At 50.7% G+C, this 139517-nt stretch overlaps 6 protein-coding genes across 8 annotated transcripts in view; 1 reads left to right on the top strand and 5 right to left on the bottom strand.

The window, feature by feature from the left end:
• Positions 1-7927: 7927 nt before the first annotated feature.
• On the bottom strand, positions 7928-47623 carry SLC43A2 (solute carrier family 43 member 2). Of its 2 annotated transcripts, XM_068976186.1 has the most exons (15): positions 47609-47623; positions 46527-46734; positions 38135-38342; positions 36315-36370; positions 35119-35195; positions 21998-22090; positions 20271-20404; positions 19985-20187; positions 19467-19613; positions 17361-17372; positions 16581-16719; positions 14818-14950; positions 11753-11826; positions 10428-10551; positions 7928-9765 (listed from the first exon to the last, which is right to left on the bottom strand). In XM_068976186.1, the coding sequence occupies exons 2-15, from the start codon at positions 46684-46686 to the stop codon at positions 9604-9606; spliced, it is 1722 nt and encodes a 573-aa protein (XP_068832287.1). In that variant the 5' UTR covers positions 46687-46734; positions 47609-47623; the 3' UTR covers positions 7928-9603. The 2 variants fall into 2 exon arrangements, with proteins under 2 accessions (XP_068832287.1, XP_068832286.1); XM_068976185.1 differs by lacking the exon at positions 17361-17372.
• Positions 47624-53597: 5974 nt separating this feature from the next.
• On the bottom strand, positions 53598-65049 carry SCARF1 (scavenger receptor class F member 1). 2 transcript variants are annotated; one of them, XM_068975859.1, is made up of 11 exons: positions 64701-65049; positions 64401-64462; positions 64030-64131; positions 62655-63180; positions 60677-60895; positions 60149-60277; positions 59155-59258; positions 58421-58541; positions 57042-57166; positions 56809-56955; positions 53598-56156 (listed from the first exon to the last, which is right to left on the bottom strand). In XM_068975859.1, the coding sequence occupies exons 1-11, from the start codon at positions 64916-64918 to the stop codon at positions 55300-55302; spliced, it is 2610 nt and encodes an 869-aa protein (XP_068831960.1). In that variant the 5' UTR covers positions 64919-65049; the 3' UTR covers positions 53598-55299. The 2 variants fall into 2 exon arrangements, with proteins under 2 accessions (XP_068831960.1, XP_068831961.1); XM_068975860.1 differs by having other exon boundaries at positions 55458-56156; positions 56809-56918.
• A 1173-nt stretch (positions 65050-66222) lies between these two features.
• Positions 66223-69933, bottom strand: RILP (Rab interacting lysosomal protein). The gene is made up of 8 exons (XM_068978159.1): positions 69635-69933; positions 69467-69560; positions 69272-69378; positions 68938-69183; positions 68526-68671; positions 68019-68141; positions 67317-67406; positions 66223-67065 (listed from the first exon to the last, which is right to left on the bottom strand). The coding sequence occupies exons 1-8, from the start codon at positions 69860-69862 to the stop codon at positions 66921-66923; spliced, it is 1179 nt and encodes a 392-aa protein (XP_068834260.1). The 5' UTR covers positions 69863-69933; the 3' UTR covers positions 66223-66920.
• Positions 69934-70646: 713 nt separating this feature from the next.
• PRPF8 (pre-mRNA processing factor 8) lies at positions 70647-100990 on the bottom strand. Its single transcript, XM_068978947.1, has 43 exons — positions 100959-100990; positions 100653-100763; positions 99966-100134; positions 96388-96552; positions 96085-96303; positions 95738-95950; positions 95400-95525; positions 95201-95306; positions 93909-94099; positions 93660-93779; positions 93384-93573; positions 93132-93251; positions 92887-93021; positions 92419-92548; positions 91848-92044; positions 91544-91750; positions 91251-91414; positions 90695-90821; positions 90401-90593; positions 89942-90129; positions 89551-89789; positions 89188-89334; positions 88815-89025; positions 88508-88624; positions 79369-79616; positions 79087-79266; positions 78750-78885; positions 78498-78667; positions 78045-78174; positions 77781-77927; positions 77433-77593; positions 76934-77125; positions 76080-76317; positions 75815-75943; positions 74797-74910; positions 74540-74713; positions 74101-74294; positions 73029-73268; positions 72789-72930; positions 71688-71828; positions 71424-71563; positions 71119-71321; positions 70647-70945 (listed from the first exon to the last, which is right to left on the bottom strand). The coding sequence occupies exons 2-43, from the start codon at positions 100750-100752 to the stop codon at positions 70791-70793; spliced, it is 7008 nt and encodes a 2335-aa protein (XP_068835048.1). The 5' UTR covers positions 100753-100763; positions 100959-100990; the 3' UTR covers positions 70647-70790.
• Positions 100991-119983: 18993 nt separating this feature from the next.
• TLCD2 (TLC domain containing 2) lies at positions 119984-121786 on the bottom strand. The gene is made up of 4 exons (XM_068977181.1): positions 121611-121786; positions 121303-121385; positions 121006-121088; positions 119984-120445 (listed from the first exon to the last, which is right to left on the bottom strand). Exons 1-4 carry the CDS (start codon positions 121784-121786, stop codon positions 119993-119995), a joined length of 795 nt encoding a protein of 264 aa, XP_068833282.1. The 3' UTR covers positions 119984-119992.
• An 11995-nt stretch (positions 121787-133781) lies between these two features.
• The window catches only part of WDR81 (WD repeat domain 81), an 11645-nt gene continuing 5909 nt past the window's right edge, over positions 133782-139517 (top strand). The window contains exons 1-5 of the mRNA XM_068976996.1: positions 133782-137463; positions 138383-138490; positions 138730-138920; positions 139030-139220; positions 139477-139517. The exon at positions 139477-139517 is cut by the window's right edge and continues 125 nt beyond it. Coding sequence (XP_068833097.1) covers positions 133782-137463; positions 138383-138490; positions 138730-138920; positions 139030-139220; positions 139477-139517 — 4213 coding nt within the window. The remainder of the gene's footprint in view (positions 137464-138382; positions 138491-138729; positions 138921-139029; positions 139221-139476) is intronic.

A 139517-nucleotide genomic window follows, 5' to 3' on the forward strand; every position in this document is an offset into this window, starting at 1 on the left:
TGGAGGAACTCACAGAGAGGAGGCCTCGCACTTGCCGAAAACTGCATTGAGTGATGGAGGTAGCTGGCCATGAAGGTGAGACACAAAGAACAGTGCTGGAAAGGGTCCGAGGAGAGGCTTCCTAGGCTGGAGAGGTGAAGGAAGTGTCGGGGACAAGGTGGCAATGGATATTTGGCTAGAAGAGGGAGGGAAAGGAACACGTGCAAAGGGGCAAAGGTGCACAGAATCTGGGGAGTGGGAGGCCAGGGTAGAGCCTTCAGTCAGAGCATAAGTGGTTCGTTTGATAGACACACGCACAGCCAGGACAGAACATGGGGACCTGAGAGACAAGTTAGAGAACAGACCTTAAGGAATCCGCATTCCTCATCACTCAGGATCAACTTGGAGAAGGAAATGGCAACCCACTCCAGCATTCTTGCCTAGAGAATCCTGTGGACGGAGGAGCCTGGTGGGCTGGTGTCCACAGGGTTGCACAGGGTTGGACACGACTGAAGTGACTTAGCATGCATGCATGCATGCATTGGAGAAGGAAATGGCAACCCACTTCAGTATTCTTGCCTGGAGAAACTCAGGGACAGAAGAGCCTGGTGGACTGCCGTCTATGGGGTCGTATAGAGTCTGACACTACTGAAGCGACTTAGCAGCAGCAGCAGCAGCAGAATCAACTGCTGGCCAGATTTTTACCACACCTGCTTCATTTCTTTTCTGAAACATCATGTCATCTCTGCCCTCCATATTCCCATGTGCATTCTAGAAATAGGGATATTTTCTTGTGAATCCACAATGCCATGATCATACTGAACAAAACTGGTCATTTCTTGATATCATCTCTTACCCAATTCATATTCAAACGTCCCTAATCATCTAAAAAATATTATTTTAGAGTTTAAATATATTTGGTATCTGAACAATGTCTGCCTTTTTTTCCCTCCACATTTTATTTTCAGGTGTTGTTTCTTATATCTCTTCCTCTAGCAAGCTTTACTTCAGGCGTACATAACAGTTAGGCCTTGGAATTTCCCTGGTGGTCCAGTGGCTAAGACTCTGCGCTCCCAACACCTGGTCAGAGAACTAGATCCCATATGCTACAACTAAAAGAAAAGATCCCACATGCCCACGTGGTGCAACTAAGACCTAGTGTAGCCAAATGAAAAAAAAAAAGAGAGAGAAACCTTACATGCAGGGCCCACAGCACTCTCCAGGGTGCCTCACTGTGAGCCAACGATCCCACTGTGGAAATGATGCCAATGATCCCACTGGTGCCTGATGCCCTGGAGTTCCAATCCTACCACTTCCTACCTGTGTGACCTTGTGCAAGTTGCTTAACCTCTCTGGGCCTCAGCTCCTTCATTTGTAAAATGGAGACAATGGTAGTGGCCGCCTTGTGGACTTGCTGGATATCGGTAGATGAGGCAATGTGCATAAAGCAATTTCATGCAGGGTGTGGCACATTTCTGTATGACCATTCTGGAGGAAGAGGGGCTTGTGAGGAAGGACCCCTCAAGGCTATGTGTATATGCTCCCGGCTGAGCCGGCGAGAAGAACGTGAATCTCCGGTATCACAGCAATCTTTCTGTCTCACGTATCTCTCTGTATCTCTCTTCCTCTATCTGTACCCATCTTTTCTCCATCTCTCTAGCTGCCCCTCTCTCCTTCTGTCTCTCCTCTCCATCTCTGTTGACCTCTCTTTATCTCACATCTAGAAGTTTCTCTGCATCTGTCTCTCCCTTTCTCCTTTCGTTCCCTCTGTGCCCCTTCTGTCTCTCTCTTTCTGTTCCTCTGTAACTCTCCGTCGGTGCTCTGTCTCTTTAATCTCTCTTGCTGTCTCCTCTCTGTTTCTCTTTGCCTCTTCCTGTCTCAAGTCCCTGCTCGGCTCCCTCTGTCTCTTCATCCCCGCCATCTCGGTCTTTGTTCCTGAGCTCTGCATAGTGATCCGCTCTCTCTTGGATGGCCGCCCCCGCCCCCCATCTCCTTTGCATTGTTGGTGTCTGCTCACAGTCCTGGCCCCCCGTGTGGATGCTTCTGGCTGGCTGGCCCTTCTTGCCGCCTCGGTCACAGCCACACCTGTAACCCATCTCTGGGTATCTCGGGGAGACTGTATTTCACTGTTTCCATCCTCAGCTCGGTCCCTTCCTGCCTGCTGAAAGCATACTCTTCTCCCAGCCTTGGTCTCAGCCAGTTTCAGCCTCCTTTTGGTTTATTTCTCTCTCGCTCACTTTTTTTTTTAAACAATTTTATTCATTTGTTTATTTTTGGCTGTGCATGGGCTTTTCTCTAGTCGTGGTGAGCGGAGGCTACTCTCTAGTTTCGGTGTGCAGGCTTCTCGTTGTCGTGTCTTCTCTCGTAGAGCGCAGGGTGTAGGGTGCACGGGCTTCAGTAGTTGCGTATGGGCTCAGTAGTTGTGTTTCCTCAGCTCTAGAGCGCAGACTCAATAGCATGTGGGATCTTCCCAGATCAGGGGTTGAACCCTTGTCTCCTGCACTGGCAGCCAGATTCTTTACCACTGAGCCACCAGGGAAGCCCTCTCTCCCTTTTTTAAACTTCATCCTCCAGTATTTATTGAGCATCTGTTCCATGCCCGGCACCATTCAAGACTCTAGAGGTTATCGTGGCAAAGCAGCATCCATGCTAGCTCTCAGGGGGCATTTGTGATATTGGGGAGACAGACAGATAGGAGAGCAGACAAAGCATGGCCTTGCCCCCCTGAGCAGAGGAGTGCATAGGCCAGGCTAGGCCTATGAGTTTGGCTGGCTGTGCCCTGGGCTGGGCCTGACGATTCCTTGTCCCTAAACAGGGCCTGAGGGTCACTCTAGAAGTTGCACTAGAGGGTTTAACCACTTGCTCACTGAACAGCATTCATGATGCCCCAGGCTAGGGAGACACAGGTAGAAAGAGAAAGTCCCAGCCCACGTGGGGCACAGTCCAGACAAACAGTATCAGTGGGAGGGAGGGAACAGGGGCGCCCTGGACTTGACCTTCTCCCTCCCTCCCCGCCTCCAGCAGAGTTTGGCCTGCACACGGTGAAAAGCCATTTGAGCAGCCGTGATCTTTAAAATAAGTTTCTTTGAGCCAACATCTGAAAATGGGGATGTTTTATATAAAACTCAGAATCCCCAGCTTCTCTTGTAAAAATCAGGAGATCGGGCAACAGTGGGCTCGTTCCCACAGGGCCTTGAAGGGTTAGAGCTGCGTCAAGGCTGGCTGTGGCCTCCAGGTCCCTGTGGTGCCCCCCAAGTCGTCTTGTGTCCCTGGCAGAGAGGTCGCTGTCCAGCAGCCCTTACGTCATCTTGCTGGGGTTCTACTTATACTAGAAAACTAGTTCTCCACTGTGTCTGCATCAAGAGCGGGAAAACGGTCACAGCGCAGGGATGTGGCCGAGCGTGGCTTTTGAGCTTGCAATCCTGACGAGTAGAAGCCCTCATGAACCTCCATTTACCATCTCTGCCCTGTGTGCCATGCAGGGGTCCTACCCCATCCCCAGCTGGCGCCCGAGGCCACCTACCTCCCTGCCTGGGGCCTCAATGCCCTCCACCCTAGAAGGTTGGGAACCAAGCTTCAGACAACCAGGCTGTCCTCTCTCCCTTCCCTGGCAGTGAGGGTCTCCCTGGGGCTTCTCTGAGGAAGCCCAGTGGCTCTTCTTTCCTGCTGCCTCTGCCCAGGGCCCAGCTTCATGGGAAACCCATAGGAGGAGCAGGTGTGCCCATGACTGCTGACTCAGGACAAAAGCCAAGGGTCAAGGATGAGCACCTGCCTTAGAACTGGAATTCCCAGCTGCCTTGGGCTCCCCCCACCACCCAGAGGTCCCCTCCTCGGTCCCTCCCCTAGCTCTGGGGTCAGGGAGCACATTTCAGACAGGTGATGGGCAAGAGACAAGTGGCAAGTGAACGTGTGACTCAGAGAGAAAGAGACACAGGGGCCAAGGAGGAAGCAGTTCTTAGCCACTCTCGGCAGACATTTATTGAGTGCTTACTGTGTGCCAGGAAGTAAGCCAGGTGCTAGAAACAGCAAAGGGCCAGGAAGAGTCAGGGTCAGCTGCTGAGCTGTCAGTGACAACACATTGACCCCGGTTGACACGGGAACAGATTAACCCTTCAGGCACCACTCTGAGGGCCTGGGCTGTGTCCTTGGACAGAGCCTGGGCCTTTCCACCCACCAAGAGAGATTCAGCGAGGCGCGACCCTGTCTCTTTGTCCAAGGAGAGGTAAGCTCCCACACCCTCCTCTGAATACATTCACACCCGATGTGCCTGGAATTATACCCCAGACTTCAACACACACATGCACACACACGCACACAGAGGCACACTGAGCGGTTTTACAAGGAGGTGGTGTGACGGTGTTGTCCACGTGCTGTGCTCTGAGTCACCCACCTCAACATAAAACTGTCAAGAGTGCCTGAACATCTCCCATTTAGAGATTATCTTGAGAAACTTTTTGGCCAAGTCTCTCACCAAAACGTGAAAGACGTCAAAGTGAACAGGGGGACAACTTCTTAAGGCTTTTGCTGAGAGAGGGTAGTCCTGAGAGGGGGAGGGATCAGAAGAAATGGACTTCGCTTCCTTTACTTGGCCACAAGTCCCAGGCAGAGCTGCCTGAGGTCTGTTACATGGGCGGCAGTGGGTGGGTGCGGATGATCCTTATCCCCTGTGCTGTCTGCCCCGCTCCAGGGTCATAAAATTAATGCTGTCACTGGGTAAGTGCCTACTGAGTGCCAGGTACAATAACATACAACTGCTTGACGTCTACGTCCATGAGTCTCCCAGGGCGGGGGTAATACTTCCATTTTACAGATGAGAAACTGAGGCTCAAGACTTGTCTATGGTCACAAGATAAATAGGCATGGTGGGGCCTCTAACCTCTGCCCTTCCCTCATCGCCTCCTCAGCACAGGTAGATAGAGTCTCACTCTGGGAAAGGTTGAGCAGCCGGAGGCCCTAGCTCGGTCTTGGATCTGCTTGGGAGGCTGAGAAGGGCTGACTCCAGGGCTGGAAGCACTGCCTGCAGAGGCCAAGGGCACAGATGGGAGAGGTCTGCCCGGCGGCGGGCCACCCGCGTGGAGGACGCTGCGCCTCCTCCCTGATGTGCATCCTCACCCCAGGGTTTGGGGCGAGGCAGGGCCTGGTTGGGGGGACAGGCTCCCAGAGCCGGCCTGCTCACCCTGACCCCACTCCCATCCCAGGCGGGCCCCACAGCCTGTGGAAAACCCACCTCCTCACTTTCAGGGTCCTGGGCTCCTAATCCTAACCCCACAGTTAAGACGCCTTCCTGCCCCAGAACTCACGAGAATCCATTGTATTACCCCTCAAGGGGAGGGAAGCTGTGGATTAAACAGCCCCAGAAGCCTGACTGTTAAGAAGACTTCTCAGATCTCAGAGACGGGAGCCTCTTGCCATAGCAGGCCCACAGCCTGACCCTTCCGGATCACCTGGCCCTGGTGCATCTCTGTTTTAATTCACACAGATGGACATGCAAATGCCTTTGCCGCCTGCACCCCTGAGGACTTTCCTGGTGGTCCAGTGGTTCCAGTGCACGGGGTGTGGGTTCAGTTCCTGGTAGGGGAACTAGGGTCCCGCGTGCTGCGTGGGGGGCCAAAAGATAAAACAGAAACAGCTCCCTTGCAGAAGGAAATGGCAACCCACTCCGGTATTCTTGCCTGGGAAATCCCAGGGACGGAGGAGCCTGGTGGGCTACCGTCCGTGGGGTCGCATAGAGTCGGACACGACTGAGCGACTAAACAACAACATGGATTTGTCAGTTTCTATTGTGTGAGTACTGTAAGAAGCTGAAAAATTAAAGCATTATCGTGATATAAGAAAAAACAAACTCCACTGGCCTGACTGAACGTTCGCGCAGTTGTCTGGGACGGTGCTGCACATGTATTCCCAACACTGGCCACCTCCCCGCCTTCAGCGTGCTTGGGGCCTAGGGCCGTGGGAGGCCCTCATGCTTCACAGCCCAGGGCCAGAACAAGGAAGGCTGAAGTTCTTTTCACCAGGCTGACCCTGAGTACAAGAGGGAATAGGAGATGGAGCAAAACAGAAAGGAACCCACAACCGCAACCCCACCTGTGGGCTTTACAAAGGTGGGAACCTTCCCAGGCAGCGAGAGCCGCAGGCAGAGGCCAGGAGGCTTTGGAGGAAGCCAGCCACGACTGAAGCGACTTAGCAGCAGCAGCAGCCACGGTCCAGGGAGACAGAGAGGAGGGGGCTCCTGGGAACACTCCTGAGGCTGGCATGACCCTGCTTCTTGCTCCAGTTCAACGCCCTGGACCGGGTACCACTGCCTGCTCCTTCCTTCCCACCAGGAACCTGGAGAACCAGGGGGATGATGGAGGGCCCAGGCCAGTGATGACCACTGCCTTTGACCGGCCCACGGTCCCTTCCCCATCCCAGGGCACTCCTCTCATGGCTGGGGGTGACCAGGGGCTTCCTCCCCCAAGTTACCATCAGCCTCTAGGGCCAAGATGACTCTACTACGACGTACAGCTCACCCCACCCTCTGAGGAAGCTCTTGGCTCCAAGAGAAGGAGACGTTGCCTGTGTCTGTTTCCCTTCCTCAGGCTGTTTCGTCTTGATCTTAAGGCCTGGAGGCCCTCAGGCTGCCGCTCGGAATGAACTATCCTGATCTAGAGGGCCCTGGTTGCTCCTGTGATTAGGATCATATGCGAGTCCTTGGCTTTAACCATGAGCAAGTTACTCCACCTGTGCAGGCCTGTTTTCCCAGCTGTAAAATAGGGAAGGGAGTATATCAACTCCTGGCTTCTTAGCATGCCTCAGTGATGGTAATGGGAAAATATGTGACCTATCAATCCTGCAGTCAGAGTAAAACGACTGGCAAGGGAGTGGGGGGTGGGTGTGTGGCACACGTGGCACCCAAACTGCCTGGTACCCTGCTCTCATTTTCGCATCCCTAAGCCCCATACACTGTTGGCTCTGGACTATTTTCCACCCTGAACTCTGGTTTCTCAATGCCTGCTCCTTTCCACAGTGATAGAGAGAGGCGAAGCTCCCACTTCGGCTGGGCTGGGGGCTGCTGGGCACAACACAGGCTGTGTCCGTATAGCCTCAATACACTTCCCAGTGGGAAGGGCCCTTGCTAATCAGCACTGCCCCAAACTGCACTCCATTGTCAGTGGGTTTCAAATACTGGAGAGTGGGGTGGGGTGCACAGCTGCACCAGAATCACCTGGTGGAGCTTAGCAAAGAATAGACTTTAGTTTCCCTCTAGGTCAGAGGCAAGACCCATGGGCTATGTTATTAACAACCACCCTGAAAGCTCCTGCTGCAGGTCGTAACTGGGCCACACCCGGTGTGGGTGGCTGGGATTGTTAAAACCATTCCCCACCACACCCCTTTGGAGAGCACAGCCCACCAGCACTGAGCTAACTTGACCTTGTCCAGCATTTCCCAAATCTGACTACAAAACTTTTTAAAAATTATGTATTTGGCTGCACTGGGTTCTTAGTTGTGACATGTGGGATCTAGTTCCCGGAGCAGGGATTGAACCCAGGTCCCCTGCATTGGGAGTACAGAGTCTTAGCCAATGGACCACGAGGAAAGTCCCAAAACTTTAAAAATTAAAATAACCTTAACATCTCCCAGAACTAGCATTTTTAGGAATGCTTTGGGAGAAATGTTCATCTCACGCTCTCTCCTTTGAAAAAAAAAATTGTTTAAAACAAATACCTGCTTTTGCGTATTTGAGTGGATGAGGCCTAGGGAGATGAGTTTCAGGGGCTCAGCTGTGACCAGAAGCTCAGGTCTGGGCCTGGGTCTGCCCTTTCCTGTCACCACCCATTCCTCCCGCCACATCCTGCCCCTGCTGCCTTAGAGGCTGCGGCTTGTCTGGGGTTACCCTGCGTCCTGAACCCAGGAGGAACCCTCGGTGTGGCTGACTGGTGACAGGAAGCCTGAGCAGGGATGAAAGGGGGTCAGGATTAGCCTGTCTGGCTGGGATAAGCAGCAGAGGAGGGTATGACCACACTTCTAAGGTGTCTGCACAGGACTGATGTGTTAGGGTTGGGGCAGGGGCGGAAGGTCTTTTCCTGCCCCACTGCCCCTCCCAAGACGGCAATCACACCCAGAGAGAGACGGTACCCAGAGTCAGCAGCTGGGGACAACTGGGGCTTGTCAGTGGCAGAAAACTTTGTCCTGCCTTTTCTTCTCAAGCTCAAAACAGGCACATGGAGTCATGAATTGATATGCTAGAAGGGGGCATCCCTTACCAGTAGGGAAATGGATTTATTGCTTTATAAAAAGAAGTCTGATAAAACTTAAAACAAATAACCTAAAAATCCACCCACCCCTCTCAGAACTCCCAGGAAGCCTCAGACACATTTCTGAGCGCAGTCAAGGTGGGTGGGTTGGTAAGCCAGGCCCGCCTGGCAGAGGAAAGGTGGCCTCGCCCGCGTAAACAGCTCCAGGGCCCCTGGGAGAGTCTGCCAGCAGGGGGCGCTGTGGCCCCGCAGCCTGGAACAAGCTTGGCCCTGAACAGGGCTGGCGCCAAGGCGCTGGGCTTGCTGGGGCCTGGCCAGCTGGGGGCAGCTCTGGGAGGACAAGTGTAGACACCCAGAGCCCACAACCTGCCACCACCCCCACACACATCTCTCATACACAGCACATGCACACACAGCCCACACATCCACACCCCCTAGGCCTCTCACAAATTCACCTCCCCACCCAGGCCTGGACCTCCAGGACTGTCAGCTGCAGCCTCACCTCCACCCCCCACAAAAACAGCTCTGTGTGTGTGTGTGTGTGTGTGATACCCTATTGGTGCCCCCTTAATTCCCTTCTGGTCACAGCCTGGACAGAGGGTGGCAGTGGAGACATGCCCCCACTCAAGTCCTGAGGGGAGAGGGAAAGGACCGCTGCCCAGCCTTGTCCATGGTTCTCACGTGACAATCCAGCCCTCTAGACCCTTCCCAGGCTAACCTGGGGGTGGGGTGGGGCAGGGGGGCGGGGGGCACTTCCCCACAGGCTTCGAACAGGAGGACAGGCCATGGACAGGCCACAGGGGGCTGGAATCACAAAGGAGTTAGCACCAACAACAGGAAGCGGGTCCTTCCTTCCTCAGGCAGCTCAGACTGGCTGGGGGAGGAGTGAGGGGCCAGGCCGGGGGTGGGGGGCTGTGCAGACAGTGCAAGCCTTTGTCCTCAGGCAGGCGTGGTCGGTGGACATGCAGCTGAGGGGCGGGAGGCGGGCAGTGGATGGCAGACCCCTCTGCTTTGGCTAGAGGCAGAATCTGGACACACTTTGGGGGAGAGGGTCTGCCAGCCCAGGGGGTCCTCCTGGCTCCTCCTGCAGGCACCACAGAGCGCTGAGGCTCAAGGGCCTCTCGAGGGTGGTAGAGTGAAGTCCAGAGCCTCCCTGCCTCCAGCAGGAGGAGAAGCGTCTGTCCAGGCCCTCTCCCATCTGTCTGTCCACCACAGAGCTCCGAGGCAGGACCAGGGCCCTGGGAGGGAGCGTGGACTCCAGCACAGTGGAGGACAGGATCCTGGGGTTGGGGGTGAGCGGGAGTGCGTGGAGGTCCTCTGGGGTGGGGACGAGGACACCTCAAGTCACTGAAGCGAGAGGGCGGGAGGCCGTGATCCGAGACGGCAGGCACTACACAAAAGCCTCCCGGTTGGACGAGCCATTGAGCTTGAGGAAAAGCTTGTCGTCCTCTCTCTTCCGCTCTAGCTGCCTCTCCAGCTGGCGCCGGTAGCAGATGAGGTAGAGGGGGAGGCAGAAGCCCAGCATGCTCAGGACCAGCAGGCCCACGTTCACCTGGGGAGGCAGGGACGAGAGCGGCCGTCACGAGGGGCAGGGACCACAGCACGTGTGGGCTGCCGTCCTTGTGCAGCCAGACCCTTCCGATTGAGGCGAAGGTCACAGGAAAAACAAAGGAGGAGTTTCAGGAGGTCCGAGGGCCTGTCATCCCACGTTCTGGCATCAGGATTCCCCAGTGGTCCACAGGCCACACTAACGTGCTGATCTGAAGGTCCAGGGACGTAGTGGGATTGGGACAAGCTCCCAGCACCTGGATATGAATCCCAGCCTCTGGCAGGAGGGGCAGGGACAGCAACTCGGTTCCATTTACCCCAAAATCAGGTCCAGAAAGGACACTCTTGGGAATTCCCTAGCAGGTCCAGTGGTTAAGACTCTGAGCTTCCAATGCAGGAAGTGTGGCTTTGTATCCTTGGTTGGGAAACTAAGATTCCATATGCCACACAGCATAGCCAATATAAATTTTTTTTTAAGAAATGGATAAAAAGGATACTCTTCCCCTCTTGCTCCTCAGCCTATTCACAAGGGATCCCTGAACTGACCCTAACCAAAGTTCCAAACTGCCTGTCCTGGGGTTCTGGAACACGCTGTGATGCCTCCCAGCTCCCACTCAGCAGGGTAGAGTGGATGCCCATAACCCGGCGCCCCCCGACCCTTCTTACCCACAGAGGGTCTCCCTGGAGGGGACCCATCATAGCCAGAAACAGGGGCTGCTGCAGGAGAGCGAAGAGGGCGCTGATCAGGGACTGCAGGCCCGTGAGGCTGCCAAATTGTGTGGAGGGGTACCTGCCAGGACAGGAGAGAGCCTGTCACCGCAGGGGCCACTGTCCAGCTTCCCAGATGCTCCTTGGCCTCAGCCTGGCCCCAGCTGCCGGTGCCCCCAGGCTGCAACTTGCGGTGTCAGAGGAGATGTGGGAACAGCTTCAGAGGACAGTCTAGTGTCCATCTTCGGACTGCTTCGTGCTGAGCAGTTCCACACAGAGAATTTCCCTTTTGGACCACCATGAAGGCCATGGGGCCCACGGGTGTCTGGCTGAGCCGAGTGGACAACATGATTCCGCAGGAGTCTGTGGCTCGGGAACTAGGCCCAGGGAGCAGGTGGGCGGCTGGGCCGGGCTTGGCTGCACCTTCATCCAGAGGAGCGTTGTATAATCACGGAAACAGCATCATAGTCCTCGGCCGGCTCCCTCAGACTCTGCCAGGGTGGCCTCAACTTCCTCTAGGCCTTGGGACGGGGAGGGTGGCGTAGGCAGGGGTGGAGCATGCAGACCTGGGATGACCCCCATGGGATGCTCTTGGGAGCGGGGAGAGAGTTCTGGCATAGTCTCAGGACATTAGGCATCGTGGCTTAGCAAGGAATGGCTGCAAGAATGAGCCTGTCTTTAGTCAGAGAGAGACAGAGGATGGTGTTCGGGTTCTGGTGTTTGAGCTAAGCCCCAGCCTGAGGAAGAGGAACAACTATGGTTCCTTAGGTGTGTGTGGCCTCTTGGAAAAGGAGGCAGGTTTCATTTTAGCCAAGGCCTGAGAAAACTAGGGCAGACCAGCCCTCTGAGGCCCGGTACATTCGGGGCTCAATCACTTATGCCGCTGCTGCCACTGAAGGCCATGTGAAGGTCACCATTCAGGGGCACGCAGCCAGAACTCACCCCTGTGCTTCCCGTGAGCGGCCAGTGGCAGCCCCAGGACTCAGCTGAGCGGCAGCCCCTGAGGCTGTAACGATATGGAGCTGCACCCTGGCCGGGGGAACTGGCTTCGTGTTAAACGCCAAGGCTTGTGGGCACCCAACTGTCTGCCCACTGACCCGCTCCCATAGAGTACGACCTTCTCCTGACACACCCCACAGAAACCCTCATATCTGAGGCAAGAGGAGGAACCTCAGGTGGACAAGATGGTCCCCTTCAAGCCCTCAGCCCCACCTGGAACCTCCCTCAGGTCATCCATCCCTTCACCCTCAGCCACCAGGCCACCCGCAGCCCGCAGGACTTACACGGCGGCGTATAAGCCCCCGACGGCCGAGTGGATGAATCCTCGCACGATTGTGTGCAGGATGAAGGAGAGGATCTGAGGTGGGGAGAGCAGAGTGTGAGCAGGAGGCATGGAGGGTTTCCCTTTGTCCCCCTGCCCCAGAGCTCCCAGGGTCCTGAGTGGTGGGAGCATTGGCACCCTGGAGTTGGCCTGGCCAGCTTGCCACGGGCAGCTCCTGAATGCCAAAAATCCTGAGCCAATTGTTCAACACAGTCATTACTAACAATTCCATTGCATTAAAGGTACAATTTAATGACAACTGACCCTTGGACAATGTGGGGGACTAGGGGTGCTGACCCTCTATGCAGCCACAAATCCACATTCAACTTATAGTCTGCCCTCTGTATCCACGGTTTCATATCCTCGGATTCAACCACCCATGGACCATGCGGTACGTATTTACTATTGAAAACAGTCCAGGTATGAGTGGAACTGCACAGTCCAAACTTGTGTTGTTCAAGGATCAACTGCACACTGAAAACAAAGTTCGTGAATACTCAAAGCCCATCGCATCTTAATTACTTTATTTTGTTGTACTATTACCTCTAGTCTTAAGGTTTTTTAAGTCTACTGTAGATATTGGGTTGGTTAGGGTTTTCCCCAGAACATCTTAAGGAAAAACTCTAACAAACTTTTTGGCCAGGTGGCACAGTGGTAAAGAATCCACCTGCCAATGCAGGAGATCCAAGAGACGTGAGTTCGATCCCTGGATCGGGTAGATCCCCTAGAAGACAAAATGGCAACCCACTCCAGTATTCTTGCCTGGGAGAGTCCATGGACAGAAGAGCCTGGAGGGCTGTAGTCCATGGGGTCGCAAAAGAGTAGGAAACGACCTAGCAACCGAGCACACATAATATATATATGATGGTGTGTTATCATGTGTCTTTCCAACTCCACAGTGACGATGGACAATGTATTGTTTGAGACTAGCCATGATGAACGCACTTACACCATGGAAATTGCCAAACACAACAAACCAAGGCTCCCGCTACCCCACTCCCACCTAAAGTCTGCTATTAAGTGTATGTATGGACACGGCACTAGGTAGGAGCTCACCGATCATCACTCCCGCCTTTTCAGACCCGAGGGCCGTGCCCTGGTCTCCCAGCCTGGTCCTCCAGGCCCTACAGGCAGATGGCTGTCCCCCTCTCCTCTCACTCTGCTTTCCTAAGGAAAGGCCACTGTTGGCAGGCTGAGCAGGCCCTTGTTAACGATTCCTGAGAGCCACGAGCTGTCTGCTTTGCTGCTGGGACCCTTTGTTTGTTCTCTGCACACAGCCCTGTCATCAGGCGCAGCAGCCAAGCCCTATTTCCGGGAATGTGGGTGGCGGAGGCAGGGGGACTGCTCTCTGCGGCGCTGTGAGAGGGCTGTGCCCGAAAGCACACGCATCCCTTACAGGCTCCCGCTTTCCACCCCAAATGCCGTGCTGCCTCTTCACAACTTGTCTTTCAGTGAGAACTGGTTAAAACAAAAAGCAGATTGCGGTCCTCACTGACCACTGCCCCGTGACTGGACAAGGTGGTCAGGGCAAGGGTCTGCCGGTCCTGCAGAGAGGGCCACCACCGTCAGGAGGCTGGGAAGGCACCAGGGATGTGCCAGCACTCCCATCTGGAACCGGCATCAGTCTCCGGGCGTTTACGCCAGCTGCGTGCAAAGTTAGCACAAACACACGACAGTACCCATGGGTGGTGCGCACCTGGCGTTCCCTGTATTTCTGCGTGTGGCCACTTGTAGAAAGGAAGGGACTCTTGCTTTCCTCCTGGACTTGGTCCAAGATACCACCTGGACTCGGGTCACACCCATCTGGGAGCAATGCTGTCACTTGTATCCCTTCCTTCAAAGTTCAACTTGAGGATTGGAACTAGAACCCTTCTGTGGACCTAAGGGTGGAGCCAGGCAGGTAATGCAATCTGCATTTCTTGAGCTCTCTGCCAAGAGTCAGGTTCCAAAAGCACTGGAAATCTTGTGTAAAGGAATTAAACTTTTGAACCGGGATACCAAGAGCTCATCATCAGAGGCTTTCTCCTGTGGCTGTCCTGAATCAGAAGAGCAAATGCTCCCATCAATGCCACAGACTGGCCAGACCTCTTAGGATGTCAGATCACAGCTGTTTAAGCAAAGGCAAAACAATTAGCTACACAAATACACCACGTGACTCCAGAAATGGTAAGATGATGGTATTCATGGTGTGTAAGATGCCCCAAGACCAAGAAGAATGATACACTTTCATAGGGAAGGGTCTACTGTGAAAGGAAATCTCAGTTCCATTTACAGCTTGCTCTTAGAACTGTGGTGCTGAAAAAGATTCTGGAGAGTCGCTTGGACTGCAAGGAGATCAAACCAGTCAATCCTAAAGGAAATCAACCCCGAATATTCATTGGAAGGACTGATGCTGAAGCTGAAGCTCCAATACCTTGGCCACCTGATGCCAAGAGCCAACTCATTTGAAAAGACCCTGATGCTGAGAAAGATTGAGGACAGGAGAAGGGGGCGACAGAGGATGAGATGGTTGGATGGCATCACCAACTCAATGGACATGAGTTTAAGCAAACTCTGGGAGATAGTGAAAGACAGGGAAGCCTGGTGTGCTACAATCCATGGGGTCACAGAGAGTTGGACGTTACTTAGCAACTGAACAACAACTCAGCATTGCGCATAGAGCCTAGCAGATAGAAAGGAAAGGAAAGGAAAGTGAAGTCACTCAGTCGTGTCCAACTCTTTGCGACCCCATGGACTGTAGCCTACCAGGCTCCTCTGTCCATGGGATTTTCCAGGCAATAGTACTGGAGTGGATTGCCATTTCCTTCTCCAGCAGATCTTCCCGACCCAGGGATGGAACCCAGGTCTCCTGCATTGTAGACAGACGCTTTACCGTCTGAGCCACCAGGGAAGTCAGCAGATAGAAGGCCCTTGGTAAACCAGGGTGGGCTGGTTGATCGGTTTTTCTGGTTGGATTAAATGAATGAAAGGTCACTGTTCTCTTTGCTAATGGCTCCCCCATGAGACATCAGACCCTCTCTCACGCACCTGGAGAGGCAGGTTGGGAATGAGGCAGGTCACCCCGAAACCCACGAGCAGCAGGTTGGTGAAGGCGAAGGCCCGCATGGCGTTGGTGATCTTCTGGATCTGCCGGTCCCGCTTCTTCTTCTTCTTCTCACCTCTGTGGGGGCACAGGGCATGGAACACAGGAGCTGGGGTGGGGTTGGGTGGGGGGCCCCTGGGGTGGGGGCCCCCTGGAGAATAGACTATCCCAGGAAGTCAGGCCCGGGGAGTCACAGCTTGTGGACAATGGGAGACTTAGACACCACCGCCAAGCGAGTGCTAGCTGGGGACTGTGGGGGCTAGACCATCACGAGGGACACTCCCCACAGCTACCCTCTGAACTGAGCACGGAGTGTGAACCTTAGTAGAGAGGCTGGACATGAGAAGATGGGCATCAGTACCATGCATTGGAAGGGCTGATGCTGAAGCTGAAACTCCAGTACTTTGGCCACCTGAAGCGAAGAGCTGACTCATTTGAAAAGACCCTGATACCGGGAAAGATTGAAGGCCGGAGGAGAAGGGGATGACAGAGGATGAGATGGCTGGATGGCATCACTGACTTGATGGACCTGAGTTTAGGTAAACTCTGGGAGTTGGTGATGGACAGAGAGGCTTGGCGTGCTGCAATTCATGGGGTCGCCAAGAGTCGGACACGACTGAGTGACTGCACTGAACTGAACCCTGCATTATTTCAGTGAAGACTGAGGTCAGATCCCCAGTGACGGGGAGGGAGGAGGAGAAGGCACCCAGGTCAGGATGTGGCAAAGCCTGCTTCACTGTTGGCTCCAGCTTCACCCAAATCCTGCAGGGAGCTGATGCCAAGCCAGAGAATAAGCCAAATAAGGGAGCAAGTGGGTTTCCCCTTGAGGGGCAGGGAGGAGTGAAGAAGAAACGAGCATGTGGCAGATGGAACTGGAATGGGCATCAACCGCTTTCTGGCTGTAGGACCTGACCTAGATAACAGAGCATCTCTGTAATTATCTCCCTGTGAATTCACTACTACTGATTCGAGTCTCACCACCCACACAGATGCCCCATGGACAATTGCATGACATCCAAGGGCTCAGAGATATGCAGGGAGGCCCAGGCCCACCACTTTCTCCCTGTGTGACCTCAGGTGAGCCACTCCAATACCTAGTTTCAGTTCCCTCATCTGTAAAACAGGTATAACTCATCAAGGTGTTGTGAGGCTTCCCTGAGAGATTGTGCATTAAGTGCTTGGCACGGGGCCCGATACAATCAAGAGTAGCTTATTATATTAAGGTGGAGTCAGAGAAGACAGCATTTAACTCATCCTCTGATCTTACAGCCCAACCCTTCTATAAAGAAAGGGCTCCGGTTCCTCGTTTAATTCTCACAGTCATGAACAAATCTATTAACACGTCGTAAGGTTATACCTGTTTACGACTCACACCCAGTGAAGCAGGCCTTGCAGGCAAACGAGGCCCTCTAAGGCTCTCTGCCCTTGTGCTAATTGTGCTGAGGATCTGAGTGTGGTCCTAAAGCCCGGTGTTTGGTAGTTACTGATCTGGTTTCTCTCCTGTCTTCTAGCTTGGCGCTTCCCAAACTCTTATATACAAAAGGCTGTTTCAGATAGAAGCGACAGACCAGTATGAAGAGTAGCTTTGAGCACGACCCCTTCTCACCTCTCCTGCGGACTTTACAACCCAATGTCCCACCCACCCTAGAGCTGCCTAACACCCGCCTGCTCCCTCTGGGGACACGAGGCACGGGTTCGGCCTACACACTGGTTGGCGTCTTTCTCCTCGGGCTCCTCGGAGGCGTCCTCACACTCCTTCAGCCTCCAATCCATGATGTAGCCAATGACGGGGGCGGTGAGCAGGCAGAGCAGCTGGAGAACCCCGAAGATGGAGGTGTAGAGGCTCACTGAGGGGACAGAAGGGTCGGGTCACGGAGTGGGGTCGGGGGGCTGCCTGCTGAGGCCTGGGGAGGGGGCTGGGCAGTCTATGACTCCACAAGCCCTGCTGGTTTCTTTTCCCCAGAACGCCCCACACCCCACCCGTGGTGCCGTGAGTCATGATGGGAGACAACCTCTGAAATCAAAGTCTGAGCAAGGGGCAGGACACCCTATTCTTTCCTCCGAATCCCTCGCCTATTTCCAAGAAACAGCTACCAAAGTCCAGTATGTCACAGTGACCTTCCCCAAAAGCTCCAGGAGGTCTCTGTGACTCTAGGAACCACAAGATTACCGAGGCCTAGGACAGAGCAAGGTTTCGTGTCCCAACAGCCTCTTGTGTCAGTTTCCTGCCCCTCGAAACACACTCCGAAGGCACCAAAGGGCTCCGGCCTTCAGAGAGCCTGAAAATCACGATGAGACTTCTCATCAGAAGCTGAAGGCTGGCTGCGCCAACCTCACCCGCAGCTCTGGCTGGGGGGGATGTGCGGAGTGCAGGGGGGCCGTCTGGAGTTCAAGGACAGGTGCTTCTCAGTCGGGCAGGCTCTGGCCAGGAGCGGACGTCCTGTGTTCCCTGACGACCCCCTCCCCCCCCCGGACCCCACGGGCTTACCGGTAGCCATCACTGCATCGAGAAAGCAAAAGTGACAAAGCAGAGAGGAGTGGGGTTAGCAGCAGCAATGTCAAAGGCTGTTACAGAGAGAGGGCTGTGGGGGCGGCACGCTCTGGGCCCAGCACCCACACCACTTCCCACGGAGCCCTGAGTCTCAGAGTGCCCCACACGGGTGTCTGCTGGCGGTTTCCTGCCTGCTGGGGCCTCGTCACAGATGGGCTGTGAATCAGGCCTGTGGCACTTGTGGGGGGACCATGATGGGGAAGTGGTGGGGGTGTACAAGACCCAGCAGAACGAGGGCCGAGAATCCACCCCACACCCAGCCTGAGTGTCTGACCAGCCAGTGCCGCAGCCCCCTGATCCTGACGTCCAGATGTCCGTGTGTGTGTATGTGTGTGTGTGAGCTCCCAGGCGCAAGTGCTCAGAGGAGCAGGATGGGGAAAACCAATGCCCTGTCAGCTGTGGACCGAATTTCCTGGCCCAACTTCCTCTACTTCTTGAAACTGACTTTTGAAAGAGGGAAACAGAAGGGGGAAAAAAAAAATGCCTCTTGGGCAGCAAAAGATTTCTCAGAGAAAGCAAAAGAGAAGGCCATGACTCAGCAGGAGCAGGATTTGCCGTCCAAGGGCCAGTAAGGGGCTTTTCTCTGTACTCATCAGGGTCTCTGCCTGTCTGGGCCTCAGGGTTTGTAATAAAGGGCCTTTAGACAGGCTAGATCAGCTCTCCCCAAAGTACGGTGGACAGATTTTAATGAATGTTACATAATAAAAGGGTTCCTGCGGTTGAAATTTAGGGGATTATCATTGAATGAAATGAAGCTAAACAGGTTATTTTTTCCCCCCCATCTTCGTGTTTGCTATGAATTTCTGCAAGGGCACATAATGGGGTTTTTCCATGTTGCTTCACGTCCGAACACCCATTTTCAGAATAGACCCTGCATTGTCTGTGTCCCTTAGTCTCCTTCCCTTTTTGCTATAGCTGAGTTTCTTATCCTCTTTAAAAACATACAGGACTTCCTTGGTGGTTCAGTGGTAATGAACCCATCTGCCAACACAGGGCAAAAGGGTTTGAACCCTGGCCAGGGAAGATTCCACATGCCACAGGGCAATGAAGTCCATGTGCCACAACCATTGAGTCTGCGCTCTAGAGGCCATGCTCCACAGCAAGAGAGACCACCACAGTGAGAGGCTCCTGCACCGCAGGGAAGAGTAGCCACCGCTTGCCACAACTAGAGAAAATCCTCGTACAGCAGCGAAGACCTAGTGCAGCCAAAAATAAATTTAAAAAGAAAAACAACAACAACAACTAAAACCCTTACATGGCCTGGCATATCTTCCCGTGGAGAAAAACAATTAAACCAACTCCAAAAGTTGCACACCAATGAGACTGCCAATAAAAAGGATTTACCCAATGTGTTTGTCCTGATTTCGCATGACTAAAGCTGACTCAGCTCAGGCCCTGAGGAAGTACGGACTTTCTTTGCAGAATCAAAACCTCTAATCAGCTTGTGTGTTCTTTTGGAAAAGTGGGCAGGTGGGTTATCAGTTCTATTTACCAGAAGTAACAAGCCTGGACTGGATTACATAAAAGGAAGGCTCCACCTGGCCTCGCTTCCCAATTCAGGGCACAGTTCCCAGGAGACCCCGTGTCCAGCCACAGCGGCCCGGCCCCCACCCCAGCCTCTCCACGCGCTACCCCTGTGGTTTCCCAGAGGATTCTTGGCATTGGGTTTGACAGATTGTCTTTCAACAAGCTCTCAGGTGGAGTACCGTGTTCTGCGCAGTGTCTCCTCTTATAAACACACACGTCAACCGTCCCCCTCAGGCAACGAAAAACACACCCCACACCCCAAACACACATAGTTATTTCAGTCCTCTCCTCCCTCCTAAACCGGGAAACTCTGGCGGGGACGTGAAAGAACAGTCGGGCCTGGCTGTGGTGAAACGGCTCTGACGCACCATCAGGCCCTTGGATTCTGCCATCTCACCGCCCCGCTGGCCTAGCCTAGCCCCACAGCCTCTGGCTGGCCAGGTGGTGGATTGACCTTGGGCGGGCGGAAGTGAGCACCGCGCATAGGCTGTGCCCCAGGGCTCGGGAGCTACCTACCTACGGCCTGGTCTCCGCTGACCAGGAACTGGAGGATGCTGTTCATGGCACCCATGTAGAAGATGAGGCGCAGCTGTGTGACGCACATGGTGACCAGGCTGAGCAGCAGGATGGGGCTGAACACGCTGTGCATGAACGAGGGGGCTGCTGCGGGGAGAACCGGGGGCTCAGGGAGAACCAGTGGCACCCCCGGGGCCCACGGCCCACCTACCATCCAGGGCACACCGCACACCAGATGAGGCCGGCGGCTGGGTGCAGGAGTCGGGTCACCCAGCTGTACAAAACAAGCTGGGTGAATCCCTCACCCTCTCTGAGCTTAGTCTATAAGGTAGGGTAGGTGGTGCCGCCTGCCCTTGCGGGATGACATGGGGATGAAGGGAGGCGGTACCTACAGAGCCCTCAGGGGGTGCTGGACCCCATCGGGGTCCCCATCTGGACTGGACGCCCCCTCCTTGTCACTGGGCTGTTGATGGCTCAGGGCAGGCTTGGGAGGTGAGGGGCCACGTGCGGGTGGGTACCTGTGGCATCAGGCTGGCACTTAACCTCCAGGTCGACGGTGGACAGGCACAGCTTGTGGCCCTCCTGCAGGGCTGCCTGCTCCTTGGTGCTCCGCATGGAGCTGCCCACGCTAAGGCGGCGCCCCACTGTGGTCACCTGCTTGTAGAACTGCTTCCCTGTGATCTTGTGGTCAAAGCCCAGCCAGCTGAACTTGATCTTCACCCTGGAGCCCACGGGAGAGTGTCTGTCACGCGGCCCACGCCCCTGGCCGGCGTGGGAGTCGGGGCAGACCGCAGGTCCACTTACGTGTAGTCCATGTCCTCTGGCCCCGGGAAGGGTTCCAGGGGCCAATTAAAGAAGCAGTTGAGGAAAACCAGCCCGGAGCAGCCAGCCCAGACCACGAGGATGACAATGAAGGAGGCACCGAAGTCATAGATGACCTGAGAGGCACAAGGGGGCAGGGGTCGGAGTCAGGGTGGGGCAGAGTTAGCCAAGAAAAGCCGGAGTGGGCAGGGGGCAGCCAGCAGTCCTGGCTTCCCTGTGCTGAGCCTTGAGGCAGGGGCGTGGCCCCTCAGGCTGGATGTTCAGTCACCAGGCACCTGCACTTCAATCGTCTCTACTCGCCCTGGACCAAACGCCTGCAGCTTGGACCAAACGCCACCTCCTTGTAGAGGCCTTCCCCAACTGCCATCACTGTCACAGCACCGGCTCACAGTGAACAGCCCTGGCTGAGATTTTTTGACTTATGATTCATTTCTTCATCCATTATTAGTCCAGCTCCCTGAAGATAGGAATCTCTAGACTTGTCTGCTGATATTTCTCTGGCACCTTGAAGCATATACATCAGTTCAGTCCAGTTCAGTTCAGTCGCTCAGTCGTGTCCGACTCTTTGCAACCCCATGAATCGCAGCATGCCAGGCCTCCCTGTCCATCACCATCTCCCGGAGTTCACTCAGACTCACGTCCATCGAGTCAGTGATGCCATCTGCCATCCAGCCACACGGTAGGTGCCAAAAATATACTCAAGGAATGAACAGTTGAATGGCTCACTTTGCTCTTCTGTGAAATGGGTGTGACACTGGCACGTACCTTCTTGGTGCTGAGGTGCAATTCAGCAGGTGTGACCCCAGTAGAGGGCCCAGTACAGGGCCTGTTAGGTGGGAAGCCTGCCAGACTGTTATTGCAATTTTTGCCATTTATTTCCAGCCCAAGGGTCCCCAGGGCAGCGGCAGACAGCTGCCCAGCTCCCCAGGGAGGGGACCAGCAGTCAGACACTGAGATGAGGAGGAGGAGGAACCTGAGGGCTCCTCCACACTCCAGGAACTTGAGGATCCCTAACATCCAGAGACGGTGGCCCCTGCCTCTCCGGACACCTCGATGCCCGGGGGGCCGGCCCGTGTCTATGACTCCTCCTCCTGCTCTGTGGCCTCTTCCCCTTGGACCTCAGGAAAGGGGATTTATTGGAGCTGGGGCCACCACAGAGAAAAGCTGGTTCTGAAGCCCTTTCAGGAACAACAGGATTTAGAGCAGGAACCAAGACTGATGAGCAGTGAGATGCTTGCTTCATCCTGACCCCGTGTGACTTCCACGGGCTCAGAATCCTGCCTGGGAGGGAAACAGCTGAACCAACTTGGCTGTGAGCAGCGCTCTGGCAGTGGGGAGCAACAGCCCAATGACAACAGACGTGGGGGCAGGGTGGAGAGGGGACTGGAGCTGGATTCAGGATGGGGGGCACTCTCTCACCCCCTGTCTTTCCCCCTAGCCCTGAAATGCAAAGGCAGCCTGCAGTCACACCTTGCAGAGATATGCTTGACTTTACCATCCGTACTCTCACGCCTCCACCCCCACCCCACCCCACCCCACCCCTGGCCCAGCAGGTCTCTTTTCTTACTCCCAGAGGTGCCCAGGTGCATCCTCCCAGGTGCAGGTGGGGGGAAGGGCAGGCACCAGCGCCCACAGTGACTTCCCCCTTCAGGGAGGGCAGAAGGAGTCTCGGGAGGGGCCTCTGCTCAGACACCAGCACACACCCTCACCTTGACTCCTGGGAAGGTGACCGCCGAGGAGGCATAGGATCCAATCATCAGGGCAATAAATGTGGACCGAAGGTCACCAAACATGTTGGGCAGCTGAAAGACAAGAGGCAAGGGAAGCTTCTGCTGAAAGAGGGAGACAGGGAGGACGAAGGAGAAAGGGAAGAGAGCATGACGGCATCCTTGGGCGCCTCGTCTTCTCTGCTCTCCTCCCTGTGTAATTCACGAGGCATCACTCCAGGGATAATCACTGCTGATTGCAAGTTTTTCTTCCCGGACTGAGGGTGATAAAGGAAGAAGGGTAGAGTAATGCAGAATTCAGACTCTGCATGTGCAGACAGGACTTCCTGGCTGGCAAGCGACCCCCCTCTCTGCTCTGGCACAGGCCAGGGCCTTTGGGCTCTGCAGGGTTACAAGGAGATGCCAGTGAGTAAGGCAACCCTCAAAGGGAGCAAGTCTGTTAAAAATAAGAATCTATTTGAGGATGCAAGCATAATTTTATAAATAAAAATATCAGTATTCCAGAACAACCAGATGTCAGCAAAAGCTGCTTTTGATTTTGAGAAGAGTAGGTCTCTGGAAGGTGCCAATCAGAATTCTACAGTCTCTGGGGTGGATGAGGCGACTGGCCTGGGAGTCCTGCTTCTCAATTTCTAGGTTCAAGGAGGGTTTTCTCTTCCCACCTAGAAAGATCAATGACAAGAAAAGCTCAGGCTTTCTTTGCCATGAGGCCACTCTTCCCATCTCACAGGAGCTTGTTCTGGGCCCATTCGACATGACTGCGAAGCTAAAACCCTCAGTGGATTCCATACAAATTTAGGCATGGTAAACTATGACAACGAGGTCATGGATTCAGACAGGCATGGGGAGAAGCGCATGCTCCCCTAACTGCAGCCTCCTGTGCTCTCGCTAACCTCAGGGGGAGCTCACACCACTTGCTCTGAAGGTTCTCCATCCACACCCACACAGTCCCTGGCATTGAGACTCGCTCTCTGGATCTGCCAACCTGTTTTACTGAACTCAGGCTGCTTATACGGACCTAAACTACGTCCCCCTCCGCCAAGATGTCTGGAATCATTTTGGGGTTTTATCAAACATGGACCACATGATGGCTGCCTGCAAGTTAATCCATTTGCTGAACACAAGCAGTGTGAATGTATTTACCTACCTGCCCCTCATCATTTCTGCCTGTTTTGACCACAATTAAAAATGAAAGAGGGACATCATCCAAGTGAAAAATGTTTGCGCTTCAAAGGACACCATCAAGAAAATGAAAAGATGATAAGACAAAGGGAGAAAATTTTTATGAATCATGTATTGGCTAGGGCACTCGTATCTGCAATATATAAATAACTCTGACAACTCAGTAATAAAAAAAAATCATTTTTAAAATGGGCAAACAGACATTTCTGAATAGATGTTTCTCCAAAGAAGATATACAAATAGCCAATAACCATTATGAAAAGATACTTAGTATCATTAATCATAGGGAAATGCAAGTCAAATCACAATGAGATGCTGCTTCATACCCCCTGTGCATGCTAAGTGGCTATAATAATAATTTTTTAAAAAAGAAAACAGAACACAACAAATGTTGGTGCTGATATAGAGTAATTGGAATCCTCCTACACTACCGGTGAGAATGTAAAATGGTGCAGTCACTTTGCAAAACAGTCTGGAAGCTCCTCATTTAAACACAGAGCTACCATATGACCCAGACATTTCACTCCTAGGTATATACACAAGAGGAATAAAAACATACGTTCACACAAAAACATGTATGTACACGAATGTTTACAGCAGCATTCTTTATAATATACAAAAAGTGGGAACAACCTTCATGCCCATCAATGGATGACTAGATAAGCAAACTGTGGAATATGCACACAAGGGAATATCACACAGGCACAGAAAGGAATGAAGAACTGATACATGCTACAACAGGAGTCAACTCTGCAAAATTATGCTGAGTGAAAGACACCAGTCACAAAAGACCATGTAACTGTATGATCCCATTCATGTCAAATGTCTGGAACAGGCAAATCCCTGGAGACAGAGACTAGATGAGAGGTTGCCTAGGGCTGGGGTAGAAGAAGCTGGGAGGGACAGGGAGGAAATGCTAATGGTCCAGAATTGTGATTGGGGTGATATGATTAATTCTGGTGATGACTGTGTAACTCTATAAATACATTAAAATCCATTGAATTATATAGTTTAGGTGAATTGTATGGTGTGTGGATTATGTCTCAGTGTCATCGTTAAAGAAAAAAAAAACATGAATAAGGGACTTGAGATGTTTTGGGATCCCAGGATTAAAAAGGAGCATGAATAAATCCATAGTGTGTGGCCAACAAAGCCATCTTGTGGCATGAGGCTAGGTTGCCTCTCCAGCTTCGCCACACACCGAGTTCTTCTTCCAGCCCCCTCTGCCCACTCAGGCTTCTCAGAGAGGGTCGGAGGGAGACAAGGAGCATGTGGAAACTTCCCCAGCAGGAGAGAGAGGAAAGGTGACATGCTCATAGCCACCCAAGCACACTTAGGTGAGCATGAAAGGTGCCCAATTTCACTCTTTGCAGACCTGCCTCCCAGGTATGCTGTGGTTCAGAGGACACCCCTCGGATCCTGGGCTCACGTATTTGGGCTGCGCCTCACTGGCTATTCCACCAAGGCAGCTTCAGGCATCTCCAGGCCCATATCTGCCCCAGGGAGAATCCAAAGATTAGCTTTGCTTGTATGGAAGAAGGAAACTGTTCCAGCCTGGAATGCATGTGAAGAAAGAAGGGATCAAAGATGGCTTAGAGGGATTTCCCTATCAGTACAGTGGTTAAAACTCTGGTTTCAATGCAGGGGAAAGTGAAAGTAAAGTTGCTCAGTCGTGTCCGACTCTTTGCGACCCCATGGACTGTATCCTACCAGGCTCCTCTGTCCATGGGATTTTCCAGGCAATAGTCCTGGAGTGGATTGCCATTTCCTTCTCCAGGGGATCTTCCCAACCCAGGGATCGAACCCGGGTCTCCCGCATTGTAGACAGACGCTTTACCATCTGAGCCACCAGGGAAGTACTCAATGCAGGGGGCATGGGTTCAATCCCTGATTGGGAAATTAAGATCCCACATGCAGGGCAGTACGGCCAAAGAAACAAAGCACAAAACAACAGCAACAACAAAAGAGAGCGCTTAGAACCCAACCAGAAAAGCAGATGGAGGACAAAAGCCACTCAGCACAGCCAAGCCAGGAAACGCTTCTGTTGCAGTAGTCACCCTTGGGTGCAAAGAGTGTTCCCAACTTTTTGACAGGGCAAGGCAATACTTCTGAAAAGCAGACAGTTTGCTTACCAGCCCTTTTTCTTGTACCCTAACCCAAGCTAGAGGCCAACAAAACCACAGAGCCTGGGGCTAGTGGGCAACTCTGACCTCATTTCCTGGAGTCTGCTCCCCAGACTGTATCTGAGACAGGCAAGAATAGGAAGCTGGGAGAGGGTTCTGACTTTCCATCTGACCCTGGATGAGATCCTTGCCCTCATGTCTGGACAAGGGCAGTAGCCTCCCAGCTGCCCTCCTGGCTTCTCTGCCTCTCCTTGACTGGAACATTCTTTACAACACCCTGAAAATCCTCCCGCTCCTTAACATGTTCTTTTGGTAAGCACTGGTATACATTCCCAGGGCCTCCCAGCTGCCCTCCTGGCTTCTCTGCCTCTCCCTGACTGGAACATTCTTTACAACACCCTGAAAATCCTCCCTCTCCTTAATATGCTCTTCTGGTAAGCATCTGGCATACATTTCCAGGGTGTACAGAGCCTCAGGGCAAACCACACTATACAGCCTCCTCAGGAATGTGTACATCTCATACTTTACCTTACAGTTATTTTTTGCTGATTAGGAAAGCAATATATGTTCATTGTAAAATATCTAGAACAAAGTACACATGAAAAAATGAAATAATTCCCCTTGAGGGAAAAAGAATTCCCCTGATATAGCCATATTATCATTTTGATGTAATTGCCTTCAATCATTTTCCTATAAATACCTATAATTTTTAACCAAACTGGAATCAGATACTACATATTATTTTTAAAACTTTTAATTTTTTTATTTTGTATATTATAAATACCTAATTTATTCTTGTATTCATCTTTAACATAATTTGTAACAACTGTCTGGTATTTCCTTTTCTGAATGGTCTATAATTTATGCAACCATTTCTCTGATGTTCTCAGATCCTTTTCAATTTTTATCATAAACAACATTTTTTAATGAACATGTTTGAAGATAAACATATATGCAAATAGCTATCATTTCCCTAAGGTAAATTCCCAAAAGTAGAATCATTTGGCAAAAGGGAATCCATGTTTTTAAGTTTTTTTGTGATACTGTGTGACAAACTACCTTCCAGAAAACTTACACCAATTGGAATTGAAAACACTTACATTCACTGATTGCTAATGACTTTGAACATTTTTTTCTACAGTTTTTAAAATCAGTCAGTACATTCCTCATTTGTCCTTTCTTCCTAAGGGGATGTTAATTCGTTCATATTAATTTGGTACAGGCTCTTTATACATTCAAGACCTTCACAGTTTGTTCCTATACTCTTAGGTACGTTTTCCCAGTTTGTCCTTTAATGTCATAGTTGATGGTAGGGTTTTTCTGGCCAATCTAAGAGTTTAAATGGGTAGTCAAGTATTTCAGCTTTTAGTGACTACCTAACATTCGTGTCAGGGTTTCCCTGGTGGCTCAGTGGTAAAGAATCCGCCTGCCAATGCAGGAGACAGGTTTGATACCTGAGTTGGGAAGATCCCCTGGAGAAGGCAATGGCAAACCCCACTTCAGTACTCTTGCTTGGGAAGTCCCATGAGCAGAGCAGCCTGGCAGGCTGCAGTCCACGGGGTTGCAAAAGAATTGGACATGACTTAGAGACTAAACAACAACATGTGTGTCAGATGAAATTTCTCTGAAAACAGTATCAAGGATGACCTTGACCAGTGAAAGCTAAAGCATAAACATCCTGGCAGTGGTCAGTGTGTGGTCACAAAACAGCAAACACAGGCGAAGAGAAGTTTACCCTGGGGGCACTAATTATTTTTCAAATGTTAACACTAATTGTGTTTTATCCTTTAAGCCACTTCCTTCCCTTCCTCCCAAAGCTGTCATGCCTGCTAGAGGAAATTTCCCCCATTTACTTTGCCCAGGAGCAGCTTGATCAGAGGATTTTTCCTTATTATTAAGTTATAATATATGACAGCATACATGGTTATGTTAATATATTAAATAATATAGTAGCATTGTTATTATAACAGAAACTATTATTATCCTAAAAACCCTCATAACATCCTTACCAAGAAAGTGTCACTCATTACCCTCACTTAATGGTTCTAAGACTTTAGGATTAGAAAAGTCAAGGGGACTTCCCTGGTGGTCCAGCAGTTTAAGAGTCTGCCTGCCAACACAGGGTACACGGGTTCGATCTCTGATTCAGGAAGATCCCACATGCCATGGGGCGACTAAGCCTGTGTGCGCTCCAACGACTGAGCCTGTCCTAGAGACCATGCTCCGCAACAAAAGAAGCCACTGCAAGTGTGGGCCCCGCCCGCCTCAACTAGACAAAGCCTGCACACAGCAATGAAGGCCCAGCGCCGCCAAAAATATGAAAGTTCTTTAAAAAAACAGTCAAGGGATCCTTAAGCTGGTAAGGGTCAAAACTAGAACTCAAAGCAGGTCAAGTTGATGTGCATAGCCACTGGGCTACTCTGTCTCCTGGAAAACACACATGCGGCCCCTGAAGGGTCCACACTTGATTTGGAGGATCAAGACAATTATCCTTACCGCTCATGCCTCTCTCTGCCCCTTATTAAGCACTCTGTTTGCTCTCCCCACTAGAGATTTCTTACATCCTTTCCAAAGCTCCTTTTAGACCTACCTGCCTCCTCCCTCCCCGAACTCCCCAGGCGACCTCCCCACAGTCCAGGGCAGCACTGTCAGGGGGGCCTGCCCTTAGCTGCGGGCTCTCCTTTCATCTTGTCTGGGTCTCCTCCCTCCCTGGTCTTTCTCCCGCCCTCCTTCTGCCTCTGCCCGACCTCAGCTGCACATAATGGCCACTCAGAAGCCCTGGTGATGGAGTGAGTGATGGCTGAGGACTGAGCAGAGTGCCTAGTGCCGGCTGGAAGGCCGGGCGGAGGGGGAAGAACCACGACTCCTGCCAAGTAGGAAGCTGCAGCCGAGCTGCAAAGACAGATGCTAGGAAAACACTCAGCAGGGCGGTTTCCTGACCCTGGCTTCCCAACTGCTCTCGCAGGTTGGGTGTGGGGGAAGTGCGCCGGCCCCCTCCCTGGCTCTGGGGGGGCTTCCCACCACCACCGCCATTAATGCTGTTGCTGCCCCAGGGTAGGAGGGGGCCTGGAGTGGGCTCAGCCAGGCAGAACCCGTCCTCCGAGCCGGCCTCGGAATGCCATCCCCGTGCGAGCCAGTGGTGACTCATTCGCTCAGCCCCTGGGCTGCACTGTAAACAGGCCCCGGCTCTGTGACCTTCCCAGAGGGGAAAACAGCAGCTGCAGACGGCCCCTCCCCTGGAGTGCTGGCCTCCCAGCCGGCTACTGGCCGAGAATCACCAGAAGCCCAGGCTCCAGCACAGTGAGGATGGGCGGCCCTCCTCGGGGGACCGTCTTTAAGATGTCTCTCTTCCCAGGAGCCCCCAAGACAGGCCTGGGGCTTGCTGGCAGGCAGGGACAGTAGAAGCACCTGGCACCCTCTTTCCAAATCAGTGATCTCCGGAGCCCACCTGAGATGGGAGTGGATGCCGCCAACATCCACAGGGGGGCTCACCCTGGCTTTTGGGGAGATGCCATGGGCCATCCAGGGTCGGGGTGGGGGGCTGGTATTTGGGCCCTCAGGCCCCTTTCACAGGTGACCCTTGTCCTCAAGTGGCTGCTGCACACACCCAAGAGCCCTGTGCAACCTGAACAGGCCAGGATCCAGGTACCAGTCTGGACAAGTGGACTCAGCATAGCTGGGCTCTTTTCTAACCCTTCACGACCGGCAGCTCCAAGCACACGCTGCCAGGTAAAGGTCCTTGTGGTCACCTTTCCGCTTCACTGCTGAAGGGGTGGGGAGGAGGGGCTCCACTTCCCCAGCCACTTCGTTCACTTTCCCAGCCAGGTCCAGCCCTTCCGAGGCCCCCACTACACGTTCAGTCCACCCCTGAATGAGTCACGTGCTAGGGCAACTTCATGGGGTGGAAACCCTCTGATGAGTGGATTTTTCCCAGGCCAGTGGTGATGGGCTGATGGCTTTGGGCTCTCAGAGCACACAACCAGAAACCCAGAGGCAGAGCTGGCTGGGGGCAGCAGGTGAATCCTGCTTACCTGGCACATGGGGCACGTGGGATGCCATGGGGACCCTCTCCTGGGCATAGAAACAGGTCACCCGAGCAGGAATGCTAAACTCCACACACACCCCTGGAGGGGGCCATCTGTTTCACTGCTATATCCCGAATCCTCTCCCTCCCCTCCTCCCAGGTGTTCGAAGACGGACATTTACTCTGTTCTCTTCAAACTCAGATCCCAACTCCCATGGGATCATTTCTTCCTCAGGCTCCACGTAAGACTCCCATGAGTCAGACAGGGAAAGCCCACAGAGAAATTTTTTCATTAAGGAGCCTGGCAGCACTTTGCAATCACTTTTCTGGGAGGGTTTCAGCTCAGAACTCCCCGTCCCACCCACGCTGACAGGGGTCAGAGTAATGAAGTGGAAAAGACATGTTCACAATGTTGGCGGCATCCACTCCCATCTCTAAGCAACCCCGGCCCCAGATCGCTGGGTGGTGACCCCCAGACGCCACCTCAGCCGCCGGCCGCTGTTTTCCTCCAGCCGCTGGAGCGAGTTAAAGACTTGATCAAACGCGAGGCAGTGAGCAAACAGACCTGAGTGTGCTGTCCAGATGCCCAAGAGGAGGCCGAGGCTTGGCACCCTGGGGTAGGTCCTGACCCCTGGTGACCTGCACCCTCCTCCTCTGAGGGTGTCACATTGCCCAGGACCCTCTGAGGCAGGGACCTGGGAAAGCCAGCCCACCTGGCAGGAGGTCCAGCCTCTGCTCATGCGGGCAGGATCACCCATGGGTACACACACCTCTCTGGCTCTGGAAAGGGGTCTACAGGCCGGTGGGGAAAAGGTATTCTGCGAAGTTAGGGCCCCTTCACTAGCAACTATGGGGATAGCAGTTCACAGTCCCTGGTCATCCTTATTTATACCACAACCCCTTGAGACTCAGAAAGTCCCCCAGTTAAGGTTTCCCTGGCAACACAACCCCCCTCCCCCCAAATTCCTAGGGTGTCACTGAGTCCCAAAGCTGTTGATTTAGGAAGCTCCTAAAGGTGACCCTGAAGACTTCTTTGTCCCCCAAATGAGAGCACGGCTGGGAGATCCAAACAGAGTGCCATTGTGCTGCTGGTCTGGCACCTCCGGGAGCCGATCCTAACGGTTCTGCTTTTTAAAAGGTTTGGGCTGTGTCAGGACTAGATTCAGCTCTGCTCAGCAGAAGCCCCCACGGCCCAAGAGCATGGCCCAAGAGCCGCAGCCTGCCCTCACTGACCTGCTTCTCAGTCCCCTTTCGAGGCCTGATCTAGAAACGCTCCTTATCTGAAGCCTTGCGGGACAGAGGACTGCTCAAGGAGGTCCCTCGGGCCAGGGCACAGAGGAGGAAGCCGACGGCATGGAAACTGCTTGAGGAGGAGGGTCACATAACTAGAAGGGAGAGGGTCAGCTGGGGGTGGGGGTGGGCGTGGGGGTGAGCCCCTGCCTCTGACAGGGAATCATGATTGAGCAGCTTCTTGTGCTTCTAGACCTAAGGTTATCAGACTTTTTCTGCCAAGGGCCAGAGAAATTCTAGGTTTTGCAGGCCATGTGGTCTCCATGCAGTGAGACTCTCACTGTCATTCACTCCGCTGTCATTAGCACAAAAGAATCAAGTAGGAGCGGTTCTGTGCCGATAAAACTGTGTTCACGGCAACCTGCAGTGGTCTGGATCTGGCCTGGAGGCAGCCGTCTGCTGACCTCTGCTCTAGACCCAAGAATGGGAGCCTTAGAGGGACAAGCCACCAGACTATCTTAAAACAGATGCCTGCTAACGAAATGCTCCAGGTGATGATCAGACGGTTTTCTTGTCTGGTCACCGTCTGGCCTGAGCAGCCTTTACCTCCCTGTGGGAGAGCAAGGAGTTAAGAGAAACACTCCTGCTACAGTGCGTTCAGCTTCGCACAGACCTACTAGGAGCGGAGGAAAGCAACAGACCCCAAAAAACGCACCTGCCCAGGCACACAACACGCAGTTTGCTTTCAGAGAATTTCAAAGGAATGCCCAGCCTTCCGGAAGCTTATTCGTGGACCAGATAGGGACCTAAACAACTTAGGGTAAGACCACTGTTCACTCAGATAGAGAACTATTTTTTGTGTGTGTATGAAAGAGGGCTTACAAAACACAATAAAAAAAAAGAGAGAGAGAAACAACCCGTAGAAAAATAGACAAAAGACACAAAGAAGCAATCCCAAAAGAAATACAAATTATCATCAAAAAGAGGTGGAAAGATACTCTATCTCACTAACAATTAAAGAAATTTAAAATTGTAACATATTATTTTTCACCAGATTGGATTGGCTAATGTTTACAAGAATCTGGACAGGGTGTTGGAAGGGGTGTGGAAGAAAACTTCTCAGATATGGTGGAAGGCCAGCATCTGTGTATATACCCTTTCGGGAAGACCATTTGACAGTCTACATTAAAATTTAAAACATGCTGATCCTGGGGCCTGGCAATCCTACTTCCAGGAATTTATTTTATAGAAACACATGTACAGAGATGTTCACTTCGGCAGAATCATAAATCAGAAAAATTGGAAACTAACCCAAAAGTCCATTAGCAGGAAACTGGTTAAATAAATCATGGCACTCTATATTAGAGAATCACATGCAACTGTCTAATAATGAGGTCAATCTCTAGAGTTTAAAATAATAAGGTAGATTTCTAAGGACTGGCAGGAAAACACATAAGAGATACATTGTCAAGTGAAAAAGGCAACTTGTAACAGAGTTTCTTTTGAAAAGAAAGTATACTTAGATTCCTTTTTTAATATAAAGAGCTACATTCTAAACTGATAAAGTTAGACTTACAAGATTTTACAGTTCACATTGTACATTTCTCAAATAGTTGACTTTTTAAAATCAAACCATTTTGTTTTACAATCATTAAGAAGAAAAGAAAACGAAAAGAATCCTTATGACCCTCCTAGCCACCCCGAAAGGATTTGTGGACCACAACTATGATCTCATTTTGAAGACTTCCCTAAAGGGGATTCATGGTGAGGGGGTCTTTAATCTGTTTAAGGCTTATAACAATAGACCGTCTTTCTGTATTTCAGAGCATATACTCAAGTTCAAGGACCATCTCTTTCTTTTATCCTGAAATTCAGAACGGCCATGACATAGACACAGTGTGGCTCAAATAATGAGGGTGATGGCAGATTTTCATTTTTCATTTTGATGGAAGAGTTGGTCATGTTTACGCTGTCAAAGAACAAACAGAACTGGGCTCCCAATTCACAGCAGACACAGCTGAACGGAATCGGTGCGTTTGACAGTTCTAACATACTTTGTACAGCTTCAACATGTGTCTTACCCCAGGAATTTGAGAGGGAGGGAGATACACCCATTCAAAAAAAATCTATCTGGTTGGGACTTCCCTAGTGGTCCAATGGCTAACACTCCTTGCTCCCAAAGCAAGGGGGCCTGGGTTTGATTTCTGGTCAGGGAACTACATCCCATATTCTGCAACAAACACCTGGTGCAGCCAAAGAAATAAATCACCTACCTGATTAAAAAAATAAATAAAAATGCACAAAAGAGTACAAAGTCAGTCTCCTTCACACTACCAGGGCAAGGCAACCAGAGACCCTGGGTATTTGAGTCCCCCACTGTGAAGCACACCATATGTGTGGTCCTGGGCAGTAGTGCCTCTCTCAGCCTAACACAGACTCCACAGACTGCTCCATTTCCGCGGATGCAGGCCCTGGTAGCTCACCCTTCCCGCCAGGATAAAGTTAATAAATTGAGAAAGCACAGGAAGGCTGAGAAGAGGAATCGGCCCCAACCGGGCCTCTGGCTCACAGCCTGCAGGCTAGGGGTCACAGGAATGTCAGCACCTCTTCAAGTTCCTTAGGAGAAGACCAGCAAGGCTCCAGGGCTCCCTCAGAGCTAAACGAGGGCCCTTCAGCAGCCTGATGCCTGACTCATTAGTGGAAAGAGAAAGCAGAAGCCAGTGCACTGCAAATAAACAGGGCTGGGAGGCACTGTGTCACTCAAAACCTTCTTGAGGGGAAACTAAGGCAGGCGAGACTTTCCTGTTGGACAGAGAAATCCCCAAGCCTCACTTCTCTCTTCTTTCCCAATGGCCAGCTCTGAAAGGCACACCTGCCTGGCCAGGTGAACCGGCAGATAACTGCCTTCTTCCTTCTGGGGAAAGATTCTTTTGGCTTTTTTTTTTTTTTTTTTGGACTTTGTTTCAACCTAGATCTTCATGCAGTCTCATTCACTTCCAAAAGAAGCCCATTCTATGGTGTTCTGGGGCTCCCGTAAGAGAGCGCTCAGCATCCCAAGAAAGGATCTCCCTCCCTTGGGAGAAGGGCTCCCTGCGCCCTGGCCTTTAGAAGACCAAGCAGGGCTTCGCTGGAGGCTCAGGAGTAAAGAATCTGCCTGCCAATGCAGGAGACACAGGTTCAACCCCTGACCCAGGAAGATTCCCACATGTGACTGGGCCTGTGTGCCACAACTATTGAGCCTGTGCTTAGAGCCCCGGGGGCCGCAACTAGAGTCCACGCTCCACAGTTACTGAAGCCTCTGCAACAGGAGAAATCGCTGCAATGAGAACCCCAAGCACCGCAGCTAGAGAGTAGCCCTGGCTCGCCTCAACTACAGAAAAGTCCGAGTGGCAGTGAAGACCCAGCACAGCCAAAAATAAAAAAATAAATAAAAATTATTTTTAAAAAAGAAAGAAAGAAAACCAAGCAGAGGGGCAGGCTCTGTGATTCTCCAGAGTTTTTCATTCAGTTCTGAACAAAGCAACAGTTAGGGGCAGGGTGATTCCAAGAGAGGTCTGTTTTTAGGTTTCACTGTTAGCCAGAGCTGCCACAGAAAATAAGAGACAAGAGAGTAGGTGGCAGGTTATTTCTCTTCCACACAGCTACTAAGCTGGCTTCCTTGGCGCCTGAGTCAAGGCCAGGAGGCAGGAGACAGGCTGCTCTGAGACTGACTCTGCTGCAGGACTTCCCCAGCTTGGGAGCCGCAAATAGGCTTTGCTGCCACAACTTCACCAACAACAACCCTTACTGCTTCAGATACTCCAGCAGATGCAGGTGAATGGAAGGCAAGCAAATTAGAGTCAATAAAAGCTGCCTCAGATTTGCAAAAAGATGACTGAACTAGAAAGTGAAAGTGTTAGTTGCTCAAGTCATGTCCATCTCTTTGTGACCCTGTGGACTGCAGCCCACCAGGCTCCTCTGTCCTTGGGGATTCTCCAGGCAAGAACACTGGAGTGGGTTGCCATGCCCTTCTCCAGAGAATCTTCCCAACCCTGGGATTGAAACCAGGTCTCCTGCATTGCAGGCAGATTCTTTACCATCTGAGCCATAAAGGGATGTCTATAGCTGCTAAGTCACTTCAGTCGTGGCCAACTCTGTGCGACCCCATAAACCACAGCCCACCAGGCTCCTCTGTCCCTGGGATTCTCCAGGCAAGAATACTTGAGTGGGTTGCCATTTCCTTCTCCAATGCATGAAAGTGAAGTCACTCAGTCGTGCCTGACTTAGCAACCCCATGGACTGCAGCCTACCAAGCTCCTCCATCCATGGGATTTTCCAGGCAAGAGTACTGGAGTGGGGTGCCATTGCCTTCTCTGATGTCTATAGAGATCTTCTCAAAAAAAAAAACTAGTACTGGGCCTTTTCTGACAGTGCAGTGGCTGAGACTCCATGCTGCCAGTGCAGGGGGCCTGGTTTCCATCCCTGGTCAGGAAACTAGATCCCACATGCCACAACTAAGACCCAGCAGAGCCAAATAAATATTTTTTTTTTTTAATGGTACTTACTGTTAATGAGGTAAAAGTCATGCACATCCCACCAAAGCCATTCAGAGCCAAGGCGATGAAGATGAGCACAGAGAGGGCTGGAAGGAAGCAGAAGGCTGGTAAGAGGGGAACCGCGACTGAGCTTCAGGGAGGCTGGGGCCTGATCCACTGCTGACGAGGAGCTTGCTTTGAGCAAATGCTGCTAGTAATGACAGGTCATCAGGCATTAGTGCCGGACACCTGGGGAGCTGGCCCAGCCTCTGCCTCATCCTCCTCTTCCCTATTTTATGGAGTTTGGGCTTTTGCAAAAGGTGTATCCTCATCCCCCTTTCTTCACTAACCTTACCCACAAGTGGTGGTTTAGTTGCTAAGCCATGTCTGACTCTTGCGACCCCATAGACTGTAGCCTGCCAGGCTCCTCTGTCCATGGGATTTCCCAGGCGAGAATACTGGAGTTGGTTGCCATTTCCTTCTCCAGGAGATCTTCCTGACCCAGAAATCAAACCCAGGTCTCCTGCATTGCAGGAAGATTCTTTACCAACTGAGCTACAAGGGAAGCCCTTTACCCACATGGGAGAGGTCTAAAAGAGCTGTTCGCTGAAATAAAAAATACAGGTACCCCTCAATTAGGAGAGGTGCCTGGATAGAGTCTAGTGAAACACGGGAGTCCCTCGGTGGTTAAGACTCTGCACTCCCAATGCAAGAGGTGCGAGTTCTATCCCTGGTCAGGGAACTAAGATCCTACATGTCGTGCAGTGGAGCCAAAAAAACCCCAAGATTTTGGTGAAAGTCAAGCCCTATTTTGGTGTTTGTTCCAAAAGTCCTTGAAGCATCAGCTCCACCTGAGCAGAGTTAGGGACCAGGTGGCTTCTGAGCCATCCTAAAGTGCAGGCCTGGGCTGCTCCGAGCAGTTCAGCTCATGACCTCTGCACATACTCCTGCAGCTGGCCTGGTTCTCAAGCTGGCATCAGTGAGTCCATCGGGGACTGGCCTGGCTCAGCAATGAGATGAGCTTCTCTCAGACATTTGTCTGGGGCCAGTTGCTTATCCAGCCACCATCTGAATTAAGTCAGTGGGTAAAGGTCTAACAAGTGTCCTTCTAACTTGAGTAGTGAGCACAGGCCTGGCCCAGCTTCCTAGAGCAGGTGGGCCTTTGAGCATCTCTGGGTGCTGTCTTCCCAAGCCCTGACAAAAGGGTAGAGGAAAAGCATACTCACAGTTTGGGTTACTTGCTCCATACGCAATCAGCAAGCAGGAGACAGCAAAGCAGGCACTAAAAAGAAAGAGAAATAGTACAGTATTGGTTATCATCATTATTGTTAATATTGTTTATATGGAGGTATTTGCTACATGTCAAGATGCTTTCAGAAAATTTACATACATTCTTTTGTTCAACAGTTCTAAGGAGCATAATTGGCTCTATTTTACGTATGAGAAAAATAAGACTCAAAATAACAAAAATAAAACAACAAGGTCCTACTGTATAGGACATGGAATTATATTCAATATACTGGGACAAACCATAATGGAAAATAATACAGAAAAGAATGTACACATATAAACAGATAACTGAATCACTTTGCTGTATAGTAGAAATTAATAAACACTGTAAATCAGCTACATTTCAATAAAATAGATTAAAAAAAACACACAAACAAAGGTATTAAAATACCTAAAAATACATAAAGAACAAACCCAACATAGAAACAAAAATGAAATTCTCCAGTGTCCTAGCTAGCAGGTGGCTAAGCTGGAATTCAAGCCCCAAAGCCAGACCCGGTAAACACCCCACTGCACTGCCCGGTCCATTCCTGACTGGACAGAGCCAAGGCTGTGAAGCGAGAAAGGACACAACCCATCCCCGAGGCTCCTGTGTCCGCTCAGCCAGGGGACAGAAAGAACCCCACGGGGCAAGGGGTGATGAGTGGCAGCTTTCAAACCCCCTCTACTTGGCTCTGAGCTGGGGACCAAGCCTTCGTAAGCTCCAAAGAATGAATGACACTGATCTCCCCGGCTGATTCCCTTCAGGGCCATGGGCCTTGCTCATGGCCAACCACTGCCCTGCACAATGCTCATTCCCAGTGGGACTGGCTTGGGGAGGACCCTGGCCAGACAGGGCCAGCTGCTTGGCAGACTCACCCTGAGACTGGCGGACTGGAGTTGTATAGCCTAGGAACACACCCTAGGAGGCGCATAAGATGACCCACTAAGGTGCCTGGGGTAGGGAAATACTGTTTTACAATTTTAGAAATTTTATAATTTTCCATTTTGTAATTTAAAATCTCAGCCATTTTATCTCTTTTGTATATGTATCATAAGGCACATAAAATACTACATGAGATGGTGGATGTTCCCTAAGCTCTGTGTGGGATTCATTTCATGACGTTTGTAAATATGACCTTTATGCTATACCTCAGTCTTACACAGGGCTGTACCTCAATTAATATCTCAATAAAAATGGAAGAAAAGAATAAAGCACATTAAACATTAAGAAGGACATATGTAGAGGCCTGTGTGCTTAGTCGTCCAGTCGTGTCCAACTCTTTGCGACCCCATGGACTGTAGCCCACCAGGCCCCTCCACCCGTGGGGCTCTCCAGGCAAGAATACTGGAGTGGGTTGCATTCCCTTCTCCAAGGGATCTTCCCGACCCCTAGATCAAAGCCTGGTCTCTCGTACTGCAGGTGGATTCTTTACCATCTGAGCCACCAGAGAAGCCCGAAAAATGTGTAGATTATTGACAATTCCATGTGCTTATATTAGAGGTATGTGTTCAAAATCTTTTTTTCTCACAGAGATGGAAGATGAAAAAGACTAGAAATCATAATGACAAGCAGGTCCTCCCAGGCAGGCCTGAGCCCTGTGACTTTTCTACGCAGATCGGAATAACACAAGATCACAGCAGACCCATCCCAGGTGGGCATTCAGGGAGCGCCACAGTGCCCCTGACAGCAGATACCAGGATCCCCTACAGTGGGGAATCGTGGCCCAGGGTCCCCTCTGCCCACCCTGCCCACCTGCCTCCCCCCAGAACTGACCTGCCCAGCAGCCTGAGCTTCCTCGGGCCATACTTGTCCATGACGATGCCCAGGGGCAGGGTGATGGCACTGAGCAGGAAGGAGCCCACGGTGAAGGCCAAGTTTAGCATCTCATCCTGGGCCTTGCAGCTGAGCCAGCCATTCATCCGGCTCACCTCCTCATGCTCCAGCTCTGCCGTGGCCCCCACTGTGACGTTGGTGACATTCTCTGTGTGTAGAGGGAGGGGAACCTGATCACAGGGTCAAGGCAGGGATCTCCGAAGACCAGAGGGGCAGTTGCCCATCCAGAGTCAGCCCACTGAGAAGGCCAGGGCTAGCTCTGGGCCCCTTCAGAGCTCTGAATATTCCCAGCAGGCTGGGATGTCCATGTGGCCAAAGCTCCCTGGAGTGATAATACAGAGATTCGTAACTTTTCTGTTTTTGGAGAGGGGAGTCACCTTCCCTTTGATGAATCCAATAAAGAAAGTGCCACGTTTGCTCCTTAGAAAAGTCTTGCCCACAGTCTCAGGGGCTTCTTGCGTCTTTGCAGCACCCACAAGCCCCAGGTTGGGATTCCCATTTATTTATTCAGCTGCACCAGGTCTTAGTAGCAGCATGTGGCTCTATTTCCCTGATCAAGGATCAAACCTGGGCCCCCTGCATCAAGAGCTCAGACTCTTAGCCACTGGACCACCAGGGAAGTCCCAGGATTCCAACTCTAGAGTAAGCGACACCTAGAATAGCAGGCTTTGGGACCCAGCCTGGGCTGTGGGCCCCTCATCTGGCTAGAACTTAGCTGCAGCTCTGTCCATGGAAGCAGTCTATGGCCAGCATACAGGAGGGCGACCCTAGACCACTTGGGAGGGACAAGCTGCTGGGCTCAGCTGCTGTGAGTCAATCGAGGGGAAGGGTGAGTGGGCTTCTTTTAATGCCTAATACATCAGATTTCTCAAACACATATTCCCTGTACTAAATTCTCTCTTATGTTCTCACAGCATCAACTACTACATATACTGAGTCACGGAACCCCCTTGGGAAGGGTTTTTTGTTTAAAAAAAAGAGTGCCAAATAACTTGCTTTCACTTGTTGAAGGGCACCTGTCTTCTTTTTCTCACTGGGGTCACAATGTCACCGTCTCTGGTGGCCACACCTATGCCATAATCCTAGTCCTTAATGATCCTCTCCAAAGTCCACCCAGCCCCAAGACAGCAAAAAGAGGGAAGGAAAAAGTGCTGTGGCAGCGAGGGGCGGGAGGGTGGAGGACGGGCTGGCACGCAGTGGGGAACGCGCTCTGTTCCTCTCGGGACTGCTAGTTAAGAGATGCTGACTAATCCTGCAGGGAGAGGAGCAGCCTCTGATTAGATGCGAGGAGGTCACGCTGGGAGACTCAAGGAAATACCTCTCAGCAGATAAGTGCTGTCTCCTGCACGCGGCCCTCTGGCGCCAGGGCCGTAAAGCTGAGGTCGGCAAGGCCTGCCTGGGCCTCTCTTGGGGGGGTGAGCCAAGGTCACAGAAGAAGATGCACGTTGGGTGAATCACGTTCTGTGCCAACCTCTGACCAACAGGTCCTGGTGGGAGGCACATTGAGGGTGGGGGTGTTGGGATCTGGGTTCCAATTCTGGTTTCTCTACTTGCTGTTTTATCACCTGGGAGAAGTGACTGCCTCTATATCTCAGTTTCTTTATCTGTAAAATGGGCATAAGGTAATAAATATATCTATCTCTCTAGAATTTGGGGTAAAAGGGAAAATCCAGATATTTTAGAGCTCACAAAGGCATAGGAAGTGCTCATAACCAATAGCTAAAAGTTATTACTATTATTAGAACCTTACTAGGTGGTGCCAGTGGTAAAGAACCCACCTGCCAACGCATGAGACATAAGAGACACGAGTTCAATCCTGGATTGGGAAGACAGATCCCTAGGAGGAAGGCATGGCAACCCGCTCCGGTGTTCTTGCCTGGAGAATTCCATGGACAGACGAGCCTGGCGGGCTACAGTCCATGGGGTCGCAGAGAGTCAGACACGACTGAAGCAACTTAGTATGCATGTGTTATTATTATTGTTACTACTACTACTCTGATGGGAGACTTGGAACGGGGATAATGATGCAACTGGCAGGTAGCAGAGCCGGATGCTGTAACTGGAAGCAGAGTTCCGTAACTGATCATTAATCCATAGCATGAATTCATACCTGGCCTCCCACTGGGCTAGGACAGGGACTGTGTTCCAGTCACCCGTGTCCCCAGCACCTTGGTCCTGGTGCAGTCACTGTTTACTGAACGAATGCAACAGTGGCGTCAGATCACCTTGACCAAAAGGATCCAGAAAGAAGAAATGAAACAGGACGCATGGCACCCACTTGAAGCCAGAGGGGATTGAAGGAGATCACAGCCACAGTGTCACCCCCTGAAGTCACAGAGGCAAAACCTAACAAGCCAGATTTCCATTCCCCTCATCTCTGCCACCTTATCCCGGCTTCCCAGAAGATGTCCGCACCACACTGGCAGCCAAATGCATGACAAACAGGGTCAGCTGAGCCCAGGAGGTTCCAGCTCAGGGCCAGCGGGCCAGAGCTGCCTGTTCACGGCGGGGCCCACTCCTGGAAGAGCAGAGCTGCTTCACAGGTCGGCACTGGTTTCGGGTGTCAGCTCTGCTAGCAGCAACAGGACCTGAATGTGAAGCAGGAGGGACCAGGAAAAGCAACGGTCACCTCCGGGCTGGTGTGCAGGTGTGAGCAAACCAGCGCAGGTGCAACAGAGTGGATGGAGTAGGGAGGGACAGCTGCGGGTCCCGGGTCGCTGGCTTGTGAGAGCTAACTGTGGCCGTGCAGGGTCTGAGGCGCCAACAGAGAACACAAAATCACTTAGGGCTGACAGTGCTGCGGGGTCAGCTGCTCCAAGCAGGGAGCCGCGACTGAATGGGGAGGGAGGGAGGCACTGTCTCTGATCAGATGCACCAGGGGGCCCTGCTTCTGTCATCCCCAGGGCTGGACCTAAAACCACGGCTGTACTTCTCAAGAGAGAGAAGATGAAATCCCAAGGCAACATGTATACTCGAGGCAGACACCCTGGTTCGCTCTTAGTTGAAGGTGGGGACAAAAAAACATCTTGAATTGTTTAGCTATCTGGTCACCTGTAACTAGACAGGAGGGGCTCCAGGAGAGAGAAGGCAGAGTGGAGGGAAGGGAATCTGTCCCTCCCATCTTTCATCCTAGGGCCGCTGCAACAGAGCAGGACCCTTACACGTTGGGCCACCAGCCTTCTCTTAAATCTCTGCCAACGGGGCCACCTGGCTGTCTGCCCTCCTAGCTTCGGGCAGTGATGTCCAGAGACAGATGAGCCGGGGGTGGGGAGGCCTGAGTGGCCTCTCACCGGCCCAGGGAGCAATGTGAGAGTGCCCCTTACCTCAGACGGAACTCAACCTTCTGTGAGCCCAAAGCTTTGTTGGCAGTAAACAGCCCACACGAATAATCACAGTTCCAGCAGATGCCCAAACACAGTCACACCCAGGCTGCTTCTCTCGCTCTGCTCCCACCTGGGCCACGTGGGCCCGAGAGACACAAAACAGATAAGCGCCCAGGAAGTGCCGAGCCTCTGGGGTGCCCCTCTGCTCCCAGCCTAGAGCTCAGCCCTCACCCAGCCCAGCCTGCTCTGGGCCTCACCTGCACCTGTTTATCAGAGATGCAGCCAGAGCAGCCCAGCCTAACCGGGGAGGGTGAACCAAGAAGAAACAGGCAAGGGACTGGTGTGTCCAGAGTGTGCAGGGAACGGGCGTGAGGCTCCTTAGGAGGAGACCCGGCGCAGGGAGGAGGGAACAATGCCTGCTTTGTTTGGCCCCACTCACAGAACCCGGCACTCAAAACCCTTAGCGAGAGAGCAGGGGAGAAAAGAAGGTGCCATGACCCCACTCAGGCTCCCCTAACCACTCTGGATCAAGGAGGGGGGGTCCCCCTACCCTAGGGCAACAAGCCAGAACAGCTGACCAGACAAGGCTTCTTGAGGAGCAAGGGGCACCGGGCTGGAGGCCCCTCTAAACTTGAGTAGCCCCCTGCCCCACCCACCCAATACTGGCCCCTGGACTTCCCCGCTGATGGTCACTGCCCCAGGACCTCCTGTCTCTCTCAAATCCTTAGTCTATCCGGCAACAGGAAGCAGCATCTCCGTCTGGCAGGGGGTATGTAGGCAAGAGGTCAGCCTCACACACAGCAAGCCCAAGGCAGGACACAATCAGAGGACCGCGCTGGCCAGGCCAGGGTCTGGTCCCCTGGTTGTGGTCACAGAGGGCCGGTGTGCGCCGGCCGCTGTGTTCCACGCTAGCGATTCCTGTGTCACTGAGCACCTCCCTCTCCACCCACTAGTTCACATCTGGCCATCTGGAGTATCCAAACAGGTACCTGGGGTCTCACAGACGGTACCTGGGGAAGCCAGACTTAAGTCTAGGCGGCTGGACCTCAAAGCTCCTCCTAACCTTCAGGCTGTACTGATGCTGTACCACCTGGGTCAGAGGCAGTTCAGAGAGAAAATGCTGAGGATAAAAGACGCATAAGGCTGACAGTGTCAGGGATCATGCCAGGTGGCCCTTCATGTCACCTAGCGAGAACGGGAACCTCCCCCGAGATGCTCCCACAAGGTCCCCGAAAGCCAAGCAAGCTGGACAGGACCTTCATGGGATGCCAAGAAGGCAGGTGGGGGCGGGCGGCTGTGGAGGAGGAAAATTAGGTCACGGGAAGGAGGAAGGTGGTTGGTGGGGAGGGCCGAGGGCATCGGCTCCTCTGTGACACATCCTGAGGCTGGAGGCCCTGCAGGCCTCTCACCCCGGGTACAGAATTTAAAAAAACAACATCCAAAATAAACCGAGGTTGCAGGGAGTGGGGAGTGAAAAAAGGCCTATTCACAGCAATAAAAGTGAAAGGACGGGTTTTCCAAAGGTACCACCAGTGACGTCTGAGACACACCACTGGTGGAAGAGACATAGAAAGGGAGGGCCGTGAAGTGGTGGGGACTGTCTCATGTCCACTTCTTCAGCCTCAGCCCAGTCTGGTGGGGACCAGGCCTGGCCCTGCCCTCTCACGGTCCCGGGGACCAGCTTCCTGCTTTGTTTCAGTGAAGGGTACAGCCCCTGGTCACCGAAACGGAGTCACTGAGGAGGTCAAGAGCACAGAGCTGGGGGCTGCCTTGGGGTCCATGGCTGGGCTGGACCGTCGCTTCCTCATGCAGAAGCCACGTCTCCCATCTCCAGAGCCGCCCCCCACCCCGCCATGATCCCACCCAGCGCCCGGCATGTGGCAAACCCTCAATAATTCCTAAGAGGCTAATAGGTGAATCTGACCGTCTCTTCTGCCTCAGGAGTTTCTTCCTGGCTTGAAAAGGAGATGCAGTCTCCCCAGGGCCCTGCAGGCTCCTTCCCATCTCTCCAGTCATCATCTGCCCTTCTGTCCTTTCCCTCCTTTCTTTCAGCATACAGCCTGCTGCAGGGGCTCACTGCCTGTCTTCTTCTGACTCACTCCTTCTGGCCCTCCACGCTTCTGCCTAAGCATCAGAGAGCCCCCCACCCAAGCTGAACCAGATCCCCATGGCTGCTCTCCCCACCCCACCTTGGCACACTGCTCTCTGTTGGGGTCTGACCACCATGTGGGATCGGGTAGGTCTGTGTGGTGACTCTTTGATGCTGGCTGACTGCAGACCCCCTGAGGGCCTGGATTACTCTGCGCCCAGCACAGCATCTCAGAAAATGTTTCCTGAGGGTGTGGGTCAGATAAAAGAGATTAAACATCCACAGGGAGCACCAGCCCCCTTAGCTGAGAGAAAAATGAAGAAACAGGTTGGGTGGGGGGTGGGGCTGGTGACAGTGGCCATCCAGAGGCCCAAAGGACACAGGTCTGGGAAAGCCGGGGCTGGGAACCCAGCTGGTCTCCTGCCCACACCAGGGGGCTGGGGAGGCAAAGCCAAGTGCCAGCCCAGGTCCCCAGCCCTGTCATCCACCCTGACCATCGGGTGGACAGGGATTAAAGAGCTGAGGGGAAACGGAAAACCCAGCTCTTTGTTTCTTTGTCCCACCTCGCCACGCTGGAACCCGACACTGTGTCTGTGACCGGATCCTGGCTGGAGTCCCGAGCAAGAGTTCTGAGGACCTTTCAACAGGTTCAGGCAAATTTTCCAAACCAAAGCATGGGTCCTAAAAGCCACAAAACGCTGACAAATTTGCATCTCAATCAGCTGTAGACTGGTCAGCTTTTCACAAGCCTCATTCAATAAATATAAAAAACAGCCAAACTGTTTCTCTGCAATTCAGCTGTCCCCCAAGTATGACAATATTAGGCCTAAGCAGAAATCTTGATCCTCAAATCCTCCAGGTACTCCCAGCCAGGCAAGACCCGGGGATGCCAGGCCCTGCAAGGCAACAGGCTGCTCAGACTTCCAAGAAACAAGGAGGCCAAAAAGAGATAAGCCCTGTGGAATCAGCAGGCCTGCCCACCACGGATGCTGGGTCAGCGGGTTTGCCAGATAGTCAGAAAAACCAAAATCAGAGGCAGGAACAAAAGGCACAGGATAAGAAGTTGATGTTCAACCCACAATCCTGACCCTTCACCTTCACTTGATTTACAGGAGGGACCAGGCAAGCGTCGAAAGGGCTTAAATACCAACTCAGCACTGCACAATCGCTGGGACTCCTCCCACTTCAATGAAGGAAGCAGCCAAGGCTGAGGCAGGAATGAAGTGACCAGCCCCGGCGCTGCCAAGACCATAAAATAAATTAAATCAGTGGGCAACGTGGGGGGAAAATAAACGACCCTAGAATCTGACCTTCTGACACCTCAGTAGGACAAAAAAAAAAAAAAAAAATTGACCACCTCAGTCTTCCAGTCTGGATGAGATGCTAAAAGCTTCATCTGGAGATGATGGGTTTTTTTTCTGTTCTTTAACCCCTCTATGCAGCCAGAAGGAAGTTGTCAGAGGCAAGTAGGAAGTCATGATCCACAAGAGAGGAGAGGAGGTGCCAAATGCTCCAACCTGTTCCCTTCCAGTCATTAATTTCCTAACATCTCTCGGGCAAAGCAGAAAGCTTGTTCAAGGAACAAGGTCTGAGTGACTCTCCCGTCTACCAAGGTTTCTTGCTGATGTGGGGAAAGGTCTGCCAAGAACCCTTAGGCTATTAGGAAATATTCCTGAGTGGCTAAAGGCTAAAGGTCATAGACGATATACTCTCTGCCCTCTCTCAGGCAGTCTCAGCATCTCCTCCCTTTAACCTCTTCCCGCTGAAGCTTTCCTAGTAACTGGAATGCTCAGCAACCTCCCGGGAAGACCAGAGTAGGAAAACAAGGATTCTACACCGGCTTACATGCAGCATGAGCCGGTCCAAAGCGTTCTCTTCCCTCAAAGTTAGCAGTCTTGGGAGGAAAAAAAATGGCAAGCTGGTGGTGTGATGCAGGAGGTCAGACTTGGGTTATTTCCATCCAAGGGAACTGAGGCGGGGGCTGGCTGTCAAAGGTACTGGGGAGAGACGCTACTCACTTCAACCATTAGGAAGTGACAGAGGACAGAAGAAAACATTTATTATCAAGGTTGCTGAAGAAAGGGGATAGAAGTGTAGAGTGAGAGCCACTTGGGTCCCACCCTTAGGCTGAGTCCCACTGACCTTCAGCAATCAGAATCCTCAAACAAGGTCATCGGGTGTGACCACGGGGGTGGGGGGCGAGATTTCTTGTAGACAGGTATCCTCAGCTTTCATTCAGTTACACCAACGTGTGGCAAAGAGAGAGGACAGCCCTAGTGTCATTTCCAGAAATACCCCCTTCCCCTCCCCCTCATAGGGGAAGAAGGCCACTGAGATGTTCTCACAGCCTGTGGGAGGAAATGTCCTTTGGAAAATTAGAAAGCAGCAAAAATAGAAAAGAAACTGTATCCGACAAGCCCTTTAGAGACTCAAGGCCTGACTGAAAACCATCTAGATTCTAGATGAACCTTTCACAGGGTGGAGGCCAAGCCACTTCCTCTCTCTTGCTGCACCCCAGCCACTGAGTCAGGAGTTCCTCTTTCTTACAGTCAGACAGCAACATGTTTACTGCAAGGCAAGTGATGTGCCAGGCACTGGGAGGAGAGGAGTCCAGTCATGTTCCCGGGTGGTGGAAAGAACACCCTGGACTTGGGGGTTCTGGATCTATGACAGTCTCCAGCTGTGAGGCCTCATGCAAGTCAGAAGATCTGTCTGAGCCTCAATGTCTTCAGCCAAAAAAACAGGGACGATGATCTGTACCCGGCAGAGCTGGAGGGGGGAGGAGGTTTAAACAGGCCGTCTGCTAACTAGGAGGAGTTGCGCAGTGAGGTGGTCTTGCTGGTTGGGTATACACCGCCCTCCGTCCCCTCCCAAAGCCCCCATTCCCGGAACGACCCCCCAGCCCGGGTATCCGTCTCACCTGGCTCAGTACACAGGTAGGAGTAAAAGCCCTCCGACTTGAGCATGATGAGCAGAGAGCCCCAGCCCAGGAGGACTGCCGAGAAGAGGAGGTTTTCCACCACGGCGGTGCAGGCCATCCACCAGCGGCGCCGATGGGCAGTGGCCAGGGTGGGCGCCATGGCGAGGCGAGGCGCGGCGAGGCGGCTCCGGCTCCTCTCTGCAGCCACCTGCGCGCGGACCTCGGCGTCAGCGCCCGGCCCTATTCAGCCTGGGCGGCCAACCCGGGCCGCTGCCGCAGCGCGCGCAGCTTGTCACCCCCTCCGCAGCGCGGGAGTCAAGTGCGCGCAGCAAGGAAGCCCCAGCCCTGCCTCGGCCCTGGGCCACCCTCTCCGCCGCTGGCTCATTCGCCAGCCCGCAGCTCCGGGAGAAGCCGCCCCGGCCAGACAGGGAGACTTCTATCTCAGCTCACTCGGAGGGAAACTGAGGCATAGAAACACGAAGGGACAAACGCGTGCTCAGGGACGTGGAACTAATGCAGGCTCCCAGCAGAACTGACGCAGCTTGGGAGCTGTCAGGAGAGGCAGCCGGAGGTTCGGATACCTGGGCAGGGGCACACCTTACGGCTGCCACTCCCCAAGACCCCCACCAGAGCCCGCCCGCCCGCACGCACTGGAGACCCTTCCCCAGACCCGGCTCCCTTAACCACAAGATCAGCGCACGGAGCTCCGGAACGGCCCGCCCGCGGCCCGCTTATTGGCCTGACGGCACAGGAACTGCCACGCCATTGGTCGTTGTCTAGGTCGCTAGGCGCTGCGGCCACGCGAGCCCCGCATGGGCGAGGCGAAGCCGGTTCAAACCGGCGGCGCGAGTCTCCCGCGCGACCCCCGTCTGGGGCCGTTTCCTCGCCAATTGGCTCGTTTCTATGGAAGCGAACCCTGCTCCTCCATCCCCTAGCTCTCTCCTGGACCTCTTCCCCGGCAGCTACTCATCCATTCAGTCTCTCCTCCCTTATGCACACATCTTCTCCCTACACCCTTACTCCTGCGCCTTCCTCTCCCCAGCACTCAAGCTCGGGACCCGGGTCCCCAGGATCCAGCTCACCCGGCTCCTACTGGTGTGTATCGGGCCCGGCCGGCGCCTTTTCTGCCCCCCCTTTTATTCCAGCCCTTTTATTCCGACCCCTAGTAGAAAACACTGCCGCACGCTGATTGGCTGAGTCGGGGCTGGAAACAGGCATTAACCAATCGGCAGCCACCCGCCCGCCCCGCGGCGAGCAGAAGCCGGTTCCGGCCGGACTGGGAGACAAACAAGAGAGCTGGGGGGGCAGGGGCTGCGTGTGGCGGTGCTGTAGGTCTGCGGCTTAAAATTGGAGTCGTAGTCTGGCCGGGAAGCTCCAGGGGCATTCTCCCATCGCCTCTCCAGAGTCTTACCCGGAAACCCTGTCCCTGGATTGGGTCCTCTGCTCGCTGTTCCGGAGCTCTCGGACTTCCCCCTAGCTGCAAGCGGGTCTCCCTCCCGAAGCCCGCATAGCTCCCTGGCTCCGTTTTCCTCCGGCCCGCTTCGTAGTCCCCAGCTCTCACTGTGTGCTGAGCACCACGCCCGATGCTCTGGCTCCGCGTGGGTCGTTCTGCCTCCAGCCACCTCCCCACGCGATGCTGCCATCCTGTCTTCCTTGGGCTTTGTGTCCTGAATCCTCGCTCTCTCGCCTCCAGTACCCCGTGCAAGCGCTGTCTGCACATTCCGGATCCCCGGAGCTCTGTCCAGGAGTGATGTGCTTCTTCCTTTCTTTCCTGATTCACGACCCGCACTTCTGGGTGTCATCCGTCCGGTCCCTGGAAGGTGTCCCTCGGGGATCTCCACGTGGGAGTCGGGGGTTTGTCTGTCTCCTAAGACGTCAGGTACCCCCTCCAGCCTCTGACCCCCCCAATCCATTCCCACTGCCTGGTGCCACCTCTACTCCCTTACTCCCCTTTCTCCTTCCGGTTAGGGGCCTCTCTGCAAGGTGACGAGGTGGGCAGCGCAAAACTACTAGCAGAAGTCAGGCCTCCGGGAAGACGCGTGGGGTCGGGAGAGCTCTAGGCTCCTGGTCTGATGAGCGACCTGGACAAGCCCCCGAGGAATTGCCAGGGCAGGGGGATGGCGCCTGGGCTCCGGAGTTTTAGCTCCAATTGGAGGTTCTCCCCCATCGGAGGCACAACCGGCGGAGGGCCCTCTTGTCTCCCGCCGATTCAGCTTGGTCTCTCTGACACACTGTGGGAGCTGGTTTGCCACCCCAGGGCTGTGAGAGCCCCAGCAGCCTAGTGCTCCGAGACCCTGAGTCCGAGTGCGCCCCCTGCCGCCATCAACCCGCCGCTGGCAACCTTGCTCAGACCAAGCCTGACACTGCGGTCTTGGAGGATCCTGGCTGGTTGCCTATCTGGTGGCACCACCCTGAAGAATCTCACCCGCTCACTTGACAAACTTCAATCAGCCTTTCCCTCCCTCCCTCCTAGAGCCACCTACTTGAGGGCTGTCTCTCAGGCAGTTGTGCCACACAAATTTCTAAACTGTTTCAAACACACCTGTAAAGTAATTCACTTTCTCCCCCCACGAAAAACTGTACCTCGAAGATCATAGCATCACTGCCTACTTGAAGTTAGATACCGTGAAACATCATCCTTTCAATATTTGTTGGTCACCGGCTGTTATTGTCCCTCTCCATCCCACTCCGACCCCACCCATAGAGTCTGTATCTCCTAAATGTTTATCTGATTTGCCCATATGTGTCCATAGGACGGCAGCTGCTGTTCATCGAGGTTCCAGTCTCAGCCACTCAAATCCATCTCTCCACCCCCATTCCATCCCAGTGATCTTTGGGAAATGCAAATCTAACCTTGGTAAATCTGACCTCTGCTAAAACGCTAAAACTGGACCATTGGCACTGCAGGATAAAGTTCAAATTCTCCAACCTGACCCACACAGGCTCCTCCCCCACGGTGGTTGACCTGCCTGGTCTTAGTTGCTCCAGTCACATGGAATTGCCTGTAGTTTCTGCAAGTGCTGTTCTCTCACCTGTGACCCTCAAACATAGTCCCTCCTGAAACAGCATGTCCTCCAGGAAGTCTTCCCTAACTACTCCCGGTGATTGTCTCCATTATCTTTGTCCATTGACTGTTTTGTAATTATCTATTCATCCGTTTGACTTCCATTTTTCCCATTGACTATGAACTCTTTGAGGACATGCTGCTGCTAAGTCACTTCAGTCGTGTCTGACTCTGTGCAACCCCATAGACTGCAGCCCACCAGGCTACCCCGTCCCTGGGATTCTCCAGGCAAGAACACTGGAGTGGGTCGCCATTTCTTTCTCCCATGCATGAAAGTGAAAAGTGAAAGTGAAGTCGCTCAGTAGTATCCAACTCTTAGCGACCCCATGGACTGCAGCCTACCAGGCTCCTCCATAGGATTTTCTAGGCAAGAGTACTAGAGTGGGGTGCCATTGCCTTCTCTGTGAGGACATGAGCCATGCCTTATTCAGCTTGCTGTAACCAGCTCTTGATACAGAAGTAAGTACAAAATAAATGCACAATATGAGTTTGTTGAATGAAAACATAAATAAATGAAGAGGTGAAAGGTGTCAGCTTCTAGGAATAAAGGACTGAAAGCTGGGAGAATGATGTAATGTGGATAATAATGACCCTTTATTGAGGGTCAAAAATTTACTAGGTGCTTTACTTACTGTGTCATTTAATCCCTACGGTAACCCCAGAAGATAGCCACATGCCCATTTTCCAGATGAAAAAACCAGCTTTAAGTAACAAGTATGTCAGAACTGAGATTTGAATCCAGGTCTAATTTGAATGAAATTCTGGGGTCTTTTTTGTTTTGTTTTCTGTGGGTTTTTTTTCGGCTGTGCCTTGTGGCTTTAAATATTTTAGTCCCCCCGTCAGGGATTGAACCTGGGCCAGGGCAGTTGTAAGCGCCAAGTCCTAACCACTGGACCACCAGGGAATTCCCTGGGTTTGGATTTTTTTTCTCCCAGTCTTTTTGTCAGGAATGTTAAAGACCCCACATCAGCACTGCTGGCAAATTGTAAACAAATTATTATACCTAAAATAAGCTACAAGGATATGTTACTCAACACCGGGAATATAGCCAATATTTTATAATTATAATTTTAAAATTGTGAGTCACTATAGTGTACATGTGTAACATAAAACATTGTACATCAACTATACTTCAATTAAAAAATCATAAATAAAACCACTAAAGTACTAAAAAAATATAGAAGATTATTTTACTGATTTTAAGGTAGAAAAGGCTTTTCCATCTTTCCATTACACATGACATTAAACCCAGAAGTCAAAAAGAAAAAGACTTGTCTAGATTTAAAATTTTAATTTCTGTAGGGAAAAGGAGAAAGAAACTGTAAACAGCATTAAAAGACCAGTCACAAACTGGACAAAGAATTAATATCCTTGATATAAAGTCACTTATAAATCAATGAGGAAAAGATGAACATCTCAATTGAAAATTGGGAAAAGAATATAACCAAATCATCTATAGAAAAAATACTGATAACTGATAAAGATATGAAAAGAAGTTTGGTCTTAGAATAATCATAGAGATTCACTCTAAAGTTTTTCTAATGTGGGCCATTTTTAAAGTCTTTCTTGGAGAAGGAAATGACAACCCACTCCAGTATTCTTGCCTAGAGAATCCCATGGACAGAGGAACCTGGTGGGCTACAGTCCATGGGGTCGCAGAGAGTGGGACATGACTGAGTGACTAAACAACAATTGAATCTGTTACAGTATTGCTTCCGTTTTATGTTTTGGCCCCAAAGCATGTGGGATCTTGGCTCCCCGAGCAAGGATCAAACCCATACCCTCTGCCTTGGAAGGTGAAGTCTCAACCACTGGACCACCAGGCAAGTCCCAGAAATTCACACTTTTTTTTTTGAAATTCACATTTTAATGATACTATTTTTTTTTCATTTTTAAGTGATTCCATTATATATATATATATTTTTTTTTTTTTTGAGTCACGAAGCAAAGCATGTGGGATCTTAGTTCCTTAACCAAGGATCAAACCCATGCCCCATGCAGTAGAAGCATGGAGCCCTAACTACTGGGCAACCAGGAAGCTCCATATATGTATATATGGAGTTATATATTTTTCATTGTGGTTTATTACAGTTATATCTTTCTCACTGTAGTTTATTACAAGATATTGAATATAGTTCCCTGTGCTGTATAATAGGTTCTTGTTTATTATCTACTGGACATGGAACAACAGACTGGTTCCAAATAGGAAAAGGAATATGTCAAGGCTGTATATTGTTGCCCTGCTTATTTAACTTATATCCAGAGTATATTATGAGAAACGCTGGGCTGGAAGAAGCACAAGCTGGAATCAAGATTGCTGGGAGAAATATCAATAACCTCAGATATGCAGATGACACCACCCTTATGGCAGAAAGTGAAGAGGAATTAAAAAGCCTCTTGATGAAAGTGAAAGAGGAGAGTCAAAAAGTTGGCTTAAAACTCAACATTCAGAAAATGAAGATCATGGCATCCGGTCCTATCACTTCATGGGAAATAGATGGGGAAACAGTGGAAACAGTGTCAGACTTTATTTTGGGGGGTTCCCAAAATCACTGCAGATGGTGACTGCAGCCGTGAAATTAAAAGATGCTTACTCCTTGGAAGGAAAGTTATGACCAACCTAGACAGCATGTTGAAAAGCAGAGACATTACTTTGCCAACAAAGGTCCGTCTAGTCAAGGCTATGGTTTTTCCAGTAGTCATGTATGGATGTGAGAATTGGACTGTGAAGAAGGCTGAGTGCCGAAGAATTGATGCTTTTGAACTGTGGTGTTGGAGAAGACTCCTGAAAGCCCCTTGGACTGCAAGGAGATCCAACCAGTCCATTCTAAAGGAGATCAGTCTTGGGTGTTCTTTGGAAGGACTGATGCTAAAGCTGAAACTCCAATACTTTGGCCATCTCATGTGAAGAGTTAACTCATTGGAAGACACTCTGATGCTGGGAGGGATTGGGGGCAGGAGGAGAAGGGGACGACAGAGGAGGAGATGGCTGGATGGCATCACCGACTCAATGGACGTGAGTCTGAGTGAACTCCGGGAGTTGGTGATGGACGGGGAGGCCTGGCGTGTTGCAGTTCATGGGGTCGCAGAGTCGGCCATGACTGAGTGACTGAGCTGAACTGAATATTTTATATATGTTAATCCCATACTCCTAATTTATTCCTCCCTCCCTCTCCTTTGGTAACCATAATTTTGTTTTTTATGTCTGTGAGTCTATTTCTGTTTAGTAGGTAAGTTCATTTGTATCATTTTTTTAGATTCCGCATATAAAGCGATCTCATGTATTTGTCTCTGACTTACTTAGTATGATGCTCTCTAGGTCCATCCATGTTGCTGCAAGTGGCAACACTTCTTTCTTATGGCTGAGTAGTATTTCATTGTGTATGTAGACATATCTTTATCCATTCATCTGTTGATGGATACTTATGTTGCTTCCATGCCCTGGATATTATAAATAGTGCTGCTATGAACACTGGCTGCATGAATGATAATGGTTTTTATATCATTCATATCAAAATATCATTTTTTTGAGTTAAAAACCTCGAACAAAAACCTTATCTGGGGAATTCCCTGGTGGTTCCGTGTTTAGGACTGTGTGCTTTCACAGGTTCAGTCCCTGGTTGGGGAACTAACCCACAAGCTGCATGGCATGGCCAAAAGAAAAAAACCTCACAAAAACAAAACACTTATCTGTACAAAGAGTTTGACTTTTTAAGAAGCTTTAACATGTTATTGCTTTAGAGATTTTTTTGTGTATGCTAAAATAATAATGAGATGCCACCTCTAACCTATCAGATTGGGTGTGGGGAAACAGATACCAATATAATTTATGAGAACACAAAGCCATTCTTTTTGGGGGGCCATTTGGAGTAAATACTCAAATGTTTAATATTCTTACCCCATAACTCAGCAATTCCACTTCTAGGAATCTCTTCTATAAAAAAAAGTAGCACTAATACAGAAAGAGATGCAGACCGAGTTGGCTACTGAATCATTTATTGGATCAAAATAATTAGAAACAACCTACATCCCCATAGGTAGGGGATGGCTTAAACAACCTGTGTTATTTCCCCATGGTGGAATCCCAGTTTTTATAAAAAGAGGTAGTTTTATATTAACTAACATCAAAAGATAGCCAGGATACATTGTTAAGTAAAACTAACAAACTAGCAAACTACAGAATGAGACGCTCTTCTCATGTGCGCAGAAAAACATCTGAAAGGAAGCATCTAAACTGTTCATGAGCTTCTCTACACACTGGGACAGAGGGGTTTGATCTTTATTTCCTGTCTGGGTAATGAAGTATGTGAGGAAATAATTCAGGACTAGACCAACCGGCATTCCATGAAAATTTAAGTCTGGCCCCTCCCTCATCCCACAGAATCCCTTGAGGAGAAGGGAAATCTGATTTTTACTCTAGACACATGTATAATGTTAGTGCCTCTTGTTCATTTCTAAGCTTTTATTTATTGCAGCCGTGCTAGGTCTTCATTGCTGCACAGGCGTCTCTCTGGCGGTGGGGAGCAGGGGCGTCTCTCCAGGGCCTGTGCGCACGCTCCTCATTGTGCTGCCTCCCTCGTCGCGGAGCACAGGCTGTAGGGCGCCTGGGCTTCAGGAGCTGTGGCATCTTCCCAGATCAGTGACTGAGCTCGTGTCTCCTCCTGCCTTTGCAGGCAGATTCTTTACCACTGAGCGATGGTACTAGGGAAGCCCAGTCCTTTTTATTGTTAACAAACAACATTGCTTGTTATAATTAAAAAAAAATTCAACCTAGTGAGAAAAGCAAAAGAATGTGGGAAATTTGCAAATTATGTGTAAATTTAAGAAACTAATCTGCCGCACTCTCCTCTTCCAGAGAGAAATGCCGTGTGATCCCTTTCTTTCAAATGCTTTTTACGCACGTCCATCTTTTTCATTTCTTTAAAAAATAGTTACTCGGTTATGTCGGGTCTTAGTAGCAGCGCGTGGGACCCAGAGTGGGCAGGCTTCAGTAGCTGCTGCGCTCGGGCTCTCTAGTTGTGGTCCGTGGGCTTTGTTGCTCTGCATCATGTGGGGTCTCATAGGTCTGACCAGGAATGGAACCCAAGTCCCCTGCATTGCAAGGTAGATTCTTAACCACGGGACTACCAGGGAAGTCCCCCTCACGTCTTTAAGTCTAAAAAACAGTCACAAAATAAACACAAAATGGAAGAATTCTAAACATGTATTCTGAGGCCAAAAGGAATGAAATTTATGAAAAGGAAACATGATTTACATGTAACAGGATAGCATGAACAAGCTCCCATATTCTTACACAACCTGATTTAGTTGGTTGTTTAGGAACCTTTCATAAGGAATATCTCTTTAATTTTTTATCATCCAACAGTTAGGTTGTTTCCCATTTCAGAGAAATGTTTTGCAAATAAAGGAAAGAAGAGACTGGGACTAAACAGAGCCCAGGACAACAGGGAAAAAGTCCCTGCAGTCTTCTCTTCCCCCTTCCTGACCCCATCCGGTGGGGTCTCTGCCCAGGCCTTCCAGACCCACTCCCAGAGCTTGGCTAGGACCCAGAGCCAACTGGCCTCCAGCACTGACATTTCCCGGTGAAAGCGCAAGGGGGCATGTCTTTCTGGCCCTGGGATATTTTCTCAGCACAAAACACAATCTGATCGGGGCAATCTGAGGCCTAAGCCCCATCCACCATCTTCCCACTCACGAAATTCAAGATCCTCAGGGGTCTGGTGGCCCAGAGATGGGTACAACATTTTCATACTGGGGCTCCTCCTGCCCTTCCTCGTCAGCCACCTTCTGGAGATCCTGTCCTAGGGGACCATCCTCAGGGGACAGCTCCTGGCCACCCCCTGAGCTCTTGATGCCGCCCCCCAGGCCCCTGGCACCCTCCTCTGACCCAGTCCCTGCAGACTCCAAGGCCCCAGTCAGCTCCTCCTTCATGGCTGAGCTGGGGCTCTGATGGGCAGAGCCAGAGTCCAGCCTGGGGCTGCCCCTGTTCCGACTCAGGGCCCGACGTGGAGGCTTGGGGATGGCACTCTTGACCTTGGGTTCTGCCTGGCCTCTCTGGAAGCTACCAAAACGGCGGAGGACAGACCGGACGGGGCCCTCAGGTCCCCGGGGTGTCCCTGCCAACATGTAGATTGTGCTGACAGAGCCTGAGCTCTCCTGGACGCTGCCCTCGATGGCTTCCACACGCTCAGCCACTGTCCGGCCACCAAGTGGGAGCCGGCGGCGACCAGCAGCTGAATCCCTGGGGCTGGCAGTGCCAGGAGGGGCCCCATCTGTTTCCACTTGTGGGCCTGTGGGCTCCTCAATCTCCTGGCTTTCGGGACCTGGCTGGGTCCCCCGGGAGAGCCTCTTGGGCTTGCGGAGCGGGCTGGAGAGCTCCCCGGAGCCTCGGCGACTCTGCGGTGCAAACTTGGTGCCTTCAGCAAAGGAGACTGATGGCCGCTTGGCCCTGGCGAGGCTGGAAGTGCGCGGGATGGCAAACGGCGTGGAGGTGTCCTCAGGGGGAGGGAAGGGACCTCCAGCCAGGCTGGCCTCTGAGGATTCCGCTGGGGCCGCAGGGACCATCCCTGGAGAGGAGACAGAAGGGCTTGACTGAAGCTGGGCTGGGCTCCCCAGTGCATCTTACCCAGCTCAGCATCTTTTGGGAGGCCCCCAAAATGGAGCAAGGGAGAGGGTGAGGATGCAGAGGGCCAGGGGAAAGGGCTATTCAGGCAGAGACTACCGCCGCTACCCTCTTCTCACTGTTCTCCCCAACTTTGTGATCATACCGCACTCCAACCACGCTGAAACTCTTTCAGTGCCACGTGGCCATGTCCTTCTTACTTACTGCCTTTTGTGTACACTGCTCCCTCTTCCTGAAATGTCATTGCCATTTCTCCCTGTCCCTGGGCTAACTCCTACTGATTCTGCAAGATTCAACTCCAATACCGTGAACACAGAGACATCGTCTCTGACCCCTGTCACCCCTGACATGCTGGATTACGAGCCCCTACTCGCATGTCCCCCGTGAAAGCATGTATCACTTTGTCCTACCACCCGCTGTCTCGTAGACTATAAGCTTGGGCAGGGCAGGCATCTCTCTTGTTCTTGACTGCATCCCACAGCCAAGAACCGTGATGGGCACAGAGTGGGCGCCTGCTACATGTCTGCTGAAGGAATAAAGAAGAGGGTGTGATGAGCAGGCTGGCTCAGGGGGTGGGGGGCCTGTTTGGGGGCTACCTTCTTGGGGTGGTACGCAGTAGGCAGGACCCTCGTTCTCTTCTCCAGACTCGGAATCCGAAGAGAAGGAGTCGTCTGAAGCCCAGCCGGCGGAGGGTGGCTCGATGAAGCTGTGGTTGAAGGGAATCTCCGGGTCGTGGTGCGAGACTGTGGGGGAGGGGCTCCAGGTCAAGTGCAGCACCCGAGGGGACGCCTTGTCCCTTGGCAACCCCTGGCCTTCAGCACCCACTTACCTGTCACCCAGGGAAGCTTGTGGCTGCTCAGGGAACCACAGGGCAGCGCAGAGCCCAGGCTGGAGGTCAGGGCCTCCCAGACCTGCAGCTTCATCCTGGACATGGCAGTTCCATCTCTCACTGGCCTGAGGGCAAGGGAGAGTGGTCAGTGTGGGAAAGCCCTGACTAGGGCAGGAGAAAAGGCCCAGGACCATTCTGACTCCGTGGTTCACGTGACAAAGTAACTATGTCTACCTCAATTACTCTCTGTGACTACAGAGTAAAATCCAAACTGAGATATGCAGATATAATATCGACCCCGAGATTCAGGCCTGACCCAGAGGCCAGCATGGCTCCAGAGTCACAAGGTGGCCAATCTGGCTCTGATTTAGCCTCTCTGGGCCTCAACTTCCTCATCTGTAAAATGGGGACAACAGCTCCTATCTATCAGAGCTTTTTTTTCAGGACCCAGCATAGCACCAGCTACACAGAGGGCTGCCCCCAAATGCAGTGCTGTGTGATAATCATCCTCGCTGAGCCGCAGCTCACTGATCTTTCTGGAAGTGACACCACCTCCAGGAAGCCCACCCTTGTCCCCACCCCCAAGCTGGAAGCGACTGCTTCACTCATTGCCATTCCTCAGACAGACTGTGCACACGTCCTGGTTCCCGAGTGAGGGGCTTCTCCTTTTCCCTGAGAACTAGGTCCCCAGGGTAGGGCCTCCTAGGTCTGGGCTCTGATGACGCCCCCACAGACAAGAGGGACATGCTCAAGGGGCAGTGAGTGAACCAACAGCACATCAGACAAAACAGAGTCCAGAAAACAGCATGGGCTTCATGCGGGCCAGTGACTAGCAGGGTCACCTTGGGTCTGTGTCCTGGGAATTGAGAAGGCAAATCTCCTGCCCCCGGGTGCCTTGCTCAAAACCTCTGTCCACACTGCTCTGAGCTTCCAAGGGGCCGAGAAGTACGAAGAGGTTTCATAAAGGAACAAAGCTCTTGTGTGAAGAGTGTTCCCCGCAGTAGCCCCCAAGCCTCAATCCCTCCTTGCCCCTCCTTTTCTTGGAAAACCACGCTCTCTGCTGAACTCTTGCACAGGCTTTCACGGCGCTCTCCCTTCACGTCTCTTTGCCTCCCCACCCAGAGCTATCTTGCTGCTTCTGCCTTCTGCCAGCCTGGTGCCTGCTCCCCCACACCCTCCACCCCTGGAAGCGTCTGAGGAGGGCAGGTGGCTGAAGTGGTGTCTCCAGGCCACAGCCATGGCCAGCTACCTCATTACCTCTGACCTACATGTGTGACAAGATCAGCCTATCTCCATCCCAGAAAGGAAACCATAGATACCACCTTGCTTCCACCCATGGCCTGAGCTGTGGGGTCGGGAAGACAGGGGCCTGAGTTCACCTGTCCTTGGGGTCCAGCCGGGCAGCCCAGCAGCAGCAGGCACAGCAGGCGATGGCCAGCAGGAGCAGCAGCAGAGGTACGAGGATGCCCGCGATGAGGGCGGCGTCCTGACTATGAGATCCTAGGGAGGGCGGGGGACGGACACATATTCGGGGCCTTCTTGTCTCCCGCACATCATGTCTCATCTCTAGCTCTGCATTGCCTTCTCCTCAGAATCTCCCACCTGTGGGGCCCTCCCTCTCCTCTGAGAGATGTAGATTCAGCTCAGCTTGGAGGCCCCCTCCTCCAGGCAGCCTCCCTGCTGGTCTGTCCCTTCCTGATGGTCCACGGCCTGTTCCACAAACTCTTGCCCCAATTCTCAGGCCTGATGAGACACCTCAGTGTCCAGCCCTGTGTACCTGGTGCTAGCTTGTTTTCTCAGGGGCCCAGGGCTCTGTCATGTGTTTGGGGGGCTTCAGAGCACCCATACAGATTTCAGATAGAGAGAGCATCTCTGAAGTGGGCTTAGCCTTTCTAGCAAGTAAGGAAGTCCCAGAGCCTGTGTCAAGGGCCATTCTTTCATGACTTCCCTGGCAGACCAGTGGTTAAGACTCCCAGCTTCCACTGCATGGGGCGCGGTTTCAATCCCTGGTTAGGGAACTAAGATCCCACATATCACGCACTACAGCCGAAAAAAGAAAAGAAGGCCACCCTTCCCCCAGCTATTTCACCCTGTACTTTTTGTTCCAGCTTACCCAGCTGGCAGGCCCCAGAGACAGGGTCGCAGCTTCCCTCTGGACATTCGCAGGGAACAGAGCAGTTGTTTCCATGGAAGCCAGATGGACACGAAGTATTGCAGCTTTGGGGGGGGACAGGGGAGATAAGTGGGAGGCTGGCTGAGAAGGCATGGAGGTGGGCAGGGGAAGGTAGATTTCTGGGCACTGCTCCCCACCCCCTGCCACACAGACTTCCCCTGAAGCATGCCCAGCCAGACTCCTCTGACCTCTGAGCCACATTCTAAGCACCCTACCCCTGGCAGTGTTTATAAGAATCCCTTAGCCCCTAAGCCCATCTTCCAGAGAGACCATCCACAAACTACCCCCTGGCTCCCAGGCCCCCCAGGGTGCAAGCCTCAGGCAGGGCCCACCTCTCACAATCTTCACTCCATGTCCACTTGGCGCTATCATTGAAATAAGCAAGAAGCCAATCCAGGCTTCCTCGGGGTTGGAGGTCTGGGCAAGGCCCAGCCCCGCCCTAACTCTCTGGGCCTGGGTCCTCTCTGTAAAATGAAACCTCTGCCAGTTAATTCTCTCTTCTGTCCCACGGGTGGGAGAACCTGACACTGGCGATGCTGACATTCCCAGGTGGCTCAGTGGCAAAGGATCCGCTGCCAAGGCAGGAGGTGCAGGAGATGCGGGTTCCATCCCTGGGCTGGGAAGACCCCTTGGAGATGGGAATGGCAACCCGCTCCAGTATTCTTGCCTGGGAAATCCCATGGACAGAGGGGTCTGGCAGGCTACATACAGTCCATGGGGTGACACAGAGTTGGACACGACTGAGCTGGTTCTACTTCTGCTACTGAGCCCCCTTTGGAAGATGCAGAGGAATACCAGAGGAATTCCACAACCAGAGGAACACCTTCCTAGTTATGAGTATGCTGGGTGGGCGGTGGAGAAGCCCAGGCAGGGAAGTTTAGGGAGCAGACTGCACAGAGGCCTGACCTAGGCCCCTCCTCCTCCCAGTCCTCACCTGGGCCCCCAGTAGCCGGCGTTGCAGACACACTCCCCAGTCACAGCATCACAGGTCCCCTGGACACAGGTGGGGCAGGTAGAGCCACAACCTTCCCCAAAGGTGCCAATCAGGCAGGGGTCTTCGCACCTGAGGTGAGAGGAGACACAGAATGGAGAACAAGGCCAGCCTGACTGCCCCCGCAAGGGGCCCACCCATATTCCCCCACACTTCTAGGTTCAGGGACCCAAGCGTCTACTCATTCAGCAGTGAAGCTCAGGTACAAGCAGGGCCTTGAATCTGAGGTCAGACCCAATAGGTGACAGACTATAGATCCCTGGAGGGAGATAAGGGTGGGAAGCCTGAGTAGCGGAGGGCCTGCCCAGGGCCACATCATCACCCATGTCTCCTGCCTTAGTTTTTACCCAAAGGTGGGCCCCATGGGGTTGTGTGACTATATGCTTGGAAGAGGGGGCAGCTCTCCAAGAGGGAGCAGCTGGAGCAAGCATCTAGAAGGTATACCCCTCCTTGAGCAGGCTGGCCCCTCACCTGGGCCCCCGCCAGCCAGGCTCACAGTGCTGACAGTGCCCAGTGTCTGGCTGACAGGCCTCTCCAAGCCGGCAGTGGGGGCACTGCTGCCTGCAGTTCTCCCCAAAGGTGCCAGGAGGGCAGGGCTGGTGGCACTGGGTCCCGTTCCAGCCTGGCGCACAGGCCTCGCAGCTGCCTGTGTCTGCAGAGCATGGCTTATTCTGCTTGCACTGGCCACAGCTGGGAAGAGAAGGAGTCCAGGGAGCCCTGGGAGGCAGACGGATGTCGCAGCCACCCAGGCCTCCAGGGTCTAGAGAGCATCTTGGTTCCAGCAGGGCCATTCAGGCAGGTTTGAGCCTCAGTTTCCCCATGTTGTACAACAAAGAGGCTGGACAGACTATCTCTGAGGCTCTAGTAGGATTCCAGCTCTTTCCTAACTACCCACCCCCCCACATTCTGAGCCCCAGCCTTCCCTGGATCCCAGCGTCCCCAGGAGTTCCCAGCCCAGCCAGGAAAACCAAGTTACCGCCCCAGCCTCTGCCTCCCCTCTGCCCAGGGTCTCCTTCCTGCCCCTTTCCCAGTCCTCCCCTTTCCCCTTCCTCCCTTCCACCCTTGCCACCTCAGAGGTCTGGCGTGAACAGGCCTCACTAGCTTAGCTCCTCTCCTATTTTGTGCATTTAAAAATGCATCAGGTGCCTGTTTTCACCACTAGCATTTTATCTTTAGATTTTTTTAAGGTTTACTGAGTTATCATTGACATACAGCACTATTATGAATTCAAAGTGTGCAGCATAATGACCTCATATATATAGTGTGAAATGGTTACCAGGAAAAGTCTAGTTAACACCCATCATCTCATATGGAAACCAAAAACTAAAGTGTTGTTTTTTTTTTCTCCTTGTGACGAGAACTCTTAGGATCTACTCTTTTAACAACTTTTCCAGTAAGGCTTATCTTATCTTAATATCACCTTCATCCTTATTTGAACTTTCTCCCTCCAAAGACTTAATTATCTGGGATCATGCACGTGGATCAGACTCGTTAGTGGGAGAAGGGGAGTTCATAAAATCAATTTAACAGATCCTGACCAGAATTTAAAGAGAGAACAGAAAACATTTGGGTGTATATATATGCGTGCGTGTGTGTGTTGTCAGCTTAATTTTTTACTTCAGTTAATATACAGCCCATCATATACATGTATGATATATATGTATATCATGTGTATAAAGAAAGAAATAAATGGACCATAAAGAAAGCTGAGAACCAAAGAATTGATGCTTCTGAATTGTGGTGTTGGAGAAGACTCTTGAGAGTCCCTCAATCCTAAAGGAAATAAATATTCAGTACTAAATATTCAATCCTAAAGGAATATTCAGTCCTGAATATTCATTGGAAAAACTGAGGCTGAAGCTGAAGCTCCAAGAGTTGGGCCACCTGATGCGAACAACTGACTCATTGGAAAATACCCTGATGCTGGGGAAGATTGAAGGCAGGAAAAGGGGAGGGCAGAGGATGAGATGGTTGGATGGCATCACCGACTCCATGGACATGAGTTTGAGCAAGCTCTGGGAGTTGGTGATGTACAGGGAGGCCTGGCCTGCTGCAGTCCGTGGGGTCGCAAAAGAGTCGGACACCACTGAGCGACTGAATTTAACTGAATACATATATGATAGAATGTAAAACGTTTCTTAAAGTGGGCGGACCTGGTCAAAGTTTGAAAGACCCTGAGTGGCAGAGACCCTGCAATAGCCCTTTTGCTATGTGATTCGTTGTGTTTCTTTTGTCCTGTTTCTACGGCTTGCTAGGAGTATTTTATTCAACTGTAACCAGATGAAAGTGGTGGGCGAGGCTGGACTTAGGGGCATCGAGGGTCTCTTTGCCCCCTTTCACCCCACCCTTGTCTGTTTCTGCTCAAGTTTCTCCCAGTGCTCCCGCCTGCCCCTCTCATTCTCTCCTGCTCCTTCGCACGCCCTCCTCCCTCCCTCTCACCCTGGCTCACCTGTCGCGGCACTGGAGCCCGTACCGGCCGGCGGGGCAGGGCAGCTCGCAGCGCACGCCACGGAAGCCGGGCGGGCAGGTGCACTGGCCGGAGGCGGCGCTGCAGCGGCCGCGCACGCATTCGCACGGCTGCCGGCACTCGGGGCCCCACCAGCCCGGCCGGCAGGCGCAGCGGCCCGACTCCTGCGCGCACGGCGAGCCGTGGCAGGCGCAGCGGAAGCTGCAGCGGCGGCCCCACCAGCCTGGCTCGCACAAGCAGGAGCCGGTGGCCTGATCGCACCGCGCCGCCGCGGGGTTGCACTGGCACGGGCGGCGGCACGTGGGCGACCACCAGCCGGGATCGCAGCGGCACGCGCCGGTCTCGGGGTTGCAGCGGCCGTGGGGACCGCAGGCGCACGGGAACTCGCAGCGGTCACCCCAGCGGTCGGGTTGGCAGTGGCACACGCCGGTGGCCGGTTCACACTGGCCGTGCGGGTGGCAGGCACAGACCTCCCTGCAGTCGGGACCCCAGTACTGGCCCGGGCAGCCTGCGGCAGGGCAGGGGGGAACGGAAGAGGGTCAGCGGGCTTGGGCCGGGCACGGATGCGCTCTGCGCGCCCCCTTGTGTGCCAGGAGGGACCCTGGCACAAGGAAGTGTGTGTTGGGGGGGGGAGCCGGCCCACCCTCCAGGAGCTGGGGACAGCCTGTCCCCCAGGGCCATAGCTCACTTCCTGCCCCCGACTCTGAACCACAAGGCTCGTTAGCACTGGCCTAGCCTCCCACTTCCACATTCCAGAACACACTTAAGAGTGGAAAAGGGGCCTGTCCAGAGCCACACTGAAGTGGGTGGGCCTGCACTGGGGCCCCTCCTCCCTCTCTTTGGGTTCCCCCCCACAACTGTGTCTATCCAGGCTTGGAGGGTGCCCTTGGGGTCGTGGAAGAACCCACACACCCCCAGCATCTCCTCTCAACCCCAACCCCTGGCGGCTGGCTGCCCTCTGGCTAAACTGCCCACCAACCACTTTGTCAAGTCCCTCTTTGTGCCAGAGAAGGTAGACACTCCAGGCACCCTCCAGACTCGCATAAGGTGTACGAGACTGAGAGCACATTCACTTTGCAGTTGACCGGGATCTCCAGCATCTTTCAGGAAGTTGAAAGGGAAGACGAACAGCCCAGAAATGAACCTGTGGGAGGACTTAGAGGATGGCATAGAAACCAGATGACTCAGGGCATCCCCGGGAGTGCGTCACTTCCTGTCTCCGGACCTCAGTTTCCTCAGCGAAGCTTGGAGGGACTCTGGCCCTGCTCTTGTAAGATTACTTTGCTACCTGCTTCACCTCCCCTCTCCCTCAGTCCTGCCCGGCGCCTTCAACCTTCAGGAGACACTCAGGACTCACGGGAGTTGCACTGGGCTCCGAAGAATCCAGGTTTGCATCGACAGAGGCCTGGTTTCACACACACTTCGTCTTCCCGGCAGGCGTCCAGCCCCTCGCAGATGGCTGAAAAACACCCCACCCAGGTTGGAAGGACAGGGGTGTGGCCAGGGGGACACTCTGTCCCTCTCACTGGCTCCCGCTGCCCTTGCCTCCCTCGAGGGCTGTTTCCTTGGGGCTGGGGGGGTTGGATCACAGGAGGGACCATGGCACAAGGGCTCAGGAGGGCAAACAGACCCCAGGGTGGATAGAAAGAAAGGGTCATTGGGCTCTGTCCTCCTTTCTCCTCCAGTGGCAGGTGGGGTGGGGCGGGTGGGACCATCCTGGCTACTCACGGATGGTGCATTCTTGATCTTTCTGCCTCCAGCCTGGGCAGCACTGGAGCTCAGCAGAGGGGCTGTGGGGCAGAGAGGGGTCAGCCGAGGGGGCAGCCTGGCCCTGCAGGTGGATCACTGTCGCTGGCCTCAGCCCCATCTGGTAGGCCTAGCCAAGGTTCACAGCCCCACGTCCGCAAACCCTTTCCGCTCTGTCCCTGGCCACCCCACTGCCTTCCAGGCTGTCCCCGAGCCCCTCCCGCTTCAGCCCCCCTTTCCTCATGCCCTCCTCCCCCCTCATCAGACTCCCACAAGACCCACCTGCTGGCCTTGCAGACGTGCCGCCCCCCGGCGTCCAGCTCAGACCCCGGGGCCCCCAGCGCCCCGAGCAGCAGCAGAGGGAACAGAAGCCCCGGCCCCATGGCGGCCAGTGCAGCGGGAGGGCTTGGGTCAGTCTGGCCCCCACAGCGCCCAACCCCCTTCCTGCTTCCTCCCCAGGCTTTTCCTGAGGAAACCAGGCTAGAGGGGCGGGCTGCCATGAGGCACCTCCCTGAGACAGTGGGCAGGCGCTGAGACGCAGACACCAGAATAGTGAAAGGAAAGGGAAGGCCAATGGTGAGGGCTGAGTGGAGGCTTCTGGGCTGGTCTGAATCCGGAGTGGGCAGGACGATGAGGCTGTAAGTCCCGGATTCCAGGACAGGCGAGCGGGTGAGACATGGGAATCTGTTAGGTCACATTCCCCAAGGAAAGTGGGAGAGGGGAGAAGGCCTCCCCACCAGTGACAACCAAGGGGCCATCCTGGCAGAGCTGGGCAGGGGGGGTCACCGGCAGACAGACAGGGAGCCGTTTCTGGCTATCACAGGCAGTTGCTTTATTCCAATAGCTTAGGCCATCTGTACAAACACCTGGGAGGAGGGCAGTCAGCTCTCCGTTTCACAGATGGGGAAACTGAAACTCAGAGAAGCAGCACTTTTATCTGGCCCCCAAGGCTTGGCACAGAGATATAGGAAGGACAGCATATTAAAAAACAGACATTACTTTGCCAACAAAGGGCCATCTAGTCAAAGCTATGGTTTTTCCAGTAGTCATATATGGATGTGAGACTTGGACTATAAAGAATTGATGCTTTTGAACTGTGGTGTTGGAGAAGACTCGTGAGAGTCCCTTGGACTGCAAGGAGATCCAACCAGTCCATCCTAAGGGAAATCATTCCTGAATATTCATTGGAAGGACTGATGCTGAAGCTGAAACTCCAATAATTTGGCCACCTGATGGGAAGAACTGACTCATTGGAAAAGACCCTGATGCTGCAAAAGATTGAAGGCAGGAGGAGAAGGGGACAACAGAGGGTGAGATGGTTGGATGGCATCACCGACTCAATGGACATCAGTTCAGTTCAGTTGCTTAGTCATGTCCGACTCTTTTCAACCCCATGAATCACAGCACACCAGGCCTCCCTGTCCATCACCAACTCCCAGAGTTCACTCAGACTCACATCCATCGAGTCAGTAATGCCATCCTGCCATCTCATCCTCTGTCGTCCCCTTCTCCTCCTGCCTCCAATCCCTCCCAGCATCAGAGTCGTTTCCAATGAGTCAACTCTTCGCATGAGGTAGCCAAAGTACTGGAGTTTCAGCTTTAGCATCATTCCCTCCAAAGAAATCCCAGGACTGATCTCCTTCAGAATGGACTGGTTGGATCTCCTTGCAGTCCAAGGGACTCTCAAGAGTCTTCTCCAACACCACAGTTCAAAAGCATCAGTTCTTCGGCACTCAGCTTTCTTCACAGTTCAACTCTCACATCCATACATGACTACTGGAAAAACCATAGCCTTGACTAGATGGACCTTTGTTGGCAAAGTAATGTCTCTGCTTTTCAACATGCTGTCTAGGTTGGTCATAACTTTTCTTCCAAGGAGTAAGCGTCTTTTAATTTCATGGCTGCAGTCACCATCTACAGTGATTTTGGAACCCCCAAAAATAAAGTCTGACACTGTTTCCACTGTTTCCCCATCTATTTCCCATGAAGTGATGGGACCAGATGCCATGATCTTCATTTTCTGAATGTTGAGTTTTAAGCCAACTTTTTCAGTCTCCACTTTCACTTTCATCAAGAGGCTCTTTAGTTCCTTTTCACTTTCTGCCATAAGGGTGGTGTCATCTGCATATCTGAGGTTATTGATATGGACATGAGTTTGAGTAAACTCCGGGATGGACATGAGTTTGGACATGTCCATGATTCAATGGACATGAGTTTGAGTAAACTCCGGGATGGACAGAGAGGCCTGGTGTGCTGCAGTCCATGGGGTTGCAAAGAGTCAGTCACCACTGAGCGAATGAACTGAACTGATAGGAAAGAAAGTAGGCTGAGCTCCCATCAGACTCGGACCAGGATTAGAGAAGAGCCAGGGAGGAGGGCAGGGAAGGAGGGAGCCCGGTCCTTTGAGGTCACACATCCAATCACAGACAGACTCCAAAGTCAGGCCTCTGGGGCAGCTGAGACCCCAGACAAAGATGTTCATTGAGAGCACAGCAGGACCCGTCAGGAGTCGGGGGCTGTCGGGCTGCCCACCGGTTCCAGGTGGGGTGGCTGTGGGGTCTCCTCTCCTCCCTGTAGCTGGCTGGGAGCCACACTGCTGGTCTCAGTCCCAGGGGCCTCTGTTTCACCCCGATACCACTGGCCAAAGCTGGGGGGAAAGCCAAGAAGTGCTTTGAGCCTGGCTGCCAGGGAGGTCAAGTACAGGGGCTGAGGGGAGCAGAGGGTGCTGTAAAAAGGGGACCCAGAGCAAGAAAGGGCAGCACGAGGCAGGGGATGGTAAAGGGGCCACCAGGGGAGCAGGAGGGTACGGGCATGCTGCTTGCTTAGGGCAGCAGGAGGGAAGGTGGGCCCCTCCACCCTCCACCCCCACCACATTCGTCCTTCCCTTCCTCAACATACAAACTCCGTATTCTGGACTCAGGGGCTGGGGGTTCAGAATGGTCTCCCTTATCGCTGGAGAGCAGGAGCCATGAGCCATCATCATCGTCACTAAGGTGGAGAAGAGCAAAGAGAGGAGAGGAGACGTGAGGGTTCTTTATCAAGGCCCTGAGGGCCAAGGGGAGTCCACTACGTTCAGCCTTCTGTGCAGCCCCCAGGAGCAGGAAGGGGAGGACAGAGCGACTTTGGGGCCCCCAAAGCTGGAGTGAAGGAAACTGGATCACTCTGCTGTGCGCCTGAAACTGTCACGCAACACTGTTAATCCACGATACGCTGACATAAAATAAAAAGTTAAAAAGGAAACTGAAGAGAAGGGAAATCTGGGGAGACAGAGGACATCTTAGGGCTTTCATTTTCTAGCCAGGACAGCCTTACCTTCACCTGCCTGGGAACAAACAGATGCAGCCAAGACAAGAAACCAAAGGAACCGAAACCCGACTGTGGAGAAGCAGAGTCAGGACGTGCAGCGAGCAGGGCAGGTGGGAGCAGCCGTGATCCAGCGAGAAGGCGGCGGGCTCAGCCCGGCAGGCTTGTGGGTGGGCGGGGGGGTGACCAGGCCAGGTTAGCAGGTTCCAGAGGTGGCTAAGCTAGGTGACAAGCGCAGTCTGAGGCAATCGGTTCAGAAGGTGACCAGGCTCAGTGGGAATGGAGGCCAGGACTTACCTGCTCTCTGCTTCCTCTGGAGTCCCTAACATTTTGGCCTTGATCTTCTTCCGCTGCTTCTTGACAGCTACCTTCATGGCTTCGAGCAGAAGCCCAGGGACCCGGTGGGCTGTCAGCAGCTCCCTACAGAGGAGGAGGAAGAGCAGAGACAAAGCAGTGGGGATGCTAAGAATAGGTCTAGACTCCAGTACCTGTGCATGTTGTTTCCCCTTTTGGGAACACTCTGCCTTGCTAACCCCTCCGCCCCTAAGCTTAGGTGTCACCCCTCCTGGGAGTACTTCCTTGACAGCCGCTGCTGCTGACCCTCAGCGCTGGCCCTCCCCGGTATGGAAGAAGATCCAGGAGGGCAGGGACTATGTGATTCCCGTCCTCCAGTGCCCAGCATGGTGCCTGGCACACGACACCGTGGACGTATCAACCACTCAAAGAATGAGGCGGGTGAACCGAGGCCAGGGAACAGGTGCGCCTGGCGCCCCCGAGCCTCTGGGCCCTGCCTGGCGCCCTCACCGCTGGAAGTAGGCCAGCTCCTCCTTCAGCAGGAACACGTTGGCTTTGAGCTCATTCCGCTCCTGAAGGAGCTGCTGAACCTCCTCTCGACTGAAGCCGCACTGCCCTGCCTTGGCGGGGAGCCCTGGCGGCAGCGGGGCATCCGCCTGTGGAAGGACAGGCTTGGTCAGTGGGCGCCTAGGTTGGACAGGGACGCCTTGGGCAGTGGGCGCCTCTGTTGGGCAGGGAGCCTTGGGAGGCCAGGGCGCTACCATGGGTGCCAGGCCAGGGCTCTGGCTGAGTAGGGGCGGAGGCCGGCTGGTGGCGCACACTCGTAACCACCTTCTAGCTAGACTGTTGGCCCTGCTGCGCAGTACAGCAAAACTCCCGAGTGCCCACCGAGAGCCGGACCGTTCCCGCATAGGGCACTCACCGGGCCCTCGGGGGTCCCCGGGGCTCTTGTGCCCGCGGTCGCCCACTCGGACTCCCGCCTCTGCTCGCACTCGGGCCCCGCGGCCTGGCCCTGAACCGGTTCTGGAGGCGGCTCCACGGCCACTTCGCGCCGCTGCTCTCTTTCGCTCTCGCGGTCCCGCGCGGCGCGTAGCTGGGTTTGTACCGCGGCCAATTTCTGCCGCAACTCCGCATTCACCAGCAGGAGGCGCTGCAGCTGCTCCTGCAACTGTGGGCGGAGCCAAGGGGCTGGTGGGCGGGGCACCTGAGGGCCGGCAGGGTCCCGCCCCGGGCACGTCGCCCCGCCCCTCCCTCACCGCCTCGGTCTCCTGGCTTCGCTGCAGCAGGTCGCGGTTGTACGCCCGGAGTTCGTCCCGCTGGCGGTCGGTCACCTCCTTGAGCTGCCGCAGCAGAGCGCGCTCCTCTGAGGAAGGGGCGTTCTCAGCGGCGGGCCCGCGAGAGGGGGAGCCCTGCGCCGCCCCGACCACGGAGCCCTGCAGGCCCGCACTCACCCTGTGGTCCAGAGCGCAGCTCTCTGCGGAGGCGCTCGTTCTCCTCTCGCAGCCGCCGCAGCTCGAGTTCCGCCTGCTGTGCGGATACCTGCAGCTGGGAGGGCCGCGCTGTTAAGGTCAGCCCCCGCTGGCTCAGGCGGGCGGCTGAGGAAGGGCGCCATGACTTACCGAGTCCGGGGCGGGCCCCACGGCTGCCTTTTCCAGGAGCTCCAGCGCCTGCACCACCAGCGGAACGAGTCCGGCTGCGGCCTCCGGCCCGAAGCGGCGCGCCAGCTCCTGCAGCTCAGCGCCCAGGGCCCCCGCTAGGTGGTACACGAGCTCCGCGGCCGTCCCCGATCCCGCGGCCACCCGAGGCCCGGAGCCATGCGCCCCAGGCGCCGCCCTTCTGGGCTCCATGTCCCCCGAAGGCGACCAGGGCTGCGACACCCTCCTCCCCCAACTGAGGCAGGAAAAAGCCAATCAGTCCTGGCCCAGGAAGCGGCTTAGGACAGTAGAGGGCGGGGTAGAAGCGACAAGGGAGGAGCGATTCAGGGAAAAGGCTGTAAGAGTCTCAGGGCCCTGTTAAAGCCCCCAAGGTCACAGGAAGTAGGACATTCCGGCCAGGCGTCCAGGAGCTGAGGCCCAGGGCTGTAAGTGGTCACTTTCGTCAAGCCCTCCCCAGTGTCCACACCAGGCTCCACCCCTGTGTCTAGAGTCATGGGGCCTGACTTGGCTGCCAACTCTCCAGCCCAGAGGTGAGAGGTAGGCGGGCTGTCACTGACCTCAGCCAGCGGCAGCCAGCTGTCCAGCCGTGTGCCTATTTCCAGGACAGGCTGAGAGTGACACAAAGCTTAAGGGGCTAAGCTGGGCTCTGCAGCTACAGAGAACAAGCCAGGAGCTTCTACACTCAAAATAGTGACTGCTGTGAGAGATGCTGAAAAGCGGTGAGCGTTTACAAGTATTTGGGGAAAAACTGGCAAATGTGGTCATAGCAGCAGGGGTGTGAAAGCCCAACTTCCCTTCAGCTCACTGAGCTTAGAGGATATTTATCCCCACAACTCCGAACAGGGGGACTCAAGGGGCTTAGTCCAGCAGCTTGCTGTGAACACATCCAGCCTCTGCCATCCCTATACCCAGAATCTGAGCTCAGGGGAAAAAAAGCTTCAAAACCTCCTATTTATACAAAATTTATTATTATACTTTTTCACAATTACAAGTCACCAGGAGGTCAACAACATCACAAGCACAGAAGAGAGGAAAAAGGGGCCAAGCTGCTGAATGTCACCAGCTTGTCTGTGGGGCTCTAGCCTTGACCAGAAGGCTGGAGCAAGAGGTGAGGAGACGACTACGCATAGAGGTCCTCTCGGTCCGCAGAGTAGACCTCACCCTCCTGCAGGAGAGCGAAGTTGAGGAAGTGGGAGGGCCGGTGCACCTCATGGTAGAACTCTTTGGGGTTTGCCAGCTGCAGCTCGTACTTCATGTTGGGATCATGCCGGACACCTTGGAGGAGAAGGAAGAGGCCAACGTTGGCAAGGTCCACCTGCCTCACCCAGCCTGGGTCCCTGGGCCATCTCTAAACCAGAATCTGGGCCCAAGTGCTAAGGGCGGTGGCCTAACCTCATCCCCACTTTCCTGTGCACCCCTGCCCTCAGCCCACACCCTGCCCCACACACCCATGAAGTTGTAGTTCCATGAGGACTGGGCAGGGACCATAAAGAAGCCAAGGAAGCGGTCTGACAGTAGCATCTGGACCCTCTCATAGTGCGAGGGTAGGTAGCCTTTGGGGTTGTTGCCCTTGTCTGTGTTCTGGCGGCCCCATTCATAGCCACTGGGGGTCAGCTTGTAGGCTGTCAGGGTGCAGGAGCCTGGTGTGAAGCTGGAAGAGAAATGAGGACAGAGTCAGAGCTCAGGCCACCATTCTGGGCCCTGGCCCACAATGCCTCCCATCACCCTTCCTCCCAAGGGGGCTCAAGCCCACCTGCAGGTGATGATAATGGTCTTCTCGCCATCCCAAGATGGGTTGTCAGCCATGATCTTAGCATGGGTGGTGACATCCTGGGGTGACAGCTGGGGAGACTCGTTGGGCTGAGTATGGATCCAACCTAAGGGTTCCATCTCCTATAGGAAGAGTAGTGGAAAGCTCTTTAGGGCCCAGAAATCCCACCCATGAGAGTAAAACCTCTGCCTTCCCTCCACCACCCTGAGAGCAGGATGCCGCAGCTGTCCCACTTCCTCCACTAACCTTGAGGTACTCGTGCTGGGGCAGCTGGCCAGGCAGGTGCACAGTCTGGTGAGTGCCCCACTGTGGTACCATCACGATGCAGCGGATCTCCTTCACCTGGGGGTTATCTGGTGGGCTCACCCCATACAGGTATCCTGCAATCTGGAGACAAGGGGGTCAGAAACCAAAGAGATTCTTAGAACCAGCTTAATTTCCTTCTCCAGGAACAAGGTCAGAGTTCCCCAAAATGTGGCCAGAATCTCCTACATCAAAAAAGCCTGGGGGTACTTATTCAAAATGTTAAACATGGACCTCATCTCAGACTTAATCACATCAGAATCTTGAGTGGGGTCCAGGAATCGGCATTGCTCACACATTCCCCAGTTGATTATTTAAGTATTTAAGCACAGTATCCATAAACAAATGAGCACATGAGCACACAGATCAGGCATTCAACAAGCAGTACACATCTTTAAACCCAGCACTCCACAGCACTTTTTCCACCCTCGGTTTCTCTTCAAAACTACCTTCTTTGCCCAATCTTTTAGTTATCTTTTATTTCTTCCTGTTTTTGTCTTTTGTGGTACTCTTTGTCACACACAAGTTAATCATTTTGATGATGGTTTTGTGCTGTATATCTTATTTAAGATTATTCCATCACTAAGACAATAAATACTTTCTTCTAATAACTAGAGTTTAGTATTTTACACTCAGATTTTTATTCCACCTGGATTTCACTTCTGTAAGTGCTACGGAGTAGGGATCAAGTTTCCCTTTGCTGATTATTTCAATGTCATAAAACACACTTAATCCCCCAGATGGAGTGGAATCCTCAAGTGATACACCTGATTTACTGTATACACATGAATCTGTTTCTGACTATATGATACTTCTTTCCAATAACTTCTAGGCCAATCACACATCCTCCTCTCAAATAGCTTTATAATGCTTTGGTATCTGGTGGGGCCCAAAACCTTCCTCCCTGTTTTGGCTATCCTTACATATACTTTACTCATCCATGAATTTCAAAACCATCACCTCCAGTTCCAGGAAATCTCAGGTGAGTTTTAGGCTCATAAATGCTTAGCACACACTGTGGCCTAGATGGACAAACATACTCACTTGGGCCCGAAGGTCAGATATGCAGATAAACTTCTTAAGCACGTTCTTGGGAAGGATATAGGTGTACCCAGTCTCCTTGATGTCATCAGATGAAACATAGATGTGATTGGTCCTTAGGTGCAGGTTGGCAGCAGAGATGGCCCTAAAAACAGGCAGGGAATGTTGGCATTTTTCAACTCAAGCACTTCATGCGGCACCAGCAGGCCTTCCCATCCCCACCCGTCTTGCCCTATGTACTACCTGACCCTCCATTCAGTCTTAGAGGAGAAAGTCTGGGTCTCGTAGTTGCTGGTGGTGGAGGTGATTATTTCGTCACCATGCTTGTTGACAGTGCGAGTCTGGGTTGCAGTGAGCTGCGACTGTTCCTTCGTCTGCTTCTCAATCTCAGCGATCTGCTGCCGCTGCTGTGATGGCGCTGAGATCTCCATCCCCAGGATGATGTCCCGAATTTCTGACTGTGTCAGTGATGCCACATTCACACTGTGGGGACAGTGTGAGTCACACCACAATGACCTTTTCCCTTGGTCACTTATGCCCCTAACTGCAAGCATGTTAACTGGGTGAGAAACGGAGCCCATGTGTACCCTGACCCCTGACAATCCTAAGTGATACTTATGCAGCAAGTGCGAAGTGGAAATACACTAATATGGATCAGATTCGTCACACCCCAGGCTGACCCTGTGCCTGTGCACCTTCTGACCATGCTCAAACCAGATTTAGCAACCACATCTCCCACTCCACCTCAACAAAAAGTGCCCTAAAACTGGAAAAACTTTCAAGAATGAAAATCCTGAAACAAGTTCTCAATCAGAGTTGACACATCAGTCACCCTTACCAGTATCTGGAAATCTATGGACATTTTTGGTTGCAAAAATGACAGGGAAAGAGAAAAAAGGAGTGTGTGTGTGTGTGTTATTAGCTGTGCTACTATGGGGTCTGGGATGCGAGAACTCCGTGTGTGTGTGTGTGTATGTGTGTGTGTGTGTGTGTGTGTGTGTGTGTGTGTGTGTGATGAGTGGTGGTACTGAGGGGTCTGGGATGTGAGAACTTCCTGGACTGCATGAGCAGTAAAGAAACATCCTGCTCAAAATGGCAACAGTTCCTCTGCTGAGGAACAGTGCCCAAGAGTCAGCTTGAGCCCTGAGACACGGACACTTCCTGTAACATCAGAAGATACTGCCTATAGGCATCCCCATGACAATTTCTTGAGAATCGTCTCGGCTTAAAATGTTTCAAAAATCCCAGAAACCATACACTGAGCCGCCTGTTTCACCCCCTGCGGCTCTCCTCTGTAGCCCCCACCCCTGCTCACTTGTTTTTCTTGCCGTAGTCAGCCAAGATAAGGTCTTTGAGCTGCACCTCCACCTTGATCCACTCCTCATCGGTCAGAGTGGGCCAGATGTGGTGAGGCTCTGTGATCGTGGTCTTGTCTGGCTTCAGAATCACCTTTGCGCGGTCGTTGTTCACATGCAGGGCACGCAGGATCAGGATGAGGCGGGAGAAGGCCTGCGGAGAGGTGTGGTGGCGTGGGGTCAGCAACTGGATGCTCTTCCGTCTCCTCCAGCCCATCCCTTTGGAGACTCACCCCTAAGGGGTCCCCCTCACCAAAGACAGGGGCATGGCTCATCCACAGGTGGATGAGGTGAAAATAACCCCCCAAGAGGCCTGTGAGAAAGCTAAGGCACAGGACTTTCTTGTGATCCCAAACCCACTCTTCTCAGAGTGACGCTCCCAGCAAGCTAGTTTCATACCGTGTAAGATGAGATAGTCTTGAGCCAGTCGTCATAGAGGTTAAAGAGAACCATCTGCGGCTCAGTGGCTTTAAGGATGAGATCCCCAAACTTCTCCACCTTGAGGCAAGCCTGGAAGGGGAGCTGGAGCTCTGATCCTTTAATCACAATATTGGGGAAGTCCAGCAAGTGCACCTGAGACAAGATCAAGTCCAAGTTTAGAAACAGAGCCAGCAGGTCTCAGCCCTCTTTCCTTCTACTCATTCACCACCTCTCACCTCCAGTGGATCCAGCATGCCTTTCCTAGTGACAATGATCTGCTTGGGCTGCTCCTCCACAGGCAGAGATCGGATCAGAGCAGCCACCTCCTCAGCTGTCTTCCATTTAGCCAACTAATAAACAAGAAAGGAGGACAGGGAAACTGAGTCTCTGCCCTCCCAGGTCAGATAGAACAGAACATCCCAGTCTTGAAACACTTACCCTTACCCTATGTTTCTACTATATGCTACTAACCGTTAGGTACTCAAGAGCTAGAGAAAAAATGTCCCAATTGTTTTGCCCCAAAGGATGTTTCAACCTAGCTGGCCAGAGGAAACTCACACAAGCTAGTGTTTGACTATATACACACTATGTCAGGGACAAAAGAAATAAAGGCTAAAGGTCACAAAAAGTTGCACAAAGAAGGAAGTCTTGAGGATTGAGTGAGACAGTGATTAACAGAGCTAAGAGAAGAGTTCATTCCAGCAAAGCCACAGAGGTGGAGATGTTCACCAGGGTCTGGGATACCAGGATCCTGGACTGACTGCCCGAGGGGCATGCTACAGAGGACAAGAAACCGTGCCTGGACAGATGACAGCCTGCCTAGACATCAAGCACCTAGAAAACCAGAGCTACCTTAGCAAGAAATAAGGGTCACCAAAGGCTTTGAGGCAGAGAAGAGACTTGGTGAAACTGACATTTTAAGAGTGTGTTCCCTTTAGAAAGATGATTTTTCACAGCCCTCTTCGAGATAGGTCAGAGACAGAAGACCCAGATAAATGACAAGGAGCTACTGTAGAGCACAGATGACTCACGAAGCAGAAAGCCCAGCTAGTGGGTGATGAAGGACCTCAATTATTCTTGGACTTCTTTCAAGAACACTTCCCAGGTTAAGTAATTCAGGGGGAAAAGTGTAAATGAGATACCCTCAAACTTGCAAAGCGAGAAATAGGGAGATTCTTTCTCACACATCCACCCAATGCCAAAGAATAAGAGGCAGCAAGGTTCTATAGCCTCTCTACCCTTTAACAGGCTCACCTGCCCCAAACGCTTCTGTCCAGCCCACACAGATGTGTGAATTATCTTGAGAAATAGCTGCCCTGTGCGTGGGTTGAAGATGAAGATGGCCCCATTGATGGGCTTGGTGGTCAAGTTCCCTTCAAATGTCTAAAGAATGATTACATCAGTTAGCACAGTCTAGACACAATCAGCTTGCTTTCCTTCCAGTATGCACACACTTGCCCAGTCACCCTCCCATAGGCATATGCAAAGCCCCACACCCCCACATGCGTCTAACTCTCACCTTATGGATAGTCACTCTGTAGACATTAGTGTCATCCACAAACCAGATAATCTGGTTGGAGAAGAGCTCACCGTAGTTCTGAGAGGACAGATAGGGCTCAGTGGGCTCAGATGAATAGAGCTGCAGCCCCTTACGGATCCGTTCACGTAACACATACAAGGCAGGATTTGCCTTCATGATCTTGGCCATGGCCTGCTGTATGAGAGGCTTGCTGCCAGGGAACCAGTTTCCATAGGCACTGTTAAGGGGGAAGAGGCAAGAAAGATTAAGACCAGACTAGAAGTCCCAGGAACAAGGCAAAATGCAACTACAGAGGAAAAAAAGACTATTCGCCAGGCTGAAATGAAAGTGTCTGATCATGTACATAGAGGCGAGAAAGAGTCAGTGACCCAGACAAGCAAACCGGCAAACCTTAGCAAACCACAAAGCACATGCACACTGAAGTATGGGGTGGGGGAGGGACGAATTAGGAGGCTGATAATAACATAGACACTACCGCATATGAAACAGATAAACAACAAGAAACTACTGTACAGCACAGACAACTCAATACTGTGTAACAACCTATATGGAATCTGAAAAACACTGATACAGGTGTAACTAAGTCACTCTGCTGTGCACCTGACATGAACACAACACTGTAAATCAACTATAATTCAAAATTAATGCGGTGGGAGAGATATTCAAGAGGGAGGAGCCATATGATATACCTATGACCAATTCATGCTGATGAATGGCAGAAACTAACACAATGTTGTAAAGCAATTATCCATCAACTAAAAATAAATAATTTTTAAAAATTAAAACAAAGTATGGGGCTGATGAAAAATACATGCTTTTGAGCCTCAACTTACCTATGCAGGTTATATGCCAGGTCAATGGCAATGAGCACACCAGTGGGCGAAGGGTAGATACTCATGTTGTCTGTGGTGTAGTCCAAGAACTTGGCTCGGGCATAACGCTCGATGTCATGGGAATCGTAGTCCCCCCAGCGCAACTGTATGTCAATCCAATACTTCTGAGTGGTGGTGCTATCCATCACATCCCTGAAAGTGGAGAGGGCTCAGGAGTCTAGGCTTCCAGGAAGACACTGGTACAACCAATATCCCCAGAACACCAAGAACTCTCAATCACTCTGTCTACATCTTAAAACTAACCCCTCTCCTATTCCAGATCAGCAAGATGCACCAGACAATCAGCAGTCCTGGCTGAAGGTGTTGACAGAATCAGGGGGTAACACTGGCTTCTTATTACAAAGAAAGGCAGCCAGGGACAATTTCAAAGGTAGTGCTGCTAGAAGAACAGTAAAATGAAGGTTCCCAGATGCCCAGGGCCCAGTCAGAAGGCACTTACTTAGAATCAGCCAGCAATGAGGGCCGGGAGACATTCCACTTATAGGATGCAAACAGCAGGATGTCTGCACAGGAAGAATTCATCTTATAGGACTTTCGGGGGTGGATTGTCTCCTTCTGAACTGTCTCAATCTCCAGTGCATCCAGTTCCTGATCAAACACCTGGAGGCGAAGGTGGAAAGGTTATGACTGATTATGGAAGCCCACTTGCAGTGGGGGCTGACAGAACTGAAGATAATGCGGCAGCTGGGACCACAACAGAAGTCTCATCTGATGGATCTCCACACCCCAAAGAGCGAGCAAGCAAACTGGACTTTCTGTGGCGCCTTTCCCCTCAATTCAGGCGCACCTGACACAAGTCCATAACAATGCTCTCGTGGATCTTCTGCCACAAGTGAGCTCGGAAGATCTGGATAAGAGAGATCTTCAGGGTGGGGATCTTGCCATGCATGAAGATACCGGTCAGGTCCAGCTGCACCTGAAAGCCCACGTACACCTGATGGGAGACAGAGAAGGACAGTAGAGACTGAGAGACTCTGGTTCTCAGGATATAGTTAAGGAGGGAGAACCCTTGCTTCAGTTTCCCATTCCCATTTCTACCAATCACACTCACGTTGGCTCGGTTGATGGTTGGGGACCACCAGAGGGTGAATCTCCGATTGGGAATCTGGTTCAATCCTGATCGCTGAGCATTGGTGAGCTTCTTCCACTTCATGGACTCCTCAAAACCACTGGCTTTCTCCCTGGGAAACAGAGGAAATCAGGTAAAGTGATGTCCTGCCATTCCCCCAGAGCACTGCTGACCTCCTAGGGTGGCTGTCTGGGAAACACCGCAGTAGAAAACAAAGGCACACGAGGGATGAATTTAAGAAAGCTGTGACATGTCAGAGATCACTGTAGAGAGAACAGGGATTTCCCTGGTGGTCCAGTGGTTAAGACTCCACACGTCCACTGCAGGGGGTGCAGGTTTCATCACTGATCAGAGAACTAAGATCCTGCAAGCCCTGTGGCACCGCCAAAAAATAAAAACCAACTAGCAACTGTAAGAAGAGAATAGAATCCTCACCAGAAAAGCCCCTCCCAGGTAGGGAAGTAAGTGCCCTTGAAGAGGGTGTGTTCCAGAATGCCTTCCACGCCACCCAGGGCCTGGATCATGTCGGTACGGTAGTTGTTCAGGTTCCAGAGCTTCCCATCATGCCGCTGGTGTGTCCACCAGAAAGGGTTCTGCTTCAAAACCTAGAAGGCAAGGCAGGTCCAGTCAAGCTTCCAAGAGCCCACTGCCCCAGGTTCCCAGTACAGCCACAGTCCCCTCCAGTACCTGGTACTGCTTAAAGTCAGTTCGAACACGCCAGCCCTTATCATAAGCCAGTGTGTGCCTGTCCTTCTGGAAGAGAGTGTTGATTCGAGGAATGCCACGATCCCATGAATCTTCTAGATCTTCTAGGGTCAGTCGTCTGCCAAGGAAAAAAGATCCAACTTAAATACATATATGAAAAGTTCAGCATTCCTCCCTAGCCAAGGATAAATATCGTCAGATATAGAACCTACTTCCCTGACTCCACAAAATACGGCATGCTCTACCGTGACCTCTAGGCAGGGCTCAAAGGTCACCCCTCCTCCTCCGACACAACTGCTACACCCTTGTGGATGCCCACCTGTTCTGAGCAATGGCCTCTTGTCTCTTGAGTGCATATTCAGCCCAGACCCGCTGAGAATCAATGAACTCACTCTCCCATGGCTGTATGTAGCGATACAAATTGGGAATCAGCTGGTCTTCTTCATGGCTCATTCCTGAACGGAAGTGTGTGATACCTACATCTGTCTGCTTGGACCACCTGTTCGGAAGCACAACCAAGATTAGAAGAAAAACAAAGGCTAAAAATAAAGAAACATCCCCTTTTCCTCAGGGTCTAGCAAGATTCTTAGCAAAGTCCTACCTGAGGTCAGACTGGGGAATGAGCACATGGCCCATTGAGAGCATGCCAAGTCCACCCAACTCCTTAGGGGTGTAGAAAACGACAGGGGGGAATCGACTCGGCATCTTGGAGTTGAGGCCAATCTTGATTCGTGTCTGGATCTTGTTCTCACACTTCACCAGCAAGTCCAGGAGCTCCTGGGTGTTTACCACAGCCTCTCGAAAGTATGTCATAAGGCCAATAAGAGCTGTGTTCCACTTATTCACAATCTGAAGACAGTGAGAAGAAAGTAAATTATCAATAAGTCCTTGTAGGGAGAGGGCGTGTGGCTGGGAATCACTAGATACAATTGGCTAACTTCTCTCTAGTTCTCAAGAAAGAGCTGAGCTCAATGTCATTAGGGAAGTGTGTATACATCAAAATCACTATGAGATATACTTAACACCCACTGGAATGGCGATGAGTGAGTGACAAGTATTAGCACGGATGTGAAGAAAATATTATCATATACTGCTAGTGGGAATATAAAATAGTATGGCCACACTGAAACAGCCTGGCAGTTCCTCAAACGATTAAACAGAGTGACCCAATAATCTAGGTATATACCCAAGAGAAATAAAAACTTATGTTCACACAAAAATGTGTACATGGAGTTCCCTGGTGGTCCAGTGGTTAAGAATCCACCTGCCAATGCAGGGCACAAGGGTTTGCTCTCTGGTCCAGGAAGATTCCACACGCCACAGGGCAACTAAGTCCATGTGCCACAACTACTGAGGCTGAGCTCTAGGGCCCAAGCTCCGCAACAAGAGAAGCCTCTGCAGTGAGAAGCCCACACACAACCAGAGAGTAGCCCTCGCCTGCTCCAACTAGAGAAAGACCATGCACAGCAGTGAAGACCCAGCACAGCCTAAATAAATACATTAATTAAAAAGTCACATTAAAAATGTGTACACAGATTGTTCATAAAAGCATTATTCATAATAGCCAGAAAATAGAAAATCCCCAAATGTCCATCTACTGACAAAATGTGGTACAGCCATATAACGAAATATTATTTATCCATGAAAAGGACTGAAATACTCATACATGCTATAACATGGATAAACCTTGAAAACACGCTAAGTGAAAGAAGCCAGATAAAAAAGGTCATATCCATGGGCCACTTATATTAAACGTCCAAAATAAACAAGTCCATATAGACAGAAAATAAGAAGGACTTCCCTGGTGGTCCAGTGGTTAAGAATTCACCTAACAATGCTGCAGATGTGGGTTTGAATCCTGATTGGGGAACTAAAATCCCACATGCTGTGGAGCAATTAAGTCCCAGTACTGCAACTACTGAGGCCGCATGCTCCAGAGCCCATAGGACATAATATGTGCACCACACGAAAGAGCCCGCATGATGCAACAAATCTGCCGTGTGCTGCAGCTGAGCCGCGACTACTGAGCCCGCATGATGTAACTACTGAAGCCCACATGCCCTAGAGCCTGTGCTCCACAAGAGAGCACACTGCAATGAGAAGCTCGCCCGCCTCAACTAGAGCAGCCCTCGCTCGCTGCACTAAAGAAAGCCTACACAGCAACAAAGACCCAGCACAGTCAAAAATAAACAGAAACAACAGACGCTGGGATTAGCAGACAGACCTACAGCATTTATAATTATGCTTGAATATACAAGAAAAACATGAACATAATGAGGAGAGAAATTGTTGTTAAAGACCCAAATGAAACTTCTGGAGGTAAAAATTTCAGTATCTGAAAATTTAAAATATATTGATGAGATTTACAACATTTTAAAGCTTCAGAAAAAATAATGAAGGCAAAATAAATACTTTCCCTGACAAACAAAAGCAGAGCATATTCACTGCCAGTAGACACTTACTACAAGCGATGTTAAAGGAAATTCTTCAAGCAGAAAGAAAATACCAGAGGGAAATGTGGATCTACATAAAGTCATGAAGAACACCAGAAACAGTATGTGGGTAAGAAGACATTTTTTCTCATTTTGTAATTTCTATAGAAGATTAAAAGGCTGTTCAAACCCCAAGAGCAACAATGTATCACTATGTTTATAATATAGGTACAGCTAACACTACAAAGAATGAGGGGAAAATGAAAGTAAACTTACTGTAAGGTAATCATATGATATGTGATGTAATAGACCAGTGCTCATAGTAAGACAGAGATGTACACTGTAAACCCTAGAGCCACCAAAAAACCAACGAACCGTAGCTAATACTCAAAGAGTAGAGATAAATTAAAATCATACCAAAATCCCCACTTAATCCAAAAGAAACTTGGAAAATTAGTTACTCAAGTTTTCCTCGGTCTCTTTCACAGATCTATGTTATGAAATCTTTTTCTCATGTTTAAAAAATAAGTTAAAAAGAGGGCAGGAAAAGAGGGAAAAAACCAGAACAACGAACAGACGGCAGATTTAAACTCAACTATACTGACAGTTATCTCAAATTTAATTGGAGTGTTTAGACTACTTGTATGGCAAAGACTATTCAAATGAATTTAAAAAGCAAGAACCAACTAAGTGCAATCTGTAAGAAGTTAACTTTAATTATAATGACAGCTTAAAAGCATAAAGATGTAAAAAGACATCCAGGCACACACAAGACAAAGCTAAAGGGGCAGTACTGACACCAGACAGTGTAGACTTTAGAGCAGAGAGGACTACAAGGAACAAAGGGCATTTCATGATGATAAAGGAGTCGATTCATTAAGAAGATATGATAATTCTAAATATACTGCCTACTTAATAACACAGCCTCAAAATATATGAAGCAAAAAAAAAAAAAAAAAGATGGACCTGTTGAAATACTAAGACTCAAAGAAAACAAAGCACATAACGATGCCCAAGGGTATGGACTCTATATGCCTTGTCAGGGTGCCAAGAGTGCTGCTTCTACCTACTGAAATGTCTGTGTGTGCACCAGCTGCAAAGTTAATTCCTAATTCCAGCTGTGTCTTCAGGTACATGATAACAGCATTCCACCCGGCACACGCCTTGGACATCACTCATATGCAGGTTTCTGAAGAAAAAAGTTTGTCTCAGTGAGATGGCTCCCTACTCCCCTAAACCTGCTAATCTCCTGATGACTCACTGGTTTTCCATCTGCAAGCCAAGTAGGTTTGTCCAACTTTCACTAAATATTTAAAAGATACCAGAGCAGTCTAAATTTCAGACATCCTTTCATGCTCAAAAAAAGTATAAATTTCTGGGAAAATGTCATGTGTCTTTATATTATAAGCTTAAATGAGTTTAATAAAGTGAATGGTATCTCTGAAGCCAAAAATAAAAAGAGGAACCTGGAAGGGGAAATAAATCCACAACTTCCAACACTCTTCTTTCAGTAACTGACAGAAAAAGGCAAAAGAAAAAAAAAAAAAGACATTAAAGGACTTGAACACCACAACTTACAGAACCTAAATGACATCTGTAAAACCCAACAATAGCAGAATAGATTCTTTTTCAAGTACACAGGAGACAGTCACCATATAGGCTAAACCATAAAACAAGTCTACATTTGAAAAACTAAGATCATAAAGATCTGACCATAACAGAATTAAACTAGACACCAATAACATAGAAGTATCTGGAAAAACACCTCAATATTTGAAAATTAAACAGCATACTTCTAAGTGTGGATAAAATAAAAACTCACAAGGGAAATCAGAAAAATTTTTAACTGAACGAAAAGGAAAATCTATCAAAATTTGAGGGATGCAGCTAAAGCAGTGCTTAAAAGGAGATTTTTCAGCACTGAGTATGTCCATTAAAATGAAAAGTCCAAAACTGTCATTTAACCTTTTTTTTTTTTTTAATATATTTGTTTTTATTTATTTCTTTGACCGTGTTGGGTCTTAGTTGCAGCATGTGGGATCTACTTCCTTGACCGGGGGTCGAACCCCTGGCCCCCTGCGTTGGGAGCATGGAGCCTTAGCCACTGGACCACCAGGGAAGTCCCCCATTTAACCTTTAACACACTAGAAAATGAAGAGCAAATTAAACCCAAAGTAAGCAAAAGAACAGAACCAATGAACTAGGAAAGAGAACAAATAAAATTAAACAAAACCAAAAGCAATTTTTGAAAGAGATCAATTAAAAAAGAGAATAAACTAAAAGTTTATTCCAAAAGATATAATCAAGGTTTTAAGGCAAGGAATGTTTGTCAGACAATTGTTGAAATGAAAGATCACACTGGCTGGAGTTATCATAGGTATGAGTCTTGAGCAAACAGTACTCAGGACAGGCAGTACGAAGTGACCCCAGAGTGAGGTAACAGCCTGAACTAAGCCACAAAAGCAAAACCGAGCATCTGAGCAACAGACCTACAGAAGCACCTGGGGGCCAGAACGAGCTAGATCTGGGAGTAAAGCAGACTTCAACGGGATACCTGAGGCTTAGTAATAAGTTCTCTGACTGTATTTGGCCCTTGGAATCACAAGCTGCACGGTCTGTATCACAGAACACCCCAGTTCTGCTGTAGCCACCAGTGCTGTATTGCTGGCAGGCAGTAAGTATGAACTCCCAGACAGCATCATGTTTCTTTAAGAACAGCAGCAGTTTCCGGGGATGAGTGGGAGCAGGAAGGAAACGACACTGAGTGATTCCATGTACCATGATTAAGAACCTCACACATGTTACGTCTTCATAAATGAGACAAATTCAGCGTACATAACCTGCACATCGTAATACATGACCAACTTGGAATGTAATGTGGAAAAATAAAACTGATGTTAGGACAATGGGTTGCTGGTGTTTTATGGATTTTGTATTTTTTTTTTTTACTATAAATGAAAACATAACTATTAGAGAAATTAATTATAACTTTTACTGTATCCTTTTAGACCATGATATAGTAGAGACCAATTATTTTTCTATTTAAAACTAAATGTACGGTTGGGGTGGGGGCAGGGGAGACAAAGAGGCAGAGAGGGTTTTTTAGGGCATGAAAACTGTATGTTATTTTAACAATGGATATGTCTTCCTATCAGCTTCCCAAGTGGCGCTAGTGGTACAGTCCACGGGGCTGCAAAGGGCAGACACAACTGAGTGACTGAGCACAAGTATTCTACATTTGTTCAGACCCAGACAGTATATGTCACACCGAGAGTATAAACCTGGGACTTTGGATGGTCACGATGTGTCAACGTAGGTTCACCTGTGGTAAAAATGTACCACTCTGCTGAGGAACGCAGGCGCACGGATTTTATGGGAAATCTTGGTACCTTCCTATTTTATTATAAAACTAGAACTGGTCTAAAAAAATGTTTATTAAAAATAATGTAAAATAAAAATCAAAACAAAAAAGGACAGAGAAATACACCTACTGCTGGGCAAAGATGTTTGTTTCCTCTTGGCTTTAGACTTTAAGTCATCTACACATGCTTAAAGGGACTCCCTGGTGAGAGGGAGAGAAGACAGGGAACTCGGCAGGAGTTCCTGTCGGTCCTCCAGAAGCTAAAGTTAGGTAGGTTGTACCTTACAGGTCAGGTGCTCAAACGTGGTATGTTGCTATTTTCCTTCTGTTATTTCTGGCACTTACCAGAGTCTTGTTTAAATGTTCCAGTCTTATTTCATAGCCACTACTAGGACTGCAGGGCTCCTGGCTCCAAGCTTGGGAGAGCACACTGCCCGTACATAAAGCAAGAATGCACCTAAACCTGTAGCATCAGTAATGATTACAAATGAGTCCCCCATTTTACAGATGAGGGAACTGAGGCCCACAGTGGGTGAGTGACCTAACTCAGATCCCAACCAGTAACGTGGCAGAGCTAGAACTGAACCTAGTCTGACTCCCGAACCATTATTCTAACAACTACATCACACTGCCCCCCGACCTCTGGCTCTAACCTCTCAGACATCTATTCCCTTGAACCCTGCCTTTCTTCCCCCAGGGGCCACTCGTCTCTTCTGGTCTTGTCCTTCTCCCCGGCCCAACATCCAGGATTCCAATGGGGTCAGCACCTTTGACTCCCTGCATCCAGTCCCTCACGACGCCCCAGCAGCCCTCTGACAAAGCCTCTATCCTCAATCAGCACTAGAATCGATATACCTTCTCCAGCCCCTGGCTGAGTGCCTGAACAGCTGAGTCCTGGGAAGAGGCACTCACAGTTGTCTTCAGTCTCTTAAACCCCTCAGTGCAGTTTCTTCAACAACTGAATCACACCCTCACTGCTGTGCTCAAGTCCAACATCCTATGCCCCTCACTCCAGCCCTGGCAAAACTGAAAAAAGCGAGATTTGTTACAGCTTCCCACTATACTTATCTACATTCACATCAATACCGACCTCCTTCTACTAGGTTCAGAGGATGCTTCCCTGTACCTACTCCTGCTGAGCGGACACCACTCCATCGCTTATCACCTATCGCTTATCACCTCTCTGCTGCACTCAGAACGCTGCTGGCTCCCTACTGTGCACAGACTCCCATCACTCCCATTTAAAATACCTGCCCTGACTTCTATCTCCCACTAGGTGGCGTCTCATGTCCCTCCTCCTCCAGCTGCTCTGGCAAACTGACAGTCCTTGGTGTCTCCACTCCCTCACTTCCCATAAAGCCTCACCCACTGCAATCTGGCATCTCTCCCCACTATTTCTGAAACAGCTCTTGCTAAGGTCACCAATGACGTCCTGACTGCCAAATCCAATGGCTACTTGTCAGGCCTTATCTGACTGAAACACTCTTAGGCAACTGACACTGTAAAGTGCCTGTCCCGATTCTTGACAGGCTTGGCACCCGTGGCCCGGCACTCGCTCAGTCTGGCCACACTGATGCTCAGTGCTCCCTAAGGTTTCAAACTCATCCCTCTGCTCTTCTCGCTCCTTCCACTTTCCCCAGATAATCTTGCTCATCTTGAGCTTTCAACCATCGCCTTTATGCTGACAGGCTCTTAAACCTACATTTGCAATCCAGACATCTCCAAGCTCCAGGCTGCAAAGTTATCTCTACCTGGACATCCTATAGGAACCTCTAAGTTCCCCCTAACCTTTTACTTTCTCATCTCATTTCTCTCCCTGGAGCTTCAAACCTGTAATGCTTTTTTTCATCAAACCTAAGAGATACTGCTAAGAGGAACAAAATACATACACTTATATATGGATATATTTACCTTGGAACTGAAGAAATGTGATTTCAGTAAGTGTCTGCTGGAACCTCTATCTGGATGTTTTTAGGAACATCAAACTTCTTATACCCTAAACTAAATGCATTTATCTTCTCTCCTAAACACACTCTTCTTCCTGTAGTCTTCCAGTTGGTGGCTCCATCATCCATCCAGTCACCCATACCAAAAAGTGAATGTTATTTTGACTTCCTTTCCCTCTGGCATGTCACCACAATGAAGCTCTGCTGACTTTTATCTACTAACTACTTATCAAATCTGTTCCCCCTATCCCTCTACATTCACTGTTCTCATCATTTTTATCTGGCCTTCAGCAGAGCCCCCAAACCTCATCTTTCTTCCTACTCTTCTGAATCCACCTTCCCCACAGCTGCACGAGTGAACCACCTAACACAGAAACCGGAACAGTCACTCCCACGCTCAGGATCCTTATGGGATTAATGAGGCGGTGATGACCTCCATCATCTAGCTCTTACCTATTCCACCTCCATCTCTTCCACAATTCTATTGCCCCAAACTTTTTATGGCCCCAGACACTATGCTTGCTACTCTTCATACCTCTGGCTGAAAGAAGGCCCTCCCTCACCTGTCTCTCACATCTTATTTCTTTTGGGAAGTCTTTCTCCCTTTCCCAGACTGGGCTACAGTCAAGAACGCAAGGACTTTCACTGATCCCCAAATAACACGAGAGCTCTGAAAACATATGGTACTACAGTTCTCTTGACTATGCATGTCTCTCCAACCGGGCAGTGAGCTCGAGGAAAGCAGAGACTCTCTCACAGGCAGCGCTGTGCGTATGCCTTGAACACATGGAAATGAACCAGTTAAACAATTCCTGTCATCTGACTCTAGAGGATATAAACCAACCTAAGAAGACAAATACTTTTTCCTTGCACTATACCCCCCAAAAATGTACCATGAGGGATTTGAGATAAGCAATATCATTAAAAAAAAATGTATCCTTAACAAAACTATTTTAAAAACTCTACTAAAAAACTGAAAGCCTTCTTTATTACATATTTTAAGGGACAGGAAAGCCAGAAGGGGAGAAAATACTACAGCTAAGAGTTACTCTAAGACAAGTCAGGAGGAGGTGATTTTTTTTTTTTTAACCCACTGGGGCATTTTATTTCTATATATGTGCATTGACAAAAAATCCCAGGTTATCCCCCCATGTGTTTTTATGTCTTGCTTCTTTGTGGTCCACGATGCCAACTGAGTTGTCAGTACAATGAATCCAAACTGATGGGGCAAGAACAGAATATACCTCCACTTTTCTAGATCTTTGAGTTGCACAGCAAATCTGGGGCTGATCACATCATGACAGTTGTTTAATCTGCCCGTAAAGTTCACAGTTTTGCCTGCTTTGTGATCACTAGTGATTTCAAACACACCAGTATCACGCTGCCTTGTCACCACAGCTAGAAACTGGACAATGACTTTGAAATACAACCTGATGAGAACCTAGACTTCCCTTTCTTTTTGGTATAACTGATGCTCTTGAGAGCAACAGCCAGGACATTCACATGCACCATTTCTAGAACGGGAAAACAGCAGAAAGAGCAAGGCATCTTTTTAAACCTTGATAAAACGTAAGCACACACAGTTAAGTAATCTTCAGATTACTCTTTCTCAATTCCAGCTGCCTTCCAAAGGGGTGGAGTGGGGGGCTTTGGAAGCAACTGAAGAGGAAATAAACAAAGATACCTTGTTATACTTGCTTTTTAACATGCATGCTATATTAAAAAGGTCAAAAGATTAAATGTATGACCTGGATAACAAGCCTTCAAATTTAAAAATCCCACTTCTACTCTCAACTTAGAAGCATCGCAACTACACGTATGTAGGCTATAGAATTCCTACAGGGAATTCTCAGGAAACCACTGTGAATTGATCTGACACTCTAAGCTGCTGTACCATGAAGCATGGAGACTCTACTCTGAACACAGCTGGGAAAGAAGAACAACAAAGCAGGGAAGGACGGAAGGGACGAGCTGGACAGAAGCCACGACTACTGTGCATACCTTCGTGAAGGTGGTGGAGCCAGAGGCCATCAGGATTTGGCGCACGCGGTTGTGGAAGCGCTGCATTGACTCATCATCCACACGCAGGAAACACTGAGCTGTCCGCTCTTTAGTCACCTACATCACAAGCTCAAGGTTAACCACCTCTGGAAATGCCAGGGGAACAAGAAACAACTCTGACCAGCACTAAGCCCTAGGCTCCCAGGAAGGCCCAGCTGACAATGGAAAGCGTGCTGCGCCTTTCACCCCACACCTGTGAGGATGCAGCTGGGCCTACTCCTGCCCCCGGCCCCACCCGAGACTGTACCTCGTTCTGTAGGTTCCAGACCCCGTCCTTGTGGGTGAACTCCTCATAGCTGGTGCGGCACTTAGGCAGGATGCGGCACTCAAAACCACACATGTTGAACAGCAGGTTGGGGTTGTCCTTACTGTACACGGATACGAAGCTGTTCTCCCACTGAACTGTAGTCACTGAGCGTGGCAGACGGTTCTTGATGTCCCAGAACACTGCCCGACCCCTGCCCACAGAGAACACAGGGTCACATAGGTCTCTTGGAAGGAGCTTCCCTTCAAAGGCCTGCTAGACTGATGACGTCCTGACAGAGCACGCCCTCCCACCCAGGACACCGCCTGATCAATTCCCTTTAATCATCCTCTGGGTCCCTCAGGCTTAGACTCACAGGTTGACATCATGCTTCATGAGGCGCATACGGGCGTCTCGGGGCCAGCACTTCTTGTTATTGTAGCCAACAATGTTTTCGTTGTTGGGGTCAGGATGCTCTGTCAGGTAACGCTGGATAAGGTCCCGAGCCTCATCTGCTGTGAACCTACAGAGACAAGGTGCGTGGCTGAGGCCCAAGGACACTGGGATCTCATGAGGCCTATGGCTCCACAGGTGGAGGCCACTCCCAATCCCCACCCTACTCACAGGACTTCATCCCATTTCAGAGCGCCAACCCAGCAGCAAGTCAACTAAAGTACAACAGCTGCTTCAGAAGCTGGGCAAGGACCTCAACACAATAAGACTCCCGGCAAGCCCTCACCTGAAGAAAATATGGATGCGATCAATGTATCTGCAGAAGAGACGGATGGGGTGGGCAGCCTCGGTGGCTATGTCTTGGAAACTGAGGAAATCATTTGGCATTTGAGGTGGCCCGGCCATCTCACTGGCTCGGTGCAATCCCAACACAAGCAAGTCCATCACCAGGCCATAGTACTGTACGATGAAAGAGGCAAACTGCAGGCCTCTGATGATCCCATATGAATTTGTATGGTTCATGTCCTAGAAAGAAAGACAATTCTTAACCACAGCCAAATCCCGGGGTTTTCAGGGCCCATCCTCTTCTGCCTTCCCCCACCACGGAAATCCCAACTCAGTGGGCCCGACCACCTCCCGCTTCCCCCAATTCCTTGCCACCCTGCCCCAAGACACACCTTGTAATTGATAACAACGTTGTTCTTAGCTGTCATGTAGTCAGCTATGTTGTGGTCAACGATGAGACGCAGCAGCCTATTGAGCAAGGTCAAGTCAATCTTCTCATACATCTTCTCAAATCGTGACTCCAGCATGACATTGCACTCACCCTCGCTTGTCTCCCACACATCCTGCAGGTTATTGATGCCTGGGGGGGAAGAAACACAAAGCTCTGGCAGGTTAGAAGTTCCCTTTCAGGACTAGAGCCTACAGAGCCGTCACATTCCTATCCAGATCATACGACCACTCCATTCATTGGATTGCTAGCTAGCAGAGTCAAATTGCTCAGTGTAACATCAACACCATTTCTTTGGTACCAGGCATCAAGAAAGTAAACTAATTATGCTAACTGGATGAGAATTTCAATGTAGAAATTAAGGTATCTGCCTTCCTTAGAGGCAACCCCAGAAAAGTTTTACCTTGGCACCACTTGTAAACAAGCAGAGGAGGTGGTTCTGTGTCTGCAGGCTTGATCCAGGGTGGGAACAAGCGGCGCTTGTCAGCTTCATACCATAGGTACTGGTCCAGGTAGGCATCAGTGATCTTCTCCAGCGGCTCCACATCATACACTGGCACCAGGTGGCTATAGAGGTCCATGAACTCAATGCCCACCTGTGGGACAAGGAAGCTGGCTCACACCAACCCACCAAACACCCTGGGTGCCATGAATGAATCACACAGCCAAAAGAAAACGTGTGGGGCATCTCACTCACTTCTTTAAAGGCTCTCTGTGTGAGGAGGTGACGCTTGATGCGGGACAGCGCCTCATGGGGGTTGTCATAGGCCTGCTCGATCAGACCTAGCTCCTCCCTCTGAGACTGGTTTAACCGAGACTTCACACTGACAAGGCAAAAGAAAAGGTGAATGAGGGCACTTCCCTGCTGGTCCAGTGATTAGGAATCCACCTGCCAAAGCAGGGGACATGGGTTCAATCCCTGGCCTGGCCAGGAATATTTCACATGCCGTGGGGGTAACTAAACCCATGCACTGTTAACTTCCGAGCCCAAGCTCCAGAGCCCATGCTCCACAAAAGAAACCACTGCAATGAGAAATCCACACACTGCAAGTAGAGTAGCCCCTGTTTGCTGCAACAAGAGAAGGCCCAAGGGCAACAATGAAGACCCAGTGCAGGCAAAAAATAAATTTAAAAAGTGTGAATGGGAAAACCAAGAGGAAGCCATCCCCAGAAAGGCCTCCTCTGGACTCTAAAGATGATGCCACTATGTGTCCATCACCTCCCTACAGGGACCTGTCGACTCTACTCCTCACCTGTAAGCTTCCTTGAGCCGCTCCAAAGCCAAGATCAGCAACTTGGTGTCATGCTTGTAGGAGAGCGGGGGGAAGGGGATGGGCGAGAATCTACGGCTTTCCAGCCAATGCACAGTAGTGGTATACACTGCCACCGCTTCCTCTGCTGTGATGTAAGGACCGTCCTGCAAGGTGGATATGAGAGTCAGCTTCCCACTGCAGCCTCATCCCACCAGGGCCAGGCACGGTCCCAACTCTGCAGTCTGCCCTCCTGCTCCCCACCCGTGCCCCTAGCCCAGCCTACTCCATCCAACCTTTAGGTAGTTGTGCTGCCGCTCCTGCTCTGCCTTCAGGTAGAGCCGAGTCAGGCGGCCCAGGTTCTTTTTGCACACAGTCTTGTCTACAGTGGCCCCGCGGCGGATGCGTTCTCGGTTGTAGTGGGCGGTGTTGGTCCACCAGTCAGCCTTGGCCTTCACATACCGAAGAATCATATTCTCTATCGGTGTTGGCAGCCCAGGGACCTGAAAGTGCAAAAGGCACGATGAGAAAGTGACAGGGGGCTAAAGTCCAGGAGTGGTAACATCCAGGCCCCTCTATGAGCTGGGGAGACCTCCCCACCTTCCACGGAATGTTGGCCTTCCAGCAGCGCCAGGCCTCACTGAGGTGCTGCAGGATCGTCCGGGCCTTATTCTGCTTGATCCCCTCAGGCATCATGTCCAGGATGTCATGCATCACAGCGGCCCGAAGCTCAAGGTCAAAATGCGACTCCACTCGCTGCTTTGTTACCGTCTTGGCCACCCCCTTTGAGTGTCGGCCTAGAAGTGAAAGTGATTAAAAGCAAGATCATTGTTCCTACTAAAGTCTCTACTTTCATGTCCGTTGATAACCACAGTTACAGCGAAATCAGTTAAGTACGAATAAAGCCCAGCACATGCAAGACACAATATGTCTGAAAAGATTCCCAACGAGGCTTCTGAGGCATTTCCATCCTGTAGATGCTCACTGGCCTTAAGGCCCCACAATGAAGCCCAAGAAAAGAGAATACTAGGTCAGACTCATTAGATACTGGGCCTTAGAGGTGATCAGACAGGAAGGGATGCTCAATCTCAAACAAGGACAAGGGAAGGATCAGGCGCACACGTGACCTATTCTTGAATGGGAGAAGTCAGACATGGAGAAAACCACTCACCTTCAAACTGCCGGGCCAGGAGGTTGCCCAGCCATCGCTCCAGCAAAGGGGTGATGCCACGCATGAAAAACAGCCAGACCCGCCAGCCAGCAGCCCAGAAACCACAGCCAGGGCCCTTCCCTACAGGACCCTAGGATCCCAAGCAAAAGTCAAAAACACAAGTTAGTAATTCATTCAGACAACAACAGAACACTGGGCAGAGATGGAGCAGAGAGCAGAGGTATGGCGATATAGGGGGAAGAAAGAGAAGACTCTTCTAAGACCTCAGTATTTAAAATGGAGTTAATGAGGAAACCAGCAACTGAGATTTTAAACTAAAGGTGGGCTCTGGGGAGAAGTGATGAGATCTACAGGACAGCAGTAATAACACTCAGAGCCTCTCTCCAAATAGGCCCTTGGAAAGAGCCCTGACCTATGGAAAGATTAAGATGGATCTGAGAACGTGAATGCACTAGGGCAGGGTCCTACCGTGTTAAAGCGATAATAGATAAGGTGCTTCAGGTCCTTGCACATACGAATCTGCCGCATCAGCTTGTATTTGTAGCGGTACATGCCCGTCAGCTGCCCCACGTGGGCGAAGATATACTGCAACCCATCTGCCAGCTGCAACACAGTGGCCCCAGCAGGCTTTAAGCTAGAGCCAGCTCCATGATCAGCCCAGGCTTCACCCAGCTTCCCTACATGGGGCAGGGACTGGGGATTCCTGGCCTCACCTGGAAGGCATCCACATTGCCCAACCGATACTGCACATGACTGTCCACCACCAACTTAGTTAGACGCAGAACTTCTCGACACAGATGGAAAGCATTTCCAAAACGAGATTTCTTTCTTTCCTGGAAAAAACGCCAAGGACAGAAACAACACTAGTCAGCAATGCTCAGGACTGGATGCACACCTTCCCAAGAGGCCAGGGCAAAACCAGTCCGTCCTCAGCCCAGGACCCCCTTAAGGTCCAATGCAAGTACCTTGGTGGTGAGCGTCTTAACAGGTTTAAGGTTGAAGTTGTAATCCAGGTGCAGATAGTTGAGGTTCTTACGGTGAATGAGAAGGTTGAGCATGTTGTAGCCCTGGCGGCAAACCTGTAGCCCCACCTCCACCCAATCCAGCTTGGTAGACTGGAAGAATTTGGTGGCTTTGAAGGATCGGAATAGATACCTGGGATGGGAATAAGGAGTGAGAGTGAGCGACCTGATCATCTCTGGAACAGAAGAAGGCTGAGCAAGGGCCCCAGGGCACCTCACCTCTTCTTTTGGGCTTTCGGGGGCCGGTGCTTCAGGGCATTCAGCACATAGTACTTAAGGAGCTTCTGGTAGGAGACCCTCACTTTCACAGGCTGCCCAGCAGGACAATGCTCCCGATACCTGAAAAAACACACCCATTAAGAGCTTGGCCCACCTCTCCCTCCAGCTGCCCTGTTAAAGGCTCTATGCCCACCCAGCTGGAGTCTTTAATCCTATACGTCTGCTACTCTCCCTAGGTAGAAGCCTTACCAGTTCTTGACAAGGGGGATGTCTAGGGCCCGGCGAGTGCGACCAGAGCGTAGGTTGAAGGGCCGGGGGGCCCAGAGCAGGGCGATGCCATTGGCTGTATTGTCTGTGTAGAGGGGTGTGTCCTTCAGAAAGGGCTCCACAAACTCTGGGAGCTCGAACTCCTCATCGTCATCTGGCAATGGTTCCTGGCTCTGAAAGAAGAACCCCCAAGGGTTTAGCTCCTGAACTGGGGAGAGACCTGGGATGAGAGAGAAACTCTCTGGGGCCAAACACAGTGGCTACATCTGCTATGGAAACTGGGCTGCCTGACAAGAGAAGCCCTGAAAAACCAGGGCAAAGGAGGCCAAGGGAGCAGAGAACAGGGCAGGGCCAACTGGGCAAGTAAGCAGCACTCCTCTCACCGCAACTGGCTCCACCAGAGGCCTCCCAGAGGAGCCCCAGTACCAGGGAGAAAGAAACATGCAATCACCTCCTGTCCAAGCTCCAAAAACTGGGCCTGGGGAAGGAGATCTGTTTATGTTAAGAACATGATGGAACATGAATCAATATCAAAAACACTGTGCCAAGTGTAAGAAGCCAGCCACAAAAGACTACATACTGTACAACTCTATTTATATGACATGTTCAAAATAGGCAAATCTACAGAGACAGAAAGCAGATTAGCAATTGCCTAGACGTGGAAAATTCAAGAGAAATAGACGGTGACTACCATGGATGCAGGGTTTCTTTCTGAGGAAATGAAAATGTCCTAATAAATGGAGTGATGGTTACACAGCTCTGTGAATAAACTAAAACCACTGAATCATACACTTTATATGGGTGAATTGTGTGGTAGTGAATTATAGCTCAAAAAAAGGATTTAAAGACACCCTGGAGAGACTTTCCTGGTGGTCCAGTGGATAAGACTTTGCACTTCCAATGCAAGGGACACAGGTGTGATCCCTGATCAGAGAACTAGATCCTGCATGCCACAACTAAGGCCTGGTGCAGCCAAATAAATAATAAAATATTTTGAAAAATAAAAAATTTTTCTGGAAACAGACCAGAATAAGATTAGAGTCCCAGAGGAGAAACAATAAAGCCCAGATGGGTAATCACAGAAACCAAGATAATATCAATAACTTGGTTTGAGCCAAGTGCCAAACTCTCACATTACAGTTCCCCTCTTACAGCTTGAGGGGAACACTTAAGGATGGAAATCATGTCTCCCTCTAGCTGGACTTTTATCTAGTCATGCTTCTGCCCAGTCAGGAAATTTCTCTTGAAGAGCTGAGAATGTCTCTTCCTCTCACCTTGACAGAGTGTCTATGGGAAATTGGGTTGATCAAAGGATCAAAGTAGAAAGCTGGCAAATCAGGATCCTCAGTTTTGATGAACACAACATTAGGAGTGTGGTACCTGGAATGAAACAAGAGTCAGCCAAGGTGCTCCCCGGTGGCCCAACCGAAATGCAGCCACCCCTTTCGCCCAGCTGGGCTGCAGCTCTCTCACCAGGTGAGGTGGACATGGTGCGGCAGGTTGTTGTACAGGTAAGGAAACGCAATCTTGTACTCGGTGCGGATAGGCTGCCGGATGATGATCTTGTTAATGTCGTTGAATTCATTCCAGTCTTCATCCCTAGGGCACAGAATCAAGGGTGAGCAGCTGAGCTGGGCAGTCTGGAAACTACAACGGGATCTCAAGGATCAAGATTAGATTTTACAACGGCTGCTTCATGTTGACGCTGGGCAGAAACCAACACAATCCTGTAAACCAATTCCCCTTCAATTAAAAAATACATTTAAAATTTACTTTTTTAATTTAAAAACACTCTACTCTCTCTAACTTACTGTAGGTTGATGTCTCGGACAAGAGGCTCAAATTTGGGGCCTCCAGGAATGGCCATATTAAGTGCCTTGGATGTAAAAAAGGCCTTCAGATCAAACAGATAGAAGTAATTGTCATCAACCAAGTCTGTCAAGAGCTGATTGGCCAGGCGGTAGAGAGTGGACATCATAGGCAATGTGAACTGCCAGCGCTGGTAAGTGGAACCATTTACATACCTAGGGAAAAAAGAGAGGCCCATATAAGTTCAAGTAGGTGTACCAGCTAGCCAGGTCATGCTACCTACTGGTCTCCCAGGACCCCTCTGGAGTTCCAAACCCTCACAGGCATGGTAACTCCAACTATCACTCACTTTCGGCTATCCCTTAATGGCTGGTGGTCATAGAACCAGTCCAATACAGGGGCATCCTCCTCAGGGTCCAGCTCTAGCTGAATGGCTTCCAGTGGCTCAACATCTAGGATATTGTCAGCATAGTCCAAAGGTGGCTCCTCATCATCAAAAGGGGGGAAACGCATCCTCTTGAAATGCCTCCTGTCTCTTTTTTCCCGACGCATCATAATCCACATTGACCTGGAAGTCGACAATGTCACGCAACAGTTTCTGCAGTGTCCCCTCAACTGCCACCACCACACCCCACATTCCAGGCCTTCTCACCCCCACTGGGAGATGTAGACAGGTTCAATGACCCAGGGGATCTCATTGACAAAGGAAATGGCTCCGGTGATGTGGTACAGCACAGGCACATCCCGGATCTGCTCCCAAGGCATAGGCATGTTCTCCAGGAGCTTGAGGACTGCATGTGGCATGTACTTGAGGGCACTGTAACAACAGGAAGAGAGATGATTAGAAACGACAAGGTGTTCTGCTACCTGAGCCGTGCAGAGAAGTAACAAGGTACCACAGTATCCGGCCTTACAGTCTAAACTCCTAAGTACAGTACACAGGCCCTCCACAGTATCCGGCCTTACAGTCTAGACTCCTAAGTACAGTACACAGGCCCTCTGTGACCAGGAACTGTGCCTCCCCACCTCCAACAGTGCCACTTTTTTTTCTTAAACATCACTGTCCCACAATACTGGGTTTCAGTCCCTCTAAATCACCAGCTATCTCCCTAAAAACAGCTTTTAGGCTATCTCACATCCTATCTCTCTATGAAGTGAAGTCGCTCAGTCGTGTCCAACTCTTTGCAACCCCATGGACTGTAGCGTACTACGCTCCTCTGTCCATGGGATTTTCCAGGCAAGAGTACTGGAGTGGGTTGCCATTTCCTTCTCCAGAGGATCTTCCTGACCCAGGGATCGAATCCACGTCTCCCACACTGTAGGCAGATGCTTTACCGTCTGAGCCTAAATAATAAAATATTCACTACACTTTATTTTAATCATTTGTCTGCTACGTCAGTAGGCCATAAGCTCCAGAAAAACTGTTGCTTCCTGATTGTTGCTATATCCCTGGCACCTAGCACAGTTCTCAAATACTTTTGAAATAAACACAACTTCCGTTGCTGTCTTGGACTAGTTCATGAAATGGCTAACACTTTTGTGTAAAAATGAAAAAGGATCTGCTAAGGTATTTATACCTGTACTCACCCACCTTGGGAAAACAAAAGGACACAAAGACCTCAGGAAGTAACTACCCTCAAACCTGAAGATTCTTGTCACTTAGGAATTACAGGCAACAGAATGTATGCTTTAATTCACTCAAAGATAAAGACGTCTTATCATAGTATCAACAGGACAAATTAAAAACTCCAGTCCCAGATCAGGGAAAAGAAACAGAACAACAAAGAACATAACTGAGAACATCTTACCTTGTTGGTAGTAACATAAATTGTTACAGTCACTAAGAAGAACAATATGGAGGTTCCTTAAAAAAACTGAAAAACAGAGCTACCATATGAGCCAGCAATCCTACTCCTGGGCATATACATATAGAAAACCATAATCTGAAAACAAACACGAAACCCAATGTTCACTGCAGTACTACTTCCAACAGCCAGAACGTGAAAACAACCTGAACGCAGATCAACAGATGGATGGATAAAGAAGACGCAGCACATGCACACTCAGTCCAGTCCAGTCGCTCAGTCGTGGCCGACTCTGCGACCCCATGAATCGCAGCATGCCAGGCCTCCCTGTCCATCACCATCTCCCGCAGTTCACTCAGACTCACGTCCATTGAGTCGGAGATGCCATCCAGCCATCTCATCCTCTGTCATCCCCTTCTCCTCCTGCCCCCAATCCCTCCCAGCATCAGAGTCTTTTCCAATGAGTCAACTCTTTGCATGAGGTGGCCAAAGTACTGGAGCTTCAGCTTTAGCATCATTCCTTCCAAAGAACATCCAGGACTGATCTCCTTTAGAATGGACTGGTTGGCTCTCCTTGCAGTCCAAGGGACTCTCAAGAGTCTTCTCCAATACCACAGTTCAAAAGCATCAATTCTTCGGCGCTCAGCTTTCTTTATGGTCCAACTCTCACATCCATACATGACTACTGGAAAAACCATAGCCTTGACTAGGTGGACCTTTGCTGGCAAAGTAATGTCTCTGTTTTTGAATATGCTATCTAGGTTGGTCATAACTTTCCTTTCAAGGAGTAAGCATCTTTTAATTTCATGGCCGCAGTCACCATCTGCAGTGATTTTGGAGCCCCCAAAAGTAAAGTCTGACACTGTTTCCACTGTTTCCCCATCTATTTCCCATGAAGTGATGGGACCAGATGCCATGATCTTAGTTTTCTGAATGTTGAGCTTTAAGCCAACTTTTTCACTCTCCCCTTTTCACTTTCAAGAGGCTTTTTAGTTCCTCTTCACTTTCTGCCATAAGGGTGGTGTCATCTGCATATCTGAGGTTATTGATATTTCTCCTGGCAATCTTGATTCCAGCTTGGGCTTCATCCAGTCCAGCGTTTCTCATGATGTAATCTGCATATAAGTTAAATAAACAGGGTGACAATATACAGCCTTGATGTACTCCTTTTCCTATTTGGAACCAGTCTGTTGTTCCATGTCCAGTTCTAACTGTTGCTTCCTGACCTGCATACAGGTTTCTCAAGAGACAGGTCAGGTGGTCTGGTATTCCCATCTCTTTCAGAATTTTCCAGTTTATTGTGATCCACAGAGTCAAAGGCTTTGGCATAGTCAATAAAGCAGAAATAAGATGTTTTTCTGGAACTCTCTTGCTTTTCCCATGATCCAGCGGACGTTGGCAATTTGATCTCTGGTGCCTCTGCCTTTTATAAAACCAGCTTGAACATCTGGAAGTTCACGGTTCACATACTGCTGAAACCTGGCTAGGAGAATTTTGAGCATTACTTTACTATCGTGTGAGATGAGTGCAATTGTGCGGTAGTTTGAGCATTCTTTGGCATTGCCTTTCTTTGGGATTGGAATGAAAACTGACCTTTTCCAGTCCTGTGGCCACTAGTGCAGTACTTTCACAGCATCATCTTTCAGTATGCTATGTGTGTAACATATTTCAGTATGATATGTACATCATAATGTACATATACATTAGTACAATGGAATATCACTCAGCCATAGAAAAGGAAATAATGCCATTTGTAGAAATACAGATGGACCTAGAGATTATCACACTGAGTCAAGTCAGACAAAGGAGAAATATTGTATGACATCCCTATATGTGGAATTTAACAACAAATGGAATCAACATTTCCAGGAGAAATATCAATAACCTCAGATATGCAGATGACACCACCCTTATGGCAGAAAACGAAGAACTAATAAGCCTCTTGATGAAAGTGAAAGAGCAGAGTGAAAAAGTTGGCTTAAAACTCAACATTCAGAAAACTAAGATCACAGCATCCAGTCCCATCACTTCATGGCAAACAGATGGGGAAACAATGGAAACAGGAGAGACTTTATTTTCTTGGGCTTCAAAATCACTGCAGATGGTGACTGCAGCCATGAAATTAAAAGATGCTTGGTCCTTGGAAGAAAAGCTATGACCAACCTAGACAGCTTATTAAAGAGCAGAGACATTACTTTGCCAACAAAGGTCTGTCTAGTCAAAGCTATAGTTTTTCCAGTAGTCATGTATGGACGTGAGAGTTGAACCATAATGAAAGCTGAGCGCTGAAGAATTGATGCTTTTGAACTGTCTGAGAACATTAAAAGTCCCAAAATGACAGCAGCTCTCCAGGACTGAAACATAAGAGACAGGCAGAAGGAAAAGGGACCAAATTCCAAATGAAATAATTCCAGGATAGTCTTACCCCAAGTACACCCTTTTATCATGCCGAAACTTCCTGTTGGTCATGTCTCCATGGTCTCGGATGATCTTCCTGACATGTTCTGGAGGCATGTCTTCCTTCTGCGCATCCACAAATCCAAACTTCCGCTTTTCGGCATAGCGCTTGGCCTGCAATTGTTGCCATTTTCGGGCTGCAAAGACACCTCAGTTTAAAGATCTGCACACCATTCGCTTCATCTCCCCCCACCTCTCACCCTAAACTGAGTTTCTGTTAGGATGCGTGACAGTGGGTGGACATCCAGAAGGAACACTCCTTGCCAATTCTCTTGTCAACTTGCTCTGCTTTACTTTTTTAAATTTTTGCCAGCCATTTATCATTGCCTGGTATTTTTGGTACAACTAAGGAAACCGTTTTTGTTTAATAAACTACGTCCCTTTGCAATTTAAACCCTGTAAGGGAAGGGGTTTTGTCTGTATCACTATTGTATCCCCATTGTCTGGATCAATGCCTACAAGTAATAGGCACTTAAAAAAAAAAAAAAGGATGGTTTCAGATACTCGATTAGATGAAAAAATAAATGGGGGCTAATAAGTGCACTAACCTAATGTTTTGACACCTGACAAAACAGGGGAAGGGGTCAAACCCGCTGCGCGCACGCGCACACTGGCACACCCGCCCCCAGGCGCCTCTACCGCCCGCTTTCTTCACCTTTCTCCTGCAGCTTCTCTTCCGACATGTAGTCTGGCAGCGGGGCTAGTGGGCCAGGCACCGGGTTACCCGGCCCTCGGTAAGGAAATACTCCGGCCATGCTCGGAGAATCTGGGGAGCAGCAGAAGAAAAAAAAATTAACGAACAGGGCCCAGGCCCTCAAGAGGGGCCACAGAAACACGTCGAAACCCCCCGCCTGCAATTCCGCCTCGCTCAGAGTGCGCCGGCCCAGTCCGTCTGGCCGCTCAGCCCCAACCTAACCTCGCCTCGCCTCCCGCAGCCTGGCCCTTACAGTCCGCCACGCACCCTTTTAGCCCCTCACACAGACGGCCGCTTTTCAGCAAGGCAATGGCGGCAAGCCTACGTCCACTCCGCGTTCCCAAAGCCGGGAAGTACGCAACCCAGGTTCAGCGGTTGACCCAATAGGCGCCAAAGTACTCGGGCGGTTTGGCGAACTCACCAATTACAGTTGCAATTCGGGCAGGAAGGGGCGGGACCAAGGACGGAAGTATTGAGCTCGAGGGGGTGTGGTTGGAATGGATGCAAGCCCCTCCTTCCGCTTTTTTAGTACAGTTTCTAGGGCCTCAGCTGCGACTGGCCTGAAAGTGACTGTAGCCCGCCAGGCACTTCTGTTCATGGGATTCTCCAGGCAAGAATACTGGAATGGTTGCCATTCCCTTCTCCAGGGGCTCTTGACCCAGGGATCGAACCCGGCCTCCTGAATTGCAGGCAGATTTTTTACCGTCAGAGCTACCGGGGAAGCAACTTTGTGATTCGCCTGGGGCCACTGGAAACCCAAGCTTCCAGAATTTTAATAAATTTGTCGAAATTTGGGGCTTCCCAGGTGGCTTAGTGGTAAAGAATTCGCCTGCCAATGCAGGATTGTCATGCGACAAGGGTTTGATCCCTCGGTTGGGAAGATCCGCTGGAGGAGGAAATGGCAACGCACTCCAGTATTCTTACCTGGAGAATCCTATAGTCAGAGAAGCCTGACGGGCTACAGTTCACGGGATCGCAAGGAGTCAGACACGACTGAACACGCATGCACGTGGAAATTTGTACTTTACTCTGCGTCTAGTCTTATGTATTTAGACTTGACTTGACGTGCAATATTAACTCCGAGTCAGTCAGTCTTTTGTTCATGTGTTCAGTCGTTAATTCAGCCATCATTTATTGAAGCCTCACTAATGTATCAGGGGTTGGGGAGAGGGGCAGGTGGGGAGAAGGGAAAGCCAACTGCAAGGAGCTCAACAGGTAGCCCTGAGGTAGACAAGAACCCCAGCTCTTGTGATGCTCTGTGATAGGAATTCGGGGGCAGGGTATTTAACCCTTTGTTGTCAAGGAGGAGTTAGTCAATGAACCGTCAAAATAAAAGGTGGTGGGGAACTACATTGCAGAAAATTTTCTCCCCCTCCCTCTTCATTCCTATTTTCTGTCTCTGGCAACCCTATGGAGGGTATAATGAACACCCTATAACTCCTTCTGAACTCTTTAGTTGTGTCTTTCTGCTTGAATTGCCCTACATCTCCTTGACTTCTTTGTTTTACGTTTCATCCTTCTTGCTCCATTTTTGGTAACAACGTTGAATCTGACTTAGACCAGTTTGTTCAAACACTCACAAAGTTTATTGTGGAGGATGTAGAGGACTTGTAATCCTTACAGCTTCTTCATCTAGATGGTAATTTAGGACTCACAGGAGAAAGTGACACCTATGCAAAGGAGAGTCCAGGCCATTGCAGGCTGGTGTGGAGGTTTATGTAGTTCAAAGAAGAGAGGAGCCGTATTAGAGATGTGTTGGAGATGGGTGATTTAAGGGATTTGAGGAGGTGAAGAAAGAAGAAGGGAAAAGGAATCCCAGGTGGTGGTAAATTCTAAGGTTAGAGTTTGGAAAGAAAAAAAATATGGCATGTTCTGAAAGCAACCAACAAATCAACCTGGCTGCAATAGAAAGTCCAATATCATCTTTATTATGTTCATCATTGTCAGTGTCGTGAAGTCCTTAGCACTTGTATAAGGTTCACTGTGTGCCAGGCATTATTCTAAAACCTGCTAAAATTCTAATATTGTCTGTTTTAGTTAATGGTATTGTACCAATGTCAGCTTCCTAGTTTCGATTGTCCTACTACTGTTATGTCTTGTTGCTAGGTAAGAAGTTCTCAAGTAGGTGAAGGGTACACAGGGACTCACTGTACTATTTTCTAAATGGCATTATTGAGAAATAATTTGCACTCCATAAAGTTCACCTGTTTAAAGTATACAATCCAATGGCTTTTAATATATTTACAGAGTTGTTCAATTACCACTACCTAATTCTGAAAATTCTCGAAAGAAACCATGTACCTATTAGCATTCACACCCCATTTCTTCCCACCTCCTTCTCCTCAACCATTCAGTTCAGTCACTCAGTCATGTCCAACTCTTTGAGACCCCATGGACTGCAGCACGCCAGGCTTCCCTGTCCATCACCAACTCGCAGAGCTTGCTCAAACTCATGTCCATCGAGTCGGTGATGCCATCCAACCATCTCATCCTTGTAGTCCCCTTCTCCTCCCACATTCAATGTCTCCCAGCATCAGTCTCTTTTCTAACGAGTCAGTTCTTCACATCAGGTGGCCAAAGTAGTGGAGTTTCAGCTTCAGCATCAGTCCTTTCAATGAACACCCAGGACTGATTTCCTTTAGGATTGACTGGTTGTATCTCCTTGTAGTACAAGGGACTCTCAAGAGTCTTCTCCAACACCACAGTTCAAAAGCATCAATTCTTTGGTGCTCAGCTTTTTTTATGTCCAACTCTCACATCCATACATGACTACTGGAAAAACCATAGCCTTGACTAGACAGACCTTTGTTGGTAAAGTAATGTCTCTGCTCTTTAATAAGCTGTCTAGGTTGGTCATAGCTTTTCTTCCAAGGACCAAGCATCTTTTAATTTCATGGCTGCAGTCACCATCTGCAGTGATTTTTGAGCCCAAGAAAATAAAGTCTCTCACTATTTCCATTGTTTCCCCATCTGTTTGCCATGAAGTGATGGAACTGGATGCCATGATCTTAGTTTTCTGAATGTTGAGTTTTAAGCCAACTTTTGCACTCTCCTCTTTCACTTTCATCAAGAGGCTCGTTAGTTCTTTGCTTTCTGTCTTAAAGGTGGTGTCATTTGCATATCTGAGGTTATTGCTATTTCTCCCAGCAATCTTGATTCCAGCTTCTGCTTCATCCAGCCCAGCGTTTCTCATGATGTACTCTGCATTTAAGTTAAATAAGCAGGGTGGCAATATACCCAGTTGTGGATGTGGCCGGTGATGGAAATAAAGTCTGATGATGTAAAGAGCAATATTGCATAGGAACCTGGAATGTTAGGTCCATGAATCAAGGCAAATTGGAAGTGATCAAACAGGAGATGGCAAGAGTGAACATCGACATTTTAGGAATCAGCGAACTAACATGGACTGGAATGGGTGAATTTAACTCAGATGATCCATTGTATCTACTACTATGAGCAAGAAGCCCTTAGAAGAAATGGAGTAGCTGTAGGGTAAGGGAGTTAGAAAAGGCGAGGTTTGGAAAAAGAACGAGACTGGCACTTTCCAGGAACAGATACCTTTGATGAGGTGAGAAGGGGCAGCAGTCAGATTAGTGAGCTGCTGCACTAACCCAAGAAAAGAGTAAGTATATTAGGCGTATATGTGGAACTCTACTGTCTTAAGGGGGCCTGTTCCTATCCAAGGTTGTTCGGAGTAGTTATCTCTTAAACGGCTAGGACAAGGATTTCTGGAGATGGGCCAGAGGCTGGACCAGCTGGGAGCTAGGTGTAATCAACCTTAATGTCCATTTTTTTTTCCTTTGGGTGAGAGAGTTCTTTGTTTTGCATAGAATGGTGGGGAGGACCCAGAGGGGAGTTTTAACTCCAGGCTATTTTGAGTCTTGTAACTTTCCTTCAGTAGCCCTTATAGTAAACAAGAGTCTGAAATGCAGTACGTGGATGCAATCTCAAAAACGACAGAATGATCTCTGTTCGTTTCCAAGGCAAACCATTCAATATCACAGTAATTCAAGTCTATGCCCCAACCAGTAATGCTGAAGAAGCTGAAGTTGAACAGTTCTATAAAAACCTACAAGACCTTCTAGAACTAACACCCCAAAAAGATGTCCTTTTCATTATAGGGGACTAGAATGCAAAAGTAGGAAGTCAAGAGATACCTGGAGTAACAGGCAAATTTGGCTTTGGAGTACAAAACGAAGCAGGTCAAAGGCTAATAGGGTTTTGCCAAGAGAATGCACTGGTCGTAGCAAATACCCTCTTCCAACAACACAAGAGAAGACTCTACACATGGACATCACCAGATGGTCAATACCAAAATTAGATTGATTATATTCTTTGCAGCCAAAGATAGAGAAGCTCTACACAGTCAGCAAAAACAAAACCAGGAGCTGACTATGGCTCAGATCATGAACTCCTTATTGCCAAATTCAGACTTAAATTGAAGAAAGTAGGGAAAACCACTAGACCATTCAGGTATGACCTAAATCAAATCCCTCCTCACCCCTAGGCAAACACTAATCTACTTTTTTTCTCTATAGATTTGCCTGGTCTGGATATTTCATATAAATGGAATCATAAGATAGTGACTTTTTAACTTTTGTGACTGGCTTCTTTTACTTAGCTTATCTTTGAGGTTCATCCTTGTTGTATCACATATGTTTTCTTTGGAGAAATGTCCTTTCAGATCCTTTGCCTGTTTTAAAATGGAACTGTCTCTATGTATTCTAGATACAAGTTCCCTGTTATATATATGATATGCACGATTTTTCTCCTATTCTTTGGATTATCTTTTCACTTTCTGGGTGATACTCTTTGAAGCACAGACATTTTTAATTCGTATGAAGCCTAACATCAAATCTTCTATTGCTTATGACTTTGGTGTCATATCTTAGAAATCATTGCCTAACCCAAGTCACAATGGTGCAATCCTGTGTTTTCTTTCAAGAGTTTTATAGTTTCAACTCTTACCTATTTATGATTCACTTTGAATTTATTTTGCATAGGGGTCCAAATTCATTATTTTGCATATAGATATCCAATTGTTTCAGCACCCTTTGTTAAAAAGACTACTCTTTGTTCTTTGTCAAAATTCAACTGACCATTTGTTTGTTTCTGAACTCTCAATTCTGTCCCGTTGAGCTATACGTTTATCTTTATGCTCTCTCTGCTATTTTTGCAACTTCCATGTGAGTCTAAGTGAAGTGAGGTCACTCAGTCGTGTCCATCTCTTTGCAACCCCATGGACTGTAGCCTACCAGGCTCCTCCCTCCATGGGATTCTCTAGGCAAGAGTACTGAAGTGGGTTGCCAGTTCCTTCTCCAGGGGATCTTCCCGACCCAGGGATCGAACCTGGTCTCCCGCATTCCAGGCAGACGCTTTAACCTCTGAGCCACCGGGGAAGCTCAGGTGAGTCTAAAAAGTATTTCAAAACAGTTAATACATCAGATAACTTAATCCTCAAAACAACCTTATGAAATAGATATTATTATCTCCATTTTACTGATGAGAAACCCAGACTCAGAAAGGTTGAGTAACCTGCCTTGGGGCACTTGATTAATTGCATAAACTATGTGTCAGGCTCTCTCTAACTTATATGCAACTGTTCATTTAATTGTCACAATAATTCAGTCAGGTAGGTGCTATTATTTAGCCTCATTTTGTAGATGAACAAACTGAAGCTCAGGGAAACCGAGTTTCTTGCTTAAGGCCGCACAGACAGCAAATAATAGAGATGGTAAATAATGGCTCTGGAGCTTGTGGGGTTTTTTTTTTGTTTTTTTTTTTTTTTGGCTGTGTTGTCAAGATCTTTAGTTGCAGTGTGCAAGCTCAGTAGTTGCTCTGCAGCATGTCAGATCTTGGATCAAACCCACATCCCCTACATTACAAGGTGGATTTTTAAACACTGGACCACCAGGGAAGTCCCTGGAACTTCTGTTCTTAACCGTACTGCTATATCATCTTCTATGTTCTTCTCAGAAACATAAATGATACAGATGAGAAAACTGGGACCAAATCAACGCTGGTCTTGAATTCTAAACAGAGTTTTGACCTAATTGCCAATGATTTCCAAACTTTTTCTTTTAAAGATGGAAAACACTTGTGCCAACAAAATAATTTGCAAATGAAGAAACTAAAGACTAAAAGAATTAAGAATTTCTCTTAACGTCTTGTAACTGTTCAAACACCGTATGTCTTGAGTTAATCTGATGAAGTTCAATTGAGTAGGAAAGTGACCAAACCAGAAACAGATCAGAACAGAAAATATTAGCTGCCAGTGTTATTAATTGCAGCCAAACCAGTCTCCTTATTGTTTAAGAAGTTTAAAACTGGACTTGGAGGGGACTATGGATTATATAGGTCAGGGTCCCCAGCCTTTTTGGCACCACAGATCAGTTTCATGGAAAACCATTCTTTCACAACCGGGGGTTGAGGGCAATGGTTTCAGGAAAATTCAAGCACATGATATTTATTGTGTGTCATATGTGTTAGTTGCCTAGTCGTATCCGACTCTTTGTGACCCCCCACCCCCACCGCCCTGCTTTGTGACCCTGTGGGCCATAGCCTGCCAGGCTTCTCTGTCCATGGGATTTTACCAACAAGAATACTGGAGTGGGTAGCCATTCCCTTCTACAGGGGATCTTCCCAACCCAGGAAAGGAACCCAGGTTTCCTGCATTGCAGGAAGACTCTTTACCATCTGAGCCACCATTAAGCATCAGATCCTGGAGTTTGGGGACCCCTAATATAGATGAAGGCGTCTTCTGGCTTAAAATATGCAAGTGGCAGTCTAGGAACACAGAAGAGAGGTTGACCCATCAGTTCATGAGAAAGCCAGGAGAAAGAATCTGCACACAGGAAAAAGAATAACAGAAAACTGATGAGGAGGGCTGGAGAAACACATGGCCTGGAATAAGAAAAGGCCTTAAAACCCAGGGAGGGCACAGCTGGAAAAATTGGAAGAGGCACACAGGAAGGAAGACTTTCAAGAAAAAGAAGCCCTCTGTCACGTGAAATGATGTATGAGGTAGAAGACTGAGAAAGGATACAAGCTCGAAAAGAGTTTTCTGACCTAGGAGAGCAGTGTCATAAAAATAAGGGGAGAGGAAGCTTCTCTGGTGCCAAGGAGGATCATGAAACAATGGAGGAAATGGGAATCCACCATTCATTTGAAAATTTGGACATGAAAAAAGATAAGAATTTAAACCAAGCAAGATGGTTAAGAGAAACTGAGATGAGAAAGAAGGTAGATTAGAATCACAGAACCAACAAAGACATCAGAGATTATCATGCCCAAATTCCTCTTCAATGCAGGATGTCTTTGCAAAGTATGCTTAACACTGAAAAGATTTCATTCTACAAAGGCTTAATGCACACCTCCTGGTGCTGGCCTTGCCAGGGTGCCCAGATATAGAGGAGAGCAGACCAAACAGAGGCCATGTGTGGTGGGAGCTTGTATTCTAGATGGGAACACAGATGTTAAATAGCTAGCTAAACATTTAAGATTTTCATAGTTTTTGTTGTGTTGTTCTACCAGTTTATTGCTACCAACCCATCTCCCTCCACCCTCCTCAGGCGTGTGTGCTCAGTCATGTGACCCCATGGACTGTAGCCCACCAGACTCCTCTATCCATGGACTTTTCCAAGCAAGAATATTGGAGTGGGTTGCCATTTCCTTCTCCAGGGAAGATTTTTAGTTTTTACAAAGTTAAAAGAGTCTTATAGAACTTGTTCCAATGGTTTGTTCCAAAGCACAGCCAACAATGCTCCCTCTATTTCTCTCTCCCCAAAAGAAATCACTTTTACCAATTTTAGCTGATTATTTTGGCCTGTTTTTCTGTTTCACCAAGCAATAAGCTTATATTGCTATTTCTCGACTTTCTACTTTGCGGCATTATCTGCTCACTTTCCACTGTAGAAGATGAAGATCCTGGGAATTCTCTGGCCGTTCGGTGGTTAGGACTTTGTGCTTTCACACCTGTGAGGGGTGGGGGACAGGTTCAATTCCTGGTTGGAGAACTAAAATCCCACAAACCCACAAAGCAACCACACACCACACACACATAAAAAAATGGAGCTCCAACTCTCCCCTTAGCCTCTCATATGCGTGTATGTGCTTATACACTACCCCATACTCCCAATATGATTAGGTAACTTTGGTGAGATTAATAATCAAGGTTTACATAACTGTGCAGGCAGTAGTAATAGCTAGTCCTTATGGAGCATTTACGCTGTGTCAGGAACTTTTCTAAGCATGTTAACATTAATTCATTTAGTTCTCATGATAATCCTATTATTGTCCTTCCACTATACAAATAAGGGAACTGGGGCACAGAGAGGTCAAGTAACTTGCCCAAGACCACGTAACTAGTAAGTGGAAAATCTGGGATTTAAATCCAAGTATTCTGGCTGTAGAAGCCAGGACCTATTGTACCCACCCTGGCTTTCTGTGAAGGACTCAGCAGTACTGGAGTGCATGCCCAGCCTCTGAGATGCTCAATTATTTCCTAAGTTTTCAAGTATAGCCCTACCTCCTGGGCAGACATCACCCCTTTGCTAAGGATCCAGGCTATAGGGAGGGAACCTGCACCTTCCCTCCCTCTTCCCCAAAGTTGTCCTCTCTCCCTCCCCTCTGTCAAGTGCAATCACTTCCAGCTGGCTGCTATCATCACTACTTTACATGAAGTTAAAATGTAAAACAAACACGGTTCAGTGGTTAGGACTTCGCCTTCCAATGCAGTGGGTGTGGGTTCGATCTCTGGTCAGGGACCTAAAATCCCATGTGACTTGTGGCCAAAAAAATCAAACAAACCAAAACATAAAACAGAACCAATAGTGCCACAATTCAATAAAGACATTTAAAAATGGTCCACATTAAAAAAAAATCTTGAAAAAAATAAAAACAATTACGCACACAAACTCTATTATGCCTCTCTGTTCACAGGCACCCACAGATTTGCAGCTTACTTATTCAAGTAGTAAACTATGATTACATTTCCTTTCCTAAGCAACTGTTTGTTTTTCCCACAGTTAGTAGCTGTATTTGCTTAGTTTTTTGTTGTTATTTTCTATGGATTCTTTGCCAACTCCTGCTCTGGCTGTTCATTAGCTTTTAAATCTGTTTTAAAATGTTCAGACATATAAGGTAGTCTATCGATTTCATCTTCCCCTGCAAAAAAAGTCTTTCCCAGAGCTTCATGACCTGCTGCAGCATATCCAAGTTTCTCTCTCTATTTGTTGTATAGCTCTCTTCCTAGGATCCCCTTTCACCATCAACCTGGGAAGTCCTATCATCTATGTTGGATCTCTTGTTTTCTATTAATGTGTCTGGGTCTTCTTTCTTGGTTGACTTCCTTAATTCGATGGAGTGTATTTTCTAGTGGCTTTCTGAGAAGGGTTCATGGTAGATAAATGTTTTTAGACTTTGCATGCCTGAAAATACCTTTATTCTGCCCTCATACTTAATTGATGGTTTGACTGGATATCTTATTCTATTTCCTTCAAATTTTTGGTGAAGTTGCTTGATTGCCTTTTAGCTTCCAGTGTGTTGTTTAGAAGTTCGATGTCATTTTGATTCCTGGTGTTTGTATGTAACATTTCCCTCTTCCCCTCTGAAGCATTCATCTCAATGTTCTGAAATTTAATTCTGTTGTTGCTTGATGTGAATCTGTTTTCTTTCACTCTTCTGGGAATTTCAATGATCCATCAGTATGGCAACTCATGTTCTCTGGTTTTGAAAGTTTTCTTTCATGATTTCATTTATGATTTCCTTTTTCTTTTCTGTCTTTCCTTCCTTTTTCTCAGTTTTCTCTTTCTCTTCATTATTTTGATGTCGGGTGTCTTGGACTGGTACCATGATTGTCTCATTTTTGTTCCTAATATCTTCTTTCTGGGAGATTTTCTCAACCTTATTTTCTAACTCTTCCATGAATTTTTCATATCCAATAGCACACTTCTAAATGCTCTTTTAATTCTGACTGGATTTTAGAAAATTTTTGGTAGCACATTATTTCATGCTTACAATATATTCTCTTATCTCTCTGAGGAAAATAATGAGTTTTTCTCAAGTTTTATTTTCCATGAATAGCCTTTGCTCTCTCTGTCTTTTCCCCTGTTTTTCACATTCTACATTTTTCATGTTAGAGGCTTTCCTCAAGAGCTCATAATCAGTCCTTCTATTAAACTTGTAATAAGCACTTCCAATGAGAAGTGAGAATGTATAAGATAAAGGGGGTGGAGTAGAAGGAGGGGAGCCAGGAAGGCGAAACGGGAGAATGGAAAGCCTACCAGGCATTGGGCATTGTCTGCACAAGGTCCTGAGAGAGGAAGGAACGCGGCATATTTTATCAACTGAATAAAGCCACACAAAGAGTGATGCAGCGGGAGTTCCCCGGCAGTCCAGCGATCAGGACTCAGTGCGTTCACTGCCAGGGCTGGGTTCAAATCCTGGTCAGGAAACTAAGTCGCATGGCAGGGTGGAAAAAAAAAAGGGGAGGGGGGCAGTGAAACAAAGTACCAGGGGGCTTCCTTGATAGTCTAGTGGTTAAGAATCCACCTGCCAATGCAGGGAACATGGCTGCGATCCCTGGTCTGGGAGGCTGCCACATGCAGAGAGGCAACTAAGTCTGGGCACCACAATTACTAAAGCCTATGAGCCATAGAGCTTGTGCTCCCCAAGAGAGAAACCGCTGCAATGAGAAACCCGCACGTGACAACGAGAGCATGGCCCCCGTTCCCCGCCGCTGCCAGTGATGAAGACCCAGCACAGCCAGAAATAAACCCTAAAAACAAAAAGACAGTACCACAAATCTGGACGGTAGACAAGGGTCACCATGCAGAAGCCTACAGGTCGTGTCATGAATTATGCCTCTCTCTGAAAAAGAAAGAACACTGGATGCATTAAGCAGAGAATGGCCTGATCCAATTTGCATTTTAACAACCACAGACTGATCACTGTGGGGAAAGTAGTCACTAGGCTATCATCATGTCACCTAAGGTAGAGATGACGGTGACTTCAGCCATAAGTCAAAGAGAAATGGAAAGGAATGAATGTGAAAGCCATTCTGAACTCGGTGATTAATTGGACATGTGTGTGTGGGAGTGGAAGGTGGAGTGGTATGGCTTGAGGATGATTCTTAAGTTCCTGTCTTAACCAGTGAGTTGATGGCAGTGCTATGTACAGACCAGGAGCACAGCAAAGGGTGCAGGTCCGGGAGGAAACATCCTGGACAAACCCTTGAATGTCAGAATGCAACAATCCCTTCCTCAACATGTCATCAGGTCATCCGCAATCTGTGGATGACCCATTTCTACATCCCTTACCTCTGGTTTCCCTCCTTTGGATGACTCCTACTTTCTCAATTTCCCACCTTAAAATTTTTTTAAAAACGTGTTTGGCTGTGCTGAGTCTTAGTTGCGGCATGCAAGATCTTTGATCTTCATTGTAGCATGCGAACTCTTAGTTTCGGCATCTGGGTTCTAGTTCCCTGACCAGGGAGCAAACCTGGGCCCCCTGCATTGGGAGTTCAGAGTCTTAGCCACTGGACCACGAGAGAAGTCCCTCAATTTCCCACTTTAACCATATCCTCCCTGTAGCTCCCTGTAGCCTGATCTCTGCCTTGTTTACTCACTGTTACATCACCTATGTTCCAAACACATAGTAGGACATTCATAAATACTTGCTGAAAGGAAAAATAGAGTAGTATGTGCCAATCATACTTAGAGCCACAAAATAAAACAGCACATTTTCGTGGATCCTAACACCAACAGTTTCACATGACATTTAGTAAAATTTAAAAAAAATTTTTTTTTCAAGTATTACAACTTTTAAGTGATTTCAAATGTTATTTTATATTAAAAGAGATGGGAAAAGATTTTGAAGCAGACTTCAAAGTTCACATGAATTTTTAAAATTCAATATATGTCAAAGAAAGCCTGCAGCAGCTACCCTAGGCTAGGCCCCCCTCTCTCCCTCCCCTCATTTCCTCCATGCTCCCAGCCCCCCACCCTTGCTTGCTGCCAGGGTGGGAACATTTGGATTCTAGGAAGAGCCGGGGTTAGGGAAGGAAGAGCACGAGCGTGAAGAAAACAACGTCTAGACAAGCTGCTGAGGGAAGCTAATGAAGGGCTGATGGGCAGTGTCTTTCTGGGCCAACACAGCAACAGGAATCTGTGGCATCCTTGTTCCTTGGCTTCTCCGTCCTCTGGTGGTGCCCTGACCTGGGATCTGGGGCACAGCGGGCCTCTGTGCCAGTCTCTCAGCCCCAGGGATTAGCAGTGCCAACCAGCGAAGTTCAAGGAGGTGAAGGAGCCCTTCCAAGGGCACAGGCTGGCAGGTCAGAATGACAGGACAAAGTTTAATCCAAAGGAATCATTTGCCAACCTTGGAATGTCAGCTACTATGCCAGAACCTGTGTGGGGGCTGGACGGTGACAGGGTGGAAGAACTGCTGCAGGAATCTCTCATTTCACTCTGTAAGAACGACCTCCTAGGGACTTCCCTGGGAACCTGGTGGTGAGGACTCAGTGCTTCGAATGCAGGGGGCACAACTTCCATCCCTAATCAGTGAACTAAGATCCCACATGCCATACTGCGTGACCAAAAAAACAACAAAAAAAAGAATGACCTCCTATTCTTCTACTCTTAAAGCCCACATGGCCTGCATTCTTATCTCAATGAAAAGAGCTCATTCAGTCTGAGAATCACTTTCATTTCAGCGTCTACTTCCTGTGGAAGATGTGACCAGGGAAGGTTTGTCTCCCATCTGGTTCAGTTCAGTTCAGTTCAGTCGCTCAGTTGTGTCCAACTCTTTGGGACCCCATGAACGCCAGGCCTCCCTGTCCATCGCCAACACCCGGAGTTTACCCAAACTCATGTCCATTGAGTTGGTGATGCCATCTAACCACCTCATCCTCTGTCGTTCCCGTCTCCTCCTGCGTTCAATCTTTCCCAACATCAGGGTCTTTTCAAATGAATCAGTCCTTTGCATAAGTGACCAACATATGGTTATTTCAGCTTCAGCATAAGTCCTTCCAATTAATATTCAGGACTGATTTCCTTAAGGATGGACTGGTTGGATCTCCTTGCAGTCCAAGGGACTCTCAAGAGTCTTCTCCAACACCACAGTTCAAAAGCATCAATTCTTCAGCACTCAGCTTGCTTTATGTCCAACTCTCACATCCATACATGACTACTGGAAAAACCATAGCCTTGACTAGATGGATGTTTGTTGACAAAGTAATGTCTCTGCTTTCTAATATGCTGTCTAGGTTGGTCATAACTTTCCTTTCAAGGAGTAAGCGTCTTTTAATTTCATGGCTACAATCACCATCTGCAATGATTTTTGGAGCCCAAAAAAATAAAGTCTGACACTGTTTCCACTGTTTCCCCATCTGTTTGCCATGAAGTGATGGGACCAGATGCCATGATCTTAGTTTTCTGAATGTTGAGTTTTAAGCCAACTTTTTCACTCTCCTCTTTCATTTTCATCAAGAGGCTCTTTAGTTCTTTGCTTTCGATCATAAAGGTGGTGTCATCTACATATCTGAGGTTATTGATATTTCTCCTGGCAATCTTGATTCCAGCTTGGGCTTCATCCAGCCTAGTGTTTCTCATGATGTACTCTGCATATAAGTTAAATAATCAGGGTGACAATATACAGCCTTGACATACTCCTTTTCCTATTTGGAACCAGTTTGTTGTCCCATGTCCAGTTCTAACTGTTGCTTCCTGACCTGCATACAGGTTTCTCAAGAAGCAGGTCAGGTGGTCTGGTATTCCCATCTCTTTCAGAATTTTCCACAGTTTATTGTGATCCACACAGTCAAAGGCTTTGGGATAGTCAATAAAGCAGAAATAGATGTTCACCTGGTTAGAGGGACAGAACGAATATGCTCTCAACACTGAGTTAAGTGATGTTCGTGTTGTCAGGGGAATGCTGAAATGGACCTCTGCCCTGCTCAATGACTGCATTCCTGAAAAATGCAGAAATCAATACTTGGTGAATAGAAGTCTGGCTTTCCAGCTGAAGAAGCATCCTGACTTACAAATACCACTTCAGAGGCAACCTATCTGATCTGATTGATCTTCAGTTGTCAACTTTCTACAGGTTTCTCCCTTTCTCAGTTTTCCTATAAAGAAAGGGGCAAAATAGTGTATCAGAATGTTTCCTGGATTCTTCTGGTTGTGCCACAAACTAGTTGGGTGTGCTTGGATAAGTTGCTTTTCTTTTTGTTTTTAAGTAATTTTTAAATTTTTATTTGTTTATTTATTTAGTTGTGCCATTCATTCAGGATATTTAGTTGCTGCGTGTGAACTCTTAGTTGCAGCATGTGGGATCTAGTTCCCTGACCAGAGATCTAACTCGGGCCCCCTGCATTGGGAGCACAGAGTCTTAGCCCCTGGATCACCAGGGAAGTCCCCTCACTTAACTTTTCTAGGCTTTAATTTTTTGCAGGGGAATTCCCTGGCAGATCAGTGGTTAGAACTTGGTGCTTTCACTGCCAGGACCTGGGTTAGATCCCTGGTTGGGGAACTAAGATCCCACAAGCCAAAAGGCACAGCCAAAAATAAATAAATAAAATACAAATAAAAAAGCATTAAGAACTTAAATGGTAAGATAATCTTGAAGGTGATATATTAATAAAGACTCACTGTTACAAGTGAAAAAAAAATTTGTTCATACTCACTAAAGCAAATCTGGGAGTTTTTAGAGTTGTGTAACTGAATGGTCCGGGGGTGGGGGGTGGGGGGTGGAGTTCTTGCTTCAGGTAGAGCTTGATCCAGATATTTAAATGATGGTAGAAATCTCTGTCCATATTTTGAATCCCTTTTTTCTGTCTTGGCTTCATGCTCATGGAAGTTATCTTATATCAACCTGGATTAACGATGTTAGCACATAGTGCATCTCAGCCAAAAGTTCTAGCAGAAGGCAAGGTGTGGAGGCTCACAGTTCTGCCCAAGTCACAGACTCATCTCAAGGAAAAAGGATACCGTGTTCTGATTGACTAGCCCTGAGTCACATGCCCAGTGAGAAGGGAGAGAAAGGAGCTAGACAGGCAAAAATATCAAATGTTGGACAGGGGTGCTATAATAGAAAACAGACATATGTATGGGCTTGAGTCTGGGCCCTGTCACTAACCGGCTAGGTAATCCCGAGTAAGTTATCTTGGTTTTCTCATCTGATAAATAGGATGGTGACTTTCCTGGTGGCACAATGGTTAAGAATCTGCCTGCCATTTCAGGGGACATGGGTTCCATCCCTGGTCCTGGAAGATCCCATGTGCTGCAGGGAAACTAAGCCCGTGTGCCACAGTTACGGAGCCTGAATTCTAGGCCCCACAGGTCACAAATACTGAAGCACACGCGCCTAGAATATGTGCTGCCCAACAAGGGAAACCCGGACACCGCCAGTAGAGAGTAGCCTCCACTCACTGAGACTAGAGGAAGCCTGCAAGCAGCAATGCAGACTCAGTGCAGCCAAAAATTAAATATATATATATATACATATTATGTATATAGGATGTGTCTCTATTGTGTGGGGTTAAATGGGAGAAGGTATCAAAGGTGCCTCATGTGGAAGGCTCATGACACATGTTCAGCCTAGGATGGTGTGACTTTCGTTAATGATTCTGAACAAATACTGCACTTCAATGAAGGAGCAGCTCTTTAGAGAATAACTTCCTTTGTGTAATCACCTGCAGAGTGAGGGCTCCTAACCTTCGGCCAAACAAATCCAGATTTTACATATAACAAGGCTTTGACAACTCAGTTATGGATACTTCCGTTTAATTTTCTTGTTAACTCAGGATAAATTTAAAAGTCTCTTTTGGATTCAACCCTTGGCATTTGAGAATCACTCTAAATTGTCTGAATCCTTTCTTTTGCTCTAAGTCCATTCTACTGAAGACATTTGGTTCGCTTTTTCAGAGTAGAGGCTCTAGGACATTGTAGTTTAAAGAGTTAGTGCCAAGAGATCTTCTCACAGCAAAGCTTCCATGAGCCAGCATCACATTATAAACCAGGACAACTCTGGAGCCAAGAAAAGTGACTCAAAGTCACCATATTCACAAAAGACTGATGATCTTATTTACATAGCAGTTTATTAATTTTTGATCAGGATAGTGTTCTGAAACCATAAAATATCAATGCTTCCCATCCAGGAAATCCTCTCCCCTATGCCAGAGGACAAAGAATTTATCAGCCAGTAGCTCAGTGGGCATGGAGTCAATCTTTGGGATCATGTTATCTCCCCTGCCAGCTAAGTATGGAGTCAGTCTTGAAGACCACTTCACTGGGCCATGGTGAGGCCTGCTAGAGCACCGCCATGGCAACCCAACTCACTGTACCAAATTTAGCATCTGCCAACCTCCACCATGGCAACCCAATTCATTGTAACAAATTTAGCATCTGCAAACCTCTGCATTTTTTAGCTTCTCTTTTCTAGGCTCTCAACTGACTATGCCTCTTTGATTCACATCATTTATATCTGGTCCACCACATATATAACACCAGTTGATGAGATGTCCACTTACGCAATTATAATCACAGTCCAGTCCTGCCCTCCTGAAGTTTCACTGGGTCACCGTGATGGAAAATTGTGTGTGATCCCAAATTATTCAGGTATCTACTTCTGTCCTGCACTCTACCCTCCAATTATCTAAATCACTTCCTGTGTTTTAAGAGTTAACCCATAGGAATAGCCATTTTTCACCTCGTATTTCTCTCTATGGTGGTTTTTCCTCTTTCCATCTTGGTCACCCTTCACAGATACTACCAAGTTTTCCTGAGAGGGGAACTCACTTGAACCGTGAATTCATGACAGCGACTGAAAAGGTGTAAGGATTGGAATGATTCAGTATTGACATCAACACATGGTTTGGGAACAGATTCCTCCCGTTGTTCGTCACATTTTTCTTTGAAAGCTCAAGACAATGTTTTTGTTAATCAAGGCATTTGGTTAAAATAACAATTGAGTTTTGAAGATACTACTTTATTAGGTCTTGGGACTTCCCTTGTGGTTCAGTGGTTAAGACTCCACTCTCTCAGTGCAGAGGGCACAGGTTTGATCCCTAGTCAGGGAACTAAGATCCCATATGCCAAATGGCATGACCAAAAAAAAAAAAAAGAAATCTCTATCTCAATTTCTACACCGTTGCATCTCTGGTTTTAGTCTGACTACATTCAAACCCTCTGCTCTCATTTTCTGCCTGTGCTTACTTCCAACTGTTGCAGTTTCTCCTTGGCTCTATTTGTCATTTTTCCCCTTTGCGCCTTGGTTTTCATGACTCTTTGATGAGGATATCTCACAATCCCTCTCTCTCTCTGTCCCCTATGTTTTTTTCTCTATCTATACATTCCCTCTTTTTCCTAGTTCTTTTCTTTGAATGTTTATTTCATCATTCTGCCCCCACTTCCTTTTTTCTGATTCTCTTCAGTCTCTGCTTATTCTTCTGTGTCATTTCCCATTTCCTATTCTTACTTCTCGTCATCCTACCAGTCTCTGCCTCTCAGTTCTTGTCTGGGTTGGGCACTGTAGCTGTTTGTGCTTTGTCTTTCTGCTGGTCTCCAACTCAACATATTGCATGCTTTTTCTGTCAATGAATCTTTCCATTGACTGCCTCCTCTACCTTCTGTTCTGCTTCTCAGCTTCCCTGACTAATCTTCATCTCTCTCTCTCTCTCTCTTTTTTTGGTCACACCATGCAGCATTGGGGATCTTTGTTCCCCAACCAGGGATCGAACTCATGCCCCCTGCATTGGAAGTGCAGAATTTTAAACCACTGGACCACCAGGGAAGTCCCCCGCTGGTCTCTATTACCACCTCTTTCCTCTCACTCTGCTAATCTATCAGCCACTACGACCTATCTCCCTGGGATCTGGTGGTTCCTCCTTGTCACTCACTCCCCTTATTTCACCATCAAGACCATCTGTATCTTCCACCATTGGGGTCCCTTCCCATCAGCCTTTATTTCTATTTTGCTTGTTTTTTTTAATGACCATTTAACCAATTCTATGATTTTGGTTCTTCTCAGCATCTATAACAGACTTTCTTGAAATTTCTGCCAAGGATTATGTCTTGCCCTCCATCTCTCTACGTCTCTGCCTCTTCTATGCAACAAATCTTTTCCTATCTGTCTTTCCATCTGCATGTGTCTGTTTCTTTCATTCCCTTTGTCTCTCTCTAGCTCAGCTTTTTGCTTTTATCTTTCTCTTGCTTTTGTCTCCTGTATCTTTTCTGTGGATAATTAAGGGTTATCTATTTCTTTCCCATTGTTTAGTGCTAGTGCAATTGCAACTTTCATCTGCTTACACTTCATACAACCTGGATGTTCTGCCTGCAGAAGGGAGGTGTCTTGTGCAGTAGAAAAAAAAAGAAAAGAAAATGAAGTAGAAGCAGCAGAGGAGAAAGCAGAGCTTTCAAATTAATCCCAGAAGAGAGTCAGATATTCCTTAATGCTTCTGCATCCAAGTGGAAGCCTCACCTCCTTTGCTTCTGCCTCTGACCTCATTCTCCCATGAAAGCCCAAGCTTGGGAAGACCCTACACGGGGCACCCAGAATGGGTGGTTGAGTTCCTGCTATGGCTCTAGACTTTAGTACAGTTTGGAGAAGACAGACCTAGCCAGGTGTTCATTCCTCTAATGAATCTCAGAATTCCTCTAAGAATCTGCATTTTTTAAAAAAGGTCCAAAGACACTAAAAAAAGGTAAAAGGAGGATGCTGGACACAGTAGGACTAGGTTGAAATACAAACAGAATGATATGGTTTTGAGAACCAGAAACATCACCAGTTTCTTGTCTCTTAGCAACTGTTACGTCCATCCCTACTGGTTACACAGCACCTGTTGAACCCTCCTCCCTCTGCCATAATTTGGTCATGGATGAGGTCTCTCTTCTCTCTGATCTTCACCCCTTCTGACCAGATCTCTTTCTGATCCTAGAAGGACTTCCACTTTACTCATCTGTTCCTGTGCTATAGCAGAGTCTCTGTTCCCATGGCAGTTTCTTCCAGCTTCATGCCTCCCACTACCCTTTATTGGTAGCACAGGCTGTACCTCTGGAATTAGTTTCCTGAAAAGGGCAGTAATCTGATGATGGGATTCAGTGAACAGTAGCCCAGGTTCCCACCCATTCATGAATATTAGCATTTCTCCTCAGATCCTAGGAATGCAGGAGTTAGCTTGAAGAGGAACTGAGATACTGAAAACCAAGTCCAGGCCTTGTCCCTGGGGGATAGTGCATTGGAAACCAGCATCTCCTGGTCTTGGTCTTCCCTCCCCCAGGCCTGGCAGAGGAGGAGCCTGAGGCTCAGTCTCTCAGCCTGAGAGTGGAATCATCCCTGGTGATGGACTCACCATCACAATCTGTCCTAGTGCCCCTGGTTTCCTTGTTTCCAAGGGTGGGTGGGCAAGGCCGAGATCGCAAAACATCACTGACCAAAATGTGGATGCCCAAATTGATGCTCATGACACCCACAATGGCCAGTCCAGTTCCACCAAGGATGACCAGAGCAAGAGGGATCTGGTGGCATTGCTGGAACAGCCACAGGCTCATCCATCCCAGCGGCACCAGGCGGAAGAGGGCCAAGGTGGTCAGGGTCGCCCAGCTGGTCACGCTGAAGGCCAGGGATGGAGCCTGGCGAGAGAGCAGCAGCAGCTGGCGTAGGTGCAGGCAGGTGGAGTTGAGCTCCAGGAGCAGAGACACCACAGAGAAGCCCACGTAGTGGCCAGACAGAACGGCGGTGCTGAGGCAGCTCACGACCTGGGGAGCCGAGGTCAGAGGTCAGAGGACCTTCCATGACCTACCACCTATGAGGTCCCAACACGATCAGGTCCCAACATCCCAGTCCTCAAGAAGGGTTCCCAAGCAGTTTGTGGCACTTCCCACACAGCCCCCAACAAAGCCAACCTTATGTTTACCCATATGTTAGGAGCCTGAATGGCCTTGAAACAACCCTTCCATAGAATTGAATTGGAGCAGCTTTGGCCCCGGGCTGTCTGCCTCCCACCATTTGCATTCCTGTGCTTTCACACCCCATCCCCACTCCCAGTACTGGGACTCCCCCTTCTTAATAAGCTCCATAGTCAATGTTTCTGTGATAGACTGGACACCTGTGGGAATCCAGTCTCCTTGGGCAGTGCTGACTCCAGCTGTGGCAGCAGTAATCCCCTCCCCCCAGTTCAGCCCAAGGTTGGGAGGATCAAGTGCCAGCAGGGGTCGGAAACTCCGGGGGAAGTCACAGGACAGAAGGCTGATGAGAGACTAGGAACCCCCAGGCTGGGCACGCCTCCTTCCCTGTATCGCGGCTTGCCAAGTCTCACCACCGCATGGTGACAAAGAAGATCCCAGGCCTGGCCCAAGGTCTGGTTCCACAACAAGTCAGTTCCATCTGCCAGGAAATAACCTGTGGGCAAGGAGGGGAGGCTGGTGTTAGGCTTCCCCCAAGCCAGTGTCCAGTCTGGAGAATCTCCACCTTTCCCGCCTCTTTAGTTTCCTCCCAGTAAAGCTGCCAGAAATATTTCACTCCATCAAGAAATGGAAGAGGGAAGGAGACCCGGAATGACTTCTGGAAGTTTGTCCCCTGCCCCAAACTGGTCCAGCTTTCCCTGAAGACTTACCCACAGAGACAGCCACCAGCAGCAGAGCCCAGGGAGGGTGGCCATGAATCGGGTCGGCGGCCATCTGAGGGTACAGCGACAGCCTGGAGGAGACGGGAGAGCCATGGTCAGCGTCTGTGTGGACACGGATCCATTCTCCGGCTGTGGACGGATCGACACCACCCACTCATCCACAAACCCACCCCAGCCTCAGACACTTCGAGATCTCGCATGGATTCTGAAGATGCCTTCGGGTCTCTTAATCCCAGCCAACCGCCCCCCTCCCTCGCCCTCGCCACTGTGCCTCCGAAACCTCTTAAGCCCCGCACCCGAGCAGCGCCCCGGCCCCCGTAAGCAGGCTGTGCACCAGGGAGACACAAATGTTCCGCCACTTCCAACGGTTCTGGGCGGCAGATCCCGGCGTGGGCAGCAGTTGCAGCCCCCAGTGCAGCCCCCGGAAGGCGGCGAAGGAGGCGCCGGTGACGAGGAGCCCAGAGGGCGCCATGGCCTGGCGGGCGGGCTAGGTCCGGATCGGTCCCTGGGGCTCCCGGGCTCTCAGCCCCGACGCATCCAACACCCCGCTGCGGAGACTGCGTGCAGGCTTCCCGGCAAGGCGGGGTCCTTAGGTTCCCCCGCCCGCTCCGCCTTCGGAATCGGCTTTAACTTTTCCAGGTCTCGTCCACGCCCCCAACCCCTGGCTGGGCGGTGATTGGAGAAGCCGTGGGGCCACCGCCCCTTGAGCCACCGCAACCGACCACTTGCCGCCTTCGAGGGGGATGGAGGGTAGGGGGCTTCCCGGGATCAGACCCGTAAACGGAGCTTAGGGAGGCTTTCTGGATGTCGACAGGGGTCTTCCCAAGCCCTCTTGTGTCCCCACTTCCCCGCAAATCCGGAAATGGTTTGTTAATCTCACCTGATACTCTCAGAGGCCCAGCCATATGAACCTTCACCTACTTCACCTCCTCTCCCCTCTCACCTGCTGTGCCTCCTTCCCACCCTACCCACGCAGCCCTGAAGTTAGAGGCCAGGGCAAACCCACTCCTACGGGCATAAACCTCGCCATCGCTCTGCCCCGCGCCCCACCCCAGTCAGTTGTGGAGCGGGGCGGGGCGGGGGGCGGACACGGGGGCACATCACTTCCTTCCAGCCACCTTCCTTCCCGATGTTTCCAGACCTTGAACACATTTCAGCAACCCCATGTAAACTCCAGGAGTCCTGCGCCTTGACATGGTACCTCTCATAGGGAACAACTCCCTTTCTCCAAGAGCGACCCACCAGGGCCCCTCGCTACAGAGGGGGTGACCTTGATCATCAGCCCCAATCTTGAAAAGCACCCCCCCCGCCCCCTCCCGCCAGGGCTTGGTACCCATTAGGGGAGGAGTGAGTATCTGTGCCAATTTGAGAAGGCAAGGAGAGGTGGCACAGGGTCATCTCAAGACTGGGGAAGAGTCAAAGGGAAAAAGCCACATCTTGCTTTCAGAAGCAGGACTGTCAGGATAATACAGAAGCTTTCAGCTTTGGGGGCAGGGAACTTTTCCTCTTCTGAAGTGACAGGTTCTTCCTGTTTTCCACCATCCACCCTACACCTCTTTAGGTGGCTGCCACCAAGTCAGGGCAACAGCTGTTCCCTGTACAAGGAGTGGATTCCAGCTACTTCCAAAGAATAAAATTCATAAAGCAATAGGTGCTCCCACAAATGTTCTCACAACTCCCCTCCTCCACCAAAACCCCATTATATGAATGGGGCTGCAGGGAACCCTTCATTCTTCCACAACCACCTCTCCAGAAGTTTTAAAAACTACACTGATTCTTTTAAATCTTATTTATTATATGAAAGCCATACATGATTAATGTAGAAAATTTAGCAACTACAGAAAACCAAATGAAAAATTACAACTTTATTCCATCATCCAAAGATAACCACTATTATTAACAATTTGGAGTATGTCTGCAGTCTTTTTAAAACTGTCTTGTAAGTATACACCCATATTTAAAAGAGCAAAATTGAGATCACATAATACATATCATTTTATAACCTTTTTAATATTCAGAGAGCATTTTTCTTTCCAGTCAAATGCTCTCCTACATGACTTTTAATGGCTGCGCAGTGTTCCACCATCTGGGTGGATACATAATAATTTACTCAAGCAACCCCTTCTTGCAAATTTTCATTACAGCTGAAAAAGAAATGAATTCCCAACCGGACAGTTGGTTCTCAATTTTTCCTATTGCATTGCTGGGATGAACATCTTATAACTAATCTTTAATTATATTCTTAGGATACATTCCCAAATGTAGAATTACTAGATCAAAGGCCATGATACTTTTAGGACGTTCGGCACACATTACCCAACTGACATTAGTAAGACTACCCACTTGTATACCCCTGTGCAATGTACGAGAGTGTCATTTTAGTACTTCTTTGTCAATAACTGGGTCTTATTTTTTCTCTTATAGTTTGCTACAGGAAAAAATGCTTCCAGCTATAGCTGCCTTTCTTTAATTACTAACGAAGCACACCTTTTCCCATGGTTTTATCTATTGGAATTTCTTTTATGAATTTTCTGCATATGTCCTTTCACAGCTGGCTCTTGCTCCTCAAGGGTGCTTAAAGACAAATTACACGGTGAGGAGAGGTGGAAGCGGGAGGATGAAGTCAAGGACACTTCAACATGGTCCCACATCTCTGATGTGGAGGCAGAAAGACTGGAGAGCAATGGAGAACGAAGTAGACGGCTGGAAGCTTGTCCTCGATGGAGGGTGGCTTGTCCTCCCTCCTCCTGGGGGTGCTCCTGGCCTCTGCGGGCCCCCTCTGCAGGATGTCCAGACAGGGCCCTGTGCTCTCCAGGCCTGGTCTTTCACTGGTCTTCTGTCTGCCTCTGTCTTTCCAGGCTGTTCTTCCTCATTTCTGCTCCATGAGGGGTGAGGATGGCAGAGCCATGTACCCAAGGCTGGATGAAGACATTGTGGCCCGTGAAGCGAGGAGGGGAAGAAAGGACGGAAGCAATGTCCAGGGACAGAGCAACCTTTGTTGCAGCCTGTGAGTGGACTCAAGTCTACCCACCCTCCTCTACTGCAGTCCACTCACATCCAGCTTAGGCTGCAGAAGGGTGGGTTCAATGAGCTACTCTCTCCTAAATCTGTTCCTTAAAAGTGGAGAACAGGACCCAGTTACCTGCACAACTCCTGCTCCCAAACAGAACAAACAGCTTCCAGTAACCCCTGAACTTGATTACCTTCAGGCAGGGAGACTGGGCCAAGGCTGAACCACACCAGAACATGAGCCCGAGGGTGAGATTAGATCAGGAGATGGGGGATGGCAGCTTTATTCTGCCTGATGCCCCTAAAGTGGTCACATCTCATAACCTATCTCTTCTGGTTGCTGGAGAGAATTTCCTGCCTGCATGGGCCTGAGCTGAATCTCACACCCTATTCTTGAAAAGTGGGGGAAGTCAGCAGTGGCAGCTGGAACCCCATCAGGGCTGTGGTCCTGCTCTAGGAGGCAGGGGAAGCCTGAGCCACCTTTGCTTGGTGGGAAGTCAATGCCAAGACTGAGTTCCCAGCAGCTCCTTGGCATTGGTCTAACCCTAGTCCCTCCCCTCAACCTCCAGCCCCAGCTCCTGGGGTTCTGGTCAGGGGTGGGGAAAGGGCAATAGCTTATGTGAAAAGCTGTTCTGTTCCTGCCCACAGCAGAGGACAGCCCAGGCTCTGAGTCCACAAAAGTGGGCTTCTGATTCCTTCATGTATGCTCAATTGTGTGATTCCCCATTTCACAGGTGGAGAAACCGAGACAGGGGGCCTAAGAGTCCCACGTGGAAGTATCCCTGAATTTAGAGTCCAGGCCAGACTAAGGAAATACAGGGAACAGGTAAGAGCAGGGAGATGATTACTCAGATGGGCAACTCAGTATGACCTTTTCCCTGAAGAAGAAACTTACTTTTGAACTTGGAAAGGCCAGTAGGAAGGAATGAGGGGCAAGGAAGGAAGGAGGATCAGGAAAGACATTTGCATAAAGGGGAAGGCAGGATTTTCTTTGCTCCACTTCTTCCCACTGTCAAAGACCAACTAAGCTTGGGTACTCAGAGCCCTCTATTCCTCAGTTCAGCCCGGGTCTCTGATCTGAAACTTTCTCTCTTTCTGGGTCAATCTGGGGCAAGGTTCTCCAACTGAATAGGGTTCCCTTCCCCAAAAGGTATCACTCTCGCTGTTCAGAACTTCCCAGCCCCAGCTCTGTCACCTTCCAGAGGAGGGAGAAAGCAGCTCCTTCTCCTCTTCTTCCTCTTCCTCCTCCTCCTCGAAGCCAGGGGCAGAGGGCAACAGTTCTTCAACTGGCAGCTTTAGCTGGGTCAGGACATAAAGCTTGCCACTGAAGAACTACTGCGGCTCAGCCAGGTGAGGATGTGGGAGGCACAGGTTCCTAAAAGGGAAAGGAAAGAAAAATGGGAAAGACGTGAGCAAGGCCATGTCACAGGGACACTGTCCCACTGGCCATCAAAGTCCAGCTCCAGCGGATGTTCAACCTTCTAATGAAGGGCTTCTTGGCTCTGACCTGGGCCTCCAGCAAGGGACAAGGGGCAGCTCTGAACCTACTTCCTTGCTCCTCTTTCCAGAACTGAAGGCTGTAGAAACCTAGATGTCCTCTCACCCCATGTTGCCTTGGCTACCCACAGGGTAGCCTCCAGCCTCCTCAGCACTGAGAGGGCAGGATCTGGGAGCCTGGACACTCTCCACCAGTTACCCAGGTATTAGGTGAGAAGGTGGACCTCAGGTCCAGAAATGGGAGGGATCAGGGCAACTGACTCAGTCTCAGGGAATCCAGCAGGAAGAAGAGTTTTGGGGGGGCCTACATCTGGGGAAGAGTAAGGAAGGGAGGAGGTTTAGGGTTTCGAAGAAGGTCAGCAGAGGTTCCTGGGACTATGAGGAGAGGAAAGGGGACCAGAGGCTGGAGGAAAGGGAGGTAGGGCAGGGTGGTTGGGCAGCTTCCCCAGGACTCTTAAATGCCAGGCATTCCGCTTGCACATTCCGGGTACATCTGGTATGAATTCCAGGCTGTCTGCCGGCCCCTCCATGTCTGAACTTTGTTCCAAGTTCCAAGCCCCGCCCCCACAGTTCCAACGCATGAATCAGCAGGAAAAGCCGGGCCCTGCAGCATGGCCCAGGGAGGGGGCTGGGGGCGTGGCAGGCTTGAAGGCTGAGAGCTTGGGAGGGTGGGTCTGTGCTGACACTCTGTCGAAGGGCATGGTCCATGCCAGTGTGAGGGGCCAAGGCGGTCTTGCCTTTAGATATCTATACCCAGAGGGTAAAGAGAGATTAGGGTGGGAGGTTTTCAAATTACAAAACCCTCTTGGGAGGCATGAACTTTGTGGCATCTTCCTTCTCCCAGGTGACCAGTTCAACTCCTTCCCATTCCTATCTGCCTGAGCAGGCTCTGTTCAGCCCACAGGACTCAGCTGCTGCTGAGAGTCTGTGCCAAGCAGGTGCCCTTGGCTGTAGGGAGGAGTGGGCCCAGGGCACTGACCCTCTGACCAGCTGCTCCATCAACCCTTTGGCACCCTGACAGCTCCTAGCTCAGTCTGACAGCCAGGATGACAGGCCAAATGAGTTGGAGGCTGGAACTAGGGCCGGAGGGAGGTGGGGGCAATAGCCTAGCCAGAGGCCACGGGGAGGGGCCAAGAGTTGGCCGAGAGGTGGGGAGAGAGGGAGCCCAGTGATGACTAACCCAGGCGCCCCACCCAGCCAGCCGGCTTCCCAGGCGGTCAGGGCCAGGCCTGGGCTAGGGGCCCCACAACCGGACAGGCTGGGGGGAGGTGCAGAGGTGACCTTCTCTCGGCTCAAGACGGCCAGTTAGGCTGGGGAGGGGGGAAGGTTAGAGTTTCCAAGCTCTCCTTCTGCCTGCTCCCCCCACCAACCCGCGGTGAAACCCTAACCTTTGGGTTGCATAAGGCCCCTGCACCGCCGCCCCCTACTCCTCTCCCCTCCCCCCTTACATAACATCCCCTGGAGGGAACGAGAGGAGGGGCTGGCCCGCCCAGAGACCCCTTCCCTGCCAGGGCGCTCAACTGGCCCTGACCCAGTGACTGCCGGCACAGGCAAAGCACCTCCCCGTTACCCGCCCTGTCCAAATCCTCAAGCTGGGAGGCCGGCTCCCGTATCCTCAGATCAGAGGGCGCCGAGGTTAGCCGCCCCCAGCCCTCTGGCCCCTCGTCTTCCTCCCAGCTACTCCACAAAACCTTCCGCACGACTACTGTCCCAGACTGCTTCTTTAAACCTCCTGACACACTACTCCAGCCAGTCAAGGCCCCTCTCCCCCAGAACGCCCCAACCCCCGCCGCCCCCTCACCCCTCCCCCGGAAGGGCAGGGTGTGGCCGTCAGGACCCTACTTTTCCCCATTACCCCGTTAGCACGGTTCCCTCCTGTGCTGCCGGGACCCCAGCTCACACCCACCTGGTGCTGGGTGGGGGGTGCTGAGGATAGGGGAGCAAATCCGTGCGTCCGATCCCCACGGCCGGCGGCGCTGTCTCTTCCCAGCGCCCAGCACACACCGGCTCCAGTCTCCGATCAGCTGGCGGCGTCGTGACGCACAAACTGCGATTGCACCGCCCAGGGCCAATCACCGCCCACTGCTGGGCAGCGTGACTACACCCACTCGGGGGCGCCAGCGCTTCGCCTTGGTCCCGCCTCCCTGGCCGTCTTAGCTCTGATTGGCAAGGAGGCCACCCCTTTGCCGAGTGGAGTAGAGCTAAGCCACGCCCACCAACTCGAGAGCTGGCCAATAGGTAAAAAGGTGTGGCTTAGCCCTCCGTCTAAGCTACTTGCTTAGAGGGGCGGTACGTCAAACCCGAGTCCTAAAGAGCAGAAGGAAGTCGAGGCGTGTGTGTTTGCGGTGCATACTGGTCAATGTAGTTCTCGGTTCGACACCTCATTCCCAGAATCCAACGCGCTCTGTGAGTTGGCATTTTTAAACTCATCTCTGAATCTATCCCGGCGAACTCCTTAAAGGGCTACAGCCCCTCTTCTCGGAGCTGTGAGTGGTTCTTTTAGACAGCCCCCAAACGGATTCACTGACCTCTTGGAGGAGGCGATGTTTCTCTCAGGAAGAGCAGGAGAGGGTGCAGGAATGAGAACTGAAGGTAGAAATCAGCCCCAGGGCACACAGACTCTTCCTTTGAAATGAGGACTCCTGGGAGCTTTTGGAGGAGTGAGGACTGCCTACCTCGGCTGGCCTCAGCTTTCTCTTGCAGAGGTCTAATCCACTCCTCCTCCTGGAGGGCCTTCCTAATCAGAGGAAACTTCTGGTAGAAGATGTCTTGCCCCAGTCACAGAGAGACAAAGCCTGTCAAGCAGCAGCTTCCCAACGAAAGATTTATAGCACAGTCTTCACCTGACGGTAGAAGGAAGACTTGTGGTCAGAAACTAGGGGACGGGCCGGGCCAACGTGCAACTGGCCAGCAACCCCGTCCTCAGCACGTAGATACCCCCATTCTGTCCCGCCCCCCAGAAGCTTTTCACTGACTCAGGCCTACTTAGGGAAGGGATTTCAGAGGTGGAGACCAGTGAGGAGGCTGTTCCTTCCCCAGAGGCCAATCAGAACATAGAGGGGCGGGGACATGGGCCAAAAAAATTAATAATAATCGGAAAAGAACCCAATGACTTGGCAAAAGCTGCAGAACCGCTTCGTTAAAGATCCACCCCATCTCAATCACTCCCATCTCTCCACCACCATCACAAAGGGACGTGTGGAGAGGGATCCATGATGTTTCCATAAGCTCCCAATTGAGGGTGAAGGTAACAGCCTAGAGTGTGAGGTAGTTCCTTCTGCGTGAAAGACGGGCTCCATCAAGGGAAAGCTATGGCTCCTACGAGCTCCAGAACGCCGAACCTGTGTACCGAACATTGTGCCTTTAAGGAAACTTCCTGCCTTCCACCCCGGTAACAGCTGATTGTTGGAAAGTGTGACCTCAGGGGACGAATCAGCTGTTACCACATCCTCCTCCAGTTCTGCCCTCCTCTATCCCCTTCTTCTCCGCCCTCGCCGCCCCCACCAAGGGTGATGAGGAAAGGAAGATGAAACCCCAAATATGGGGGGGCCCTCTCGTACGTTCCTTCCTCTCCTCTCTCACTCCAAGACTGCCTCCCTCCCCCGCCCTCCCCTTCTCCTCCCCCCCCGCCCTCCCCCTTCTCCTCCCCCCCCGCCCTCCCCCTTCTCCTCCCTCCCCCACGCTCCCCTTCTTCCTCCCTCTTCTCTCCCTCCTCTCCCGCCCCCTGTCTGCTGGTTAGGTCTTCAGAGGCTCTGAGCTTGGAACGAGAGGTATTTCCTGTCGGCACAGTCAGCTCAGACTCGCCCTCCCCTGGTCTAGTTGGGAGGCCAGTATTGGGGAAGCCCAGAATGGTGGCTGCCTGGGTGTGTGGGTGCTCTAGGAATGGGTACTGGGGAAGGTCCCGTGAATCTACAGACCAAACCTGAAGGAGAGAAATGGCTGTGGAAAGGAGCCTGCTTCCCAGGCCAGCTCCCCACTACTCCCTCTCAGGTTCCTCCCCAGACAGGGTCCTGCTAAGGAGATCCTCCTGGCTTTGCCCATTACTCCATATACATTTTTTACACTGCTCCATTTTTTATACTTTCACCTCCCCGTCCCCCCGCCCCGCCAAAGGTGCTAATGTGGAACTTTCCAGGGGCCACAGGTGGAGCATGAAGGCCCCAAGAACCAGGGGCTTTGGCTAGGAAGTCGGGTGCTGGAAGACCCAGGTAAATATTTTGCCCAGCCCTGAGCTGGGAGTCGGGGTCACTCCAGGACAAGCTTAGTGTGACGTCCCAGGACTGACTTGGCAAGGTTGGGAGAAACTGAGCAGGGTCTTGGCCAAGCTTGGAAGAAAGAGAAATCTCACCAGCTGCCCCCGTTTACCATTATGCTTAGCACAGAAGTCCTGTTCCCTTCTTCTCACCCAAGACCCTTGGAATAGGCCCTTTCCTGTTTTGTTCTAACTTACCATATCCCCATCCTGCCACCGTGTAGGGCAAAAGCAACAGGCTTTGAGTCCAGGGTTTTTGATCACAGCACTATTGACATTTTGGGCTGGATAATTTCTTATGGGAACTGTCCTGTACACAGTAGCTTGTTTACTGGCATCCTCAGCTCACTGGGTGCCTTTAGCACACACACCCCCACCACCCTCCAACTTATGACACTCAAAATCATCTCCAGACATGACCAGATGTCCCCTGGGGGCCAAAATCACCCTCCATTTAGAACCACTGAGTTAGACAAACTTGGATTCAAATTCCAACTCTTACCACCTATAAGCCTGATGAAGATACTTTACATCTCTGAGCCGCAATTTCCTCATCTACAAAACTGAATGAATAATAAAGTCATGGCTTATTGTAGGGTTTTAGAAAAGAATATGTTTGAAAACACCTAGCACAATACCTGACTCAGCTGGTGCCCTAAAGATTAGCTTCCTTCACTTTTCTCCTTGCCACATTGGCAAGAGCTAAGCTCCATCAGCACGGGCTGACTGTTGGGACCTCTGCAGGCTTCCTCCCTGACCATCCAAGCCATGACCTCCGAGAAACTCAATATGGGGTCTGGTGAAGGAGGGTCGCTGACTTGGTGCCAGATCCCCCGAAGCCCAAGGGTGCTTGGGCTGAGATTCAGGCAGCATTTGGAAACAGAGTTATTACAGGACACTGTACTTCAAAATGTGGCCTGCAGGTTGCCTGCATCAGAAATACTTAGTGCTTGTTAAAAATTCAGATTCCAGAGGTCTCAATCAGAAGTACATCATAACGTTTGAAAAACCACGGTCTTAGGGTTTGAATTGGGGAAGGTGTCATTACCCCAGAATTTAGAACACCAGTGCCCACTATTGCAAAGACATCTCAATATAAGGGATGGAAAGAACTCTTAAGAGAGAAGGTTAGTTACACTCAAGGTCATTGGTGCATTACAAGCTAAAACCACTAGAGGGCAGGGCACACACAAACTTGCAGAAAGAAAAAGGAATGCCTCTATTAGTCTAGATAAACTGAAACCAGAGCAAAGAAGACTGCAAAATTTTGTTGGCACTAAAAAGCAGGCTCAGGTGCATTAGTGGTAAAGAACCCGCCTGCCAATGCAGGAGTCATAAGAGACGTGGGTTCGATCCCTGGGTTAGGAAGATCCCCTGGAAAAGGGAGTGGCTACTCACTCCAGTATTCTTGCCTGCAGAATCTCGTGGACAGAGGAGCCTGGAGGGCTACAGTCCACAGGGTAACCAAGAGCTGGACACAACTGAAGCAACTTAGCACGCAGCACACAAGAAGCAGGCACTACCTCCAGACCCTCCTCTGGTCTTAGGTACTTAGACCAATGTTAGGGATACAAGATTGTTAAGAACACATAATTTCCCAGGTGAAAAAAAAACAATACGGCACGATGGTTACCAAAGGGAAAACAGTGGGGGAGGGACAAATTAGGAGCTTGGGATTAAAACACACACACTACTATATAAAAAAACAGATAACAAACAGAGACCTACCATACAGCACATGGAACTCTACTCAGTATTCTGTAATAACTTATATGAAAAGTATCTGAAAAAGAATAAATATATGTATATATATAACTGAATCACTTTGCTGTACACTTGAAACTAACACAACGCTGCAAGTCAACTATATTCCAATAAAATTTAAAAAACAAAACAAGGGATTTCTCTGGAGATCTAGTGGTTAACTCTCTCCTACTGCAGGAAGCACAGGTTCCATCCCTGGTTGGGGAACTGAGATCCCACATGCCACAGGGCATGGCCAATTTTTTTTTTTTTAATTAAAAACAAAATAGTACTTGGCCAAGGAGTACAAAGAACATTGGTTTTAGAATGAGCCAGGCCTAGATTTGAATCCTGGTTCTACCACTTCCTAGCTATGGGACCTAAGCAAATTACTTAGTCAGCTTCCTCATCCTAAAACGGATCTAAAACTATCCTCTTAAAAAGGGTTGTGGTGAGAATTTAAAGTATGCAAACTGCTTAGCAAGATGCCTGGCTCCTGATCAGTGCTCTGTAAGTGGTGGCTGTTATTATCGCTCAAGGTCATGTGACCAAGCACATCAGCAGTTCTAGCTGCCTTTTTCAAGAAGGATACAGATGAAATCAAATTATGGCTGAGCCATTCCTGTTCCTCTCTAATTAGGACTTTATTTTTTTTCTTAAGTGTCTTTATGGAGCTCCCACACCTCCACACCAGACTCCTACATGAGGCAAACTCTCCTTCTAGGAGTGGGACTGGAAAAATAGATACTGGTGTCTCGCTGAAGACAATGGCCTGTCAATCCCACAAATGAGTCAGAACCGAGACGTCTTGAAGGAGTCCTGTAGTTCTGGCGCCAGCTCGCTGGTTTCTGCTCCCTGCCATGTTGCACCTTCCCCCCAGCCACCGTGGCATCTGCAAGGCTCTGACAACAGCAGGCAGGCTCTGACAACAGCAGGCAGGCTCTGTCAACAGCAGGCAGGCTCTGTCATACTGCAGAGACAGATCTTCAACAGGAAGTCTTGGGGGAACATTTCCATCCTGGCTTTTCCGCCTTCAACTTCTCTGCCCAAGATTGCCCAGAATTTTTATTATTTAAAAAAAACAAAAAGCCTTAAAAGAGCTGTCAGTGGGGAGGACTCCAGAGCAGATCTGTGCCCCAGTTTGGTGAGTTTCCATGCTGCCACTTGGACAAGCCTCTTCGGAGGTTCTTGGTTTTTTACCTGTAAAATATGAACAATAATAACCGCCCTTCCTAAATCACTGAGAGTTGCCAGGGCCAAATGGAATGTTACTGCTGAAACTTTGGAAAATTAAAAGCTCTTTCTTTTGGAAGGCAGCTTGGAGGCGGTGAAGGGACTTAATGTGAAAAGTCCCAGCTCTGCTTCAGGATTCTTATCGGTAAAACCAGAGCGAGGTGGTTGTGGCGGCGGCGGCGGCGGGGGTGATCACCTGAGGCTGCCCTCTCTAAGGGAAACCCTCCATAGGTCCGCGTCCTAGAGCTTGAAGGAGGAAGTAAGGAGGGAAAGGGAAGTCTCGTGGGCCGCTCATAGCCCCCACCCCTGCCCGATTCAGCCCGGGAGGAAGCGAAGCTGCCACCAGGCCTAGCAGGGTGCGGGTAAGGAGAGGCCGGCGGGCGGTGGCGCGGCCTAGAGGAGGCGGGGTTCCCGGGTTCAGTGGAGCCACGTGCGGTTGTTTCCGTACCGGGCGATCACGTGAGCAGCGTCAGCTGACCCGTCACGGTGGAGCCTGGCGGTGGAGCCTGGCGCTGGCGCCCCTCAGCCCCCGCCCGGCCGCGCCTGGAGCGCAGGACCCTGCGGAGGGGTAAGAGCGCCCCCACGGCCCCCCTCTATCCCCGGCCCATCCCCGCCTCCTCCGCCCCGGCCCCCGTCCCTCGCTTACCCCTACCCACCTGGCATCCGGGAAGCCGAGGCGAGGGGGGCTGTGGCAGGGCTCAGCCCCGCGCTGCCCCCAGGCGGCCAAGAGGGGATGGCCCTGGGGAGCAGGGGGCGGGAAGTCGCGCTTACCGCCAAGGTGGAGGGCTGGTCACCGCCCCCGAGCCCCGACATGGAGGAGCTGCTCCGGAGCGTGGAGAGGGACCTGAGCATCGATGCCCGGCAGCTGGCTCCGGCCCCGGGGGGCGCACACGTGGTGGCTCTAGTGCCCGCGCGCTGGCTGGCCAGCCTCCGCGAGCGCAGGCTGCCCCCGGGACCCTGTCCGCGCGCCGAAGGCCTGAGCGAAGCGGAAGTCAGGACTCTCTTGCAACGCTCCGTGCAGAGGCTGCCTGCCGGCTGGACTAGAGTCGAGGTGCACGGGCTGCGGAAACGAAGGCTCTCCTACCCACTGGGCGGCCTGGCTTTTGAGGAGGGAACTGGCACCCCGGAGACCCTCACTCGCTTCATGCAGGATGTGGCTGCCCAGAATTATCGCAACCTGTGGCGCCACGCGTATCACACTTACGGGCAGCCCTACAGTCATAGCCCTGCCCCCGCAGCTGTCCCTGCCCTGGATTCAGTGCGACAGGCTCTGCAGAGGGTCTATGGTTGCCCTTTCCTGCCACTGGGCGAAGGTGCGCAGTGCCCCTCATATGCCAGAGAAGGCTCCTGTGCCCCTCGGGGCTGCCCTGCCTCTCCCAGTCTTCTGAGAGCCGAGGCTCTGTTGGAGTCCCCGGAGATGCTCTACGTGGTGCACCCGTATGTGCAGTTCTCCCTGCACGATGTGGTCACCTTCAGCCCCGCCAAGCTGACCAACAGCCAAGCCAAGGTGCTCTTCATTCTCTTCCGTGTGCTGAGGGCCATGGATGCCTGTCACCAGCAGGGACTGGCCTGCGGGGCCCTGTCTTTGCACCACATTGCCGTGGATGAGAAACTTTGCAGCGAGCTCCGCCTCGACCTGAGTGCTTATGAGAGGCCCGAGGAGCCGGGGGATGAGGAGACCCAGGAAGCAAGAAACAGGGCAGGTGTCGAGCCTGGCGAGGAGGGAAGACAGGGACCTGGGTGTCCCACATGCCAGGAGGAGCTCAGGGGCCTTGTGCTAGACTGGGTCCACGGCCGCATCAGCAACTTCCACTACCTCATGCAACTGAATCGGTTGGCGGGTCGGCGGCAGGGGGACCCCAACTACCATCCGGTGCTGCCCTGGGTGGTCGACTTCACCGTGCCTCGTGGGCGCTTCCGAGACCTGCGCAAGTCCAAGTTCCGCCTCAACAAGGGGGATAAGCAGCTGGACTTCACATATGAGATGACCCGGCAGGCGTTTGTGGCAGGAGGTGCAGGCGGCGGGGAGCCGCCTCACGTCCCTCACCACATCTCCGACGTGCTCTCTGACATCACCTACTACGTGTACAAGGCCCGGCGCACACCCCGGTCGGTGCTCTGCGGACACGTGCGGGCGCAGTGGGAGCCCCACGAGTACCCGGCCAGCATGGAGCGGATGCAGAGCTGGACTCCAGATGAGTGCATTCCTGAGTTCTACACCGACCCCTCCATCTTCTGCTCCATCCACCCCGACATGCCTGACCTAGATGTGCCGGCCTGGTGCCGCTCTAACCAGGAGTTCGTGGCTGCCCACCGGGCACTGCTGGAGAGCCGAGAGGTGTCCCAGGACCTACACCACTGGATTGACCTCACCTTTGGCTACAAACTACAGGGCAAGGAGGCTGTGAAGGAGAAGAACGTGTGTCTGCACCTGGTGGACGCCCACACACACCTGACCAGCTATGGCGTGGTGCAGCTCTTTGATCAGCCACATCCCCAGCGCCTGGCGGGGGCCCCTGCCCTCGCCCCTGAACCTCCCCTCGTCCCCAATCTGTGGTTCCAGACCATCCAGGAGAGCACAGGCCGGGAGGACTTCCCCGCACAGCTTACGAATGGGATGGGCAGGACGGTTTTGGAGGCCACTCCCTGTGAGGCTGGCTGGGCCAGGGACAGGCCCGGGGTAGGGGAAGATGACTTGGAGCAGGCCACAGAAGCTCTGGATTCCATTTCTCTCGCTGGGAAGACAGGTGACCAGCTGGGACCGTCTCCCTCCTCCACTTCCTCCTCCAGTCAAGTCCCGCCAGGCCTCTTGCCTTTCTCGGGGGCCTCAGCCTCTCGACCGGGCCGTCGGAACAGAGCTGCTGGGGCAGACCCCGGGGAAGGTGAGGAGGGCAGGATTCTTCTTCCGGAGGGCTTCAGTCCTCTGCAGGCTCTGGAGGAGCTGGAGAAACTAGGCAACTTCTTGACCAAAGGCCTAGGGGGCCGCTTGGAGGTGCCTGAGCAACCCTGGGTTCAGCCCCCCGTGCAGCTGCGGGACCTCTTTCATCGGGACATGCAGGCGCTGGGGGTCCTGTTGGCTGAGATGGTGTTCGCCACCAGGGTCCGGACACTGCAGCCTGATGCACCTTTGTGGGTACGCTTCAAGGCTGTGCAGGGGCTCTGTGCACGCCATCCCAAGGAGGTCCCGGTGTCTCTGCAGACCGTGCTGGACACACTCCTGCAGCTGAGTGGCCCTCAAGGCCCCGTGGTTGCAGGGAGGGGCAAGCTGGATCCACTGTTTACATACAGGCCTGTCTCCCAGGGATTGCCCCCACCCTGCCCCGCCCAGCTCCTCAGCCCCTTCAGCTCTGTAGTCCCCTTCCCTTCCTACTTCCCCGCACTGCACAAATTCATCCTCCTGTACCAGATGAGGCGCGTGGAGGACGAGGCCCAGGGGCGGGAGCTGGTCTTTGCCCTGTGGCAGCAGCTGGGTGCCGTTTTGAGTGACATCACCCCTGAGGGCTTGGAGATCTTGCTGCCTTTCGTGCTGTCACTCATGTCTGAGGAGCACACGGCCGTGTATGCAGCCTGGTACCTATTTGAACCTGTAGCCAAGGCCCTGGGCCCCAAGAATGCCAATAAGTACCTTCTGAAGCCTCTCATTGGGGCCTACGAGAGCCCCTGCCAGCTCCACGGCCGCTTCTACCTGTACACTGACTGCTTTGTGGCCCAGCTGATGGTGCGGCTGGGCCTGCAGGCCTTTCTTGTCCACCTCCTGCCCCACGTCCTGCAGGTGTTGGCTGGCGTGGAGGCCTCCCAGGAGGAAAACAAGGGCCTGGCTGGGGCCGCCGAGGACGAGGAAAGTGGGCTCCCGGGGGCCGGGCCCGGGTCCTGTGCCTTTGAGGAGGAGATCCACATGGATGGAGAGCCTGCCGCATCCTCGGGCCTGGGGCTCCCGGACTACATGTCTGGCGTCAGCTTCCACGACCAGGCTGACCTCCCCGAGACGGAGGACTTCCAGGCCGGGCTCTATGTGGCCGAGTCCCCTCAGCCCCAGGAGGCTGAGGCTGTGAGCCTGGGCCGGCTGAGCGACAAGAGCAGCACCAGCGAGGCTTCCCTGGGTGAGGAGCGGGCGGCCGACGAGGGGGGCATCCCGGTGGACAAGAGCAGCCTCAGGTCAGGCGACAGCAGCCAGGACTTGAAGCAAAGCGAGGGATCCGAGGAGGACGAGGAGGAGGAGGAAGGCTGTGTGGTGTTGGAGGTGGGGGAGGGGGAGGGCGAACAAGAAGAGGTCCCTGAGACGTCTGAGCTCACACTCTCCGACACTGTGCTGTCCATGGATACGGTTGTGGCTGGCAACGACGGGGCCAACGGGGAGGAAGAAGAGGAGCCGTTGACTGAGCAGTCGGAGGGTAAAGAACAGAAGATCCTTCTTGGTGAGTTCTCGAGCCTGGAGGTGTTGGTCTGACGGTCGTCATCTGCCGAGCTCTGCACCGAGCGGTGGATGGAGCCGATCGACACACAGCAGAGACGCAGGCCTGCCCTCCTGGAGCTCATGTTTAGCAGAGGACATGCCACGCTGTAGGCAGGAGTTCTGTTAGTGCTGCAAGGAACATGGCTGGGTACTACGAGGGAGCATACAGTGGGATTTAGATCTTGTTTTCAGGGATCAGAGAAGACTTCCTTGAAAGCAGTGCTGGTGGAAGTTCAGTGAGGAGGAGGAAGCGGGGCGAACATGGCAGGGTCTGTGGTGGGAAGAGCATTCCAGGCAGAGGGAACAGCGTGTGCAAGGCTCTGAGGCTGTCATGGTTCCATTCAGGAATCTGAAAGGCCAGTGCAGTTAGACTGAGAGAGTGAAGAGAAACAGAGAGGGTGGAGGGCACCTCCTCAGTTAGAAACTGGGGGAGAGTCACCACAAGAGTAACCTTCCTGCAGTTTGTGCCCAAGTAGGGCTTCCCTTGTGGCTCAGCTGGTAAAGAATCTGCCTACAATGCGGGAGACCTGGGTTCGGCCCCTGGGTTGCGAAGATCCCCTGGAGAACGAAAAGGCTACCCATTACAGTATTTTGGCTTGGAGAATTCCATGGACTGTATGGTCCATGGGGTCCCGAAGAATCAGACATGATTGAGTGACTTTCACTTCACGGAGGTTCCTGGAGCTGCCCCAAAGCCAGACTCCCACAGGCTGCTCTGCCAAAGGGAGGGTGGGGCCTTGGGGCCACCACGCTCAGGACGCTCAGGCTGGGCTCCTGGGTGGAGTTGGGACCAGTGTCACTAGGTGGGGCCCGTGGGGAGGGGTGGGGGAGTCATGAGCCCCCGTTATCTGATGCGCTCAGGGACTACTCCCGCCCTGCAGATACGGCCTGCAAGATGGTCCGCTGGCTGTCCGCCAAGCTTGGCCCCACTGTGGCCTCTCGCCACGTGGCCCGGAACCTGCTCCGCCTGCTGACGTCGTGTTATGTTGGTAAGATTGGGCATGGGGCTTCTTTCAGCTCTGTCCCTCTGGCCCCTGTAGCGGATCCTCCCCGTTCTCATCTCAGACCTCCTCCTGGGTCCCAGTCTTCTGCGAGCGCCTTCCTTGCTTGGGTCGGGCTCAGGGAGATGCCAGGCTGGAGTGAGCAGGAGCGGCCACTGCAGTCCCCGAAGGACTCCTCCCTCTCGCTCTCCGCGGGCTACTCAGGACTGCTGGCCCTTCCTTGGCAGGGCCCACCCGGCAACAGTTCACCGGGGGCAGTGGCGAGAGCCCCCCGCTGAGCGTGGGCAACATCTATCAGAAGAGACCGATCCTGGGCGACATAGTGTCGGCGCCCGTGCTCAGCTGCCTGCTGCACATCGCCCACCTCTATGGGGAGCCCGTCCTCACCTACCAGTACCTGCCCTACATCAGCTACCTGGTCAGTCGGGATCTGGGGGTCCTGAGGAGCCTGAGGGCTGGCCCAGGACCTCTGGGGGTTCCGGGGGGTCTGTGGGGCCACCTGGCCCTCATCCGCTCTGTGGCCACAGGTGGCCCCGGGTAGCACCTCGGGCCCTAGTCGACTGAACAGCCGCAAGGAGGCGGGACTGCTGGCTGCCGTGACGCTGACCCAGAAGATCATCGTGTACCTCTCGGACACCACCCTCATGGACATCCTGCCCCGTATCAGCCACGAGGTCTTGCTGCCCGTGCTCAGCTTCCTCACGTCTCTCGTCACGGGGTAAGTCTCTGCCCGTACCCCCTACCAGGGAGCAGCCCAGCAGAGGGGGCTCCCCCAGAGTGGGGGTGGGGTGTCAGACATCCTGGTTCTCATCCTGGCTGGGTGACCCTGAGCAAGCCACACTTTTCTGTGCCTCCGTTTCCTCATCTGGTTTGGATGAGGTGGTCGTACGGTGCCTTTCGTTTATAGCTTGTAACAGACTCTGGACAAGCCCTCTAGACTGGGGATCACTGAAGCTTATGAGCTCTATTTGCAGGTTCCCAAGTGGAGCCCAGGCCCGGACTGTCCTGTGTATGA

The sequence above is a fragment of the Capricornis sumatraensis genome, chromosome 8 (assembly GCF_032405125.1).
Source record: "Capricornis sumatraensis isolate serow.1 chromosome 8, serow.2, whole genome shotgun sequence".
Classification (NCBI taxonomy): domain Eukaryota; kingdom Metazoa; phylum Chordata; class Mammalia; order Artiodactyla; family Bovidae; genus Capricornis; species Capricornis sumatraensis.

What these genes read in the sequence shown, in the direction of transcription:
- RILP (XM_068978159.1), bottom strand. Translation starts at nt 69,862, where the DNA reads ATGGAGCCCAGAAGGGCGGCGCCTGGGGCGCATGGCTCCGGGCCTCGG. An exon ending in GCTGCGCTCTGGACCACAGG is followed by an intron (nt 69,379 to 69,466) that starts GTGAGTGCGGGC and finishes CCCCTTCCTCAG; the next exon opens with AGGAGCGCGCTCTGCTGCGG. An exon ending in GAGCTGGCCTACTTCCAGCG is followed by an intron (nt 68,142 to 68,525) that starts GTGAGGGCGCCA and finishes CCTCCTCTGTAG; the next exon opens with GGAGCTGCTGACAGCCCACC.
- PRPF8 (XM_068978947.1), bottom strand. Translation starts at nt 100,752, where the DNA reads ATGGCCGGAGTATTTCCTTACCGAGGGCCGGGTAACCCGGTGCCTGGC. An exon ending in AGAGAAGCTGCAGGAGAAAG is followed by an intron (nt 100,135 to 100,652) that starts GTGAAGAAAGCG and finishes GTGTCTTTGCAG; the next exon opens with CCCGAAAATGGCAACAATTG. An exon ending in GACAGAAGCGTTTGGGGCAG is followed by an intron (nt 74,911 to 75,814) that starts GTGAGCCTGTTA and finishes CTTGTTTATTAG; the next exon opens with TTGGCTAAATGGAAGACAGC.
- TLCD2 (XM_068977181.1), bottom strand. Translation starts at nt 121,786, where the DNA reads ATGGCGCCCTCTGGGCTCCTCGTCACCGGCGCCTCCTTCGCCGCCTTC. An exon ending in GGGGCCGGGGCGCTGCTCGG is followed by an intron (nt 121,386 to 121,610) that starts GTGCGGGGCTTA and finishes CGTCTCCTCCAG; the next exon opens with GCTGTCGCTGTACCCTCAGA. An exon ending in TTCTTTGTCACCATGCGGTG is followed by an intron (nt 120,446 to 121,005) that starts GTGAGACTTGGC and finishes TCGGCTCCCCAG; the next exon opens with GTCGTGAGCTGCCTCAGCAC.
- SCARF1 (XM_068975859.1), bottom strand. Translation starts at nt 64,918, where the DNA reads ATGGCAGCCCGCCCCTCTAGCCTGGTTTCCTCAGGAAAAGCCTGGGGA. An exon ending in GGGCTCCAGTGCCGCGACAG is followed by an intron (nt 60,896 to 62,654) that starts GTGAGCCAGGGT and finishes TTCTCTTCCCAG; the next exon opens with CTGTGGCCAGTGCAAGCAGA. An exon ending in GCCGGCTACTGGGGGCCCAG is followed by an intron (nt 59,259 to 60,148) that starts GTGAGGACTGGG and finishes CCCCCCCCAAAG; the next exon opens with CTGCAATACTTCGTGTCCAT.
- SLC43A2 (XM_068976186.1), bottom strand. Translation starts at nt 46,686, where the DNA reads ATGGCGCCCACCCTGGCCACTGCCCATCGGCGCCGCTGGTGGATGGCC. An exon ending in CCAGAGGACATGGACTACAC is followed by an intron (nt 20,188 to 20,270) that starts GTAAGTGGACCT and finishes CGTGGGCTCCAG; the next exon opens with GGTGAAGATCAAGTTCAGCT. An exon ending in GTGCCAGCCTGATGCCACAG is followed by an intron (nt 19,614 to 19,984) that starts GTACCCACCCGC and finishes TTCTCCCCGCAG; the next exon opens with CAGCCCCCTCGTTCATGCAC.